Source organism: Dendropsophus ebraccatus, chromosome 1 (genome assembly GCF_027789765.1).
Source record: "Dendropsophus ebraccatus isolate aDenEbr1 chromosome 1, aDenEbr1.pat, whole genome shotgun sequence".
Taxonomy (NCBI): domain Eukaryota; kingdom Metazoa; phylum Chordata; class Amphibia; order Anura; family Hylidae; genus Dendropsophus; species Dendropsophus ebraccatus.
In genome coordinates this window covers 176078234-176212604 of record NC_091454.1, presented here as the reverse complement: position 1 = coordinate 176212604, position 134371 = coordinate 176078234, and the positions used below count along the sequence as shown (strand labels likewise).

General features: G+C 43.7%; 1 protein-coding gene, 1 long non-coding RNA gene and 1 other non-coding gene across 7 annotated transcripts; all 3 read right to left on the bottom strand.

The window, feature by feature from the left end:
- Positions 1-15466: 15466 nt before the first annotated feature.
- On the bottom strand, positions 15467-67765 carry CHD2 (chromodomain helicase DNA binding protein 2). Of its 5 annotated transcripts, XM_069984916.1 has the most exons (39): positions 67642-67765; positions 66800-66923; positions 52245-52470; positions 50843-50929; positions 48775-48833; positions 48528-48647; positions 46993-47142; positions 45413-45546; positions 44859-45084; positions 43820-43920; positions 42551-42595; positions 42221-42399; positions 41998-42122; positions 41653-41869; positions 41483-41572; positions 39836-40026; positions 39472-39660; positions 39223-39385; positions 37710-37862; positions 36045-36116; positions 35743-35892; positions 34037-34185; positions 33834-33930; positions 33205-33297; positions 31967-32140; positions 31091-31266; positions 30948-30989; positions 30699-30838; positions 30224-30362; positions 29623-29773; positions 28915-29034; positions 28694-28819; positions 25631-25753; positions 23141-23275; positions 21414-21592; positions 20463-20562; positions 18550-18751; positions 18125-18371; positions 15467-18006 (listed from the first exon to the last, which is right to left on the bottom strand). In XM_069984916.1, the coding sequence occupies exons 1-39, from the start codon at positions 67748-67750 to the stop codon at positions 17694-17696; spliced, it is 5616 nt and encodes a 1871-aa protein (XP_069841017.1). In that variant the 5' UTR covers positions 67751-67765; the 3' UTR covers positions 15467-17693. The 5 variants fall into 5 exon arrangements, with proteins under 5 accessions (XP_069841017.1, XP_069841029.1, XP_069841022.1 ...); XM_069984928.1 differs by lacking the exon at positions 28694-28819; XM_069984921.1 differs by lacking the exon at positions 50843-50929.
- On the bottom strand, positions 19897-20025 carry LOC138781845 (small Cajal body-specific RNA 14). The gene has a single exon (XR_011361563.1). It is a non-coding gene; the product is annotated as a small Cajal body-specific RNA 14 (non-coding RNA).
- Positions 67766-68806: 1041 nt separating the features above from the next.
- Positions 68807-82172, bottom strand: LOC138801810 (uncharacterized). Its single transcript, XR_011364649.1, has 5 exons — positions 81662-82172; positions 80675-80708; positions 80492-80552; positions 76940-76963; positions 68807-69096 (listed from the first exon to the last, which is right to left on the bottom strand). It is a non-coding gene; the product is annotated as an uncharacterized lncRNA (long non-coding RNA).
- Between the last annotated feature and the right edge of the window lie 52199 nt (positions 82173-134371).

The following is a 134371-nucleotide window of genomic DNA, read 5'->3' as shown; positions in this document are numbered from 1 at the left end:
TCAGAGTGGCCTGTCAGCTGACAGACCGCCTGGCCAATCAAGGCCGCGACGGTCCAAGCCTGTGATTGGCTGAGCGGCCTGTCAGCTGACAGGCCACTCTGAAGTTAGAGCGTGCGGGACCCATGGAGAAGAAGACCGCAGCAGCAGTCCTGGAACGTGGATAGGTATTGTGTATATATAGTTAAGCAAGGGCTGCAAGGACATCGGTAACGATGTCCCTGCAGCACTTGTTTAACGATTATCGGGCTGTGTAATAGGTCCAGTAAACGAGCGACGATCTAGCAGATCGCTGCCCGTTTACAGGTATTATCGGGCCCCCATTGGCCCGTGTAATATCACCCTTACATGTCCCTCTTTTTGACTTAGAAATGAGATTGACATTAATACACTTTCTATGTTGCTCTAGAAAGTGTCTGGTCTCTTCCTTTATAATAGACCCAAAGTTGTATAATATTCCATCTTGTGGGGCAAGTTGTATCCTAGTTGGCCCATTTCACACATGCAGACTTATTGATTTCTATAGCCCCATACACACAGCTGTAGGTGTTACAGATCTGTTTTGTGGACATGATCTGTGCTGCAAAAAAAAAAACCCAATTAAGCCATCGGGCATCTGTTTCACCTATATTTGTAATCCTGTCCTCAGGTCCATAATTATAGACAGGGTTACTGATGTGTGAATGGGACACATGCAGAATCCATTGCAGATTTGCAGATGTCAGTGTAACTAAATGCAGCAATCTGCAGCAGACCATGTATGTGTGAATGCATCCTTGAATTAAAATGTATAGAAATGTCTGCAAAAATTTTCTTAGACGGAACCACAAGTGTCCCTCTTTAGCTGTCCAAAAAGTTGTGGGCAGTGATCAATTGCCTGACATTACTGATAACACTGCGTTATCTGGCAGCTATTGGACATTGCATGCAGGTGTGGTTTCGCCTGTACAAAATGCCCACAACATGCTCCCACTCCCCTCTTGTCTGGGGAAGTATCAGTTAGGACTTTTCCTGCTCTCTGGATAACAAAGTTCAGGGACACAGTAGCATCTTGGAACTGTGATTTCTGTGACTGAAAAAAGTTTTATTCCTGTAAATAAATGTACCCAGTCATTTCTGAATGATCTCGTTCTCAGGCTAGTAACAAGTGCTAGGAGATACAGAACTTGAACCTCCTGGGCTCCAATACAAAAATTACACACCAACCATATCCTATTTATATGGGCATCTTCTTTTTCTCAGCCTGACCTTTTAATCCACCAAAGCTCCAAGGCTGGTGTGACTGCTACCTCTACACCCCCTATAGCAGGGGTGTCAAAGTTGAGTCCCTCCAGCTGTTGCAAAACTAAAAATCCCATCATGCCTGGACAGCCAGAGTCACAGCTTTAGCTGCTAAGGAATTATGGAAATTGTAGTTTTGCTCAAGGGTCTGACATCTGTGTCCTATACATATGCCCCTACTAGGTGACTGTTCGTAATGGCAGCCATTCTATAGCTCATAAAGGTTAACAGACAGTTATCCACACACCCTGAATGTCATTTTTTTTTAAATAAATTATCACTTTACGAATGTCACATAAATCTTCATGCTTTTCCCTGTCCTCATTCTCCATTCTGTTTCCTAGTAATTTTAATTTCCTATTTATCACCCAGGAGAAAAAAACAAACAAACAAAAAAAAAAACGCAATTTCACACAATATCCACTTTCTACTGAGAAAAGTTCTGGAATCAGAGAGTAATTACACGTAATGATTACCAGTAATGAAATATTAATATATTACTTCTGGTGAAATCCATAGGTAGATCAGCCTTTCCTTTCTTTTACTGTATTTAAGGGATTATAGATTTAAGGAAGCCTATAAAACGTAATAGAGCCTTACATGGCAGAATGTTTAGAACATGACCGAGGGGAAAAGTCTTTGAATATACAGAGCTCCACAGCTGGGAAGGTGACAGAGTAGCAGAAGTGATTTCTGGGCAGGTCTTCCAATCTTACTGATATTTACAATGTGATTTTCTTGAGTAGCTTTCCAGATTTCCCTGCATTCACTTGATGACATTGAATTATAATGCCAAGATACATAATCCTGTTCAGGAGATGGTTGATTGCAGTTGTAAAAAGTCCTGTAGTCTGTTCAGGCTTGTAACAGTGCCAAGCGGCTAATCAAGTATATAACGGACTTTCTAAGGATCGCAAAGTTGTCGTAGCACCTTTAGAGTAAAGTATAAGGGCGCGGAGGCTCTCTCTCTCTCTCTCTTTCTCTCTCTCTCTCTTTCTCTCTCTCTCTCTCTCTCTCTATATATATATATATATATATATATATATATATATAACCATTTGTCTAGTATATAAATAAGTGCTCAACTTATGCTGCCTAAAAAAATAAAAGTTTCTACATTGTAACTATTGTAATTAACTGATTGCCAACTCTCTTGTAGAGAATCAACGCCTAACAGGTCTATTCTGAGATACTGTTGGATAAAATACCTATTGTCTTCTACCCTATTCAATCTATAGATTTGAACTCCTTAAAACTATCAAAAAGACTTTGGAAGAAAAGTGGTTGATTTAAAGGTGTTTATAGGTGGCAAAGAATCCTGGATGGCAGTTTGGCACTGGCAGAAATTCAGCCAATAACTTTTTGTTCTTGTTCACATTCCAACAGACTACTGAAAGTTGCTCTTTGTGACACCCCTGGTTTTGTGGGTCCAAAGTCCATTAAAAAAAGCACACTAAAATGAGTCCCCATAATAGTCCTAGACTATTACAGGGTTCAATACAGGGTGGTTTGCATTGACATCTACATAGAATTGCTGGTGTGGGACAGTCGTTCAGCCTCATTCTGCAGTAACTGTTCCTCCATATTCAATAAATGAATAGCAGAAAAAAAATGTTAGTGCGATTGGGGAAAAAAATAATTGTCAGAAAAAACACCATTGCTTATCTATCATGTACCATAGTGCCGTGGTCAACCAGAATGGTATGTAGCCCCATTTGCAATACTGGCCTACCAACACTGGAAGCATGAGATAGAGTTGTTTCTGACTGTACTAGATACAGATTTGTTAACATTAGTTCTTCAGGGCATGGGGTGGGGAGACCAAAACTGGTGATTTGAATTATTTGATGTGAATATTATTCATTTACTATGCATAGGAGGAGGGATTGTTCTTATTTGCTTGGCTAACCCTTAAAGAGGGCAGTTGTCACAATCCTTCTAGCTTTTGATTTCTCTCTCTGCTAGACTTGGCCTCTCTATAGGCGTCAAGAAAGCCAGTCTCCCACTATCCACTGGTCTGTAGGCAGCCTGCTCTTATTTCAGGTTGATTCAGCAGACTATCACTCCATGTAATAAAGACAACAAAGATCGGCTGATCATTTCTTTTGGTCCAGCCTAAAAATCATAGGCCACCGACTGCGCATTTGCTTCGTGTAATAGCGATGTGTGGCGATGAATATGTGAAGAAAATAATAAAATTTATACATACCTGTTCATGCTCACAAGTATCTTCCTGGATTCTGCCTGCTGCCACAGCCACCACTGGGACTTCAGAGTTTGTCAACAGGGAGCATGGATAGGTATGTATTAACTTTATTATTTTACACTAAAGGCAAGGGCTGCATAAACATCGCCAACAATGTTTTGGTCAGGTCATGTAATACGGCCCTTACTGCCCTGGGCTGGTTCCTCTTGGGTGGCCCCAATTACAGTTACATTCTGGATGTTAAGCCCTTAACATATGTATAGCGTTCTGATACCAAGGTCACCTAAAAAAAATAATTATATATATATATATATTTACCAGCTTATTCTGATCAGCATTCTTAGGCATGCCTTGGGGCTGGGTTGGGGGCTGCCACAACCAATTCACCATTGTATTTTTCACTTCCCCTGCAACACTCCTAGCATAGTCCTCTGGGGTTCCCCCTGTGTCAGGCACTTTCTTTGGGGGGATAGCCAATGGTGTAAACCTGTTACATATGTGAGAGGTAATGGGAAGCAGGGCAAGTCATAGCATTGATGTAATATACAGGTGCACAGGGGCCCAGTAGGTAAAGGGGTCAACTTTCTATTGCTTATTAGCCTGAACTAGTGCATGTCATAGCTACCAATTACTGGTGGTATGAGAAACATAAGGGAATGCTCTGTGATAGGATCTCGGATAACAAGAGGCCCATATGCTGTTTCAGGGCTGTGTTCTGCCCCTGCTGAGAATGATCCATGGAGGGCAGAACGGTAAAAGCACTGAAAAGAGATCTGAAGCTGTTCTTGTCCTTACTGACATTGAGAAAATGACAGGTCGGGAAGCGATGCTTGGAGGAATAGCTGACAAATTATGTGAGTATAGGTACAGGCGGTAATTTGCTCCTTTCAGCTCAAGTAGCTGAGAACCCTCAGGCCCTGAACAGCTTATCAGCTTCTTCTGCATATTTTTTCACACTGTTGTACTCAGACCCTGATAAACAGCTCTCTATCTAACAAGAGTAGGATCTTATCTCCCCCTCTCTCCGAGCTCTCAGTGCACTCTGCACTCTGCAAGTTTATCTAGGAAGTTATGTAAGCTTTTAACAATCTCTTCGCAGGAGTAGTTAAAGGGTGCCCACCAGTCATTATTTAACTTATACAACGACTGGGCACAATGGTGATATGACTGGCCAAAATGGTGACCTGGAATGGAGGATAGAGAAATAGCTATTGGCCGAGCTATGCCAACTATAGGGCTGGGCCTTAAAGGGGTTCTCAAGGCTTAGAAAAACATGGCTGCTTTCTTCCAGAAACAGCACAACTTTTGTCCTCAGTTTGGAGGTGGGGTTTTGTAGCCATATTCTATTGAAGTGAATGGAGCTGAATTGTAATATCACACACAACCTGAGGACAGGGGTGGTGCTGTTTTTGCAAGAAAGTAGTTGTGTTTCTTCTAATCCTGGATAACCCCTTTAACTTCTGGTTTAGAATCATTTTACACAGATGGATGCAAGATATCAGGGCAGATTTATCAATTGACGCCTCTGGCAGATTTGACCCTTTTCCGATGTGTATGCCAGCCATAAGCCCTACCTGGCTGATGGACTGGCAGGCTGGCATGCGCCTCTTAGTAAATCCGCCCCGGGTAAATGGGGATGGGGATTTATTTAAGACCAGCGTATTAAATCTCCCTTATTGTACTTATCTAATGCAAGTGCATGGTAAGAGGGGGCATTTTAAGCCTCAGAGAGAATAAAGTCACTAGTCACTTTTTTTATTGCCGAAATGCGATAAGCTAGTAATAAACTGATAAACTGGACCTATAGATTACAGGGGTTATCCAGGAAGGGAACAGAGCTAATGTCTTCCAAAAATAGCGCCACACCTTCCCTTAGGTTCTGTTTGGTATTACAACTTGGTTCTATTCACTTAAATAGAACTACAATATCACACAGATCCTGAGGACAGGTGTGGTGCTGTTTTTGGAAGAAATCTGCTCTATTTTTCTAATGTTGGATAACCCCTTTAATTTATAGATCCTGCGACTTTGGTAAAGCAAAAATGAAGTGTGGAGTCTTTCAAGAAATGATTGGATCTTAAGTGTCACAGTCACAGTCACTAGAATGAGTGGGAAGAAGCTCTTAGATAAACGCTTCTTCCCCGTCTCTCTTCTGCACAAGACACTACTCTTGTCTCCAGTTTGGGTGCACGTTGTGCAACTCAGTTCCATTGAAGTGAATGGAGCCTAATTGCAAACCACACCTGAACTGTAGACAAGAGTGGTGCTGTCTCTGGAAGAAAGTGGCCATATTTTTTTAACACTGGATAATCCCTTTAAGGTCCTTTTACATGGGCCGAATATCATTAACCAGCGTTCTTACGAACATTCATTCAGGCGATAATCGCCCTGTGTCTAAGAGCCAGAGATCAGCCAATGAGCGGGCTACCTGCTACTCATTGGCTAATTTGATCTTTTGTGCGGCGGTAAAATCATTGTTATTGGCCGCACATCTCTCAGTGTATTTAATGGTTGCACAAATGACATAGCGAACATTCATACGGCCAGACCCCACATTGTGATTGTGCCCTGTATACGGCCCCATATTGGGCAATGGCCTGAACTATCCATCTCCTGCAGTAAAGAGAGAGAGACAGAATCTATGCAAGGAGAAAAGAACTCTGACTTTCCTATTCACCTCCCTTGTTTTATCTGTGAGGTGGAGATTTACTGTCTCATAATAAGATTCTCCTTGCTGCACATAGCAATCAGAGCTCAGTGTTCGTCCTAATTCCTTATCGCCCTCCATGTCACCCAGCACCGTCTCTATGTGTCCTTTATGATATGGCTAAATATGAGGGGCCAATGGGCTAAAAAGCCACATTCAATTAACCCATGAACTATCTATTGGACTGAGCCCTTTAAGATCCAGCAGTTCTCCTCAGAGAAGAGAATCCATCACAAGAAAACAATTTTTTAAAATCATGATTATAAAAGAGTTACTGCCATAATAAACTTATGTAACTCCATTTAATCAAAAGCTCCTATGGGTGGAGGGGACAATGTTTTCCCACTATACGTGCAGCTCAACTACTACTTTTATACTGACTATGGTTAAGCTGGACGTACATTTTTTTTTTTTTTTTTTTGTTCAACCAAATGTTGTGTAGACATATAAGAACTGACATGGGTTCTAAGGGATTGCCTCCATATTTGTTTTTGGGAATGCTATTCATCCTTTTGTTGTTGGATTTTAGCTATTAATTATGGCAGAAATAAGCTAAAGCTTGGAGGGATTGTTTTTCTGCCTGAGGGCTAGAAACCATGTCACATGTGTGTTGTCCCTGTCGCCTGGAACTACAATGACCAAAGCATTATTACTAGTTTCCATAATACAGCCATTGACAATAAGACTCCTGTGTCTACTCATTAACTACACAATCCACTACATGAAAGGAAACAAATAGGAGCTAGTACTGGAAAACCTATCCATGGGATAAAATGTGTGGACGAGCCACAATGAATCTGCCCGGGAATGGAGATATTACTTCACACGTCCTGAGCAAACATGGTTCTCTGTCTGGAAATATTAAATATGGCATATTCACAACATTACCGAAACGTGACATTGGCCAAGGACTGTATTTATGCCACGTTAGTTCTTTGTCAGGATCAGGACCAAGCCGAGGTCCGTTTCAGAGTTCTAAGCCAAAGCCTATATATAATAGGACCATCAAGTGCCCATAAATTAAGGTCCCCATATTCTTTACTTAAAATTCAGCCCAAATCACCAACTTCAAAGTAACTGGCCCACTATCTAAGTGTATGGCGGCCTCCTAACTCTCCCCAACAGATGATGTCACAGGAAAAGGGTTGCTTAAACTTGATTTCAACTATCCAACCCTTTTTGTTCCCTGAGACATAAGCCACTAGCAGGAGACAAAGTTTAAAATAGGAAGGGCATGGTAAGGACAAGGTGGAGATGCTGGGGGCAATGGCTCTTTTGCCCAAGCTATATTTCAGCCTTAGTTAAGATCTAAAGGCGCCCATACACATTAAAGTGGATGATTTTAACCAAAATTATAGTCCAACAAGGTGAAATTTACAAACAAAAGATTATCTTAGCCAACTAGTGACAAAGTATCATCTGTAAAAAAGCTGGCCACGTTTTTCTGACCAATAAATGAGAAAAAAAAATCATCCACAAACTTTTCAGGAGAAAATCTTTGAGATGCTTCCTAGTCAATTTTACTGTGTAGTAAATGGTCTAATACTACCTCCCCCCGTCCAAAAAAAAAATAAATAAAAAAAAAAAGTAAATAAAAAAGAGGGCTTAGAAAGAAAATGAAAGTTATGGCTCTTTCCACACAGGACGGTTACGATATCTCATAAGGGATCATTTAGTGTAAAATAAACCAATCCTTAGTGTTGTGTTAAAGGGAAACTAACAATAGGATGATTATACATTTCTTACCTTGATCCTCAGCACAGTTTTGGGGAAATTGTTGTTTATTTGATAAGTAAATGAGGCAGTTTAGTGCACTGGGGGTGCATCCTCAGTGCACCACCCATCCTAATGAATATGGGGGCAGGCACCACATTAATATTTATTTGGAAAGGGAAATTGTGAGTTTTACCTAATTAAAAAAGAAGGAAATGTCAGGTGTAAGTCGGTTAGTAGAGGGAGGAAACACAAGACGGTAAATTTTATATAATAAAGTTTTTTGAGAGCGAAGTTTCATACACTGCTCCTCATAAATCCATCCAGCAGCCTCAGAAATCTACGCCATTGATTTAAACAAAAATCTACGCCTAGGTACAGGTGTAAATGATAACAAGTTTTGCACTCCTCCTCTCACACAATGCAATACCACCTTCTTACCCATTTTGTAAGGGCAGACCTGTTGCATAATTCATGAGCAAGCCTGTTTACCTGTCAGCATTAGGCACAGACCCCCACAGGCCACGGTAATAACCCCCCCCCCCCCCTTAGTATTAAACATGGGGAGGACATAATCAATGGTGTTCTGTAGGAGGGCGGTGGTATCAGCACAGAGATAGTCACTGTTATGTGTGTATTTGTGTACAGAAGCTTGGTGACCATTTTCTAAGTGTTTTGCCATAATTTTTTCAAGGATTGTAAGTGCAAATTGTTGTATCACGGTCCGTCTACTACAGGTGCTTGTTTTTCACTAGTCTGTTAGATTTAGTAGGCTCCTTTCTACTTTTCTATCTTATGTTCTTTTAAGCTAAATGACATAAAAAAGCCACATTAGGCATTGTATAAACTATATAGTCATTACACAAGCCATCTAGCAACAAAGATGCACATTTATGGCAATAACTCTCTGTGGTTACAGTAAATTTCTTTCACTTCCCTTCTGATGTTCTATAGTTTCTCATGGGTATATGCTTCCCCCTAGTGGACAAAGTGTGACTTGCATGTATGTTACAATAATGTAGAAGAAAAAAAGTTTGTTGAAGTAAAAACAAAATGTGATCAGCAACAATCAGCTGACTAATGAGCCGATGCATGCTCCTTCTTCCTCTGATTAAACCCTTTAGGTTTCCTTCAGACAGAAATTTTGTATGGCTTTTTCTTGGCCTAAAAAAAATCAAAAACTGCATTGTCTGTCAGCTGCGTATCTCCAGTATACACAGGGGATTTGTGACCAACAATGTTGGAAAGGCCGAACAAGCAGTGTAGTGATTGTTCATATGCTTCCACCCAAATGATAACTGAGCCGTGTAGTAGCCTCCTACTTGACTGGTGTTCATGTTAGGCATAAAGCTCTGTTCACACATGGCATTTATAATAAATAATAATAATAATAATAAATAAAATAATAATGCAAAAGAAAAGCTATGTGTGATCACAGCCTAAGTCTGCCCATGTAATATTGCATCTGATGGTGTGTGTATTATTAGTGTTCTGTGACCACATGTTATCAGGGTCCTAAAGCCATCAATGTTAATGAAAATATGAGACACCTTGCTGGCCCTGGTAATAGGGGGACTTAATGCACTACTGTGGGTCACTCATATTTCACTGTTGGGGTACTCAGGTTGCATGGTCAGTTTCTTGAAAATACTTATTTGCAGTAAAACTTCAGAACCTTACATAATATAGGAGCTACAAGTCTTTATAATCAAATGTTTTCTAACAGATGCTAGGACTTCCATTAGTTTTCAAGCATGTTATTGCTTTATGCTTAATATATGCAGGATTACTATACTTTCTGGCTGAGCAGTCTCCTAGTACCAAAATTCCCATAATGCATTGCTTCCTTCAGCTCCTTATTAAAACCTACATACTCCCCTGCCAGTTCCCCATCCAGAGCTCCTACAGAACCAGGGCTTTTCAATTCCAGTCTTTATGGCCTACCCACAAGTCATGTTTTGAGGATATACAATACAAAGAACACTTGTGATAATATCTGATGCACTGATGAGTATAATTATATCACCTGTGAAATACTAAGTAAATCCTCAAAACATGACCTGTTGGTTGGCCAGGAGGGCTGATGTTAAGAAGCACTGGTCTAAACATCCAGTTAACACAGTAAGCTGCTGTATTCACTCCATCTGCTGCTCTGCCTGCAGCATTGCTTAGCACAATGCAGCATGCTGCAAACACACCTAATTCTTCCCCATATCTCCCAATTAAATGGGTTATGCGGTATTACAAAAACATAGCTTTCTTACAGAAACAGCACCCCAGTTGTCCTAAACCTATGTGTGGTATTGCAGCTGAGTTCTTTTAATGTAAATAGGGGTGAGCTGTAATACTACACACAACCCAGGGACACACCAGGACAGTTGTGGTATAGTTTTTGGAACAAATCAGCTATGTTTTCCTAATACTGGATAACCCCTTTATAATATATATGTGAATAACAGGAAGATAGTAATGTAAGTTTGTAGGGGCTGGTCAGAAGAGGTGACATCATTCAGGGGATGGGACTTGAGCTCAAGATGCAGTCAGTCAGAGGGCAGAAACTTATGTGTTATCTCGGGAGGGAGGCGCTGCTGAGACAACACAAGAGGACTACACAACTTCCTGTTAGGAGTGAATAAAGCCAGATCAGGCTGAATCCAGTACAATTTGTAACATCACTATATTAGTTATAAGTCTTGTAGTGATAGTGTTATTTAAATACAATTTTCTAATACAAGAATACCCTTTTAACAATGCTGAACTGCAAATACACAAGTCCCTGGGACAGCATCAGCTGCCACTATAATAGGTTGTCATAAATTGTCCCTAAGAAACAAGAAGAGCCCTGTTGGTACGCAGACAGGGACACAGCTCTTTTCCCTGCCTCTTGCTTGGCACCACTGTCCCCTACAACAAATGCTGAAAGGCTGGGTCATGACTTTTATCCTGTCACAAATACTAAAATAGACACAAAACAAGCAAGACACAAACGTGAAAAAACTTCAATCACATTTTAATATACAAGAATGAAAAGTACAGCAGTTTACAATGTAGGAAAATTTAATACATACTATATAAACAAACTATTTACACAGGAAACACAAAGAGAATGGCCTTTCCACAAATATAAATTATTAACAACATACCTTACTAGTCATGTCTGTAGAAAGAGGCGGGTGAATCTGCAGTCAGACAATGTCTAAACTCATAGGTTTCTGCCATTTATATAAAGAAAAAAAAAATACAGGAAGAGAATAGAGGGATGAAAAACATATTGGGTAACAGGAGATTTACTGTGACTTGTTCTTTAGGGGCCATAGTCTTACTCCTAATTGTGACAAGTTACTAGTAAAATTATCAAATCTTTCCTGGACCTTAGTGTTCTTAAGTCCTAGTTCACATGGCTGGAATATGGATTTCATTTAGTGCCTGTGTTATGGCTGCAACATGCAGACCACTTGCAGTTCATTATAAAGTTCTATAGATTATAAGATCGGTTCAGTACAACCGTGAGACACTGATTATGCAGGTTTGTTTTTCCCCAAAACTAGCACTGGATTGGGTGGGATTGTTTCTGTGGAATCCAAACTTAAAATATATATTTTTGATTTTAATAATATTTTAAACAAACAATTTTCCATTCTCCAACAATTTATTACTATTCATTTGACTACTTTCCTCAGACAGGACATTGCTTGCTGAAATGACATGGGGATCTATATTAAACATTATACTGGCTAATGCATTATGTATTATATCTGATGTCACAGATGAGTGTGGGTGTTCTTGCAGCTTCTTAACTTGTTGCTGTGCTTTCTCATAAAGAAAGATGGAGGCCCTCTAAAAAAATTTCTATAACTTCCGCTGAGTTTATAGAGAGAGGCTGTGGAACAACTTTTTGGAGATGATTTATTGCGCTGTCTTATAGTAAAATTCTCTTTGTTCCCCATAGTAACCAATCAGAGATCAGCTTACATATTGATCTGGTAAAATGTAAGCTAAGCTGTGTTTGGTTGCTATAGGATGACAGCCTGCTAGACCGCACCCCCACACTTGTCTACAGGTAAACATCACACTTTCCCATCTCATTGTCCCATAATTTTTCCTAAATCATTTTCGAATTACAAAGAAATTACAATTTTAAAGAAAAATAAATATGAACTCATACTGGGCTCTCGCCATTGGATAAAATGGGATTATTTCCTGGTAAACTGGATCAGATCTAGGCAGCTGTAAGCCTTAGGCCGCAAGCAGACGCTCTGTAAATTACAGACGCTACGGAGCGTGAAGCTGCGGGCCGGCATCGGCAACTCCAGGCGTCATGTATGATTGTGAAGGGAGCTCCAGACCTACTCAAAGCTTCTCGCTACTGCAGTGACCCAGCTGTGTGGATGTGTCTTTAGAGTAGCGGGAAGATTTGAATAGGTTTGGAGCTCCCTGCGTCATAACGATACACGACACTGGGCTTTCCTGTAGCATCTGTAATCCATGGAACGTGTGCATGTGGCCTTATATATCACAAATCAAACACGCAGTGATCAGGGGGGATATACAAAGTTTCCTCAAGATACACAACACATATTGGAATCAGAAAAAGACTCCTTATCATTATATAGGTAACTGCACAAGACTGGAACCTCTTTCCTCAGTCGTGAGAGAAAACAAGCGTTGGACATGAGAACTCCCATATAAATGGCTTCACTACTGCAGAACGTGAGGACAGACAATTACTAAGGCACTTGTATAGTTACTGTCACCATTTCTTTATCAATACCGGGCTATAGGAATAACTCATTAATACAATCGCAAATGTATCCCCACTTCCGCAGCTACAAATACTAATGGGTGAATAATAATAATAATTTATGTCTGAATTACATAGGCCTAGTAATACTAATGAATACAAGGGGGGAGATTTATGAAACATGGTGTAAAGTGAAACTGGCTCAGTTGCCCCTAGCAACCAATCAGATTCCACTTTTCATTCCTCACAGACTCTTTGGAAAAAAAAAAGGTGGAATCTGATTGGTTGCTAGGGGCAACTAAGCCAGTTTCACTTTATACCATGTTTGATAAATCTCCTCCATGGTCTTCAAGACTGACACAGTCTTATTTATAGTTATTTGATCAGGGGTTTACTATATAAGTTAATGGAAAATGCAACTTTAGAACCTACTGGCTGGCCAATATATTGTAGGCCTAAATAATGAAACCAACTCAAGGTGCAAAAGACTTTGAGGTAAAGGCCCTATTGCACAGAGTGACTATCTACCAAATCATAAAGATATCATCCCGTGTAATAGAGAAAGCAATAAGCCAACAAACAAGCAAACATTCGCTTGTCCAATAATTTCCTATCATCCTCATGTCTTTCCAAGTAATAGGAGATGTGTGGCCAACGACTGATTAAAGCAAGACAATCTAGCTATGTTTGTGCAGCCCTGGCTGCACAATCGAGCCATGTTATAGGCTCTATAAGCACAGCTCAGGCCCTGTAATACAGCCTTAGGCTGGGTTCACACTATGTATATTTGAGGCTGTATTTGGTCCTCATGTCAGGTCCTCATAGCAACCAAAACCAGGAGTGGATTAAAAACACATAAACGCTCTGTCCACACAATGTTGTAATTGAGTGGATGGCCGCCATATAACGGTAAATAACTTCCATTATTTCAATACAACAGCCGTTGTTTTAAAATAACAGCACATATTTGCCGTTAAATGACGGCCATCCACTCAATTACAACATTATGTGAACACAGCCTTTCTGTGTTTTCAATCCACTCCTTGTTTTGGTTGCTATACAGCCTCAAACATACGTATTGTGAACATACCCTTAAAGCGTAACTGTCATTTCTGGGTCATTTTTCTGAAAACATTAAATATCAACAGTTCAAGAAACTCTGTAATAGGTTTTATGTACTAAAAGAGTTTCCTTCTGGACTGAAAAAGCAATCTCCCCCCTCACATCAGAAGAAGCAGGATTTCTGTCTCCATTATGTGGCTATGGAGAGGGGAGGGGCTGTTAGGAGTGACTGAGCACGGAGGATTTCTGCAAAGCACAACACCCTGCAATCTTCTCTCAGTAAGTTCATAGATAAACACTGACCTTTCTGACACCTGAATTTAGCGTTTTAGGTGCCCAGAGAGTCTACAAACAGCTGACCTTCATGTCACCTCTTCCTGCTCCCTCATCTCCCTCAGCCCCTCCCCCCTTCATAGGCTTACAATGGAGAGAGCAGAGCCCGTCTTCACTGGTTTCTCTGTAATGAAGACGTGTTTGCCTGATAATGCACAGATAAGAAGTCAGGGGGGGAGGCTGGGAGATTGCTTCTTGAGTACAGAAGGAGGCTTTTTTGGCTGATGAAACCTATTACAGAGTTTCTTAAAATCGCTTATACTACTGATTTCTGCAATAAAAAAAAAAACTGACAGTTACGCTTTAAGTGACTCAAAAAAACACATTTGCTTTTCCTTATGCAGCAGTGCCACTTATGTACAAGTGAATGAAGGCAAGGTGCAATACCAGGTGCAGCCTATAGACAAAAGTGGTGCTGTTCCTGGAAACAAATCTAAAAGAATGCCTTTATAAAGAGGGCTAACCGTCTGGTGAGGCGTACCGTATTTTGTTTTGGCAAGGTCTATGAATTTGATCTTTGTGTGCAGATTTTATATTTGTATATATGTAATATAAATTATTTAAGGGTTGGTAGATAAGATGAAGAATACCTGCTTATGACTGTAAATGTGTGCTGTACAATCCTTTAGACAGATAACGTCAATCTGACACTGTGCTATGAGGTTCCCCCCCCATACACACACTGTAGCTCATACAGTGCAAAATCGAAGAATGGGAAACATATTTTGAATCGAATACAAATTTGCACCAGACTCCATCAGTGAATACAATTAGTGCAAAGGTGAACACAGAACAAAGAAAAGGATTATCCCAAGATAAGAGTGTACCTGTCTTCATTAAAAAAAAAAACTCCCGTACCGATTGCTAAGCACGGTCCTCTCTGAGTCGGGCACCTAATGTAAGTCTATGGAGCCTGACTCTTTTACTGAGACAGAGTTCTCACGATCAGTCCAGGTCTGAACGTTTAGACCTGCACCAACCAAATTTTTTGACATGTCTCTATAACATGTTAAAAGTTTTTATGATGACAGGTACACTTTAAAGGGGTACTCCGGGCGGGGGTTATTTTTAGGGTATGGCCGGGGAAGGGGTAAAAATAGAGGCCGCCTGTCACTTATCTCCCCAGTTTAATCGCCAGGTCCCAGATCGCGCCGCCCCGTTCTCCCATCCGACCACTGCTTCCTGGTCTGAGCTGCAGCTTGAGACGTGACGTCTCAAGGCAGCTCAGCCATTCAGCATTCGTAGCTGAGTCCCGCCTCGGCCGCTGAATAGCTGAGCTGCCTTGAGAAGTCACGTCTCAAGCTGCAGCTCAGACCAGGAAGCAGCGGCCGGACGGGAGAACGGGGCGGCGCGATCCGGGACCCAGCGCTGGAACCGGGGAGGTAAGTGACCGGCGGCCTCTATTTCCACCCCTTCCCTGGCCATACCCTAAAAATAACCCCTGCCCGGAGTACCTCTTTAAGGCTAAGTTCACACAACGTATATATTCATGTTGCAGGTTTGCAACAACAGCCGTGTCACAGAACGGCCGCTGTCTTACAAAATGTGAACGTGGCCTAAAAGTTATCACAGCTTGTCGTTATCAATCCCTTGGAGAAGAGATAACTTTAAATCTTTGGGAACTCCAAAATTTCAAGGGTTATTCCAACAGGCCTGTGGACATTATTAATATTGTAGAGCTCAGTTTCTTTTATAAAGAGCTCCAAGTCCCCTGTACAGTCATAGATAAAAAAGATAACTTGCATATTGCTATACAAGGAAGTCAATATTAACATAGTATGCAATAAGCTTCCCCTAATAGTGGATACAAGTAGACAGGCATTTATATATTAAATCCTTGTTGGGTATCTAGAGAGGAAAAAAAATATGGCCATAAAGACTCACTAGAAAAGACAAAAAAAAAAAAAAGGTGTTCAAGGGTGGACAGTCACATTAGGCCATTTTACAAAACCCTATGTTACGCTTACATGCCATATTTTTTTCTTTGTCACATAACCTTAAAGCATTTTTGTCATTTGCATTAACTTTTGACATGTTGTCCAGTCTATAGCGTCCAACTGATTGTAGTTGGGAGTGAAACACACTGCTGTGCCCTTCCCTCTGCTAAAAAAAAATCGTAGGGAGTCTTAGTCTCCAAGACGCCTGTGATCTTAACTTTTAACATCATGTTAAAAGTTAATACAAATGACGGTAACATGATTTCTACCTTCCCTTACTGCATTTGAAAAAGATATGGAAGGTAATAAGGGAAAATACACTTACCAAAAAGAACCCGCTATAGCAGAAAGGCCCTTGTCCCAGAATAAGATGTAAGAGACATTGAGAAAGCATGCATGCATTAACCCAGAATATGTCTGCTAACACCATCTTTCTAATACTGGAATCATAAGGAAAATCATTTTTACCTTTTTTTTTTTTTTTTTTTTGGCAAAAGCAACACTTTGGGAACTATAGTACATGAAATGAAAGCTTTCAATTTCCACTGAAGGTTGTATAAAAAGGTGTCAAAGCTGAACGGTTGGCCACATCTTTTTAAATTGTATTAAAACAGAGGCTGTACTGAGATACACATCAAGCTGTAACTATGCAGAAATTTCAGAAAGACTACAGCTGTGTCCTATGCACGATAACTGCACTGTTATTTCTATGTGCATTTACAGAAAGTGCACAGTGTGAATGAGTGCTACACAACGATGATTCTTGTGTATCATACAATGAAATCTACTGTGACTATAAAGAAGGATGGCAACCCTAGTATTTCAGGAAATACTGATGTGGCATGATATGTAATGTGCTCAGGAGGAGCCTCACATTGTAGAGATGATGGGACTGGCTGAATGTCTAATGTATATGGTGGCCTCCAGCCACCAGGGAAGGAGTCTGGTGACAGCTTTCTACCCCCCTCCTCATTCAGAATACATACACTTTCTGTTTGGCCAATTAAGAAAGAGACGGCTGCATGGTCAACAGCTAGCATATGTGTGTAACTAGCTTAAGGGATCGAAGCATCTTCATGTTTGCACTTTATCAATAACTGACATCTTCCGAGACATTCTATAAATCTTGGCGAAAAATGATAAGGAGTTAGCGGATTAAGGGATGTTTGCTGCCGGGTCCACAACTTGTGCCTTTCCCTTTCTGAACCAATACTAAAAAGAGTCACATTGTGTATAAACATCCACGGCCACAGTCAGGCTTTTCTTCAATGAATCTGAGTCTGTTAGAAAATACGATATGAGCACTTTGTGCACAAGTATATTCGACACATAAGTTAAACACTTATATTCATAAAATGCATCAGACTTCATTCACGGGCAAGTCGTCATGGCCCTGAACTAAGCATCAACAGCAATTACATTCTGTTGACTATGCCGCCCGTTCTTTAAGGAATAGTTAATGTTGTACGAGTCCCAAATACCACCTAAGCACTGGAAGGGAAACATTATTGAAATGATATAAAACTCATGTGAAAAAGAAATGTATCACTTCATATGCTTGGCACAGGATGAAATCTCTTGAAAAGTGAGCCATATGACTCATATAGGTATATCCAGGACTATCTCTCAAATGAGCACAGTCTATAGCAGCAAGGTCCACTTTTAGCAAGTGGGCACTGTGGGCTTTTATTAGAACTTGAAGTCAAAATGTCCCCCCTATGTTTTCCGAGAATTCCAATTGTAATCTGTATTCTTCTGTTCTAGTGATCTGTCCAATGGAGATTTTGAATCATGAGGGGATTTCTGGACTGGGGGAGAACGGGGGTCTGAAAGAGATGATGACTGCTGGGAAGAACTTTTATAATCCCCAGATTTTTCTGGATGAAATGACCGGTAGTGGTCAGAAGGTCCTTGACCATGGTATCCCATAGGTGGCCTGTGGTCTGATCCCATTCGTCTGAAGTCCTGCTGATGGTAACCCTGAGCGCGAAAGTCATCTGGTCGTCTTCGCTTATTGTCATGGTGATGTCTGCAGAAACAAAGTACCAGTTATTATAATTCTCTTATAGCTATTGTCAGCAAATGATCATTTTTATCATTACAGACTACATTTTCCAATAATGCTGTACCATGTGAACGGCCAATACCTGTCATAATATTCCCTGTGACCTCTGTGATCCCGTTCATTGTTATACTGCTCATAGGGCCTCTTACGAGATGCAGTGTTTTGCCTGTAGTTTGCAGAATTCCTCCGAGGATCCCCATGAGGACGTCTATCAGGATAGTGATGGTCTTTGTATCGGTGCTGGTCATACTGGTGATGACGGTCTCCACTCCATTGCTGGTTGTTGTTGCCTCCATAATTAAATTTCCGTTCTCTCCACTCCCCTCGATCTGAACAAAACAGATTTAGTCAAGAAGAAATAATGAACTATGTGCCCTAGAGACTCTGCATCCATTAATTAAATCCACAAGAGGCCAAAGAAGCACTGCAGTAAGCAGCCCAGAAGCACTGCAGAAAGCAGCCCATAGCCAGCATTGTGCATGCAGTTGTTCTCTAGTTAGTGCTCACCTGCATTGTTGAACGGTCTTTTGTTAGGACTGGTATAGTTCTCTCTTTGGTGTCCATGCATCTGGGGTGGTGGTGGAATACCATGAGCCTTTTGTTGCATATGGAGTGCATGTGACTGTGAGGTGACTGAATCACGACTAGACCCAGATGGCTCTGGTCGAAAAAGTTTCTTGTTTGGTGGTGCATCTTTTTTCTTCTGTTCCTAGGAAACAAGAGCATAATAAATTACATTAAGGTTCAGTCAACCGCTTTGAAGGTTTTATTCTTGTGTAAAAATTTGTATCATTTGTTGAGTGGGGAAAACAACTCTGTTTCTGTACAACAGTGCTCTTCATTGAGTAGTAGGAACTTAGCATAACAAATACATTGGATTAAGCAGAGGGTTATATAGATATTATGCCATTAAGGCTGGCCAGAAACACTTGACTTTCATCTCAGAAAAAGTCACTTGCAGAAATCTAATGTTTGTATGTGCCTATTGCACGGGGCAACTATACACCAAAGGGGCTGGTATAGCCCTGTGTATTAGACCTGTCCATCGGCAACAAACGTGCACTTGCTCATTCATTGGCTACTCACATTATTTTCCCCCAGGCTTAAATATCAGTCACCTGCATAGCTTATCATGATGACAGGATGTGTGGCCCAGAATATGGAGGGGCCAGCCTACATGCATGATCCAGCAACTATGCATATAACCCTGTTCACACCAAAATTGAGACATGTAAAGGATTCTTAAAACAACTGCTGATATACTAGATTGTCATTCATATCAGGCATGGGTCTACCAGTCTAAAAGAACTAGCTTAGAGAAAAGCTAGTTGGATGTTAGGAGTTTTTCTTAAGACGAGACTCTATTGTTTGCCATCCCCTTGATCATTGGTGCAGGATGTGACTAGCAGTTCGACAATCCCTCTTTCTTTCCTAAATATAACATGTGTCTTTGGTCATTGGTGTTCCCCACTTTGGTTAACAGTAGAGATGAGCAAATTTACAGCATAAATGAAGTGAAACGCTTTGTTAGCTCGGCAGTCAGTTTTTCAGCTGTACCGCTCTGCTATGGATGCTTGGAAAAGCTGGATACAGTCCTGGGGAACCTCCTGGACTGGATCCAGTTTTATCAGGCCCCTGGATTGGAGCGGCACAGACTTCAAAGGCAGCTGGCTGACAAGCTGACGACTGAGATAACAAAGCATTTCACTTTGTTTATGCTGTAATTCACTAATCTCCAGTTAACACCTAGCTATATACCATCTGATGTTGTAAGTACTACTCTGAATCCACTGTTACATACACCATTATTATCAGATTGAACATGAATAATATATGGAAAAATGCTAAAGTTTTTATGTATGGAACCATCGCACAGGAAGCCCCATGTCTATACAGGCCCTGTCGGCAGGAACCGCTTCATTTATGTGGCCGACTGAAGTCACATTAAACTGGTACTTAATGCAACCAAGCCAAGTCTGCCACAGAGTCCTACAAGGGGAACTGAACCTTCGACCTTGTACACTGTTTGCCAAACACTTCCCACTAAGCTACAACTGTTACTGGGACTTTACCAACAGACTGAACTAAAATGAACTGAAAAGTATTGTGCATAGTCTAAGGAGGAAACAGCCATCATATGAATAACAATAACCAGGAACAATGGCCTTGTTTACCCAAAAACGTGGACCTGCTATTTCTAATGTTAATTTTTATTTAACACAACTATTCACATCTATAAACAGACCTGTAGTTTTACTAGCTTACCAATACTTTCTCAATATCAGACACTGAACAGTGAATATCTATAATACAGCACAATCTTCCACCTGATAATGGCACAAAAAAATTCATGCCGTTGAATCAACAAGTAGATATTTTTACTAGAACATAATTTAATATATTATACTTTTATATTTTACCTCCTCTTCCTGGGACCTCTTTTTATGGGCCATCTTGTACAACTTATGCAACTTCCTGGCACCAAATTCAGTAAATTTTGAGACAAAAATCCAGAGATTCCTATAGAGAAAAATAAGAAAAAATTAATAACCGGATGCTTACTAGATTCAATAAATGTACTGGAGAAATCAACAAGGGAATTAATTTTTTTATAGTCAGGTTAACCAATACTAGTTAACTTACAAAGTTTTTTTTTTTTTTAATCTGCACATACACATTAGATAACTGATCATCTTTGGAAGGAGCAGTGAATGCAGCAGTGACAGAGCAGGATGTGGTGCCTACCAATCTGCAGGTTACCCCCTATCTTGTGGTTAGAGAATAACATCCTGAGATGCGAATACCCCGATGGGAATACCCTGTTAAAAGGACGCCGACAACTAGTCCACTTGGACTGAATTTTCAGCAATTTCCCTGACAGAACCAATTGAAAAGATAAACAATTCAGAAATACCACCTTCAGTAAGTGCCTGCATATATTATGCAATGGGTGTTAATTTAAGTCCTCCGGACACTACTGGGTTCTTCTAAGGTTGTCATTTAAAGGCGTTTTCCGGGCTAATATGATTGCTGGTCTATACTCAAGATACATCAATATATACATCAATGTTCAGACAGCTCTATACATTGTAGCCAGGTCAGGCTACTGCAGGTAAGCTCACATTTACTTGAATGGGAGCTGAGTTGCAGTAAATGGTGCCACCTTTACAGAGTTCAGTGAGCCAACTGGTTCCGGCTCCATCCATTTAGTTTGGGCACCAAACAGCTGATCAGCTAAAAATGGCCTAACATGAAGATAGACCAGCAATCATATCAGCCAAGAAGACCAATTAATGGCCGGCAGATAGATCTACAGTATAGTTGTATTATTTTCTATGGATGAAGATATGAAATCAAAAGAGGAAACTCACCTCCTCCATAGCTTAATCTGCTCCTGATCGGAGTATGATTTAAGGCACTCAGAGATGCGATCTCCAATTTTCAGTAAGCAAGTCCTTGTGTGTTCTAGCTGTTCTTGGACAGTCAGACCTTTATCAGGTTTATCCAGCTGTTTCAGAGCTTTCTTCACAGGCCGCATTCTCTCCTTGCACTGAAAATAAAGAGTAGTTTAACAGAAGAGCCTAAAGACTGAACATCTTGATTCAATATAACAAATCATGTTGCAGAATATTCTTTTACAGTTCTAAGAAAACCTCCAAGCAGACAATGCCACCTGGAAGATCACTCTAGCCCTCTATTCATATTCTATTAAAAAAGTAAAGAAACATTCACTTAGGCTGCATTCACACTGTACATTTTGCATTTGAAAGAGTTAGAGTGCCTGCAATAAAAAAAAAAAAAAAGTCATCAGCAAAAGTCGTTGATCACAGCAGGTCCCATTGATGAGAACCGCTGTGATCAGAAGAGAGCGAGTGCGTCAGCAGCACAATCAGCAGCACCCCTGACGAAGTCACGTGATGTGACGATACGCGTAGGGTTTGCAGTCCGGAGCCTTATCTCAGAGCCCTGGGTGATATATATCATTATATAGATTCCATCTCTCCTTTTTTTGCAGCTACTGGCTCTCAAATACTTCAGGGTGCAATAGCATATAGTCACTTTATGTATGCTTTCATGAATTTTTTCTATTCACTTTTTCATTGATTTATTTATAATATTTATGTGAGTATTTGCACTTTCATACAGGCTGTTATTTGGAGACACAGTATATTGGATGTAGCTAGTCATACAGGGACTGTAGTTACCATTGTGTTGGGGCTCCGGTGGGAGCGACATGTATATATTCATGCGTTTTCCATGTGATGGTTTACCCTTATGTGGTTTTTAAGTGTTTTTAAATGTGTGTCCATTTTTCCTTGTGTTTTTGATATATTTGTGACAATAAAGATGTGATTATTAATGATTAGATTTGTCATACGTTTGTGGGTGCGCCATTTTTTGTTTCCCCCCTTTTTCTTTGTGTACGTTAGCAGCACAATCAACACCCCCAAGCAGGCCACAAATTCTGACAATAGTCTCATAGACTTCTTTAGTCGGTATTGGCCGTTGCTGAGATACAGCCAGCAAACGAATGACATGTCTGCCATGCTCTCTCAGGCTATATCTCCTGATTACAGCAGGTTTCAGCAGTGAGACCAGCTGTGACATGTCAAAAGTTATTTTTGATGACAGGTACTCTTCAACATGGGAACGCCAATCCAAAATGCATGTTAAAAAGTACACATTGTGAACAGTCATACAGCAAAAATGGCAGTAAAATGAGACGGCTGTGTTGCTTTGATTTCTCAGTTGTCTGTAATGCATATGAATGTATGTAATGTCATATTAAGCTTTCAGCTTTTCCATAAAAGAAAAGCCTAGGAAAATCAATGTGTCAGATGCATTTGGTTTATTGTTGTGGCTGCTTACTACACACTGTTCCCATAAAATCATTCACAAAAAAAGCAGAAAGAGTTTGATAACTAATAACTACTATGGAAAACTACAGTTTTAAAGTAACCCTGTCATAGCATCGAGCATGACTGCCTCAATAGTCCATAACTAGCAGTAACATACAAATTACACTATTATCGAGACACACTTTATACACTTAATAATTCATACACTTTATAATTGCTTAAATAAAAATTATCCTTACAATGCTGAAGGTGTCCTGATCAAGATCATCTTCTTCCTCTTCCCCAATGGGGACAGGATCATTTCCAGCTGTAATGTGGACAGGTCCCTGGTTCTTCCGACTCCTGGCTCCAGCTTTGGTTTCACCCCGCTTCAACTTTATTGCAAAGAAATGTTGTTAATAAACAGTCACCAAAACTATGGTTAATGAGATAAAAAAATTTAACTATTAAAATACAGTACTATGTACACCCCACCAAAGTTTCCTCCCACACTACATAACATACAGATACATTAATAAGATTGTGAGCCCCAATGGGCACAGGGACCCATTTGAGTAATGACAGGCTATGTAAAGTGCTGTGGAATTAGTTGGTGCTATATAGATAAAATTATTGTTATTATTATTAGAATTATTGAAAATCTGTGTTGTTCCTCCGTTATTCTTAGTAGAAATGTATGACTAGATAGCCAACTGGGAGTTACTAATAAGGGAATTTTCCCTCCTCAGTCTGGCACGGAGAGCTCTGACTGGATAATCTGAGCTAGTGTAGGGACACGCCCCCAACTGGTCACGCCCAGATGGTTATTTAGCCATGCATTTCTAGAAGGAATAATAAAGGAACAGAAAGTATGTCCCAGAAATGTTATTTCATAAGGGATACAAGTATTTATTAGAGCAGACAGGTCAGGAAAAAAACAGGTCCTATTCAAAGGGATTTTCCAGTTTTAAGTAAATAAAGTTACCATTACATTTCAACACACTTTGGGGGGGGGGGGGGTGAATTGAACTGGTGTAAAGTAGAATTGTCTTAGTTGCCCCTAGCAACCAATCAGATTCCACCTTTCATTTTCCAAATAATCTGTGAGGAATGAAAAGTGGAATCTGATTGGTTGCTAGGGACTTTTTAAAATCTCTGCTGCTTGCCCTGCTCATTCTGTAGCTCCCATATACCTGAGGGACGGAGGGGTGGTGCAAAGTTAGGGCACAGATACTCCCATTTGGCAAGGGCTTCAAATTTTAACCCCTTAAGGTCAAAGCCAATTTTCGTTTTTGCGCTTTTGCTTTTTCCATTTTATGTTTAAAAGTCCATAGTGCTTGCATTTTTTCACCCAGAGACTTATATGAGCGCTTATTTTTTGCGAAACCAATTGTACTTTGCAATGACAGGCATTATTTTTCCATAAAATATGCTGTGAAACCGGAAAAAAATCATTTGCGCTGTCAAATTGAAAAAAAAAAACCAATTTGTTTTGATTTCGGGGAGTTTTGCATTTACGCCGTTCGCCCTATGGTAAAACTGACTTGTTATGCATGTTCCTCAAGTCGTTACGATTACGACGATATATAACATGTATAACTTTTATATTTTGTGATGGCTTTTAAAAAATTCAAACCATTGTTAACAAATATACGTTCCTGAAAATCGCTCCATTCCCATGCTTATAGCGCTTTTAACCTTTGGTCTATGGGGCTGTGTCAGGTGTCATTTTTTGCGCCATGATGTGTTCTTTCTATCGGTACCTTGATTGCGCATATACGACTTTTTGATCACTTTTTATTACATTTTTTCTGGATTTGATGCGACCAAAAATGCGCAATTTTGCACTTTGGAATTTTTTTGCGCTCACGCCGTTTACCGTGCGAGATCGGGAATGTGATAATTTAATAGTTTGGGCGATTACATGCGCGGCGATAGCAAATATGTTTATTTATTTATATTTATAAAATGGGAAAAGGGGGGTGATTTGAACTTTTATTAGGGGAGGGGATTTTTTAGTAATAAAAACACTTTTTTTTTTTTTTTTTTACATCAACTAGAAGCCCCCCTGGGGGACTTGTATATCCACAGCAATGATCTCTCATAGAGATCAATTCTGTGTATATACACAGCAAAGATCGACTACATCGGTCATAGATTGCTATGGCCTGCTGCAGGCCATAGCAATCTATTGCTGAGCCGGGATCAGCGTCATTGCCGGCCCGGCCAGAACAACGGATCGCGCGGGGGGGGGGGGGGGGGGGGGGAGATCCGTCCCACTAGACACCAGGGATGTTGTGCATGAAGCACTTCAATGCAGCTGTCAGGTTTGACAGCTGCATTGAAGTGCTTAATTAGCCGGCGCGGTAACGGGTCCCGTGCCGGCTAATTGAGGCACTGCCCGGCTGCACGTGTCAGCCGGGATCAGCGACGTTCAGAGCGGGGTCCCGGCAGGACCCCGCGCTGAACACCTCCCGCGGCACCATGACGTACCAGGTATGTCATGGATCGCTAAGGGGTTAAAGTTGTTTTTTAGGCCAATAACTGCATCACCTGCCGAACGGACCACAGGACAGATATTGGATTAAAAGCAGCTATCCTAAGGTACAAGTGGTTTGGGGGGGTCAGATTGTGGGTACAGAGTCGCTTGAATGGCGACATCTACCCTCAGTCTGGTCAATCATCAGTCACATGTCTTGTTGGTTGGAAGACAGCAATTACGTCTGCTGAATTTATCACATAATGTATACCTTTTCCTTTGGCTTCCTCTTCTCTTTGGGGCCATCTTTTTTTTGGTTCTGCTTTTCCTTGTTTTCTTTGTTGTCTTTTTTCTTTTGTTTCTTCTTGTTAGGACTCTTCAGTGAGCCATCATCCTGTAAAAATAAAGACTGCTTCATTGGTCTGATACCACTGACCACACGGTAAAAGCAGCTTTAAAAAAAGATGGCTGGACTAAGAATGAAGCACTTTGCCCCCCTCCCTTTTTATCTCAAAACCCCCTCCTTATAGTCTGTAAATTCATGCATGCGTGCAAGGTACTCGCTCCTCATGTATGGCTAATTATATGCATATCTCTGTAAAGACTGCTTTGTGTCTATGTATGTACCCCCAGAATTGTAAAGTGCTGCAGAATCTGTTGGTGCTATATAAATAAAAATTATATTATTATTATTATTATTATTATTAAAATTATTATTACATTATTGAAGCTTTCCTAATACTTTATACATTGTGTTATCCTGAAAAAGTCAACTGGGTAAACTAGCCAAAAGAAATGCAATATGGCAGATAGGGTAGCATAGAGAAGAGTGTAAGGGCAGAGTAGAAAAACAACCTGCTGTTTATACAGAGGATTTAGAGGTTGTCTGATGAACAGAGAATGTCTCATGTCTTCTGGCACTTAACTTAGCTATTCCGACATCTGAAGTATACCTTCCAAGAAGAGAGAGTAGATTTAAGTCCCAGAGCGCAGTCCAATAGCTGCAGGATGTTGCAGTATTATTATGCAGTTGTTGGACATCACATGCATCATGCATTGTTTCATCTGCACGCAATTATAGGGACTTACACCCACCCCCCATCATCTAAAAAGGTATACCTCCAAGACATAAGGAAGAGCACAAGTAAGCACCAGGGAGCAGAAGACATTTTTCCATTAGGTCTAAAGAATAAAAATTTAAAGAAATTAATATAAAATATAGAAAAGATAAAATATAAAGACAGGTTTTTAAAATTATATTTCTTTATCCTAAGGAAAAGACGACTGAGGAGTTATATGATTTTTTTTTTTTATAAAAAGATGTAAGTAAAAAACTATATCAAAAGGAAGATGCTCCTACAGGAATCGTTAATGGCTGAAAGTTAGACATCTTCTCTAAAAAACACAATATACTACTAAGTCATTTCTTTTATTATGAGCAGGAATCAGAAAGAAAATGTTACTTTATGTTGAATTTGCTTATACCACATCTGAACAATGGCTTTTACACTGCTGCAGTCAGTGATTGGCTGAGAGAGTAGTCACCCTGCCTTCAGATAAACTGATATATAGGGGCCAGTGGCCTACACTTACCAATCTGTCCAAGACAAAAAGGTGTCTGGTTTTTGTTTTTGATAGCAACCAATTAAAGCTTACTTTAGGAAATGAAAGCTGAGCTGTGATTGGTTGCTATCTGAGACAGATTAATAAATGGGTCTTTTACATTGAAGTCCCTGGCCTATAAGGCTGTAGCACATTGACAAAACCAGACCTACATGTGGTGGCCAGTGGTGATTTTACCCATCAGCATCAAGTGTCCATTGACCACTGAATGTGGATGTGGTCTCCTCCTCATGCTGCAGCCACACCGTGAGAATCCTAATACACCATACAGCCCTCATGAAAGAGCCCACTATATTCAATATTAATATGCCATTTCAGTTGCATCTAATACTTCTTAACCCTCTATTAACAACATGATTTATCTTAAAGGGGTAGTGCGGCGTTTAAAAATTATTCACTAAATAACACACATTACAAAGTTAATACAACTTTGTAATGTGTGTTATGTAAGTGAATGGCCCCCTTCCCCGTGTCCCCCCACCCTCGGAAGTGTGGTGCAGTATACTTACCAAATTACTGTCAACAGTTATGCTCAGCCAATCGCGGCTAAGCAGTCGATGGCGCGGCAGAGGGGGGCCGGCACGAGGGACGGCTGGAGCGGTCCGGCCGGCCTCCCGAAGACGACGTTGTTCGACCCAAGATGGCGGCCGGAGTCGACAGTAATCTGGTGAGTATACTGCACCACACTTCGGGGAGACGCGGGGAAGGGGGCCATTCACTTACATAATACACATTACAAACTTTGTAATGTTTGTTATTTAGTGAATAATTTTTAAACGCCGCACTACCCTTTTAAAGAATCACTGTCACTAAAAATAACTTTTGACATGTCATCAGACATCGCAAAAGTTATTGATCGCAGTGGGTCTCACTGCTCAGTTCTGCTGTGATCAGAATATATTGCTGGTGAAAGAACGCGGCAGCCATGTCATCCACTTCAATCTTCCAATAATTAAATTATGGAATTTTGCAAACTTAATAGACTTATTTTATTGTATATAACATGCAAATATAACTAATCTGTAACATACTGTATAGAAGTTTCCTGTAAGTAAAAATTTCTTGAATTGAAAAATGGTCATACTGACCACCTTATTGGTTTAACATGTCATGTCATAGCATGGCCCCTGTTCAATAATTCAGATTTACCTTTTCAACTTTAAATTCTAACAACCTAAAACCGCTTAATGCACAATTCCAGTTGTTGGAGAGGGAATAATGCTCTGGCATTGCTGTTCTTGGTTTAGACAAATCCTATTGCTACAGCATGAATGAGCTTGGGAAAGTTTATGCATAAATTTTTTTTAATGGACTATAAAACTCTTCTGGATACTTAACAGATTAACTGGAATACCATCTGAGAAACCATCACCTACCATTAGTCCCCTTGGGGCTCCGGCAAAAGTAGTTTTTTCCCGGGAATACCCCTTTAAGGCTGAATGGACACCAATCCTTGCAGCAAAGTTGAAACACCCTAATGTTTCTCCATATAAATGGCCATTGTTTAGAAATGAAGCGTTCCACAAACACATGTAATGTTTGGGTTATTCTTATATTTTGGTCATGTAGCCTTTGTGTACACAGCGTTTTTCTCAGTGAGTCTTAAGGAGTGGACAATCTGGGGGATTTATTAGCTTATGTCTGGAAAATAAAGTGTGATTGTCTTGTGTCATGCCTATATGTGTCTTTGACAGCAAATAAGCGTACACACCTTGGTTTCGGCATCTTCTGATGGGTTATCAGAAAGCCTAGGGGAGGAGATCTCATTGCCATGCTCATCCTTTACCACCTTGCCTGCACTATCTCTCTTTGCCCGTGGCCTTCTTTTCTTTTTTGCCTATAAACAGACAGATACACATGCCCACATTCTAGCAAAGAATAAAGAAATACACAGGGCATACCAAAGTAAAATTACAGCAAAAGCTCTTTTACCTCTTCTGCCGGACCACCTTCTTTTTTCTCCATTTCCTTCTTGAGGAGTTTTAGTAGATAGTCTGCTCTGGTCTGCAGGTGTTTTGCTTGAGGTTTTTTCTCTGTTTCCACAGGTAAGATCTAGACACAGAAAACTTCCCTTAATAAAAGTCTCTTTCATGGGTCAATTACATATCTTCTAGTACTAGTAATGTAATAGGGTAGATGAGTGCTGCTGCTGGCAGAGGTGCATGTGTGCGGAGGACCTCCCGTAACATAGTATAGGAGAAAGGTCTTGGCACTCACTTGTCATAGAGGGGTGAATTGCTTTATTCCATTGTGCAGTACAATATCAAGGGCACAATTTATCAGTCGCCTTCCTCAGCAAAACACAATGAAGGGAGCATTGCTGACTAAGTATGTACAGCGGTCCTTACTGACTTCTAACCCTATCATCACCATATTTGCCAGGTCCCCAAAGGTGTCTGTTTGTTCTAGATGAGCGCCCCATCTCTATAATGTCCATATACCCAATAGAGCCTCCAAAGAAATCAAAGCATATGCACAAATAGGTAGCACATCAAAGAAATTATTGTTTACTATTGATCTGTACATCTATGCAACAGCATTAATGCTAGTCACATGTGGTCATGTGTCATCTGGTTATTGGAAATATTCATAAAATAAAGAGTCACTTTGTGATAAAAATTAAAAATAATAATCTATTACCTTTTCCGACAACTTTAAGTCTGGGTCACTTTTTATGAGCTCCCAGTTTCCATAGCCATGTTCAACAATCCCCAGTAACAAATGGGAGTCGTCTTCTATGGCCCAATCCACATCGAAATGGGCGGCTTTAACCCGGCTAGCTATCTGGAACCTGAGATATAAAGGAAAGAGGGCATGTAAACAACACTAGAAATTGTGTACAGTGACATGATACTACTGCAACTCAGCTCCCATTCACTTCAGTGGAATCTGCTCTGTATTAACCCAATATGACCATTACACAGCGAATGGAGCCATCTGCTTCCAGATCCCTTCACAGTGCAAATCCAGCCGCAGCAGCTGCAACAGGGTGTGAGTTATCATCACCCTGGTGGTCAGATATTGATGGCCTATCCTGGTGATAGGCCATCAATATGTGTAATTCTAAATGTATGCTCATCTTTATTTTTCCTTTTCTACAAGCTGTCAGTGAGCATGATGTTGTTGTGTAGCACACTCTCTACTCCCCAGAAGACACACACCAGTCACACAGACTACTTTGTGTTGACTCCAGCCTGACTCAGTAACATCTACTAAAAAGCAAGTAAAAACCATTACTCACTTTTTCTTCTCTTCTGGATCTTTAGGAATGGCTTTACTGAGAATTTCAAAGTCTTCTTCGTGTTGAATAATAGCTTTTACGTTCACTTGAACACCAGAAATTTTTATAGTTGGACCCCTCCTTTTGCCAGGACCTTTACCTAGTTCATGATGCAACAAAACACAATTAGAATTTCATCTCATTTCTAATAATATATGATCAAGTTAAGTTACCAGGGGTTATTTTTATCAGTGAAATATGTGATTTGTTTGGCTGATGTGGGCAACACAGGCACCTATGCTTTATTTCTGTTTATATATGCAGGCTGATTGTACGTCCATAGTAACAAACATTTTCTCATCACCTAAGGACTGAATTACATTTCCCTGATCATTTTGTTCTCAGAGAGATAAGCCACTCACATCTCTCCATTCAAAACACATGCATGCTTAGCTAAGCTAAACATTAATGTGTGGGGGTACCTTAGGAAACCTACCATCAGTGGGATTCTCTTTCAGTTGTTCTCCGAACTCTTGCATGGCTGAGGCACAACTTGAGTGCAATAGGTCTCCCAATCTCTTGAGGTCTGCCACCGATTTCTCTACAAGTTCTGCATCACGTGCAATGCACTCAAGTCTTAAACAGGAAGGCACAAAAAAAAAAGGTAATTTTAGAGCTATGGAAAGTGATATATATATATATATATAAATTCAGAAAATGCAAGATGAATCTGTAAGCATCCTACCTTTCTAGTGGTGTTGGAAACTTTTTGTATGCCTTTATAAACCTAACCATGGGGGGAAAAAACAAACAAAAATGTAAACCAGGAAACCATATTGTCAGGTGGATTCATTAGGCATAATGAACAATGAAGGCTTTAACTATTACCTTCTAATTTCTGCATCTGTAAAACCCTCCACTGTGTCCTTTCGAACACTGCGGGGCCGTCCTCTGCGTTTGGGTTTCCTGTCATCATCTGAGTCATCAGAATCGCTCTCTGAGCCAGAGGATCGCTGAGCTCTCTGCTTGGATTCCAGATCAGACTCGCTGTCATTTGCCTGTGCCTATAAATAAGTGGAAGTCAAGTCAGCTGTGCTACCTTTTCTGGTTTAGGACATGCATGTTATTAACAAAGTATATAAACAGGTCAAAGAACATAAACTAAAAATTATAAAAGTTTTGTGTATAAAAGTGTAGATATAAATTATTACTTATGAATCTCACTGCAAATGTTAAAAAATAAAAATAAAAAAGGGTTCCCATCTAAATAACTACCTCTCTAAAAGAGGATCCCTTACAGAAGAAAAGTATTAAATATCATGCATTTAAATGAATCACTCTATATAACAGAGATACTTTAAAACGAATCCACCATCAGGTACATCGCTGCTTTTTTAAAAACCTTAATCGATCAGCACTGAGGATCCCAGTAGTGCAGTTTTTTTTTTTTTCAAGTTATCTTTACACTGGGGGCCAGCTGGCCAGCCCCCAGTGCTCCAGGATAGGACAATGCTCAGGAAAAGATTGGTGCTGAGTGCGGAGACTGAGAGGCGGTTCAAAAAAAGGACCACAACACCAGCGTCGATCGATTAAGGTAAAAGAAAATCACAGAAATTTACCTGATGGTACATTCATTTAAAGTCCCCTTGTTGGGGGTGACGTTCAATGTATGTTGCATGCACAGGGCTTCCACAGTCAAATCCTTACAATGTGGTGATACAAGTCAGTGGTGGTACTAAAAAGGTACTGTAGTCCAGGTTCTACCTTTTTGTTTAAGCTCCGAATCCTAGGAAGCATGTAGATTTCGTCTAGCTCTTTCTGCCGGGCTTCCTCTTCTACTTTCTTCCTCTGGTCCTCAGGAATGATATCATCCCAACCCCCTGGGCCGTGGTTTTCAAGAGAAGGTTCTGCTTCTTCCATAGTTGAAAAGTTAGCCACCTGAAATAGGTTGCACAATGATTTTAGTGATAAGTTAATATAACAATGGCATTCTATGGATTGGTTAAGAGAAACAAATAAAACCACCCATAATATCCTTATTTTTCTTGCCCCTGCTTTGATATAATAATTTTGGAAATAGCAGTGTATTTTTCTCTAAAGAAACAACCATGCCCCCCCCCCACTATGTTAGTGTACATAAAGAGCCTGCATGTAGGCTGCACACTTTTTAGCTACACAGAGTGCAAAGCCATTTTGTTGGTAGGAATCCCTTGGTTACCAGTAGGTTTACAAGAGGAATCCCCCAGCTCTCTACACCCCATGAAAGGAAACCTGTTTAGTTATGCTGCCGTTTTCCCTTTCCTATATCATTACATATGTAGGCAGATGTGCCTCAAGCTTTGGAAAACTGGGTTTCAACCAATGCAGTGTTTCAGAGACCAAACTAGGCATGTAGTATGCTCATGTTGTCCTGATGCTATATGTAGGTATACTGTAACTACAGAATGCATGTACCAAGTATTACCTCTATTATGTCTCTACAGTGGTTGTTCCCCAGCTCTGCAGAATTCTAAATCTGCACAGCAAAATCCTCCATATAGCTTGACTGACCTGCCAACCAACTTTCCCTGAATGGCAAAACTATGGAGCTACAATGGCGATCACAGACTATGTTGTCTTGCCACCTATATTATGATTAATTCCTGCCTTGGAGATGTACTGATTCTATGCTTTAGGTCCTTGTGCACTGCTAAGCTAATAAAATCCATTAAAGGGGTTATCCAGCGCTACAAAAACACGGTAACTTGCTTCCAGAGAGAACACGACTCTAGTCTCCAGGTCAGGTGTGGTTTGCAATTAAGCACTATTCACTTTAATGGAACTAAGTGGAAAACAGCCAAACTGGAGACAAGAGTGTCTAGAAGAAAATGGCCATGTTTTTTTTAGCGCTGAATAATCCCTTTAAGTTCAATTGAGACTAGACCCCACTGTTCCCAGGCTTCCCGTAAACGTAGGCATCATTTACATCAAATGGTACTGGCAGTATTGGAGTTGTAGCTTACCTTGAACTGAGACAGGAGCTCATCGGTGGCACTAGAGCTAGGCTCATTCTCTCTGGTCTCTGCCAGACGTAAAATTTCATCAATATCCATTTCCTATTTGTAAACAAGACAAAATAAGGGAGAACGTAGAAAGGTAGTTTAGTTGACCGAAGCAATATGCTGGAGGGCTTACAAAAGGTCATGGTATAAAACTAACAAATGTCAAAGATACTAAATCCAGTGCATGGAACACATTAACAGGTTATATGTAAGTAAAAGATAAATGTTGATTGAATGATTAATAGGACTTAGCAAGGTAAAAAATATATATATATATATATAAGATATTACTACGTTCTTCGGCCTGTATCTAACAAGGTAGCTGTTAGAACAAATGAAACATTTTTTATTTATATGAAAGTAGAACCATCATTATAAGACCCACTTCACATTAGAACTATCAAATGGAGAAACCAATATAGTATGGTACCTTTACTATCTCCTATTAGAGTCTAGAAGGCCAATACTTTCTTCCTGACGTCTGTGCACAGACTGCATTGTACCAATCACTAGTGATGGAAACGTGTTCTACATTGACTGGTCATAAAATGTGAATCCCATGTGAATCCCATTTACACTGTGATTCTAACCTGTGGTTCCGATTCCTCCCCTTCTGGTTCCTTAAATAGGTCTGCTGCTCCAAACTTAAGAATAGCAGCTAACTCCTCCTTGTTAAACGGGTTGGAGCTACAACAAAGAACCACTGTTATTGCATTGCTTAGGAGTAATACTACACACACACAAAGACAACACGGAACTATGACCAGACTTTAGAAGGTTATTGCCAACTTACTTTGAACTTCCAGAGTTATTTTCCAGCACAGTCCGACCAGTGGTATCCATACGCTGGATTACAAGGTGGTCAAGAACCATCTTTTTCTTGGCCCTTTCTATGATATCTTCTTCTACTGTTCCCTTTGTTACAAGGCGATAAATATTCACCTATATGGTAAAAAGTATCACTTGTTATTTTTCCCTCTAAATAAAGCTGAAGTGACGTTGAAATAATACTACACGAGATAAAATGCTACATCTGCAGAGCAAATGCAAAGTAAGATTTGCTAAACCTTAATTGAATGGATGGGCCATCAAATTATTTAGTTTTGAAAAAAAGTCAGTCCCCTTTTCATGCATTCCCATTCCCTGAAAAAGTCTGGAATGAGACTTTGGAAATACTTTGAAAACGCATAAAAGCTATTTGGTTCATTATGTGCATTTTTTGCTTTAAAGGACAGGTGCCATGAAAAACTTTTTCCCAGTAATTGAAGCACATTACAAAGTTATATAACTGTGTAATATGCTTCAATCACCTATCTGCCTCCCTTCCCTGTCTTTTCCCCCCTCCACCCCCCACCAGGAAGTGTCCTAACTCACACAGACCTAATTACTGTCGTCACCGTCACCAAGCTCTTCTCTCAGCTCCTTCTCCTGTTACACTAGCCTCCCCCCTCCTCTGCCCTGTCAGGTGACAGGCTTGCTCAGCTCCCATTGGCTGAACAACTGCAAGCCATCACTTGGACTGGGGAGGGGAGGCTGGTGTAACAGGACCTAGAGCAGCCCTCCTGCTGATGACTCATCCTCACAAGAAGGAGCTGCCTGGTGATGGTGATGGCAGTCATCAGGTCTGTGTGAGTTTCTTACACTTCCTGGTGGGGGGTTGAGGGGGGGAAAGACAGGGAAGGGAGGCAGATAGGTGATTGAAGCATATTACAGAGTTATATAACTTTGTAATGTGCTTCAATTACTGGGAAAAAGTTTTTCATGGCACTTGTCAGTTGACAGATAAGTTGGCTCTCAAGATCCCCACCCCTTTGTTAGGTTGTGTTCACATACAGGCCTCCATCTATAATTCCATCAGATTTTACGGGAGGAAGAGTGCAGAATGCAGAATTATAAGTCAACAGGGTCTGTCGGGCCGTGTAGGTGTATGTGATTGTCTGGCCTTGCCAAAGCGATATAAAAAAAAAAAGACAAAACTTTGTATAAGTAGGTTTAGGAACCGACACTCCAATCAATCTTAATTATAAAGTTATTTTTATTCCATTATAAAATAAAAAAATCCATTACAGCATGTGTCAAAATGCCAAATGCCAAAATGGAGCATGCTTAGGTCCATCTGAGCCTGAGCGCGCAGCATTTAATTGAAGGTGGATGAAGTTGTTGGATGCAGCCCTAAGGATGCCTGCAAAACATGGATACAGCCGTAGGCTGTATCCATGTTTTCAAGTACTTCCTAGGGTGGCATCCAATGTTCTCAGCCACTGCTAAATGCTGCTTGCTTGGATGGACCCAAACATGCTCTAGTTGTGCTCATCTCTACTCAATATTTTATTTTAAATACACCCAAAGCAATATATATATATATATATATATATATATATATATATATATATATATACATACATACATTTCTGGAATAACCTTAAGGTTACACAGACACTTTTCACTTGTGAATGAGGCCAAACACCACTGCTCGTGCAGTATCTAGTAGATTTCTACCTGTTTCTTCTGTCCAATCCTGTGAGCTCTAGCCTGGGCCTGTAAGTCATTTTGAGGATTCCAGTCCGAGTCGAAGATAACTACAGTGTCAGCAGAGGCCAAATTTATTCCAAGCCCACCGGCACGTGTAGACAGCAAAAAACAAAAATCCTAAATCAATAAGAAAGAGCATTTTTGTATTACAGGGTTTTACTCATTTTATTGCAGCAGAAGATAAAGATCCTACAAAGAGTTACATAATACAGTAATGTATCCAGCACAGTAATAAGTAATACTAGAGATAACAAAATACACTCTCTAACCTCTGAGCCCTCGGCATTAAAGTGGTCCAGTGCTTGCTTCCGAAGCTCTCCCTTTATGGATCCATCCAGTCTCTGCAAATAAACAAAAAACTAATTCAGAGGATGACGGGAGCACTGCAATACCAACACATCATGGCCTTAATACTGAAAGATTAAAAATAACCCTTGTGCTGCATGCAACTCCTCAACCCTGTGACCACAGATCGTTTTACAGGCTGTTAGGAAAGTAGCTTGTAGCTCCAGGGCTTCCCGGCTCAGCTACATTATATTTGTAGCTTAATATGTGACATTTATCCAAAACGGAGTAAGTGGTCTGTAATAATTTAACATTGTCTGCAGGCCGAACAGCTTTCATATTAGAATAGTATTAATATCTCCTTTCATGTAAGCCAAAGAGGCAGGAAAATGTGAGATTCAGACTTTTCGCACAAAAGTCTTTTTTTTTTTTTCTATTTAAAGGGGTAGTGCGGCGCTAAACTTTAATTCACAAAATAACACACATTACAAAGTTACACCATCTTGTGACAATGATGTCATCTTTGGGAGATCGGCACAACTGTGCTCAGCCAATCGTGGCTGAGCAGCTGATGACGCGGCAGAGGGGGGCCGGCATGAAGGATGGCTGGAGCGGTCGACATGAATGCGGTAAGTATAAAGCACCACACTTCCGGGTCTAGCGTGGGTGGGGGAGAACACGGGGAAGGGGGCCATTCACATACATAACACACAACTTTGTAATGTGTGTTATTTTGTGAATTAAAGTTTAGCCCTTTAAGGGGTATTTAAGTTTTAGCAAATAAAAGTCATCCTTTGTATGAGACTGTATTTACACATTTAGGTTTTTCATTGCAATTACTGAACATAACGACAGAAATACATTTAAAAAGAGAAATCTCAGTCTTTATATGCATCCTCTATTTATTGATCTGTTCATGGCTCTGTATTCTCTAATTGCTCTTAAAAGGGAAACACAGATTAGAGACTCTAACCTGCTGTTATGTTCCCATGGGGCTGGGGGGTGCTGAGAATTAAGGTTATTTTATTACATTTTGGGCCCTATTACACGGAGCAACAACTGCCTGACGGAGGCCAATAATTCTCTGTGTAATAAAGATAACAATTACCAATTGGTACTCGCTTTTCGGGAATATGGGGCCATGTAATACGGAACTTACTCTCAGAGCTATGGTCATTAAATACGGTGGTTTATTAATATGTAAATTACATGGTTTGGTGCACTGGGGGCAAGGCTACCGATCCGCTCCACCCAATCATATGAGATGGTAAAAGTCCCTGCTCCTTTATCTGATCTATAATAATAATACATAATAATAGTAAGCATGTACTATGCTTGCTGGGCATCATACGGTTGCATCTCTCAAAAATGAAAGAACAGTTTTAATAATTAAGACTTTGATGGAATAATGAGAGGGACATCATGGTTGTACCCTTACAATCTAACTCTTAGTTGGGAAAGCTGACAGTACAAACTTTTTTCGAGCGCTCCCATAACATATAAATATAAAATTTACCTACTTTTAAAGCCATCATTTCTTTAATAAAACTCCAGCATGCACATTTACATAAAAAGTAGTTACACATAATAAGACACTCTTCACAACTGTGAGGTGTTACATGAGTTATATAAAATAATTCCCATAGTACCTGGAAAGGGTAGTGTTTTATGGTGAGGTATTCAGCCAGGATATCCAACATGCGCACCATCTGAGAGAAGATCAGCACCCTGTTACCTCTTTCACGCAGCCGGGTCAGCAGTTTGTCTAAAAGGATAAGTTTTCCACTGCTCCTTATCAAGGACTGGAAGAAAAAAAAAAGTCTCATTATTGGATGATCTGATTAAAAGATTTCTAGAAAGCTATCTAAATGTAATACTGTGCTAAAGGATATCTCACTGGTGGCTGAACAAACAGCAGAAAATAAAGCCATTTACACAGGCTGATTATTACCAGGAGTGTTGCTAGAAATGCTCCTTTGGCCTACAATCGGCCCATGTAAAAGTGTCAGCGAGCAGCAGAAAAACGCCTGGTCCTCTACTGAATGTGTTGTTGTGCCATGCTAAAACATGTCGATATCGACCACATATCTCCCTAAAGGGGTTTTCGGCCAACAGCAATACATTTAAATGGCCATACGAACAATACTGCAATTAATCGTGCCTTCTGAAAGCACTGCGAACAAGCGCTGATCTCGCTTATCACCGCTCACCTGCTTTCTTGCACAACCCCATATCAGGCCATGTAAAAGGAACCTTAGTTTAGTGATAAAGTCTTACGTTTGCTTTGACAAATGATTTGGAAAATATTGTTTGGGTCCATGATCTGTGCAATTTTTTTTAGAGATTTCTTACAGACAAAATACACAATGACCTGCCTAAGGAGGACATAAAAATCCTTTATGGTGCGTTCACACCTACAGGATCTGCAGCTGATTTTCTGCAGCAGATTTCATTTAAATAACTGAACACAGCATCAAATCTGCTGCAGATCTGCTGCAGATCCTGTAGGTGTGAACGCACCCTTAATCGGCCAACAATTCCTACGGAAGAGTGATGTGGGCAAGCTCTGACACATGCAGAGGTCAATGGAGGAGGATAGTTTAGCTATGGCCACCGCCTAGTGAATTATGTACTACCTGCCCCAGTTTCATACCACTGCTGTTATATTTATACAAAATATAAAGCATTACTCCCATGCAGCCTCAGCAGCTAGCAAGACGACTGCAATAGGTCAGCAAACTTTTTTTTTTAATATAGTTGGCATGTGAAAACACGAAAAAAAAAAAATATATATTTATGCCTGACTTAAACAATATGGGGGAGATTTATCAAACAGGTGTAAAGTAAAACTGGCTCAGTTGCCCCTAGCAACCAATCAGATTCCACCTTTCTTTCCTTACAGTGTCTTTAGAAAATGAAAGGTGGAATCTGATTGGTTGCTAGGGGCAACTGAGCCAATTCTACTTTACACCAGTTTGATAAATCTCCCTATATATCTTTCTCTGATCACAGTACTTCGTGTACATTGGGAAGACATCGGACATCTCAACCAGAATCTAACAAGACTGCATCTTCTGGGCTAGGAACTGCGCCAATTTCGCTGGTGGCAAGGCATGGTGTTCTCAGGCTCTTTTGTGCTACCTAACTGCACAGTGTACTCACCTGTAGACCTTCAAGCCGGGTTTCCTTTTCTGTATCCTCTGGGGATTTGATAAGGAAGCAGTGGTTGCAGCATTTTTTTAGTTCCATGACAATGTTAAGGAAGCCAGATGTGCTACCTCTTGTTCCCTTGGACAGTGCCTTGTAATTTCTTGTTAAGATCCACCTTCATGAAAACATGGAAAGCAAGAGCTGCTGTGAGCAGGAAACAGATGGCACAATGCCATGAATGATCTGAAGTGGAAGACTCACTTGTAATACTGTTTCTGCAGAGCACACATCTCTACACGGAGGATCTGTTCTACTTTTGCAGGAAGAGACTTTTCCACATCTTTCTTAACTCTTCGCAGCAAGAATGGTTCAAGTACTTTGTGGAGACTTTGATAGCCGTTTTCTCTTCCTTTTCCGTGCTCGTCCTCAAAGTCCTCCCAGAATTCAAATCTGAAAATAAAGATGAATATTTTAGCCTATCATATTAGCACCTGCTTATTAAATGTGTAAATTAAACAGTGAAAGAATTTGAGGTCCAGTTGGTGATGTCCGCCAGTGACATTAACAAGATCAACATTGATATGGTACTGCAGGGGAGAACAAACTGACAAGGTGCGGTTCTTACTTTTCTGGCATAATAAAGTGCAGAAGTGACCAGAGTTCCTTCAGAGAATTTTGGAGTGGAGTTCCAGTAATCAGTAATCTATGGTTGGATTTGAAGTCTATCAGGGTCTTGTACAATAAGGAGTCATCATTCTTCAACCGATGTGCTTCATCAACCCCAAGAAATGCCCAATTAATACTGCTTAGAATGGCCTATAGATAGACGGAAATACTGTTATAGTACTGATAACTTCAGGCTCTGTACACACATTTAGCAGGGAAGCTATACACAGAAACACTTTAAACATGCTATGCAATACTTATTTTGTTTCTTTCATTTTATTCTGTGTGACTTTGTTAGCCATACCTAATAGCAACGTAGATCTGTACAACTAATCTACCATGTGTTAATATATTAGCCAAAAATAGCATAAATACAGGGCCACCACTATTACTATTACTGTAATACCACTAAATTGGTGTAAGTAAGTGGATAAAAGCTCGAGCCGTAATGCTACCTCAATATAGCTAAACTATACCACCAAAAAAACAAAATTAAGTTGTGTAACAAAATTAAGTTATGTAGCAATAATTTAATTTAGATAATATTAAAATACAAAAAGCAAAAAATTAATCAACACTATAAAAACATGGCGGCAATCCTGGAGAGATATCACATGTTACATAATTATGCAGCAGCAATTCATTATAAAGAACACTGGGTATAAAGTGCTTAGTGCAAAGCTATCACATGGGGAACCAACCCCTATATTTACTGTAAGGACCCTTCCCACCCCATATATGAACCGCCCATATTATGAATGAATTACAAAGTCAGCTCGCTCTCCAGAACGCCACCACCCCGACGCGCGTTTCGTCTCCTTTGTCCGTAGAACTTTATACCCGGTCCCAGTGTTCTTTACAATGAATTGCTGCTACATAATTATGTGACATGTGATATCTCTCCAGGATTGCAACCATGTTTTTATAGTGTTGATTCATTTTTTTCTCTTGCTTTTTGTATTTTAATATTATCTGAATAAAATTGTTACACAACTCAATTTAGTTTTTTTGGTGGTACATGTGTTAATATAGACTAAGGCTACATTCACACATCCGTAATCCGTAGTCGTCCGCAATTTATGGAGCACTACATTCTAGACTGTGACCTGTGCAGCAATTGCAGAGTCACACTAGAGCATGTCCTATTTTTTTTTTCAGCACGGATCACTGCCTATTCACAGATCTGCAAGAACTGCGTATGTGTGAATAGGCATATTGAAATTAATGTGTTTTAAATTTGTCTGTAATCTGGATCCGTAATTTTGCAGACGTGTGAATAAGGCCTTACAGGGAGAAAAGAAGTCTATAAAGCATATTATTATCGATAATAAAATGGACATCTGCTATGATGTTTCTTGTCTGTATATGTATTTTACCTTTACTCAAGTACGCATGTAATATAGATGTTTGTGAAGTTTATTTCTTTTACATTTCACTTTGAAACAGATGAGAAGTCAGCAGAAAGCAATTATAAAGGAATGATCAAGTGCGCCACAACAGATCTATCACAGATCCTTGGAAGTCTGAAGCCATGAGTCCCTTGTGAACGCCATGACACCAGTGTGAACACATATACTTCAGTGTAATAAATGCTTGGACCACTTACCTTATCTTTCAGTAAAATTTCATATGTTGTTAGTAGAGCATTAAACTTCATTTTCTTGCTCTGCTGGTGAACCCACTCATATTCCCTTATCTGTAAGGAGAAAAATGAAAGATCACAGACCTGCCTAGCTGCAGCATAGACATATTGGCATTGTGCAGTTCATTACTTACCGTGTTTCTACTGCCAACATCTCCTATGTAAACCACCACATTTATATCTGGAGCCCACACTTCAAATTCTCTTTGCCATGATGTTAAAGTAGATAGGGGCACCACTAAGAGAAATGGGCCATACAGCAGATGCTGGTGAAACAGGTAGGAGAGGAAGGAAATGGTCTGAATAGTTTTTCCAAGGCCCATCTCATCCGCTAGGATTACACTGTTATTCCTGTTACCACAAGAAAGAAAAACTGCCTTTACTTTCAGGTTCTGAGTAAATTAAACATATTTGAAATACAGTAAAACATTGTTATGTGTATAAAATAGAAATTTACAAAGCTGATGTCTGATACATACTTGCACCAAGAATGGGCGAGCCAGTTGAGGCCCTCAAGTTGGTAGTCACGGAGCTCAAGACCCTCAGCACCAATATAAGAAGGCTGCTTCTTTAATGTCACAAACCGGGGTCTCAGTCTCAGGACCTGTTTTCAGGGCACAGCATTGCATTATGTTATCACTCTCTAAAAGATTTCGTATTATTTGTAGTAAAAGGAAATACAATACAGAATATTCTACGCACCTTGCAGTCTTTCACAGGGGTGGTTTTTGAGTTATTCCGGCTATTAAAGCTATCAATACAATGCTGAAATTTCTTCCCTATGAGAGCTCCATCCTCCCAACTGCACTCGGCATAAGGGAGACCCATCCATTTGCACAGGTACTCTGGCTCGTTGGAGGAGGAGTTTCTCCTGCTGTGGACTGGAATGCAATTTAAGTGTTTTTAGTAACATCTAATATAAAAAAAAATATATATTGTAGAAAAGAAATAATAAAACAAGTCCCAGGTGGGTATCAGGTTTTATGTTGCTATGCAGAATGTTTTTTTTATTTAACAGATGAGCTGCATTACCTGGAAAGTCGGTGTGAACAGAAGCAGATTTACCAGTCTTCACAGCTGCAAAACAACAGAGAGCTCATTAATTTCCTATGCAAGTGTTCAGAGTCTGCAGACATGTCTACACATTACAGGACTATGCACCCAGTTGTCTTAAAATGGGTTATCCTAGCTTAAAATAATATGGCTTCTTTCTTCCAGAAACACCACCAATCTGCAGCTCAGTTTCATTAAAGTGGATTTGAATAGTAATACCACACACAACCTGGGAACAGTGTTAATGCTGTTTTAGCAAGAAAGTAGCTCACTACAGAATTATTTATCTATTAAGTGACAGCTGCAGTCCACAAGATTGCATGCAAACAATGTACTGCTGTGGACTGCAGCTGTTGCTAATGTGTTTGTTTTTGCACCTGGCAGGCTCCCTATAAGAGAAATCTTTCATGTTCACAATGCACTTAAAGGCCGTTGTTATAGAACAGAGGGCGCTGAGCAGATCTATATCAATTAAAGGGGTAGTGCGGCGCTAAGAAATTATTCACAAAATAACACACATTACAAAGTTATACAACTTTGTATTGTATGTTATGTATGTGAATGGCCGCTTTCCCCGGGTTCCCCGACCCCCGCCCGTGGACCCAGAAGTGTACTGCATTATACATACCCGATACGCGTCCACCCCCGTCCGCCGTCTTCTGACAGTGATGTAATCTTCGGGAGGCCGGCCGACCCGCTCCTGCCGTCCCTCATGCCTGCCCCCCTTTGCCGCATCATAACTGTGCTCAGCCAATCAGGGCTGAGCAGCTGATGACGTGTGCCGCGTCATCAGCTGCTCAGCTGCGATTGGCTGAGCATAACTGTGCTCAGCCAATCTCGGCTGAGCATAGTTATGATGCGGCAGAGGGAAACCGGAATGAGGGACTGCAGGAGCAGGTCGGCCGGCCTCCCGAACATTACATCATCAGAAGACGGCGGGCGGGGGTCAACGCATATCAAGTATGTATAATGCAATTGCTTGATATTTATTCATGTAGACATCGGCTTATTTTGGACAAGGTAGTCATGTGGGTGAATCTACTCAGTGACTCTTCTTAGCCCACAATAAGCAGAAGTTCATATGAATAAGATATCCTTATATATCAATGTGACATGTTCCCTTAAAGTTAGGATGGAGAAATATTAGGCTTCCCACACCCCCTCTGCTGGGTCCGATGGTGTAGTGACAACCAGATGAAATGGAGCATGTATAACCAACAAAATAGTTTTAAGTGTAAAACCACTTACCTATAACCCTCTCGACTATCTGGTACTGTTTGTTCAGTTCCAGTGCCAGTTCCTGCTGGCAATTATAATACTCAAGATCTTCAGGGGAAATTTTAGATATCCTAGAAAGATGAATACAAATATTAAAAATTAGTTGTTGCCAATTAAAGGAGTTGTCCTGGACTGACATTAAGCAGGGAAAGAATACTGCACTCAGGGCAGGACAACTACAGAGGCAGGTCTCTGGTGCCCAGACAGTGTAGTGCATGGGTTCTGCTAATTAGATGCTCAGTACAGCACGCTTGAACAATCCCCTTAAAAGGGTTATCCAGCGCTACAAAAACATGGCCACTTTCTTCCAAAGACAGCACCACTCTGGTCTCCAGTTTGGGTGGGGTTCAGTTCCTTTGAAGTGAATGGAGTAAACCACACCTGAACTGAAGAAAAGAGTGGTGTTGTCTCTGGAATCAAGTGGATATATTTTTGTAGTGCTGGATGACCCCTTTTAAAGGGGTTATCCAGCGCTACAAAAACATGGCCACTTTTCCCCCTCTCTTGTCTACAGATAGGGTTGGGTTTGGAACTCACTTCCATTGAAGTAAATGGAGCTTAATTGCAAACAACACCTAAACTGGACACAAGAGAGGAGGGAAAGTGGCCATGTTTTTGTAGCGCTGGATAACCCCTTTAAGTATAACATAGCTAGTTTTTTTGTGATATAAAGCCCATGCATAAATAGATTAAAAAAAACACTGTTTGCCACTAGAGGTAGCTTAGTATTGTACTCCATGTGTGAACATTTAACTAGTACGCAGTAATCTACTAAACCATCTATTGTTACTCACAGCCACCCGAAACATCAATTTCTAGATCTACAACTACAGAAAATTTGGACCTGAATGTCGGACAACTAGAGGCAAACAATTCAACCAAAATATTCTTTTGCAGTAACCATACAAAAAATGGTATTGTAGTTGAATTTGCAATAATTTGTCTTGCACCCTACAATATTATAGTTCAATAAGTACTGGGCATTTATAGAAGCGTAATCCTACTGTACCATTGTTTGATTTCTTCATCCTTCTTCTTAAAGTTTTCCAGCTTTTTTAAGCCTTTAACCTTTTGTTGCTGTAAGGTTTCCTCGCTCTCCCAAGTGCTGTGGATGTATGACCAGCCTTTCCATTTTATAAGATAATGTTGTTCCCCTTCATCAGCTTCAGGATTAAAGTCAGTGCAGGGGTCCCCATTGGCTTCTACAGCATACACAGTAGTAGGGGCTCCAGTAGCTGAAATTAAATGTTAAACTCACTTTACCACTCAGGAGTGACACAAGAATAGAACAAGCAGAGCTTAACTAGAAGGCAACATTACTCTTACTAGGTGCCAGGGCTGAACCTTCAATGTGCAGCCAAAGTTCAGGATGCCATGGAACTGTCCCATGCCCCTGCGAGTTCTGCGCACAAGCCCTATTCTAAAATAATAGAGCTTGTGCACAAAACTCACTTTGGTGTGGGACGTTTCCACAAAAACCTGACTTTCAGGCATTAGCATCATCTATGTGGAAGTTTAGAACTTTAGGACTGTGACATGTACATTTTAGTTTGCTAAACTTACCTCCTTTCTTCCCAGTCCTGGAGTCCAACACCTTTTCTATAATCTCATGGCTTTCTTCTTGTTCCTCTGCTTCCTCTCCTTGCATTTCGATCAGATCGTCAGAATCAGTTTCAAAGTCATCATCTTCTTTGTAGCTGCAATTTCCAAGCTATAACATTAGTAAATGAATACAAACCTTTGACCCTCTTATATAGTAGAATTACACACCATTAGTAATATCCCTCCAGGTACCACAGCATTACTCTGACTATACATATAAGGTTAATTCCAGCTTAATTTCACCCCCTGACTCTCTCCTTACAGTAGATGTTGGGAATCAGAAGGCTTAAGCATGTTGGATTTTATCTGCCTGATTCTTCTGTTCACAGAGAGGTAAACCACCAGCAGAGATGTCTGGCAGCAGCTGTTTCTCTTCTCTTTATTCAGAATACATGTACATTCAGTCGAGCTGAGTGTAGTAAGTCCTTCTTGTAGCAAACCCCAATTTATTTTGATGGTATAAACCATGGGTCTTAAACTCATGGCCCTCCAGCTGTTGCAAAACTACAATTCCCATCATGCCTGGGACAGCCAAAGCAAGCTTTGGCTGTCCCAGGCATGATGGGAATTGAAGTTTGGCAACAGCTAGAGGGCCGCGAGTTTGAGACCCCTGGTATAAACTATTAATAGAACATTTATGGAAAGGAGAGTGGTAGCCACTTATCTTCCTCCCACTACCAATAGTTGGAAGCAGTAGCTGTCAGGTAAATGACCATGGTCAACTTCAGCTATATTAGCCCTTAAAGGACAACTCCAGTGCTAAACTTTTATGTGCTAATTCAAGTACAGTACAAAGTTATACAACATTGTAGTGTGCTTCATTTATTGTTTTTCAGCCTTTCTCTTAGTTTTTAGTCCCGACCCCCCGCCCACCGAGAAATGTGCAATATACTTACATATAGCTTTACTGTCGTCCCCTATATCTTCTCAGTCAGCCATTTTGTGCAATATCATCACTGGAGATGGGCCATCCGGAAGGATGTCCGTCTTCCATGCTGTTCAGCCCACCAGTATACGTCGCCGGGTGACGTAGCATTCTCAGTCCGGATTGGCTGAGAACGCTAGAGGCCATTTGATCCCTGTCAGCCTATGAAAAGACTTCCAGTGCGCATAAGCACCAATAGTCTTTTTATTCTCATAGAAGAAAGAGGGATCTTGCTTATTGCACCTGCCTGAATCAGCTTTTAGTAGGGGCGTGCATACTAAAGTAGGGGAGTTTAGTGTGGGCGGGTAGAAGGGGAGGTATGATGAACGGAGGGGCGGCATATGTAGCTGAGGGGCGGCTCAGGAGCAAAAGGAATCATGGGAACCTGGCTGCGCACGCTACGCAGCCAAACCAGGAAGTGGGGGGGAAATGAAAAGGCGGAACGGCACGCGGCAGGGTCCCGGGATGGCGGGATTTTCAGTTGCAAACACCATCAACAGGCTCCAGAGGTATTAAATATACATTGGGGAGGTTTTGTATTTTTTTAAAGCACCGGAGTTGTCCTTTAAATCACTAAATGGGTTATAGGAAGGCAATAAAAAAAAGTCTACCTCACCTAACATTTTTTGCTGCTCTCCGTCGTGTCTGCCTCTTTGGAGCATCATCATCATCGTCGTCATCATCATCGTCATCCTCACTGGAGTCAGCCTTTCTTCTTCTTCCACGCTGTGGTTTCTTCTGTTTTCTTGACAGCGCTCTGGATGACCTAAAAAAAATTATAAAAAAAAAAAAAAACATGTCAAAAGTTTTGATCGGTCTGAGTGCGCAAAACCTGTGCCGATTGTGAGAACGAGCTGGGAGAAAACTGCTCTAAGCACAGTCCTCTCTCGGCTCTGCGTCACGTGACAAGTCGGGCTGCTAATGTAAGTCTATGAAGCCCGTTCTCACATTCGGTACTGGTCTGAACACTAAGGGGCCTATTTCATGGATCGGCTGAATCGACTGTCGTGTCACCGGCTGATCGTTTATTTAGGTTAAAACCTAAAATCATCGGGCACCCACCGCGCATTGCTGTGTGGAATAGCAGTTCGCAACGGGGGACCGACGATCTCACAAGCACCATACATTACCTACACATGTTGCAGGGCTTCTCCTGCGCTCATTCTTCCTCCCTGTACCGCGCCGGTCCTGGCCAGTGATTGGTTGAGCAGTCTGTCAGCTCAGACAGGCCGTGCCGAAGCTGCTACTGCCCGCGGGACCGGGAGGAAGAAGGAGCACAGGAGAAGCCCTGCAACATGTGTAGGTAATGTATGGTGTTTGAACAAGGGCTGCAGGGACATCGCTAACGATGTCCCTGCAGCCCTTGCTGAACAATTATCGGGCTGTGGAATAGGCCCAGTAAACGAGCGCTGATCTAGCAGATCGGCACTCATTTACATTATTGATCGGGCCCCCATCGGCCAGTGGAATAGGGCCCTAAGACTCAGACCAATCAAAACTTTTGCCATGTCTCTATGACGTGTCAGAAGTTTTTTTATGACGACAAATACACTTTAAGGGGCTGTTCATCTGTTTCACTGACTAGTATAATTTTATTAGGACATCACTGTGAGGCCCTAATGTAATTATGTCTGTCTTAGTGAAAGGCTCTCTTTAAAGGAGTACTGCAACAAAATTTTATTTCTTTCAAATCAAAAGGTGTCAGTAAGTTAGATAGCTGTGTAATTTAGTTTTAGTAAAGTCCCCAGTCTTCCAGTACTTACCAGCTGCAGGAAGTTCCTTACATCCTGCAGGAAGTTCCTTACATCCTGCAGGAAGTGGTATATTCTTTTCAGTCTGACAAAGTGTTCTCTGCTGCCACCTCTGTCCAGAGTAAAAAAGGTTTTCTATGGGGATTTGCTACTGATTTGTACAGTTCCTGTCACAGACAAAAGGTGGCAGCAGAGAGCACTGTTTCAGACTGGATAGAATGCACCACTTTCTGCATGACATACAGCAGCTGATAAGTACTGGAAGGTTGAAGAGTTTTAAATAGAACTAAATTTGAACTATATATAACTTTCTGAAACCAATTAAATTGAAAGAAATGAAATTTTGCTACAGTTACCCTTTAACTTCAACCTCAGAGATGGACTCTGTAGAAACACATACCTTTTAGATGTCATTTGTCTAGTTCTGGATCTTGGCAGTTCCATGTCACTTTCTCCACTGCTGGCATCTTCTTCATCATCATCATCTTCATCATCCTCATCTGAAACTTTTTTCATCTCTCTATGAAAATAACATAAGCGTTCACTTGGCTTTTTATACATGAGGTAAGGAAGAATGAGACAAATTCAGTGGTGCATATGTTAGGGTTGCAAAATACTGTATACTACTAGTGTCCAAAAGTACCTACTTTTTGTGTAAGTTTCTTGCACTTCTCCTCTTTGGACTCTCTCTTTCAGAATCTGTAGTCTAAGAAACAAACCAACATAAATACTCTGCATATAGGTCACCAAATCATCTATAATCAGACGCTATAAAAATATATATAAAAAGTAAGGCCAATTTTACAAGACTGCAATACGGGCTCATTTCTATATTTTGGGGCTACTAGATGCACACAAGACCTGCAGCTGTATACTGGATGCATACACATTTAATGATTGGAAGGATAGTTACTACCTGACTCTAAAGTTTCCATTGTAGGCCAACCACATCCACCATCGCCTCATTCACACTAGCATATCAGGTCAGTATTTTGCATCGGTATTATTATTCCAAAACCACAAGTGCAATATAAACAGTAGAAAATGATTTGCATGTCTGCCAGGTGTATGTCCCTGACTGTGGCTTACAACTACTGACCAAACACACGTGTGATTAAAGGAGAAGTCCGGCCAAAATTAATTTTTGATATGTTGTTACTTATGAAAAATTATACAAATTTCTAATGTACATTAATTATGGGAAATGCACATATAGAGCTATTTCCCTTAATTTAGTAGATCAGGAAGTGTTAGAAATATCTCTGAAGAAGTGACGTCACGACCCAGGGTGTAATTCCTATGGAGTGTCCAGCAGGGGGCGCTCTCTATATAGAAGTCTATGGGACTTTATTGTTTCTATGGGTTTCTATGTAATGTAATGTAATGTAGTGTACAGTGCTTTATTGAATGAATACATCTATGGAATACTTTGGGGAGCAAGTGTCCTTGCTCCCCAAAGTATTGCATAAATGTATTCATTCAATACATTCAATACACAGTAAGCCCGCCGATCCGCCGCATTTCCGCCGATCCGCCGCATTTCCGCCGCATTCCCACCGATCCGGACCATATACATTGAACTACAGCTCCCATCATCTGCTTATAGTATGAATAGGTGATGGGAGCTGTAGCTGGGTAATGGATATGACATGCCGCCGGGCGCAGGGGGGAGCCGCTCAGTACACAGGAGCGCTCCCCCCTCCTCCTCCTCCTTCCGGGATAACTTCCGCCTATACCAATGCTGACTCCCTGCCTGGCCGCCGCTCTCCGCTCACATATACCGGCTCCCGGCATCAGCGCGGACACCAGGATGCATCGGGAGCCGGTATGTATGGGGGGGAGAGCGGAGAGCGGCGGCCAGGCAGGGACTCAGCATTGGTATAGGCGGAAGTTATCCCGGAAGGAGGAGGAGGAGGGGGGAGCGCTCCTGTGTACTGAGCGGCTCCCCCCTGCGCCCGGCGGCATGTCATATCCATTACCCAACTACAGCTCCCATCACCTGTTCATACTAGAAGCAGATGATGGGAGCTGTAGTTCAATGTATATGGTCCGGATCGGTGGGAATGCGGCGGAAATGCGGCGGATCGGCGGAAATGCGGCGGATCGGCGGGCTTACTGTGTATTGAATGTATTGAATGAATACATTTATGCAATACTTTGGGGAGCAAGGACACTTGCTCCCCAAAGTATTCCATAGATGTATTCATTCAATAAAGCACTGTACACTACATTACATTACATTACATAGAAACCCATAGAAACAATAAAGTCCCATAGACTTCTATATAGAGAGCGCCCCCTGCTGGACACTCCATAGGAATTACACCCTGGGTCGTGACGTCACTTCTTCAGAGATATTTCTAACACTTCCTGATCTACTAAATTAAGGGAAATAGCTCTATATGTGCATTTCCCATAATTAATGTACATTAGAAATTTGTATAATTTTTCATAAGTAACAACATATCAAAAATTAATTTTGGCCGGACTTCTCCTTTAAGGTCCTGTAATTTTGTTTTCAGGCAAATCTATTAGTCTATGGTTAAAGAAGTTGTCCGGGGAGCTGAATACAGATGAAGCCCTCTGCTCACCAGCCATCACTTTCTGAAATCCCATGTCTCGGAGGAGAGCCATCTGAGCTGTGGGGTGTGATCATCGTGTGCGGGCGTAGTTGGCGGATAGCTGCAAGGTGTCTCCGATATTGCTGGCTCTTACCTCTGCTTTGATGTTGAATCTTGAAGGTTCTTGTCTACTTCTGTTTGACCTTCTGACACCATATACATCGGGGTATTCTTCCCACATCTAGAAAATTACAAGGAACCCTAAAGATGACCTGCTTCATACTTCATGTCTGCATACCCAATTATGAGACTCCTTGGACTGAAATACAGTGGTACATGTTGTGCGTATATTTTACCCAAGATGCGCATACTTTTAAGACAGCTTATTCTGCCCTCATCCTCACATACACATTCACACTCAGTTTGGCCTAGGTTCTGAATGGGGAAATAGCTGCGCCAAGACACCTTTGGCAGCATTTTATCTACCTGAGAACTAAAAGACTGGACATGTTGAAATCCATTGTGCCCAACCTTTCCATCTCCTGACATCTGCTATTAAGGGAGAGACTGGGAGCCCCCACACAATATAGATGGTAAACTGCATCACCCTAAAACTGGAGGCCAGCTTTAGGTCCTATTCACATGTCTGTAGTGCAGCCTGTGACCGCAGCTTAGTTCACAGCCCTGTACACACATACAGACGTGTGAACTGGGCCAATGAAATCTATTGGCCCTATGTTCTGTCTGCAGTTGAGAACCTCAGACGTGTAAAAGGGCCTTAAAGGAGAAGTCCGGAGAATTTTTTTATTAAAGTACTGTATTGTCCCCCAAAAGTTATACAAATCACCAATATACACTTATTATGGGAAATGCTTATAAAGGTTTTTTTTTCCTGCACTAACTACTGCATGAAGGCTTCACTTCCTGGATAAAATGGTGATGTCACGACCCTGGAGAGGATGATGGCAGGGAGAAACAGGGCACTGGAGGGACACTGAGCATCCCTCTGCCATCATCCTCTCCAGTAGCCACAGCCCGCACAGCTCTGGGAGACGGGTCGTGACATCACCATTTTATTCAGGAAGTGAAGCCTTGCCGCAGTAGTAAGTGCAGGGAAAAAGCACTGTATAAGCATTTCCCGTAATAAGTGTATATTGGTGATTTGTATAACTTTTTGGGGGCAATACAATACTTTAATAAAAAATTTCGCCAGACTTCTCCTTTAATCACAAGTACATTTTCTATCCTTTTTAATTATATCCATCCCATTTTATAAAACATCTGATAATCACGTCCTGATATCATCAGACTAAAAGAATCTTATTGTATATAAATGTGAAAGGCGATGTAAAGCCAATTACTGTACAGGCGACCTCAAAATGTATCTATTGAGAAAACATGAGTGGTACCATGCATTATAGCCATGTTTTTAAGATGTAATCTTTCCTGTTAGTGTCAATGGAAACACCATGACAGAAGTGTGAGGTACAGACAGCAGCAAGAATTGCCATCTTTGAACATACCAATTATCATTTCCTTGATACCCTGGGTCTTACCTTTTTCACATCAGCCAAGCGCTCTTTCTTGGGAACAGACTTCTCTTTGGCATCAGAGAGTGGCTCCTGTGTTTTGGAACCATTTGAGTCACATTCTGATTCCGATTGGCTCTCTGAAGACTCAGAGCTGCTATTGGATTCACTGGCCTGCTCGCTTGCCTGTTCACTTTCCGATTGGCTGCCTGACTCGGAGGCAGAGTGAATGGACTCTTCTGATGCTGAATGGCTAGATGAAAGAAATTAAATAGATATGTAAGACTGCATAATATACTATTCTATTAAAACATCTTTAACAAGCTCATAACAGTGAAAAAAATAATTATATATTACCAATAAATGTTCTTCCCATATACAAAGTAGCATCTAGAGTCTGAATGCTAACCAGATGGTGGCACTATATCTCAGAACTAATTATGTTCATTTTCATTATCTAGCCCAGTTCTGTGCAGCACCTTTGTTTTGATGCTGCCAGGGCTTTCTGGCAGATTTGCTAAAGACAGTGCTCGGCTATCAGCCCCTAAAAATTCTGATACTTATGGTGTAAGGTGGGCATACACCTTCAATAACTGATGGCCGAAAGATCATTCAGCTGCCAGGTATCAGTCCTGTTCTGCCGCCCATTCTCCTCCCACACAGGAACGTTTGACATGGTATATGAAAGTTAACACACAGCGAGAGAGCTCTCACTACGGATTATCTCTCCCAGACAAAAGGGGTCGGGTAGTGATTTTTCATCATGTCCGATCCCTGTCATTTGCCTGTGCCAGGAGAGCCCTATAAACCTTAGATGTATGGGGTGTATGGGGAACTTAGAACTATTAATAGAGATCCCAAATGTTCCAGGGGAAGCAAGCGCCGACCTGTCAGCTCAGTGCTTTCTTCTCCCTCCTTCCAAGCTCGCCGTCTGTGATATTACACAGCGGCAGTCTGCACAAATCTTTAAACAAGTGCTATTACACTAACCAATTATTGGCCTGAACGGCTGCCAATCAGCCAAGGCCAATATTCGTTTAGTGTACTAGGGCCTTAAGTTACAAGATGGGACCTCCATGCAGTCAGCTTTTCTTTTTTTTTAGCACTGATGCTTGAGATCTGGGGAAATCGGAGGTCAAGTCAACACTCTGAGCCCTTCATTTACCTGAGCAGCTTCTGATGTGTGTCATGGTGCATTATCCTAACCAAAGTAAACGTGAATACAATTGCCATGAAGAGGGGTGCACGGCATTGGCAACAATGTTTAGGTAGGTGGTATGTGTCAAAATAGCATCCCCATGAAAGCCAGACCCAGGGTTTCCTAGTAGAACATTGCCCTGAGTACAACACTGCCCCCATTCTGCTTTCCCTTATTCCCATAGTACATTCTGGTGCCTTCACTTTCCTAGGTAAGCAATGCACATACACCTGGCCATCTACATGATGTAAAAGAAAACACAATTCATTAGACCACACCACTTTCTTCCATGGCCTAGTTCTGATGATCACATGCCGACATGAGTCCTTTTGAGCAGTGAGTGGTTTTAATGTTATGGCTGATCTGCAAAAATCACTTGTACGCTTTTTCTTTTTTTGAGAATATGCTTTACTTAGACTATGTTCATCTTAATTTCTTTTTGTCCATTATTGGGTAACTTATAGGCACTGTGATTTATTTGCAGACAATGGATCAGTACTCCTGTACCGTGTCTAAAGCAACCGGCACCACGCTCTGTAATGATGGGGGCAAGAACCTTGACATAGCTGTCTACAGTGGGGTTCGCCTAGTAATAGATTGGCTTTCCTAAAAAAAGAATGCTATGAGCAGAGGGCAGGTCTCCTTTAATTAAAGACTCATTCCCTAAATTACAATTAATAATAAAATTAACTTATAATTGTATGTTAAAAGGATCACAGGCTTGGATGTATTTTCCAATTTCAAACAGATGCTTTAGTATAGGAAGAAAACTCTGTAAATGTAAAAGGCGGCTTTATTATTTGTACATTTACTTGTACAGCACAGCGTTGCCTCCATACAGTAAGCGTGTGAACTGTTTGGCGTCTTATTGCCAGCAGGTGGCAGCAGAAACACACTAGAGACGTGTAAGTGAAGGTTTAGAAATCTGATCCTTGCTCGCCATTTTGTAACCTAATCCACAAGCCTATTCTGTTCCAGCAGCTGCTGCACTTTCTCAAAATGGAGACTCCTAGAACAAGTGTCCGAGCACTAAATATTGAACAACTCAGCATTTTGCAAGAGGCTAATTTCACGTATAAATAACAAAAAAACAAGAAAAAATTATCTAGTCCAAACTAAATATGGCTTGCTGTTGTACTGAGTTTGGGAAATTTATATAATAAAGTATAGAAGTATTAAAACAATAAAACATAAAAAAAACATGGGTTGGATTTATTAAATCCAAAGTGCAATAAGCACAATATTTTCAGTGGCACCGGATTTCATCATTTTGCCATCTTTATGACCCTAGCTGTAAAAATGCGTCGAGAATGGTGTAACTGACGGAAAAAAGTGACTTTTATCAGCCACGAAAACAAAACAAAGTACAAGCCATACTAAATCCCTCTATGCGTTCATATTGGCCGATTCCGCCATACTGTGATAAGACTGTAACCAGTCACATGGTACAGAATTGGGCCCCATAGTCTAGATGGGTGCTGCTCCAGTCATGTATCCACTGTTGTTATTTTGGCTCCCTTGAATGGCGGTTTGTGACCTGGGCTAGCTTGAGAGGCACTTTGGTATGAATAACCTCCCCCAATCAATTTTTATTAAATTTACTGGGGGGAACACTGAACATGGCTGCTCTTAAATCATTTATCAGGCACAAAGCTTTAATATGGCTGCAAAATGTAAAAACATATTTATGGGTTTATCAAAGTAAAAAAACAGATGACAAATATACAGTCACAGTCCAATACAGGTAACACCTACAGACTATATAGCTAACCAAGAGCTGCCATTTACAATAGGGAATAAACACAGATCATCCCCCTCCTTGCACACTGACCTCTACACAGGTCACAGGGCATGCCCACAACATTCTCCCATGGATGTCATCTCTACACTACAAGTTCCTATTTTGCGAGTGGACACTGTATCTCTAAATCCTGTTATCAGGCATGATGGCTGCTCCCATAATCAGGTGCAGAAAAATACAATCGGAGAAAAAAAAACACACAGGGAGGAAATAAATCAGAATCTGTGTTTAAATACAAAAGTAATTTATTTAATAAAAGTAATAAAGGTGATAAATTCTCTTTAAGCTTCCTTCATGTACACTACCCATGTACCTCCTATCTGTCAGATCCTTCTCTCTATACAAGTCCTGTCAGGCAGTCCATCAGCAGGTTGTTACCAGTACAATCCTGACACTGATGACACCCAACTATATACACCCTCCAAGCGTCTGTCAGTTGTCTCCACCATCACGTCTCTACTATATATCAAACTTGCAAATCATTCCAAAACTGAGCCCCATCTGTTTCCCCCATCATGGTCTTCGCTTAAGCTGGATATCTCCTTTCTGTATGTAATACTACCATCCTCCTTAGACATCAGGCCCAATGTCCTGGAGTTATAGTTAGTTCAGATCTCCTCTATCTTCCTTACATTTAATCCATGGACAGATCCCTTTATGTTCTACTATAATCCCTATCCCTAATCCATCACAGCTAAACACTAAATCAGACCCTAGGCATTTCTCTCCCTGACACACCAGCTCCTTTGCCATCCATCATGAATGAAGCAGCCAGGTTGGTCTTTGCATTGTTCATTCCTCCCTCTACCTGTGTTTTGTGAGATTAGAGTATGCCCACTACTCCACAAAGCTCTCCCCAGTGCTGCACCATCATACACATCTACCAATCCACTTATGCTCCTGCCCCCGCCAATGACTTAGGACTCTTGCTCTTATACTGACAGAAAATACTGAATAGCTATGAAAAAAAAACAAACTACTTTTGCAGTGCATGAGTGTTATTTCCGCTGAGCCCGGGAAACCTGGCTATAACTAACAGTGATTCAGGCTGTGTTCAGTTCTTTTATCTGTCAGCATCCGGTCAAAAAGGGCTGCTGATGTGTTGGCAATGGATTCACAGACTTGAATGGTCCATAGGTAGTCTAACTATGTACTGTATATGTCCATGTATACATTGACCCACATCAACCAGTCACAGCTTAGGCTACATTCTATCAGAGCTTGTTAAAGGGGTTATTCAGAGCTACAAAAACATGGCCACTTTTCCCCTACTCTTGTCTCAAGTTCAGGTGCAGTTTGCAATTAAGCTCCATTTACTTCAATGGAATGGAGTTTCAAAGCCCTGACCAATCTGGAGACAAGAGTGGGGGAAAAGTGGTCATGTTTTTGTAGCGCTGGATAACCCCTTTAACATACAAAACCTGAGCTGTGATTGGTTGTGGCAGAAAAAGACAGACAATGGGGGTTTCAGGCAGCTTGAAAAACCTTGGCCACTGTGTGTGCTGGGCAATACAATGCAGATCAAACATACACCTTAGGGTGTGAGAGGGGAGGGGGTGAGACGTAGGAGAGGAAGAAGAACAGAAATTTGTATGTGTATTTTTTTTCCCACTTAATTTCCATGCTGTGTTGTATAGGTATTATTCTAGATATTTCTCCAATACTGCAGACCCACATAGTGATTTACAGTATTAGGCTATGTTCACACAACGTATATTTTCTTAAAATCATTACGAAAATATACGTTACCTCTCCGTCTATGGGATCCCGGCCAGAGCATATACACATAGTATAAGCTCTGGCTGGGATCCCTAGTGGTGCCGCAAAGAACTGACATGTCCCTGTCAGTGCACACCGGACGCTTGCTTCATAGCGTGCGGTGGAGAGTTCTGATGCAGGCGTGCACGGATGCACCCGCATCAGAACACTGCGTCCAAGCAGATCACCTTTTCAGAGACCGGCCGGGTCATGGAACGGCGGTCTCTTACGATGTGTGCACATAACCTTAGGGCAGTGATTTTCAACCTTTTTTGAGCCGCGGCACACTTTTTATACTTAAAAAATCCCGGGGGAAGGCCACCAACCAAAATGGCACAAAATGACACTAAAACAGTACATATTATACATATAGTTAATAATATAGATTCTAAATGTATTTATACTCATTGTGAAACCTGGGCCTGTTTTCTTCTTCCCCCTGTGCTTCTCTCCACCATACTTTTCCCCCCTACTTCACTCTTGTGCTTCTCTCCACCATACTTCTCCCCCCTGCTTCTCTCCACCAAACTTCTCACCCCCCTGCTTCTCTCCGCTGTTTCTCTCCCCCATCCCCAGGTTTCTCTCCCCCCTATCCCCAGGTTTCTCTCCCCCATTGTTTTCTCCTGTTTTACAGGGCCACCATAGTTTGGGGAACTTTCCCCGCGGCACACCCGACCATGTGTCACGGCACACTGGTTGAAAATCACTGCCTTAGGGTGCGTTCACATGTACAGGATCCGCAGATTTGATGGTCCAGATTTGAAGCTGCAGATCCTGTACGTGTGAAAGCACCCTTATGGTTTGCTTCTATGCTACTATACATACAGGTAGCTTAATGAGAAACTGGACACAAGTATATGTTTCTGAGACACAGAAACTGGACCGTAAGCCACATTAGGGATTATAACAATGCAAAACCAATACAAACATCAGGAAATAAAGTAGTACTAAGGCGGAGTTCACACTGCGTTCTTGCAGTCCATTCAACTGAACTGAACAAAAAAAATCCTTAAAAAAACGGGGGGGGGGATGTGTCCGTTCTGATCCTTTTTTTTTTCTGAAAGTCAATGGAAAAACAAATCTAAAGGTATTGCACACAATTGCATTCTTTATTTCATCAATGTTTTTTCTTCATAAAATGTATATGTTAAATAGACTTGCAAAATAGACTTGATATATAAATAAGACCATATAATTCCGGGTGTGTAAATTAACACTTAGTTCGTATTTAGTGTATTCCTTTATTCCATAAAACATCAGAACCCCCCCCCCCCACAAAATAAATAAATAAATAAATAAATAAAGTCTGGTAGGGCAAGTACACAAGTAGAGGCTGCATCGTGATGGGTCTCCAAATGGACAGTGCATGGCAGCACAATTTTGCCGGTAACTGGCTGTACAACCACACAGCAATTATTATTAACCCAAAAAAATTAATGCAAGTATTTGGGTTGCAAAAATCAATTTAGGCAAAATCACAGCAAAAACACATAAAAAATAAAGTGGTCCAGATTTATTAATCCGTCACGTATGTTAAGGCACAGTTGCTGAGCAAAATATAACATAGGGACACATGCCGTTTTCAATGGTCTGTGCCTCACTCCAGAAAGAACAGATTGCTGAAAACAGTGTCTGTAACTAGGTTATGTAAAACCAGTTATGTGTAACCTACAGGACAGGTTCCACTACAACTCCTGACTTCTCTAATTGTACAGTAAAGGGGATTGGAGGGGGCAGGGACTGTTTTAGTGTTCGGTGGCAGTCCTGGCAGAGGGACTTCTAGCAGTCTTACATTTATCACCTATAATGTAACAAGCACTAAGGGTATGTTCACACTGAGTAAAATCGGCGGAATTCTGCCTATTTTACTGAACATACCCCAAAGGGAGAGATTTATTAAAGGGTGTAAAATATAGACTGGTGTAATCTGCCCACAGCAACCAATCACAGCTCTGCTTTCATTTTACCAGAGCTGGAAGCTGAGCTGTGATTGGTTAAAGGGGTTACCCAGCACTACAAAAACATGGCCACTTTCTTCCAGAGACAGCCCACTCTTGTCTCCAGCTAAGGCAGGGTTTTGCTGCTCAGTTCCATTGAAGTGAATGGAGATTAATTGCAAACCGCACTTGAGCTGGAGTCTAGTCTCTGAAAAAAAGTGGCCACGTTTTTGTAGCACTGGATAACCCCTTTAATGTGAGCAGTTTACAGCTGTGTAAATTTTACACCCTTTGGTTAATCTGGGCCTAAATGTTATTCCTGGGATAACCCCTTGAACTATTCTGGAGTAAGTTGACAACTGGGTCTTACTATTCAGCTTGTCAAAGAGGTGTGTCACTACACAGGCACTGTCATCACTGCTTGGACAGTGCTAAGGCCGCATTACGAAGCGAGTGCCGAGCAGTCGGGTCAGCGCTCGCTTCCCCCTTGTCTCCTGCTCACTGCCTGTGCTATTACACACACAGACAGCGAGTGAGGAGCAGCGCGGCTTAGATCCTTTTGGGCTGCAATCAGCCAACATTGTGCCAAGTAAGGTAGATTTCATGTAATAAGGCCTATAGAGTAAGGAGGGACACAGCCCCGGGTGGTAAAGAGGAAGGACACTGTGTGAGGTTAGAAGAAAGGATGCTCCAAAACAAGACTACACCTAGGCAGTTATATGTCAGAGCCTTACCATACATGTTTTATTAAAATCCAGACAATAGTAGCCGTGTCAGCTTTTTATTAGGCTCAATGATCAGGCCAAAAAATTTAAGATTTAAGGATTTTGTTTAACTCAATTATGTAAAAAGTAATGTACCTTAATTGCACATTAGATACCTGTAGCAGAATGAGGGTACGTTCCCACTAGGAAATATGCGGCAGACTCCACTAGAAATTCCAACTGTCCCATAGACTCAATGACATTATAAAACAAACATCCGCCCAAAGAATTGACACGTCAATTGATTGGGAAGAAGGTGGATTTCGCTTGAGAATATCATTGGTTCTACGAAACAGGCGGAATTTCTAGTGGAGTCCGCCACATGTTCCACAGTGGGAACGTACTCTCAAGTTGAAGTATAATGTCAGTGGCCCTGCATCTTTCATAGGAAACAAGATCTAGAACACCAGAGCACCCTGGCAGGATTCATCTACACTCTCTGTAGTCATTACCATGAGGGCTCCACCAAGCTGAATTTACATGCAGTATTTTGCATCAGCATTTGTAAGCCAAAACCAGCAACAAAAAAGATCAGATAAAAAGCATAATGGAAATATTTGCACAGAGATGCAAAGTACTGTCCAAGATACTGACATGTGGAAGTGGCCTGAAGTACATGAGTCATTTAAAGAAACACTAAACCAAAAAAAAGAGGGAAAAAAATGAAGATGTATCCTAGATCTTCCTTTACTTCTTTCCTTTGATCGTAATTAAACCTGAAAACTAAATAAAGATTTCTTCTCTATACATCCCAGGAGCTCAGTTGTATCATGTCCTCCTCCTCCCAGTCTGGCTGTAAGATGAATGGCTGCAGCAGGAGCCTCCCTCTTCTGCCCTGTCTGCACTAGGACAAAAAGGTCATTTCCCCTCTGGCTAAGCCCCCACACCCTCAGTCAGCCACCAGCTAAAGATGCAGCAGATCAAAGGAACCCAGACATGTGATGGTTTTAGGCATACTGCTAATATTCAGCCGAAAGCTAACTCTCCCAATTCCCCCATAAACCTGAGTGCTTAGCCAAGCGTTCCCGAGTTCTGAATATAGAGAGGAGGGGGTAACTGTTGCCAAACACCACTGGTTGTGGCTTATCTCTCCGAGAGCAAAGGCTCAGGCAGCTGAAATCCAACATGTCCGGATCCTTCTCTCCCCCAAATTAATGTGATGAGGCAGGAGAGTCAGGAGGCCCCCAGAGACATTAGTCAGTCCGCTGCTCAACACGTATGGGAGCCTTGAGAGTCTTTTCTATAGGACCATACTGATAATACTGTAAAATGGCACAATGTATGGACAACAATGTTATTTGTTTAATTGCATCACTGATTTCTGTTAGTAGTCTATGCGGCTGGGTCCACTCTGGGCTAGTCCATATAAAAGTATTCTTTATATTTTTCTCAGTTTTGCAACATAAAGTAAGGATGAAAACGGGGGCAGAGATCCATGCTGTCTATGCCAGATGGTCACTTCCTATCTGCACCGCATGTCAGTGGAAGTTTTGAAGAAGAGGATGGTGGCAGACACTGGGCGGCATGGAGATTGGCAGCAGCGGTGCGGAACAGCTACATTTTCAGGTCTGTAATATTCCTTGCGGTCTCGGAAGCATCTTTAAGTTTCAGTAAGGACTGGACAACCCCTTTTAACGCCTAGTTCAGAAAAGTGCATTTCTGGCACCTGCATTATGGCCTCAAGTTGCGGCCAACAGATCGCATCAGCAGAAGTGACAGCATCCATTATACTGCCAGTTTTGATGAGCTAATATACATGAGCAGGCAGAAACACTCACTACTGACAATCAGCTTGTGTTCACACATAGCTTTTTTTTTTTTTTTTTTTTGCTGGCAAAATAAGAGTAAAAACTGTGAAAAAAAAAAAAAAGCCCCATGTGAACACAGCCTGTAAGGGCAAGGAATCTGAAGATATACTAAGTGGGCATTTACATTATAACTATGAAGTTAATAGGCCACACTACTGGCTGGATTGTGTACAAGTCCTCTGAATACCTGATCCTATAGCTATTGAATGTGTGTGACCACCTTAGGCCGCTTTCTCATGGCAGAATTCTGGTCAGCACTGGGAAGGAAAAGACAGGCGTTGAACCTGCATGCAGAAAAACTATAATAAAAAGATATGCCCCTCCGAGGAGAAATCCTGCCCTGCAGTGTTGGCATTAGGCTGTATTAGCTTTGTTTTAAGTTTACCAGTTCTCCAGAAAGCTCTTGTATTGTGTAATAATGTGATTAGCAGAGTAACATTGTATAAAGAGCTGCCCTCCTAGTAATAATAGTGGCTCCACAATGTCAGTATGTAACAGGATGAAGGCAGTAGCAGATGACTGTCTTACCCAGAAACACAGCAGGCTGGGCTGGGGGAGGGGAGCGTCTAGAGCCCAGGAGGGGGGAGAAACTTTGCTGCATTTAGGAGCTACAAAAAGGAACAGGCCCTGAAGATTGCTGACATAAGCAAACAATGGGGCAAACTCTACTGAAGGTTTATAGATAGGCAGAGGTAAACATAGGTATATGTTTAGGAGTTGTATCTCTCACATTCCACAATATATTCCAGTATAAGGCCTCTGTCAGATGTTGTCTGTGATACAAAGCTAATGTAAATCTATGAAGCCACTTACACGGCTGTATAAAGTACACAGCTTTTAGAGCACATGGCATGTGCTAGATATTAGCGGATGGAAGTAACCCAATGAAGTTTATAGAGATTAGAATACACATGGATCCATACTCCATTAGTAGTTTGTTTTTTTTTAATTTTATCCTGCTTTTTTCAATATCCTATCTAGAGGCAGCCCCCCGTCAGTATTACATCTGTGTTCTGTACAGTAAGCACTGACAGTCTTTCCGTTGAAATATTCCTGTATGTACAACCCTCACATGAACCACATGGTTTTTGGGAATATATCGGGCAGAGGCATCAGTCTCATTATGTAGACAAACGCAAATAAAGATCATCATAATTATCACTTTTTTGTGCTGTTTTTATGTGGTTTGTGTCCTGTTTTCAAAATATGTTTGTTTGTTTTTGCATGTAGTGTGTTTCCCAATACATGTAATTCAATGATTCCCCTTAACAGGATTCTAAAAAAATGGGGAAAAATAAAAAAAAGACAAAAAATGCAACACATTTAGGGTATATTCACACGGGCGGGCTCGCAGCGAGATTCTCGCTGCGAGCCCGGCAGGTCCTGGCAGTTCCCATACACTACATACTTGCTGCGGTCTAAACGACCGCAGCGAGTATGTAATTATACCGCCCTTAACCCCTTCTGCTCCCGCCCGGCTCCCCCGCTGTAAGCATACATTAACTGTCCTTGCTGCACGGGTACGGCGTCCTGCTCTCCTGTCCGGCCAATTAGTGTGTTGCCCAGCCGCAGCCACTGATTGGCCGGACAGGAGAGCAGCAAGGACAGGTAAAGTATGCTTACAGCGGGGGAGCCGGGCTGGAGCAGAAGGGGTTAAGGGCGGTATAATTACATACTCGCTGTGGTCGTTTAGACCGCAGCAAGTATGTAGTGTATGGGAACTGCCAGGACCTGCCGGGCTCGCAGCGAGAATCTCGCTGCGAGCCCGCCCGTGTGAATATACCCTGAAACGTGTTTCTTAATCAGGAAAAATTCTCAGAGAGCATATTCCGTTTAGAGTTAAAAATGGCACATACAAAACATTGTAGTGCATTGTAAATGTGTTGTTTCTTTTAAATTGTTGAAGGAAAAAAACCTCACTGGATGGATTCACAACCTGGACCTGAAAACAGAACAAACGTGGACTACTGGAGTAGTGGGAGATTCATGGTGCGTTTACACAGAGATTTATCTGACAGATTGGATTTGAAAAGATTGGATTTGAAAAGAGGAGAAATCTCAGTCTTTCCGTTATGACCTGTTCTCTGCTTATAGTCTGTTCCTGGCTTTGGCTTCAATAATCTGTCAGATAAATCTGTCTGTATATGGCAAGTATGTCTGTCCTATGCTATATGCACAAACATAAGCCTAAGGGTCCTTTAACACTCACAGATTTCTGACAGATTTTTTTAGAACACTATATAACCATTGTAATATTTTTTTCCTATTCAATTTGTATCCTTTTGACCTTAATGACTGCAGATAATAGCACTTTTAGTAAATTCTAGAATTTTTAGGGGGATCAGCTAAGATGTTTGTAAACAAAATATAAGATGCAAAAAAAAAAAAAAAAAAAAAAGCTTCTCGTGTGAAGGTGTCTCACACAGTTGCCTACAGTTATAAAGGGAAATCTAGGAAATCCACACAAAACAAAATTAAGAGAATGCTAAATTGAGTCAATGGGAAAAGGTCACTGGGCTAATTTCATACTAAACCTTATTCTGATGTGGAACGTGGGAAGTCGTATGACAAGGCTTTCATTGCCACAGATAAAGCGGTGGATTGCAGCCAATAAATTAGCAAGGTTGACAGTGATTAGAAGCCTGTGGCAAGGGTTAACAAAGGCCAGATGTGTCTGAGAAAACCTCTAAGGTGGAGTTCCTCAACCTGTTGCTTCGCAGCTGTGGCAAAACTAGAGCCTGCAGCTGCTGGGGAATTCTGGGAGTTGTAGTTTACAGAGACATAGGTTAGAGAACATCGGCCTGGGCATATAGGGAGTTGTAGATTTGCAGTAGCTGTAAAAATTGCTCCAAGGAGGGAAATTGCTCTAAAAATGACATAAATTGTAAACACATGAAAAAAAAAAAAACTAAGAGTTCCTATGTGGCGATAGCCATGTATTTCCAGCTAGCACTGAAGACTCTGCTCTTTCCCTTTCATGTACACAGCCCCAGCCTGAGCACACAGTCTGCTTCCAGCTGGCTGACTAGGCGGAGGATTTCATGCCAAAAAGGGAGTGATATGCACAGCTGACATCACACAGGAGGCAGGCCCGCCCGACACAGCTGACGCCCCAGTTACCAGGAGGCTCTCCAACCAATCAGATCAGCTGCAGACACAAGATGGCCTTTGAACTCCTAGAAAGCAACTTCCTCCTCCTGCTTGTGGAGAGCACACAGTGCATCACAGTGTCAGCCCAGCGCTGCTGCAGCAGCACAAAGGAAAAGCCATTTTGTGACTGAAATAGAAAGCCATAAAACGCTGAATATACTCGCTTCTCCTGCCCAAATCTTTATGCCACCCTCATGTACGTCCCTGGTAATAATACACCTTTACAATCATCCATTTCCAGCCTCACACATGGCAGGAAACACCCAGGTCTTCTACAAAACCAGCTGCAGCTTTATCTCAGGCATTTCTCTAAAATGGCTGCCAGTCACAAAATGTACTCCAAGGACAGGAGACAAGCCGACCATTTCACGTCTACGCTGTGTAACACGGCAGCCTGCATCCTCTACCCATCTAGATTAACACTTCTGATGCTGCCCATGCTGATAATATATATGTATATGTAATACTGTGTATATATGGCTATGAAATGTGCAACATAATAGCAAGTGTTACTATAAAACCTATGAAATAGCTGTATGCTATAAGTGCATATAACAGGGGCTATACAGCCGTACCAATGAGTGTATGTCTGACATCTGTATGTGTGTCACTTCAGCTTCACAGGAAATACTTTATATTCACTATGTGATTCTTTCAAAGAAAAAAAGCACATTGGAGTAAATACAAATGCACCACAAGAACCACACAGCCCCAGGAAGCCATGACACCAATAAACAAGAAAGAGTTAATGGCAATGGTAGATTAACCCCCTCAGGCCCAGTGCTAAAAGCCTGGATCAGTATAAAGGGTGCTGTAGAATGTAATAGATTATAATATATATATATATATATATAGATAGATATAATTTTTTGGGGTGTGCAGACTAAAACACCAATACAAAAAACTACATTTACTAAAAGAAAAAAAATACAGAAAAATAAGTAAATATAAAAAAAAAAAAAAAAAAAAAAGAATATATGGAAGTTGTTCATAAAGATAAAAGGAAAATTTAGAAAGCTTTATTCTAAAGATGAATGGATACAACCCATCACAGCCATGGCAAATCCATATATATATATATATATATATATATATATATATATATATATATATCATGATTTATCTTAGTGATCACCTATCAGTGTATATACCATTTATTTTACATCAAATTTAAGTCACAATCTATGTCACACAACACAATACATGCTTCCAAAATACATATATCTCCCACATCACAATAATATTGCTATGTTGATATATCACACTACATATATCACTATGTACATCACTCATCACAACATGCATATATCACACATTATATAAATCACTTGTCACAATCTCTTTCTATATATCACACACATTATATACACCACAGTATGTCACTCTTCATAATATACATATTACACCAATAAATACTCTGTGAATGTTACTTCAAGTAGTAATCCCAAATGTAAAGCATGGTAACCAGAGGACACATATATATGAGTGTTATGGTAACATAGGCAACAAAGTAATAGAAAATAAACACTACTATAAAATAAAGTGTCCACATGTGTATATAAATATGGGCCCATATGCAGTAATAGGAGGCAGCCCCCAGTAAGCTGTGACAGGGACAGAATGTAGACAGGACCCTCCCCAGAGACATTACAGGGGCTGGATGTGGATCTACTTTACTCCCAGGCTGTAGTTTGGGCCTGGTGTGAAATAACATGTAGGAAATAGTCTTCCCAAGAAGAAGTGGTGCAATGCAGCAGCCACTACAAGTAGCACAAGGTCATGTAAACAGCAGCAGCAGGAAGCCCCCCAGAAGCTGCATGTGTGGGGGAAGCCCCTGCAGGTATGAGGGGGCCATAGGCTGCTGGAGTCACTGGGCCTCCTAGAAGTTTCTGAAAACCCCGGGAATATTAGGGTGTGGCAATGAGAGTCAAGGTCAGAGGCACAAAATAACATAGGGGGTCTGCAACTTGTGGGTATAAGACTACAACTCCCAGCATGTCTTGGCAGCCAGTATATGTTGGGGGTTGTAGTCTCACAGCAGCAGGGGAGGGGGGGGCTTCTCTGGGTGGGGGGCTAGTGATGGCGGCAGAGGGGGTGGGCAGGTGTGCAGGGCAGGTGAGCAGGTGATGTGTGATGCCAGGAGAGTTACTACCCCCATCCTCCTACCTGGATGCATTGCTGTGGGCCGAGCCGTCCTCCTCCTCCTCCGTGCCCTTCTCCTTACTCCTCATCATCGTGTGGCCGGGGCAGGCTTGCTGGTCTTTGTGGTACGAGGATGCCCAGGGATTTGCTGTCAAAAGTTGAGAGAGAGGTGAGGTCCCCGGAGCTGGGTGTCTGGCAGCGGCGCCGGTATCCCGCGGGCAGGTGAGCGGCGCTGGCAGCCCGAGCACACATAGATGTAGCACATATATATCTCCTATATCCAGCCGCTATCTGTATACAGTGTATATACTAGCCCCCCGGCCATCCGGCACCGTGTGCGGCCGACCAGTCAGCCCCGCTCGCCTCGCCCGAGGACGGCACGATTTACGATTACGTCATCAGACACAAAAGTCACCAAAAAGAAAGAAAATCGCCCAAATAGCGCGGAAAATGCCCGATCCCTGTCGGTAATGGTGACCGGCCGCTCACCTGTCTATTCCAGGGAGCGATCGGAGCACGGGGACGGCGGATCCGGAGATCGGCAAAACGCACCAAAAAGAGGAAAAATCCCAAATACAGGCGAAAAAAGGAGCAAAAAGCGTGTAAAATGCGATATCGGGGGGTGGGGGTCCGCGGGAGAGAGGGCCCGGGGCTCGGCAGGAAGACGCGGCTGCTAGCAGAGCGCACCAATATGGACGTGCGCCATGAGCTGGGAAAACAACGAGCACTCCTCGGCTCCGCCGCCGCGCCGACGAAAAAGCGCACAAAAGCCGCCGAATCCCGGGCTTACAGGTTCGGGCTGGGGTCCCCGGAGGAGCAGGGGGGGACGGGGTCCCGGGAGGCCCAAACAAGTTCCACAAAGTTACCCTGAAGTGAAAGGGAAAGCGCTGCGCGGAGGGCGCTCTCTAAGGCACAGCCGCCATCTGTAGCTCCTTCCCAGCTCTGAGCTCTGTCTGTGATTGACACACTGTACATTTACCCCAGAACTCAGGTGATGTACTAAGGACCCACCCCCTTCATCTCCACCATCACCACCACACAGGGCAGAGGGACAGGGGGCACCCCAGGAGCACCCTAACAGCCCACTCAGGGGGGCACTGCTCTCTGCCAGGGGGGCTGCACCCTTTACTGGCCAGACACTGCACACAAGTCTCCTTTGTCTCCATTGCCTCAGTCCTTGGGATAAATCACTTCCTCTCTGGACAGGAAGTAAGCCATTTTGTGAGGAAAGGCTGCTAAAATGTCTCCTTGAAGGGCATGATGGAGTCATGCATGGCATGTGTGGGCATGGGGGGCAGGTGGGAGGAGCCAGGACCAACCACAGACTCCTGATACCAGGGGGGTACAGGGGGAAAGCCATCATAGCTTGTAGGTGTTACTCCTCAACACCAGAAAACCAATACTCTACAGAGTCACCCTTACTCAACAGCGCCGACCTAGTGGTAGAACACCAAGTAAAAATAATCTGTGTACTGAAATTAACCAACCCAGTCTTTCCAGTCTGTCTGAAAGGACATTTGAGAACCTTTGATGGTGTCCATCTCATGAAGACCAAATAACTGGAGCTTCCATTTCTAAGATGGCGACTGCTTTCACAGAACGTGTACACACTACCAACCCAACTGTGGGTATCATAGGTTTATTTATTTATTACCAATACCATGGCAATCCCAAGCCTTAACAACACACATGGCGGAAGGTCTATATTGGTCCACCATGACATTTGGACATCTGGAGAGGGTGTATATAGACTGCTACTAAATTCATGGTCAGAACATTGTTTTTTGGGAGGGGTGTCCAGACATGGGTGTCCAGACAATGTAAAGCAATGACACCATACATAAGTTTGCTTGTCCATTGGTAACCTCATTGGATAGTGTGTTGCCCATCTCTTACCAATAATGTCTACAGTGAAAATTTATTTATTTGAGACGGACACACCAGGTAGCAAACCACCACCACACTAGGGCAGCGATTGTTCCCATCTGCCAATAACACAACCGTTCCTTTACCAAGAATGAGACACACTAATATGGTGAAATAAGTTTCTCTTTATTGAAAGCAGGCTTGTCAGTCAGCATCAAGAATGGAAGCATTTGTAATCAAATTGAGATGCAAGTAAATATTAAGATACAAGGACAGGACAATGCAGTATGGTAGCAAATCTTGTAGTTGTTGGTGCTTGAGATGCAGTGAGGTTCTGTTCTTGACTAGGATAGAGCGAGCCAGAGACTAGTGGCATCCATTAACCTCCATACAGTTGGCATTAGCCGGCCCATTCTTGACTCAGATTCCACTTCAACTGCACAGGGTCCGGAGGTCTTTGAAAAATCAAAAAGAGAAAGGCCATTGGAATGTGGACAAGTCAGTCACTTACCATCACAGTTTTACATATTAGGGTCTAATGAATGATGTCACATTCCCATTAAAAAGGAAATCCAGAGGTGGTCTGCCCTATTGACTAATATGGGGAGTTCTTTAAGAATCAATAGCTCTGAGCTTCAAGGCTGTTCAGTTTGCTATAGACTTGTCAATCATATTCTCTTCAAATTTACAAAGATCACTTTGGTCTGGACATCCCCTTAAAGAGTACCATGGCTTTTTGGGGGCATCCACAGGATGCAGGCACCAGTCACAACTAGTCCCTAATGCCTTAAGGTCCTCTGCCACAAAGCACTACTCCATTATCATAAAATACAATGTTACAAATTTAGCAATAAGGAATTCGTTACTTCAAGCTAAAATTCTGGTCCTCCGGATATCTGACAATTCCCAGAAGTATGACAACAGGAAGATGATTTAGGACCTGCAGGTAGCAACAGAGGTCTTGTGGTCTACACCTACTGGTTTCTAATATTTCCCTTATAAATGAAGCTCCTAGGGCAGAAGGATAAGGACTCCAGTAATAGTAAATGATGGCACCAGAGATGCTACCTACTGTTTCCTAGATGAATTAGTCTGAATTACCTTCTTAAGCATCCTTCACTTTTACATCTTATGCTGACATACAATAGCTACAGAAAACCAGCCCTACATTCATTCACAAATTATTAACAGTGGAATATTCATGTTTGATACAACCTATATAGCAGGTGGCCAGGATGGCAATAAATGACAGTCCTAAAACAAGTCAAGTGAGCAGTAGTCAGGTCTAGGACCAACTTGTAGCAATCATTCATTAGTTACAAGCCGCCTGTTCAGCCACCAAGATGTGTACATAAAGTAGAGGGATCTCTAGTAGTGCACACTATTTTTTAGCCTATCCACAGCCAATAAGGGAAATCATGTAATAAAGCTTCATATTATAGTTGTTACACTTATATAACGTTGCCTGCAACAGTGACAGGTTCCTTTTCAAGGGGAAATAATCCACATAAGCAGCCAGCCACGAGAGTGCACACAACCACTGAGGGATGTTACAGTGTGCATTGTGGTTCTCCCAAATGTAATCAGTGTTCTTTAGTCCAAATGGCACCCCATGAATAGTCAGTGTCAGTCCCTTAAGAATACATAATTTATCAGACATTTCTATCTTAGAGCAGATGGTCCTGTTCTCAGAATCTTTATAGAATGGATTCACAGGTCATAGGTTTATGCCATAAGCACCACATCTCACATTCATATTATGTGGATCCGCAGTGAACATCATTTCTTACTGTTATGCCCTGTGCAGCACTAACAGGAGCCACATTTGTCAACGCACCTACTAGGGCTCGACTTCTATATTGTATTTATGCATTGTATTTATTACTGTCTTCAAAGCGTTTAGTAACGCCATAAAAAGATGCCAAGTGGGTTAGAGGTTTGCCACATTTGACCAAAATGGCAGACAAATATACTGGTGGATAAGGCTTCATCTCCACCAGATCTCATGAGTCAGTATAATGAAGGGGGGGGGGATTTATTAAGGGTTTCCACATATGCGTTCTTACTGCAGGGGAGCCCCATTCCTCCCCAATACTGCACAGCTATTGGGAATGGGGGGCTTAGACTTTGTATGGAACACATATATGGAATCCCAGCCTAATAGTAAGAATGTCCCTTGTTGCCTATAGCAACCAATCACCGCGCCACTTTCAAATATTAATGGGCTCTGGTAAAATAAATGTGGAGCTCTGGTTGCTATGAGCAACAAAGGACATTCTTACTGTAAGACTGCTAAATAAGGGCCCATTTACACAGAAAGATTATCTGCTAAAGATTTGAAGCCAAAGCCAGGAATGGATTTGAAAAGGGTAAAAATCTCAGGCTTTCCTTTATGACCTGATCTGTTTATAGTCTGTTTCTGGCTTTGGCTTCAAATCTTTGGCAGATAATCTGTCAGATAATCTTTCTGTGTAACTGTCCCCCTATTACCTTCAGAAGTTAGAAATACACAAATGTCATTTACAAAGCCAATGCATAAAGCTAATGATGAATGGTTTATTACTGCAATACCAGCCCATAAACAAGAGGGAGAGGAAGGGAAAAAACCCATATACAAAAACACATTCAAGTACATAAAAAGGTGGTTCAGGATTAGAACCACATGGCTGCTTTCTTCCAAAAACTAGCTGCCCAGTGTGTGATATAGTAGTTCTTTTGGTCTGCAATACCAGAAACAACCCATGGACACGTGGTGCTGTTTATAGGATAAAGCAGGCATGTTTCTCTACCTTTATAAACGCACCTATTGTGACCACAAGCATGGCATCTATGGGAGGAGGTTAGCAAAGAGACCAGCAATCATCATGTAACAACTATTACCCATATCAGACCAGTCCACATACTGACTAGTGTAGTCAAGAAAAGTCACGCTGAATAGGTTACCATGGGCTTAAAGACCATCTTGCAATTTACACATGCATACAGGAATATTTAATTGAACAAAAAGGAATTATATTGTTAAAGCAGGAGAAGAGTAAAAAAAAAAAAACAATGTATATGAGTATCTCCTTGCACAATGACTGGCATGGTGGCCACAGCTTATATGCACACACTTCCTGTAATGTCACCACCACTTGTATGTATATCCAATGCAGTAGTGGATATGGCAAAAGATCACATGATCGGAGTACACAGAAGAGTATAGGACGTGTTTACACAAGCATTAGTGAAGCACCATGGAGCCCACAGAATATTAGGGGTTATTGTGCTAAAAAGCACAGAACTGGAAATTCCAGCGTGCGGCCTCCACACCATGTGTACTGGTATGTTATGTATAAGGGACTATAGCCCATACCTAATCTTGAGATGCCGTGCACCATAATATACTGTAGTCTGCTCAAAGAACTCTATGGAACAGTGACCTCCTCTGGCACCAGTCAAAGCAAAGTCATTTTGCGTGGTGAAGCCATTTAACAAACACCACAGGACTAACTTCACTAAATGTAGCACATGGGGTTAGCTCCACAAAATCTCTACTATAAACTAAATCTAGAAAGTTTATCACTGGCTAAAAAGGAGTTGTCCAGTTTCAAAAACACATTTATATACACCATAGGAGGATACACTGCCAAACAACAGAATTGCCTCCATCTCTAGACCAGCGATAGATCTGTTACTAAGTGCATCTGTCACTCTGGAGGACCCGTCCTGTCCAATGCTGTTTACACAGACATCTGACAGATTATTGAAACCAAAGCCAGGAATGGATTTGAAAAGGAGAAATCTCAGTCTTTCCTTTATGACCTGTTCCCTCTTTATAGTCTGTTCCTGTCTTTTGCTTCAATAATCTGTCATAAATCTCAGTGCAAATGCACACTTAAGTAGGCAATAGGTACTACTATCTATTCATTGTGGTGGCGGTGATACAGGGAAACATAACAGAACCCAGCAGTGTACACTGTAATCAATCTAGGAACTCCTCTAATAAGGAACTCAGTCTGTAGTGGAGAACGCTTTAACAGAATTTATTAGAAGTTTAATGGAAGTCATCTTGTCTCAAAACATCTTGGATCATCAACCAGTACCCCCACAAGCTCCATTTTATCCTCTGTTCTGTTTCTCCCAGCTTCCTGTGTTATCACAACCCAGCAGGAAGTAGCCGCTCAGCCAGTCACTGAGCAGGCATCTGAGGCAGATTGCGACGTCATAGGAGCTTCAGAAGCCCTGCAGGGGTCTGTAAACAGTGACACAGTGGGGGCACTGGGGGGGGGGGGGGGGGGGGGGGGGGGTTGTAAGTATAGCCAATTTTGATGCCTCCACTCTGCATGAGTTTTTAGATTATGCCCGGAGCTGTCCTTTAATTACCAGTCATGTAAAATGCAACATTCAGCAATATTCACCAAAAGAAAGGTAAAGGGAATGTCTAGATCTCTATGTAATGACAAAGTTATTTGAGTTATTTGTTCTATTTAGTAAAGACTTTGAGATACCTACATATACAGTAGCTAAGTCACCTATTCCTTTTCTTACTTCATAACAAATGCTTTGACAAGCTTACCATAGCTATACAATAGGCCCCTGTGCTGAGAGCACCTCCCCCCCCCCCCCCATCTTAAAATGCATACTAAGGGTTAAACCTGCCAAATAGGTGCCACTACACTGTAGACAAGAACACAGTTTAGGATCCTGCACATGGCACCAGGCACCCATGTGAATAAGACATTTTGGGAAGAGTACTGTGAAGAAAATTGTTCAACCACGTAGCACAGCAGAGAGGCCTCCTGGTAGTGCCTGCTCTCAGCCTCTCTGACACTAACCATACTCCTACACTATCCAACTCACAGCAGCTTTTCCTACTTCACCATAAGAGCAGGACTGACCTTTATATATTAGTATGACCCATATCCAAATACAGAGCAAAACAAACCTAGATCTTTTGTCAGAAGTTGAAAAATGTATATTTAAATCTCTGTACAAGGTTTGCAAATACTTTCCACCCCCCCCCCAAAAAAAAAAATATAAAATAATGGAAATCTAGTGGATATATTTTAGTTCCTCTAGCTGTGCCCTGTAGTACCTGTCTGAAAGCTACTGACAATATACATGTATACACAAAGGACATAACATTTTGTTTAGTCTGAATTTCTGACTAGCAGAGGGCCAAGGTGTGCAGCGTACTGTCTGGTCTGCTATGGCAGACAAAACCACGGAGGTGCTACTTTTGTTCCTAGGTCTTTTTTAAAGGGGTGCTCCAGTGTGGGGGCACCGGGGAGGTGGTGGCTGAAATAAAAGACGTCCACTTACCTCCTCGGTTCCAGCGGCGGGTCCCGCACCACGGCGCTCTGGTTCCCGGCCGCTTCCGGGTGTCTGACGCCGCCCGAGACGCTACGTCTCAGGGCTGCTCAACCACTCCCTAGAAGGAGGCGGGATCCGAGCGGACTTCAAACGGATCCCGCCTCCTTCACTAAGTGGCTGAGCGGCCCTGAGACGTAGCGTCTCGGGCGCAGTCAGACACCCGGAAGCGGCCGGGATCCGGAGCGCCGTGATGCGGGACCCGCCGCTGGAACCGGGGAGGTAAGTGGACGTCTTTTATTTCAGCCACCTCCTCCCCGGTCCCCCCAAAAAAGTGCCCCCACACTGGAGCATCCCTTTAAGATTTGTGAAAAATCGAGAAGTGCTATCCTCTTGGGACAAATTCAGTGAAGTTGTTTGTACCATTCTCATTTTTGACTGCAATATGAAACTGAATGTGACCAAAGGAGTAAATTTTGCAGAGATTGACTCCACTTCGGGTTCCTCAAGATTTTTAAAGGGTTTACTAAAATAGCACATACAGTCCATAAAGAGTGGCAAGAATTCTGTGAGGAAAAATAAAACTAGTTTCTGACAGCCCCTTTAAAATGTCCAAGTCACTTTTAAAAAGTTTCGATGTGTCATTGGAGTAGTGAGAACCACACAGCCGAGTGCTTCACTCCTTGGCATTTTAGGCAGGAGATAGGCTCCACAGACTTGGTCTCTTGACCTCTCCCCCCAAACAGGCTCCACAGACTTGGTCTCTTGACCTCTCCCCCCAAACAAGTTGACAGAAACTGTGTCCTCCTAGTGACGGCTCAAAAATGTATGTGTCACAGGCTCCTTGAGGCTATTTTTCCCCCTCTTAAAACAATGGACACCTTTAGTGGAACAAGTCAATTAGGTCCTTTAGCTTATAGATCTGTCAGAGTTATCATTTACATTACAAACAGAAGCCACAATTCAATTGTCACATCCGTAACTACACACTTTAGATTTAGGTCCCTTTTACACAGTATAGTCAACACAGTATAGTCAACAAGTGTTGCTAGAAACACTCAATCGGGCAATGGAGCAACCCTATAAATTATCTACTAGCCACACATCTGAGTAAACAAGAGGATGTGCAGCCAATAATTTATTTAAATGGGCACACAAATGATACAGGGATCGTTCGTGCAGCCCAGCGACTCAACTGTACTGCTCAAAGGGAGCGCCAATTGCCACAGATGGCCGAAGTTTGTTTAATGCAAAAATATTTCACATATTTGTTTCACATATACTGTTGATTTACATTTTGAAAGTTATAAACAGTGATACTTTAAAAGTGAAGAGGGGGACTGCATGGATGACAAGATCACAAATATTTGAGCAACCCAGAGACACAAAACTATGCAACATATTTACGCCTGGCCTTCATCGTACAGCTGTGATACACTCTCCTTTAGTGTACTTCATTTGTCGTAGCAAGATCACTTTTAAAAAGGTTATTAAAATGAATTCTTCAGGTAAAATGGTTTATGCAGTTGTAAACAATCCCAGACTACTCACATCTGACAGGCTGCATCTGTCATGTACCTAGAAAACTTGGGGAGCTTTATCAAGCACTGAGTGGAAAAAAAAAATACTATTGTAAAAGCAACCAATCACAACTCAGCTTTCATTTACCAGAGCTCATTAATTTTTGAAAGAAGAGCTCTGATTGGTTGCTAGGGGTTAAGACTGCTTGGTAAACGTGGGCCTCTGTTCCTGAGCTTTAGGCATAAAGTAGGTGGGTTTCAGTAATTCCTAACCCTCCTCTTCACAGCCTAAACCCCTCCTTCTCCTCATCTGTCCAAACACAAGGAGTGGGTGTGCATTCTTGGCACACACTGCTGCATCATAACCACTGAGGGCATGGGGACAAGTAGTCAATACCAGAAACAGTAGGTCCTAACTTGGTCACATGGCAGAAAAAAAAAAAAAGTCTTGACCATCTCTACAAGCAAAGAGTGCAGATGTATATAAAAAAAAAAAATAAAAAATATATATATATAATAAAAAAAAAAAAAAAAAAAAAGCTACTTCTATAATGCATTTGACTTTAGCCTACCGCTACAATGAAATAGGCAGCTCTTAAAAAGAACCTGAACCTCACAGGCAATGATATATAAGTGCAATGTAAACTAGTCTCTCTCAAACAAACACACACCATTTGATGTACTATGGACCTGGTCTAGTTGACAAGCCCCATCACAAGAGTGAAGTAAAACATAAGGTGGCATGGACTTTACTGGCATCTATCTACACAGTGCAATCTCATGATGTGTGTGTGTAGTAACATGAATGAAGAAAACCATTCCCATTATCCCAGGCTGGACACCCAATGGCTCCTCTGCCCAAGAAGTTTTATAACAAAATGGCCTTTAGCTGCAATGAGCCCAGATCACCTCTGAAGGGACAGGCAACAATCACATCTCTATAAATAACCCTAATAAAACAAGGCTTACTTCAGCTAAACTATGGAAGTTTAAACCATTTCTTTAATTACAATATAACACACTAATAGAAAACACAGATTGGCAAGTGTTCCAAAGAAAAAACTCCAGTCATAACATTGCATAGATGACACCCATACACCTTTATTTTTCTAATGTAAGGGCTGGACGCATCATGTGGCCTAAAAATAGGAACAAATTATATAATTGTTATGAGTCTCTCCCATTCTGGCCAGAGACTTGAAGTTACTACAGCAAACTTCATAACATCCATTCTGGCAGAGGCACAAAATATAGTTAAATATGACAACTGCCAAAATATAGAAGGCTAGGGGAGTAACATGAGGCTAAAGCCACTAGCAAGTCAAACAAGTCTGTGTAGGAGGCACAGAGTCTTAGCAATGTGCAGCAAGGACAATCTGTGACAGACTGACAACTGGAGTTATTCTTTACACCGACCCCAATGTTAATGATAGAACATCTCAGATTATACACTGAAGCTTTAGACAAATAAGGAAACCAAACTTACCGAGATGTATGCATCCATGTATGCCTGAGGGGAAAACACACAGATACAGTTAGGAAGCTGAAGTTTCAGTACACAGCTCATGAAAATATTACATATGGCTAAGAAAAAGCAAACAGTGTATACTGCAAATTGTTAGATCTCCCCTTCTCTCCATTCACAAGCCCAATTTGGAGGTGTCAGATGAGCAGCATTGAGAGCATTTGTTCAGAACAAGGTGAACATGTGATCATTCTGTGTGGCATGCTGCAGAACACTGGCTACTCCTATACTGCAATCATCCATCTGTAAACATGAATTGCAACCAATGTGCAGCAAACCATATCTGTGAAAGCAAGCCCTATACATACACTGTGTCCTGACAGCATTAGAACCAACAAAAGGGTCACCTGCATTTATCATAAATCAAGCTACGTTTGTGAGTCACTGGCTGATAACACTGAAGCTGGTCTATGATCACAGATACAAGGGATTTCATTTTTTCCCCCTCTTCCAGAAATTTTACCAACCAATAACATTTAATTTCCACCTCTGCTACCTGTTTACAGGGGTGCCATCTCTTCCACAGCCCTGGACACTGAAAGGCAGCAATGAGTGTACTGTTCTATAAGTGACACAGGACATGACACTGGAAGTGGGCTTACAGTGGTATCAGGTTTTTCAGTTGAGTATGGCGCACTGTCCATAGCAATGCTGACATTACAACTCATCTAGGCACAATACAAAGCTTGCAGCTACAGATTTCATTCAAGTGCCTGCCATAGACATGAGATATCTGCAGGTCCAGCTAAGTCTTATAGCTTTTGAATAACCTGCATAGAATTTTTGACTACATTTTGACTGTTTCTTTACAATGGGAAGACACCAGCAGAAGTGACAGATTTATTCAGTATCTGGAACCCACTTGAAAATAAAATGGCACTATCATATTAGGACTAATGCATAAATGTGGTCGTGAAGGGAATGTGTCACATATATTTTACAGATTAGAGCCAGGCACTGAAACGTATTCTTTTCTTATCCACTTCTATTACTGAATATTTTCATGCTTTGTACATAATAGTCCAGCCATACTGCTTGAGCTTTGAGACACTTTACAGCACCTACATGCATCATGGAAAACAGATACAGACTCAGTTTTCTAGACATGCTGTGACCTATGCAGAGGTGTAAAGAGCTGTAAACATCATATTGTGAATGGCTTTATCCTATCCTATAGGCTGTCACTTTTCACTGTAATCCTACATGCGAAGATGAGGTGGCAAAAATTTTCTCTCTACAGAAAAGGAAGTGAGATTACTGGCCAGGGTAGAAACCTGCAACATTTCAATACTATTATAAATGGAAAATTGGGGGAAAATGTTTATTATAAAATAGGTTTCATTTCTGATGGTCTTAGCAACCAGATTGTCACTTTCATCTTACCTAACATTTGGGATATGATTGTTGCTCACAGCAACTAATTTCTTAGGCCTTTTATTTCATGTGGTCCAGTGCACTTCCTTAACTGCTGATGCTAATAGTGCGTTTACACAGAGATTTGTCTGACATATCTTTGAAGCCAAAGCCAGGAACAGGTCATAAAAGGAAAGACAGATCTATCCTCTTTTCAAATCCATTCCTGGCTTTGGCTTAAAAAAAAAAAAAAAAAAAAAAAAGCTCAGATAAATCTCTGTGTAAACGCACCATTAGTAACCAGCCACACAGAGGCTAAATGGCCAAGGGCTTATATTTATTCAAATTTACATCCATTTCTTTTACAGTAGTTCTTATGTGTTGTAAATGGTTGGCATGGAGTCTCCACTTTCCTCTTGTGACTTGACAATCCACATTTCCATTGGGAGTACATGACAAACCCAAAGTAAAGAGAACTCCATGATTAATAGCATGTGGGACTAGAAACACAGGCTTTCCAATGGAAAGTACTGCCATCTAGTGGCCTTATGACAGGGGCAATAGGGGACTGTGGGAGGAGCCTGATTTACACAGATAAGTAGGCATTTGTTTGCTACTTTGGTAAGCTTTTTCCTTTCCGAAACTACGAATTTGATTAAAAAAAAAAAAAAAAAAAAAAAGCAGCACTATACAGGTTTCTTTGTGGGTGCCATCACTGTCATATAATAGCATTTAGTTATGAATGTATTATAGTCACAAAATATACCTATAAATAAGAATTTTTAAAAAGTCAGTGCGAGGCATTTACATGCATAGAATATTAATACGTTTGCAAATATCTGAAATGTAGAGAAAATTAAGTTTTAAGATCTTCAAAACATTTGTGTACGGTTAGATACACTAAGAAAACTGACAAACTACTGAATTTCAATTTATCCAGTGATGGCTATTGTAGAGAAGTCATTAGCTGGAAAAGTGTAAAATTTATATAATATTTATATATATATATATATATATATATATATATATATATATATATATATATATATATATATATATATATATATATATATATATATATATATATATATACATACATACGTGTGGTTATATAACTTCAGGTTTGCCCTGGGATTGCTGATGGATGTAAATTATAAAGCTTTTTGACCAGAAATGTTCATACCCATAAATGTCTATTCTTTAAAACTGGTTAAATTTAAACATATATTGGGTGTCATGACACAAATCATCATTATCATACAGTGTGTGCATACAAAGAGTGAAAAAAACAAAACAACTAACATTATCCCCATATTACATTGCATAGGTATCTGTTAACTATGTAAAGTGTTGAAAGTTACACATCCTATATATTTATATATAATTTTTTTATAGTGTGTGTAAAATCAAAAGTGAAAGCCTGTAAAAGGTTGCATGTACATTAATAGTTATTTGTGTACATATAAACCGATAAAAAGCTTGTTTCACATTTCATTTGGTAGATAACGGTCCACTTTTGATCATTTTGTAACCATGTTTATTTCTGAAAAATGATTAGTGCTAAACAAAATATTTCTAATATATAGATGTATGCATGTGTAAAAATTATATATATGTATGTACAGTGTGTAAACTACTGAAAAAAACTTTCTAATTAAAGAAAATCTAAATTTTCTATGAAATCTGTGAAGTTAAAAGTTTATCTAATATATCACCTTATCATTGTTTATGTTATATTACAAACATGAAGTAAGGATCTATTCCTCCAACAGAATATGCAGGTGACTTATCAATGATAAGAAACGTGAAAATCTCTCATTACATAAAAGATTTGAGCCTCCCTACATTTAAGTTAAGGGTAGAATTGTAGTATTCATCACAGAATCAGTAATGTTCCCAGCAAGAGAACAATGACCGGTATATTAGACAGCTGACACATTCTAACAACCAAAAGCGTATTTATTATTATTTTTTTTTATATAAAAATGTTTACTTAAAAAAAAAAAAAAAAATCACTGTAAGATGACAAGATTGTATCAAGCAATTTGTTGTGATTAAATAATTCACACTATAAAAAAAAAAAATAAATAGATTACACGTGTGTAAACATGTATGTAATCCAGCAGATAAATCTGTCTTTTCTCTAAAGACGACACACACCTGGTAATAGGCATCAGCCGTCTTCTATCAGAAATTACGTAACAGTTCTTTCCCAATTTACCTGTGAATAAAGAAGCAATTGTCAATATAAATCTGTAAACATTTTCCAGTTTAAAAAAAATAAAAATTTCCAGTATAGAAAAAACAAAGATTCAAAAAGTTATAATAAAGAAGCATACTTACATAAAAAATATCAATTGTGAAAACATGGGATCACCTGAAAGCAAAGAGAGATCTGAATTAAATATCTATCATCATTGTCCTAAGAAATAAGCCATCAAATATGACAATGATCATTGGGTGTATATATTCTATAGCATCCAGCCTTCTCTATTGTCCATCCCATCATCATACATGACAAATGTCACATCGCCATGACAATTCTACTATATATCTCCTCCTGGATAAAGCAAAGTGTCACACTGTATACCACCCATATGTTACATATAATACTAGACATCACACTAATAAAAGAGTAATCAATATCACAATAGGAGCCATAACTATTTTCTATAATAAAATCTAGAGGTGTCCCCGCCATAGACAGAGGGAAAATGGTAGAATGGCGGAAGCTATCCTTATATATAGTGGAGGATACAATGCAGGATATAGTGCCTGGGCTCCATGCTGCTCTATGGGGTAAGGACATAAAGCTGGGGGGCACTCACCCCCTTGGATCACTGATCTATATAGAGGAGGAATCAGAGGCTATATAATATAAGGGTTAATAGCCAGCCCCTCAGATCCAGGGAGCCGCCATACACAACGTGTATACAGAAGGAGGCAGGGCACCAGCTATATATAAAGTATATAGAACATAAGGGCTCTCTTATAAAGTCACATAAAGGCATAGAAGCTGGTAGACCTGGGCAGAGCGGTGGGCACGGAGCAGCAGGCAGGACATGGGGGGGGGGGACGGCGGCCAGCACTCCGCACCCCGGCAGCCATGGAGCCGCAACCTGCGCAAAAATGGAGAAAATTACTAAAAATGTCTCCATAAAGCGGCCGGTGTGCGAGTGCTGGAGCCCGGGGAGCAGCCGGGAGAGCCGGGCACCGGGGGCAGCCTCCCCGCCACACACAGCCCCGGGCCGCCCGCCTCAAGGACATCGCTTATTTTTCTCTTCCACACCCAAGGACAAAGGGGGAAGAAGAAGCCGCCGCCATACTCACCCTCAGCCGCCATTACAGGGAGGATCTGTCAGCCGCTTCTCAGGGCCACACAGGAGCCGGGGGCCCCAGACACCTCAGCCCGCATGTGGGGAGCGTCTCCCGTCACCCCGGTACACAGGAGCCCCCCGTGTTATCCATGGCGGGAGCGGGGCTGCGAACAAAGGCAGCTGCCTTCCCTCTCCCACCGCCATTTTGTGCTGCCTTCCTCTCGTCCTCTCTCTCTACCTCACAGACAGGCGGTGAGCCCCGTCACTCTGTGGCGTACACTACCGGAGTCCTCTTCAGCCCGGACACCGAGGACCCCGCCGTGGCGCCGAGAAGCCGGGGCTCCCCGCCTGCTTACTGCCTGTCTCGCCGCCCGCCATCTTGCTGCAACCGCCGCTCTCCTCTCAGCACTTCTGCTCTGCCCGAACCGCGCTGCCTCCTTATCAACGTAGAGCGGCAACATGCTAGTCACTGTGCACCTCCCTGACGTCACCGCCACGTGACAGCCAGGGGGCGGGCCTGGCCGCGTAGCTGCGTATTACCTACTGAGCTGTGAGCGGGCAGTGTGTGTGTGCGTGTGTGTGTGTGAACAGTGCCCTGTGCTCGTGTACAGGCGGCCGCAGCATGACACACATGGCAGGGAAACCTCTCTGTCCACAGGCTGACTCACACCAAGGGCATTACTGGGAGCTAAACATAGAAGGACACCAACCCAAAGGCATAAGCCACATGTACACTACTGCCTGCAAATGTCTCATAGTGACCCCACTCAGTAGTAATGCCCCCAGTGACCCCTCTCAGTAACAATGCCCCCAGTGACCCCTCTCAGTAGTAATGCCCCCAGTGACCCCTCTCAGTAACAATGCCACCAGTGACCCCACTCAGTAGTAATGCCCCCAGTGACCCCACTCAGTAACAATGCCCCCAGTGACCCCACTCAGTGACAATGCCCCTAGTGACCCCACTCAGTAACAAGCCACCAGTGACCCCACTCAGTAACAAGCCACCAGTGACCCCACTCAGTAGTAATGCCCCCAGTGACCCCACTCAGTAGCAATGCCCCCAGTGACCCCACTCAGTAACAATGCCACCAGTAACCCCACTCAGTAACAATGCCCCCAGTGACCCCACTCAGTGACAATGCCCCTAGTGACCCCACTCAGTAACAAGCCACCAGTGACCCCACTCAGTAGTAATGCCCCCAGTGACCCCACTCAGTAACAATGCCCCCAGTGACCCCACTCAGTAACAATGTCCCCAGTGACCCCACTCAGTGACAATGCCCCCAGTGACCCCACTCAGTAGTAATGCCCCCAGTGACCCCACTCAGTGACAATGCCCCCAGTGACCCCACTCAGTGACAATGCCCCCAGTGACCCCACTCAGTACTGGTTACCCTTACTACCCTTGCATTGAGTAACAATGTCCCCTTTAGTGTCCCTCACACACTTACTATTGATGTTCAACATGGTAATGGTTCAGTGCTTTGTAACCCCAACCCAGTATTGATGCCAATAGATTGCCCCCACTCAATACTGGTGCCCCCTTAGTAATGGTAAATTCTTTATTGCCCCCCTTGGTAATATCATTGGCCTGCACAGGGATCCCATTCCTCAAGGTTTATGAGGCGCAAGCCTGAAATGGCTACTAAAAATATGGCAACTAATGGTCATGGGATCATCATAGAGTGCTAGTGCCTGGGCCACTGTTTAGTCACACAGACTGTATGCTCTCCATAGGCCAGAGGAATAGCTTGAAGCCGGTGGGCACCAGTGCAAAATGGCCCCTCAACTATAAGGCTTCATTTACAGTACTGACCTTTCTATATGGGGACCGCTCAGGCTCCTGGGCCCGGCTGCACCCGTTGCACCCTTATAGCTGCTATATGCATAAAAGCAACTCTGTACCCACAATCTGAACCCCCCAAACCACTTGTACCTTCGGATAGCTGCTTTTAATCCAAGATCTGTCCTGCGGTCCTTTCGGCAGGTGATGCAGTTATTATCCTAAAAAAATACTTTTAAACTTGAAGCCCCATGCCAAACGGGAGTATCTGTGCCCTAACTTTGCACCACCCCTCCGTCCCTCCTCCCCACCCTCTTCATCATTAGGAATGCCACTGAAACATTTTCTCCATGCTGAACATTGCACAGGTCCTTAACGATCCAGCCCATGTGCCGGGCTGCCACAGGTGGGGAATAGGAGGCAATCTGCCTGGAGCATTCCTAATGATGAAGAGGGTGGGGAGGAGGGACGGAGGGGTGGTGCAAAGTTAGGGCACAGATACTCCCGTTTTAAACTTGAAGCCCATGCCAAAGTATTTTTTTAGGACAATAACTGCATCACCTGCCAAACAGAACCCAGGACAGATCTTGGATTAAAAGCAGCTATCCAAAGGTACAAGTGGTTTTGGGGGGTCAGATTGTGGGTACATATTATAATAATACCCCCTGCTGTCGCTTCCATATAGTAATTGCCCCCAGCTGTGCCCTATATAGTAGTAAAGCCCCTGTTGTGACCCCCCCATAATAATAAACCCCCCTGTTTTGACCCCCCCCATAGTAATGATGCCTCCTGTTGTAACCCCCCCATAGTAGTGATGCCCCCTGTTGTGACCCCCCCATAGTAATAAAGCCCCTTGTGACCTCCTCTATAGTAATAAAGCCCCCTGTTGTGACCGCCCCATAGTAGTGATACCCCCTGTTGTGACCCCCCCATAGTAATAAAGCTCCCTGTTGTGACCCCCCCATAGTAACAATACCTCCTGTTGTGACCCCCATAGTAACAATGCCCCCTGTTGTGACCCTCCATAGTAACAATGCCTCCTGTTGTGACCCCCTATAGCAGGGGTCCACAACTGGCGGACCGCGGTCCGAACCTGGACCGCGGAGGCCAGCTGTCCGGACCCCTGGTCTGACTTCCGAACCGCCCCGGATCCGGCGGGACATTACTGTCCCGGGACGGCCCCCATGTATCCCTCTCCCTACCGCAATGCCTCCTGCCCCATAGGCGTACTGTCCCTAGATTTCAGTACACCTGTGGGGCTGGGCGCAGTGTCAGCCTGGTCCCCGGCTGATACACGCTCTCTAGGGATGTTCCGGGGATTCCCCAGCAGAGCGCGTACCAGTGACCTCAGTGTACGCCGCCGTCCTGTACTTCCGGTAGAGCAGGCCAGCAGTGTACACTGAGGTCACTGGTGCTCGCTCTGCTGGGGAATCCCCGGGACATCCCTAGAAAGCGCGCATCAGCCGGGGCCGGGCTGACAGGAGAAGAGAAGAAGACAGGCGCGATGGGGAGCGAGGTCCTAGGTGAGTTGTGTTTTTTTTTGTCTGGTGGCCATCTATAAGGGGAGAGCACACAGGGGGGGCTATATGGGAGGGGAAGATCGCACAGGGGGGCTATATGGGAGGGGGAGATCGCACAGGGGGGGCTATATGGGAGGGGGAGAGCGCACAGGTCGGCTATATACTACTGGGGGAGCGCACAGGGGGGCTATATACTACTGGGGGAGCGCACAGGTCGGCTATATACTACTGGGGGGAGCGCACAGGGGGGCTATATACTACTGGGGGGGCGCACAGGTCGGCTATATACTACTGGGGAGAGCGCACAGGGGCTATATACTACTGGGGGAGTGCACAGGTTGGCTATATACTACAGGGGAGAGTTCACAGGGGGGCTATATACTACTAGGGGGAGCTCACAGGGGGCTATATACTACAGGGGGAGAGCGCACAGGGGGCTATATACTACAGGGGGAGAGCACACAGGGGGGCTATATACTACTGGGGGGAGCGCACAGGGGGGCTATATACTACAGGGGGAGCTCACAGGGGGGCTATATACTACTGGGGGGAGCGCACAGGGGGGCTATATACTACTGGGGGGAGTGCACAGGGGGCTATATACTACAGGGGGAGAGCACAGGTGGGCTATATACTACTGGGGGGAGCTCACAAGGGGCTATATTCTACAGGGGGAGAGCACAGGGGGGCTATATACTACAGGGGAGAGCTCACAGGGGGCTATATATTACTGGGGGGAGCTCACAGGGGGCTATATATTACTGGGGGGAGCTCACAGGGGGCTATATACTACAGGGGTAGAGCACAGGGGGGCTATATTCTACAGGGGGAGGGCACAGGGGGCTATATACTACTGGGGGGAGCTCACAGGGGGCTATATACTACTGGGGGGAGCTCACAGGGGGCTATACACTACAGGGGGAGAGCGCACAGAGGGGGCTATATACTACTGGGGGGAGCTTACAGGGGGCTATATACTACAGGGGGAGAGCACACGGGGGGCTATGTACTACAGGAGGGATATATACTACTGCAGGCTATATACTACTGGGGGGAGCTCACAGGGGGCTATATACTACAAGGGGAGAGTGCACAGGGGGTTATATACTACAGGGGAGAGGGCACAGGGGGGCTATATACTATTGGGGGAGAGCACATGGGGGCTATATACTACAGGGGGAGAGGGCACAGGGGGGCTATATACTACTGGGGGAAAGCACAGGGGGGCTATATACTACAGGGGGAGAGAGCACAGGGGGGCTATATACTACAGGGGGAGAGGGCACAGGGGGGCTATATACTACAGGGGGAGAGGGCACGGGGGGTTTATAACACAGGGGGACTATATACTACAGGGGGAGCAACAGGGGGGCTATATACTACTGGGGAGAGAGCGCACAGGGGGGCTATATACTATTGGGGAAGCAACAGGGGGGCTATATAGTACTAGGGCAGTCATCCCCTTTGTACCTAATATCAAAGGGCTGGTGAGGCTGAAAAAATGCCTGTTTTCCTGCTAATAAGCAGCAATTCTGTATGTAAATAGTTGAACGTTTGTGAAAAGTAACAAAACACGTTTCCTACCGGTGTTCAGCTCGGACCTTCACCTGACAATAGACCCCGGTAAGTGGACCTACACTAAAAGCTGTTGAGTACTCCTGCCCTATAGCTGTTGAGTACTCCTGCCCCCTGCTGTATACAGCCCCTATGGTGAAAGGAGGAGAAAGCATCCCTCCGGCGGCACTCCAATTCACTGTCCTGACTGTCCCAGGCCCTCATGTTACTAAGGGCCCCCACCCGCTCCCCTCCTCACCATCCGGACCATGTCTGTTGTACGGCATTGTGACCTGGCCTGGGGAGGGGCCTGTCAACCCCCTGGATGTCATACAGTACAGGGGAGAGCAACAGTCCATTACAACGTTGCATTACAGTGTGAGCGGGGGCGTTTTCTCCTGTCACCGAGGAAAACAAGGGAAACAGGTGGGGGCCCTCAGTAACACCAGTGGTGGCACACACACTGATTGTAACTTGTTACCAGGGCCTGGGACAATCAGGGCCCCGACCCAGTCTGACACGGATTATAGCTTCTAGGGATGCTGAAAGGGGGACAACTAAGTGGGTGGCAGGCCCCACCCCCCTCTGGGCCCCTGTGCAGCCGAACCGGCTGCACAAGCGGTAGGTCCACCAGTGCCACACAAAGGATAGGGTCCAGAGATGTTCATTGTGTCTACGTCCATGAACTATGCCTGGGCCATTGCATAGTAATAACAATTCACACTAGCTTTGGGAAACAACTATAAATGTCTTTCAGCCTGTGTGATCTGATGCCACTGAAGGTGGCCATAAAAATGAGATAACTGGCGGCGGGTCAAGAAGAAGGGAGTAAGCCACCATCAATCATCTCTAGCAGCAGCACATCTCTTGAAATCCAACATGCCCAAAGCTCTGCCCATCATGTTACCCCCCCCCCCCCCCCCATACATGTTACATCATTGAAATCAGCAGGTTCAGTTGACATTTTCCTAATGTATATATGTGTACTTATCCATGATAGAAAACATCTGACTGGTCACAATGACAATGAGAAGTTTTGATCTGTGCATGTGCAGAGACCTCCATCCACTGCAAAAGCTAAGATGCTAAGTTGAGCCCCTGCCGCTGTAATCAGCTTTCTTCTGAGAAGTAAGCTAGCGTTACAGACTTTCTATGAGTCCGTACAGCACTGCGTAGCTGGGGAGCAAAGACAATTACAGCCAAAGGGGCACATTGCCCACACCGGGCACGTTCCCTGGTCACACTGGCGCATATCTATCCTTGTGTTTGAAGTTGCTCTGAATCACAAAATGTCAGACTCAGTGCACTCCTGTGGATAAAAGTTTGGAGTGACTTTGGAACATGTAGACTATTATAAAGTATGTCGCTATAGATGCATGTGCAGTTATAAAACAAGAGATACGGACACAGATCTGAACCTGTTGGCAAGCTTTAGTAATATTACACCATGAGTAGCATGGTTGGCACTATTGTCTGTATGTTCTCCCTGTGTTTGTGTAGGTTTTCTCCGGAGACTCCAGTTTCCTCTTTCATTGCAAAAGCATACTAATTAGATTGTTTGGAAATTACATTGTGATTCCCGATGGGAAAAGGGGGAGATGTGAGGCATGTAGAACATGTTGCCACAATAAATAAGTACAAATCTCTACCATAAATGCGGATGCACATCTGGAAGTATTAATAGCTAGATAGCCAAATTCAATAAAATGTCAATTCACACTTATGGTCCTTTTACATGGACCGATAATTCGCTCAATCGAACGATTAACGATTTCGAAGTAACGATGTGTTTTTTATAACGATCAGCATTTAGACGGAACGATATATCGTTATTGCGATTGTTTTAAGATAGCTTAAGCCTATCTCACACATATGGTGCGTTTACACGGAACGAATATCGTTCGAACTTTCGAAATAACGACCGCATTTGAGCGATAATCGGCCCGTGTAAACACAGCGAACGATCAAGCGACGAGTGAAAAATCGTCGTTGGTTGTTCGCTAAACATTTGCAGATCACTTAATGTAAACAGTCTTTTACAGATTCACCCTATATGTGAGATGGGCTTAAGCGTTCTTCAAAATGATTGCAATAACGATTTTTCAAATGAATTTTCTAACGATTTATTCGTCTAAATGCTGATAGTTATAAAAACCAAATCTTTGCTTCAAAATCATTAAACGATCGATCGGGCGAATTATCGCTTCGTGTAAACGCAGAATTAGGGTGAATTGTTGAAAGACTGTTTACACAAAGTGTTCTGTGAATTTTCAGTAAACGACGTTTTGAGAAGGATTATCGCTCAAATGCGATCGCGAAAATTTAAACGATAATCGTTCGAACTGAAAGGACAATTAGGGTCCTAGTAGACAAAGTTAGGGTCCATTAACACAGAAAGATTATCTGACAGATTATCTGCCAAAAATTTGAAGCCAAAGCCAGAAACGGACTATAAACAGAGATCAGGTCATACAGGAAAGCCTGAGATTTCTCCTCTTTCCAAATCCATTCCTGGCTTTGGCTTCAAATCTTTGACAGATAATCTGTCATATAATCTTTCTGTGTAAATGGACCCTTATTTTTAACAATAAATGATCACAAACGAGATCATTTATTGTTAACCTGAAATCATTAACCATATTACATAGAACAATTGTTACAACAATCGTTACTAAGATTGTTTACCTCATGTGATCCCATTTGAAAAAATTGTTCTTTCGATCGTTTTAAGATCACTTAAGCCCATCTCACACATTAGGATGACTCTTTGGATGAATGACAATTTGAGAACATGTTGAAAGGTCACAATGAACAATTTCTTGCTCGTCGCTTGATCGTTCGCTGTGTTAACACGAGCCGATTATCGCTCAAATGCGACCGTTATCTCGAAAATTCAAACTATAATCGCTCCGCGTAAACTGACCATTAGTCTGAACGATTAGCAAACAATTAACAATGATTTTAGGGTCAGATCTAAATCAATCATCAACCACACAAAAGATTTTTCGATCATTGCCTGCATTCACACGGAACAATTATCTTGGAATGATATAATGATCTTCCGCACAACAATTGTCCCATGTAGTAGGGCCCTTGGGCTGGCTTCACACTGACTTAGAATCTTTTTTTTTTTTTTTTTTCTGCAAAAACGCCAGCGGCCAAATGTTAGCTGGAGGTCAGTGAAAGTTTGTGATCTGCCTTACACATATGGGGGGAGATTTATCAAACATGGTGTAAAGTGAAACTGGCTCAGTTGCCCCTAGCAACCAATCAGATTCCACCTTTTATTTTCTAAAGAGTCTGTGAGGTATGAAAGGTGGAATCTGATTGGTTGTTAGGGGCAACTGAGCCAGTTTCACTTTACACCATGTTTGATAAATCTCCCCCATGGTGTTTTTTTGGGGGGGCTGATGGTTTTCTCTCCTCTCCTCAAATGCAGCATGCTGAGGGTGTGGCTTTTTTTTTTTTTTTTGCAAATAGTGTTTTTTCTACCATAGACTTCAATGGGATTGTTCTGGTTATCTCAAAAATGCCATTGCTGTATGAATGGTGTTTTTTTTTTGTTTTTTTTTCTTTTTGTCACCTTTTGTGGTTCAGCAGCTAGGTCATGTGATGGCAGAGGGGAAAAAACACCTAAACCAGAAAAAAGATCATTTACACATAAAGTCAATCACGCCAGAAAAAAATGCAAAAGAACACTGCAGAGACACCATCACATGTCTCGACGTCAGTGAACTAGCCAGACCTTCCCTCCGGGAAGGAACAACCAAGCCAAGGGCATTCTCCAGTCAAGGAAACCACCTCAGCAAGGTATCCATCCACAGACAGCTGTTTCGGGGCTTTTGCCCCTCATCAGTGTGGAGTAGGTTTCTGGCTAGTGGGAGCAATGACTAGTATGTGCATGCAAAAGGACGCTGGTTGACCTCAGGGAGATCAACCAAAACACCGCAGAGACACCATCACGTGTCTCAACGTCAGTGTATTCTAGAACATTTCCCCCTGGGAAATCAAATATGCAAAAGAACACTGCAGAGACACCATCACATGTCTCGACGTCAGTGAACTAGCCAGACCTTCCCTCCGGGAAGGAACAACCAAGACAAAGGCGTTCTCCAGTAAAGGAAACCACCTCAGCAAGGTATCCATCCACAGACAGCTGTTTCAGGGTTTTTGCCCCTTATCAGTGTGGAGTAGGTTTCTGGCTAGTGGGAGCAATGACTAGTAAGTGCTTGCAAAAGGATCCTGGTTGACCTCAGGGAGATCAACCAAAACACCGCAGAGACACCATCACGTGTCTCAACGTCAGTGTATTCTAGAACATTGGCCCCTGGGAAATCAAATATGCAAAAGAACACTGCAGAGACACCATCACATGTCTCAACGTCAGTGAACTAGCCAGACCTTCCCTCCGGGAAGGAACAACCAAGCCAAAGGTGTTCTCCAGTAAAGGAAACCACCTCATAGTAACATAGTAACATAGTAAATAAGGTTGAAATAAGACAAGAGTCCATCAGGTTCAACCCAGGGAAATCCTACTGTGTTGATCCAGGGAAGGCAAAAACCCCTATGAGGCAGACGACAATCACCCCACCACAGGGAGGATATTTGGCAACCCAAACAATCCCTGGATCAACGTATCCCTCAGCAAGGTATCCATCCACAGACAGCTGTTTCGGGGTTTTTGCCCCTCATCAGTGTGGAGTAGGTTTCTGGCTAGTGGGAGCGATGACTAGTAAGTGCATGCAAAAGGATGCTGGTTGACCTCAGGGAGATCAACCAAAACACCGCAGAGACACCATCACGTGTCTCAACATCAGTGTATTCTAGAACATTGCCCCCTGGGAAATCAAATATGCAAAAGAACACTGCAGAGACACCAACACATGTCTCGACGTCAGTGAACTAGCCAGACCTTCCCTCCGGGAAGGAACAACCAAGCCAAAGGCGTTCTCCAGTCAAGGAAACCACCTCAGCAAGGTATCCATCCACAGACAGCTGTTTCGGGGTTTTTGCCCCTCATCAGTGTGGGGTAGGTTTCTGGCTAGTGGGAGCAATGACTAGTAAGTGCATGCAAAAGGACGCTGGTTGACCTCAGGGAGATCAACCAAAACACCGCAGAGACACCATCACGTGTCTCAACGTCAGTGTATTCTAGAACAAAAATGGTAATGCATAAAAAAAAAGGAATTGGCAGTTTTTCTAGCTTTTTATTTGGAGGCCTGAAAATAAACACAAAATAAACCCTTAAGCACAAAAACGGCGGAATTCCACGGCGGACCTCTCCACTGCAGAATCCCACCGTGCCTACAGTGAGTGAATGAGAGGGCGCGCACATGTTCGCTCCCGCCACTCTCCGCTCAAAGAAATGACATGACAAGCGTGCCCTCCCATTCAGTCACTACAGGACACTGAGCACGGAATTCTGCCATTTTTGCTCAGTGTGAATGGGGCCTAACTCAGCTACTTTATCATCTCCTATTCATTCTAGTGAAGGATGACCTCTCTGCTGCAAATGGAACCCCCCTGTTCTTGATATTGATTGTAGGACTCCCAACAAATAAACACTTTTTATTTATTAAGTCCAGCACGAAAAGTGTGCCCATTTTGCTGCTGTTTTGCTGATTTATGTAGAGGCGCACTGCCTCTACATAAATCCTGTGCGCACCAGTGTACACAAGGAATGAAACCTACGCCAGCTCAGACCTGGCCGGAAGAAAAATGATAAATTCAGAGGACCCAGAGTCCACGCCCCCCGTTCTGCCCCATCCCCACTTCCGCAAAATATTTTTTTCAAAACAGGTGTTTGCAAATTAATTTATTCGCATCTGCCCATTTTACGCCAAAAATATAACTTTTTAGGTTGATAAATCCCCCCTTATAGCATATATAATTGATAGTCAGTGCTTGATCCTTAAAGAGAACCTATGACCAATTATACACCTTCACTATTATGTCACTATATGTGTCCCTAAATCTAATTATAAAGATACAGACTGTCTTTATAATTAGATTTAATAGGGACCCAGTAATACACAACAATCTCGCACTGGATAGAGCTGGATTGGCGGAGCATTTGGGCAAAGTTTGTTTTATTGCTATTATAAAAATCCCATATAAATACATGAAAACATTTTTACAACATAAAATGAGGGACAGATAATGGCAGGCGTTGGTAGTCAAACATCAATATTAGATACTACATGGCTAAATGTAATCAATGCGTTCAATGGCACCCTAAAAAAAGTATACCCTGTATATATCTATATTTATTTTATTGAATAGATGTCTTGTTGCCCACAATGCACGTTTCACATTAGCTTGTTCACAGGGAACGCAGATATCAGTCTCTCTGCTTCTATTTATATGAGGTTGCTAATCTACAACGGCCAATCTCAGAGTCTAGACACCTTGCCAAGCCTCACTAGGCCAACTCAGCCATCACATCACCACTCAGCATAGGCTATACCACTGGGTGTCCTCACGGGAGAAGTGGAACACACAATGTCATAGAGATGACATGAGAATGAAATATGCAGCCAGGATCAAGTTCAGTGTCTGCCAAAAGATGTATTGACATGTTAGGGATGCTGGTGGCAGTTTCTAAAGGTATATACAAAAAAGAGTGGATAGATAGAGACGGTATAATACTGTGTCAAACCAAATAACAGATAAAAATGCTTTTTGATCTGCCATAGCAGTGTTGTGAAATTGCCCTAGGCCTGCTATGCATCTCTTTGCCTTACTCCCGACCCTTTGCATTCTCGATAATGCAAAACCTTGCACTGATGCCATATTGCATGCAGTATCAGTGCAGGAACGTGAATCAGAAACCTTTGTCCATGCAAGCCTTCAGTGCGCCTTCACTGATACTGTGTGACACAGCACCTTTATGAGATTTTTAAAGGGCTTGGTAATGTCAGCCAAGCCATTAGCATTTCTGCCAATGCAAAGGGGTGGAAGTAAGGCAAAAGGATGCATATAACCTTATGACATTATAAGGTCTTAAGGTGCCTATACATCTTTTAGTGTCGTCAACTCTATCCTCGGCTCGCAGCGTGTTTGGCCACAGGTATAAGGTGTGAAGGGCTCTCCAGAATGACCACCGACATGATATTGGTGGTGATAGGGGTCGGGCGTGATGGAAATAGGGGGGTGGACGGCTTTTTCCAGGCAGTCATCAAGCTTCCTCTACTTCCTGTTAAAAGATGAGTGTTAAAATGATTAGTCTTAAGATGAGCGTTTAAATGATGAGTAAAAGATGAGCGTTCCGAGTGGAGCTTACGCAGCAGACTCTGCTCAGAATCCCGTCTGCCTCACTATCTCAATGTGATGTCTCACGCACCTCCGCTCTCCGCTATAAGAATTGACATTTAAATTCTATGAGCGGAGAGAGGAGGCGTGCAGGAGATCACATTGAGACAGTGAGGCAGGCGGGATTCTGAGAAGAGTCTGATGCGCAAGTTCCGCTCGGAATTTCCATCTGTGTGAATAGGCCCTTATACAGAAAATAATTTGCATGATAGACTTTGATTTTACCATACATTATGCATAATAGCCCTTTTCTTGGAGAAGATGACCCCAGTAGAAGACCACTTTTTAATGCAATTTGGGTACTCTTTACAAAGAGGTTTTATTGTATTGTTAAGTCTGCATTTAGGCATAATTAGTAAATGATAAGTATTAAATATAAAATTGATTATCTCTGATCATTTTATTGCCATAGTTATAAAACATAATGTTAAAAGGGTTTCCTCAAGATGTCATTGTGAGGAAAGCTGCATAAGATTACATGGTGATCTTTCTATCGTGATTGGCTGTAATGCATGGACAGAAAAGGTCTGTCAGAACGGCATCAGACCTTACATAGTCACTCTCTATTCTTGCTCACAGAAGGGAGTCCTGACCAGGAGATCCCACTTTGTGAAGTCTATATGTCGTATGGGTGTATGGAAAGGACCTATCATTGTGTAATTATCATTTATCACATCATAGCTGCAGATTTAGAACTCAGATTAAGAAGATGTCTGTGCATCTGTTCAATAATAATTAAAGACAGGCATCTCTGCTGTATTGCTGCAATTCCATCCTGGCTGAACGGTCTATATGCTAGTCATCCATACCCTATTAGAAGCCTATCCCCAATGAGAAGCCTCTGCTGCTTATCTATACCTCCCAACGTTTTGGACGGCCAAAGGGGGACACTTGTGATTTATGTTAGAAAAATTTTACAGACATTTCTATCTAATTCAAGGATGCAGTCACACATACAGGATCTGATGCATTTAGTTACATTAATATTTGCAAATCTGCAGCAGATCCTGTATGTGTGTATGTAATTACGGACCCCCAACTGCGGACAGGATTACTAAGTGTTTCAGTTACCATCTGCATTTGCAGGGACCCACTCTCATGTAGGTGACACGGATGCACATTGGCCTTATTGGTTTTTTTTCGGTATGGATCATGTCCCCAAAAGGGATCCGTAACACCTACAGATGTGTGTATGGGGCCATAGAAATCAATGAGTTTGCATGTGTGACACAATGTGTGACAGGGGCCATCAGTCACATGACTCATATGAATATAACAATTTTTAGGATCCAAATTGCACCACAGGATGGAATAATCTGCAAGTTTGGGTCTATTGTACAGCAAGAAACCAGACACTTTCTAGAGCAACATAAAAAGTTTATTAATGCAAATCTAATGTAAGGGGCAAATAGAGACAGAGGAAGGTGGGTCAAAAGTAGGGACTGTCCCTCCAAAAGAGGGACACTTGGGAGGTATGCTTATCTCCGAGAATAAAGTGAGGCCTCCAGTGGGCATGGAAATCTAGGTGATGGAGAGGATGTCCTACAAGTGAGAAGCTGTGCAGCAAGGTGTCTCCCATAAATGATTATTGCTGAACACCTCCATAGACCTCTTATTGTGTATATTACAGATAGGATTCTCTTACTAAAGGCCACAAGAAAGACTATTTACCAACTTGTTTCACTTGTTACTTTAGATGCTAAGAAGCTGTGAAAATTGGCCTTAAAGGGGTAGTGCGGCGGTAAAGAATTATTGACAGAATAACACACATTACAAAGTTATACAACTTTGTAATGTATGTTATGTCTGTGAATGGCCCCCTTCCCCGTGTCCCACCAGCCCCACCCGTGTACCCGGAAGTGTGGTGCGCTATACATACCGTCACGTGCCGACTCGTCTCCGATCTTCAGTCTGCGATGTCGTCTTCGGACGGCCGGGCCAAATCCCTCCGAGCGTCCTGAGTGCCGGCCACCCTCTTCAGCGTCATCGGCTGCTCAGCCGCGATTGGCTAAGGGATTTGGCCCGGCCATCCGAAGACGACATCGCAGACTGAAGATCGGAGACGAGTCGGCACGTGACAGGTATGTATAGCGCACCACACTTCCGGGTACACGGGTGGGGGTGGTGGGACACGGGGAAGGGGGCCATTCACAGACATAACATACATTACAAAGTTGTATAACTTTGTAATGTGTGTTATTCTGTCAATAATTCTTTACTGCCGCACTACCCCTTTAAAGGGCATGTATAACCTAGATTTATTTTCTTATATATTTTTTTACATTATTATGGGGGCAGCAATCTTGTCGTTTAGTAATATGCTTTACACCGAGCCCCATAGACATAAACATTTCCCATTGACATGAACGGGAAACATTACTTAACATATTATGTGACCTGTAAAGAGATTATTCCAAAGGAAGAGGGAGGCTGAGCTGTGATATTCAGAATATTGGGGTGGCTCTCTGCAGTGATGTCACCCCTGCCCTCATTACTGCAGAGAACCTGATGATAATTTACTAGGAGGGAAGGCCGGCCATGGAGGATCGGTGCAGTAGTCCCGTTGGTGGTAGTCCCGTCCCCAGTGCACCACACTGCCTCATTTGTATATGTAATAAACTACAAAATTCCTTAAGGGTATATTCACACGAACGGGCTCGCAGTGAGATTCTCGCTGCGAGCCCGGCAGGTCCTGGCAGTTCCCATACACTACATACTTGCTGCGGTCTAAACGACCGCAGCGAGTATGTAAATCTGCCGCCCTTAACCCCTTCTGCTCCCGGCCGGCTCCCCCGCTGTAAGCATACTTTACCTGTCCTTGCTGCACGGGTCCGGCGTCCTGCTCTCCCGTCCGGCCAATCAGTGGCTGCAGCTGGGCAACACACTGATTGGCAGGAGAGCAGGACGCCGGACCCGTGCAGCAAGGACAGGTAAAGTATGCTTACAGCGGGGGAGCCGGGAGGGAGCAGAAGGGGTTAAGGGCGGCAGAATTACATACTCGCTGCGGTCGTTTAGACCGCAGCAAGTATGTAGTGTATGGGAACTGCCAGGACCTGCCGGGCTCGCAGCGAGAATCTCGCTGCGAGCCCGTTCGTGTGAATATACCCTAAAACTGTGTCAAATTTAAACATTAATTGTTCTGTGTAATTGCAGCCAACGATCGAAAAATCTTTGTATGCCATTGATCGTTGATTTAGATCTGAACCTAAAATTATTGTTAATTGTTCGCTAATCGTTCGCTGTAATTCCATATTTGTTCGCTCAAGTTCCGCATTTTTTCACTAATCGTTCAGTGTAATTGTACATTCTTCATTGTTTTGCTGGGATCAGAAGGAATAAACGATCATAGTAATGATCGCAATAACAATTGTAGTAACGTTCGTAACTAACGACTATCGTTCTGTGTAATGTGGTGAACCATTTCAGGTTAACGGTAAACAATCTCGTTTGTGATCGTTTATCGTTAGTTGTTAATCGTTAAAAATCGCTCCGTGTAATAGGACCCTTAGGGCCCTATTCCACCGGACCATTATCGTTCGCATAATCGTTAACGATTAACGATCTCAAACGACCGCTATTGCGAAAGACCTGAAAACGTTCACTCATTTCCATGGAACGATAATCGTTACTTATGATCGTATTTGCCATCATTTTTTCTTCGCTATTTTTTCGCTATTGCGTCCGTATCTACTGCGAACGACCAAACAACGTATTATTCAATGCGAACGATTTGCGAACGTTTTGCAAACGAGCAGCGATAAAAATAGGTCCAGGTCTTATAAAGCGATCAACAATTTTTCGTTCGGTCGTTAATTGTTAACTGCATTTCAACCGAACGATTATCGTTTAGATTCCAACGAATTAACGATAATCTGAACGATAATCGTCCGGTGGAATAGGGCCCTTACTGTACCCTCAGTGGTGATATTGTGGTCTCTCGTTTATATTACCAGTATGTTGATGTATTATACATGGACATGTGGCCATTGAAGCTTATTGCTGGAGACATGGATGACATGGACACATGGACAACCTGTCACTGTTGTGCCCATTTTAAACAAAATACAACTACACACCACAGTACTTATATCTCAGCAAGGATATGGAGTTTAGGCCGGGTTGATACATTGTAGTTAGTCAGTATTTGATTAGTATCTTTAACCAAGACCGTTAGTGGAACCTACATAGAAAAAGGTGCAAATATTGTCATTATAGTTTTTCTTTGTTCTGGTTTCACTCCTGAGGGTGGGTTTACACTACGGAATTCTCGTGGATGATATCCGCGGAATTCCGTCGGCTGTCCGCGCACACGGCCGTGCGCCTTTCAGTCGGCTCCATAGACACCATTCTATGGGCCGGCGTATTCCGCTATCCGCCGAAAGAAGTGACATGTCACTTCTTTCGGCGGATAGCGGAATACGACGGCCCATAGAATGGTGTCTATGGAGCCGGCAGAAAGGAGCGCGGCCACGTGAGCGGACCGCCTATGGAATTCCGCGGATATTATCCGCGAGAATTCCGTAGTGTGAACCCACCCTGATTCTGGAAAATAAAAAACTGATTAAAATGCAGACTAAAATGCTATGTGTGAACTGAGCCTTTAACAACAAATATATTACATCTGCAGTTGCTATAGCAATTTGGAGCCTGCTAGAGATTATTTAAAGTTCCTGACTGAGCTCTTGGCGCACAATCTTAATCAGTAGTCACAAGTAATGACGTCATACATCATACAGTGAGGGGGCATTCACACACCCGCAAAATACTGTCGTGCACGGGCAATAGTCTGGTTTTCTGCGGGGCGGATCCCTGAGCTAACAGCATCAGCATTTATTATGATGCCTGGAGCTCCACAGCTGTTTAAGGCTATGTTCCCACTTTGTAATAATATCAGTGGAAGGCGGCCGCCTCGTAACATAGATGGCTGCTAATGATGATGATCATTTAACAAGACGGCCGCCCTCCACTAACCTTATTATGAAGTGGAAACATAGCCTAAATCTTTGCACTACTGTGTAATCGGACCAAGCAATGTTACATCCAGTTTATTGTTATCAGCAGGATTCAGACAACTGTTCTGGTTCACAACTGGTCCAATAGTTATGGGTAGCATAGCAATAATGTCATTTCCCTCATCTCCTTTACAATATACCACCCATAGACCAAGGCTAATCTAAGGCAGTTTTCTCACCACATTTGGCATCTATAGGAAAATGACCCGACGCATAGAACAAAAGTATCCATAGACCCTCATTACCCTATGACAGCCAAAAGTGTCATTTTTGCCCCCAAGCGTTTTCTATCAGAGCTACTGTTTTATTGCTGGATGAAATAACAAAGACCTGTCATAACATTTCAAGTTGTATCCATTATTATCTTGTTTGCATGTATGAGATTACATGCAAACAATGTCCTAGAGGGCTAAAACAAGGCCCTACAAATGGATATGGTAGTCACAAAAAATGACAAAAACAATACTGTCCTTGTACTCTGGAATGTACTCTTTATTATATGAGGAGTGCCTAGTTCTTGCTCACCCCTACCACACTCCAGATCCCTGTAGACAAGTGCAGCAACGTCCTCGGGTCAAGCAACCTTTATTTTAAAGTGTGAATTTATAGCAAATTCATGGGTTAAAAGGCAAAATGAAGCTACATAGTAATCTGCTACTTTTTTGCCATAGTTTTATAAACTCCCATTCACTTGCACTGTATTGTAAATTTGTGGTGGGTTTTTATTGCAGAATACTCAACCACCCGGCATCTGAACATACCCTTACAGATTAGTAACAGTGATGCAATGCTGATAACATAATGATGCAATATAGTCTCTGTAATACTGTTTTGTGTATTTTTTTAGTACAGTGTGAAACTGGTTGATTTTGGATCACTATATTGCAGTGCTTCTTAATTCTAGTCCTCAGGCCTCACCAACAGGTCATGTTTTGAGGATTTCCCATACAAAGAACAGCTGTGATACTACCTGATGAGTATAATTATATCACCTGTGAAATACTGAGAAAATCCTCAAAACATGACCTGTTGGTGAGGCCTGAGGACTGGAATTGAGAAGCACTGCTATAGGGTATTTAACCGCTTAAGGTCAAAGCCAATTTTCGTTTTTGCGCTTTTGCTTATTCCATTTTAAGTTTAAAAGTCAACAGCGCTTGCATTTTTTCACCTAGAGACGTATATGAGCGCTTATTTTTTGCGAAACCAACTGTACTTTGTAATGACAGGCATTATTTTTCCATAACATATGCTGCGAAACCGGAAAGAAATCATTTGCGCTGTCAAATTGAAAAAAAAAACTAATTTGTTTTGATTTCGGGGAGTTTTGCATTTACGCCGTTCGTCCCATGGTAAAACTGACTTGTTATGCATGTTCCTCAAGTCGTTACGATTACTATGATATATAACATGTATAACTTATATTGTATCGGATGGCCTGTAAAAAATTCAAACCGTTGTTAACAAATATACGTTCCTTAAAATCGCTCCATTCCCAGGCTTATAGCGCTTTTATCCTTTGGTCTATGGGGCTGTGTGAGGTGTTATTTTTTGCGCCATGATGTGTTCTTTCTATCGGTACCTTGATTGCGCATATACGACTTTTTGATCACTTTTTATTACATTTTTTCTGGATTTGATGCGACCAAAAATGCGCAATTTTGCACTTAGAATTTTTTGGCGCTGACGCCGTTTACCGTGCAAGATCAGGAATGTGATTAATTAATAGTTCGGGCGATTACGTGTGCGGCGATACTAAATATGTTTATTTATTTGTTTATTTATTAATTTATATTTATAAAATGGGAAAAGGGGGGTGATTTGGACTTTTATTAGGGGAGGGGATTTTTTATTAATAAAAACACTTTTTTACTTTTTTTTTTACATGGACTAGAAGCCCCCCTGGGGGGCTTGTATATAGACAGCACTGATCTCTCATAGAGATCAATGCTGTGTATATACACAGCAAAGATCCATTAGATCGGTCATAGATTACTATGGCCTGCTGCAGGCCATAGCAATCTATTGCCGAGCCGGGATCAGCGTCATTCCGACGCTGAGGCCCGGCACGGCCAGAAGAACGGATCTCCCCCCCGCGATCGCATCGCGGGGGGGAGATCCGACCCACTAGACACCAGGGATAGTGTGCATAAAGCACTTCAATGCAGCTGTCAGGTTTGACAGCTGCATTGAAGGGCTTAATTAGCCGGTGCGGCAACGGGACCCGCGCCGGCTAACAGAGGCACTGCCCGGCTGCACGTGTCAGCCGGGATCAGTGCCGTTCAGAGTGGGGTCCCGGCGGGACCCCGCTCTGAACACCCCCCGCGGCACCATGACGTATCAGATACGTCATGGGTCGCAAAGGGGTTAATCACCTACCTACCAGCAAGAATTCTGTCTCTCACCTATTCTCCTCCTTCTCTGCACTCATTATCATTACCTGTATTAATTGCACCTGACCACACACTCAGTCAATCACACTCCAACATTTCCACCATGACCAAGAACAAAGAACTGTCTAAGGACACATGGGACAAAATTGTAAACCTGCACAAGTCTGGGATGGGCTACAGAACAATAGGCACACAGCTTGGTGAGTAGGCAACAACTGTTGGCACAATTATTAGAAAATAAATGAAAAACAAGATGGCTCCAGGGCTCCATGCAATATCTCGCCTCATGTAGTAAGGATGATTCAGAAAAAGGTCAGAAATCAGCCCAGAACTATACAGGAGGACCTGGTCAATGACGTGAAGAGAGCTTAGACCACAGCCTCAAACATTATTGTTAGTAGTAACACACTACGCCATCATGGACTAAAATCCTGCAGGGCAGGCAAGGTCCCCCTGCTCATGCCCAGATCATGATCCAGAGGAGGCCTGGGAGAAGGTCAAAATAGAACTTTTTGGTATTGACTCCACTCGCTGTGTTTAGAGGAAGAAGAAGGATGAGTACAACCCCAAGAAAACTTCTGTGAAGCATAGGGGTGAAAACATCATTCTTTGTGGGTGCTTTTCTGCAAAGAGGACAGAATGACTGAACCGTATTGAAGGGAGGGTGGATGGGGCCATGTTTATGGTGAGATTTTGCCCAACAATCTCCTTCTCTCAGTAAGAGCCTTTCTCTCCATGCCTTGTAGGTTGGAAAACTTGCTAAATCAGCAGTGTATCAAATATTATTATTATTATTTATTTATAGAGCGCACTTAATTCCAGATATGTTATGTCCCCCACTGTGTGTGTCTCTGTCTTTGTAAGAAATTATATTTCCAAATTTTATAAAATGTAGAAGAATTGCCTCTACAAAAAGCTATTTTGTGGCTGTTTTATGGCATTGCGCAGTACTACAGTACGGCATTGTTGCTAGCCATATAGGCAGCTAAAGAGTTAATTTCTAAAGCAGAAGTTACAGTGTATTCAGAAGACTAGAGCCTCCACAGTCTGCATACCAACAGCGGTTACCTAGCAACCACAAGTCCTAGCACAGGCCGAGCCCATCTCCCATGATACACCAGTAACACAATACTAATTCCTGCCACGTTGCCTCGGCAGCTGATTGGCTGAAATTTACTGCAGGGCGTCTCCTATAAGGGGGGTGTATGAGCCCTCTGTGTACGTGCAGTGTCAGACGTAACCCTTGCAGTGCCAGAAAATACTTCTCTACACTTTAAATACCTGTAAAAACTGGATTTACTCATTACGCAATGTCACCTCCATTACCAAAATAACCATCAGGGCACTAAAATAGTAACCACCCATAATGGACTCGAAGTCACCATGTACACATTGAGGTCATGGGAAAAATGACGAAGAAACATTGTAAAGTGGATCTCCTCGTAACAGAAACAAGTGTTGTATCTGTGTTCACACATTCACATAGCTACATAAAAATATTTTTAGATGGATTCTAGAAAAATTTTGCAGACGTCCATTCATTGCTGTCATACCGGCTGAGCTGATCCACTTAGCTGACATATAGGGGGTGGGGGGAGGGGGGGATGAAATCCAGCCATCTTCCTGATTGACAACAGGGCTTGTTGTAATAAGAATTAAGAATAAAAGATGTTTGTATACAATTTTATATGTACATAAATCCTTGTTAGAGACCACTATGTATTACTATGTATTATCATTGCTATAAATGCCATTTCTAAGGGCCCTATTACATGGCCTGCTGCACTCTCTAAATGGCGCTGATATCATAAATCGGCACTCCTTTAGTGAGTGTTTTACAAGGTGCACCTATTGTGGTGACACACAATGCATTGCTGGATCTTTTCTGCTATCATTTATCAGCCTCACAACCCCTTTTTACATGGGTATAAATGATACAGTCAGCTAATAAACAAGCAAGGTGATAATAGCCTGTTTGACTAATAATCGTTCTGTGTAATAGGCATCTTACACTGTTAACATGTCTTACAAAAAAAAAAGTTACCTAAGGTTTGGTTTGCATGTTGCAGCCACAGTGAGGTAGTGTGCCATGTGGCCAGTAACCATGAAGTATGTGATTCAATACTGGTTGCCATGAAAATAAAAACCATGGGGGGATTCCCACTGTGGGGCAGATTTATCAAAGAAGCCCGGCAAAATCTAAAACTACAGTACAGGCAGGGGAGTTTGGAAATAAAGAATATATACTTACCCATCCCCATGCCCCGGCAGTATCGCTCCTGGACCCCACTGGCCTCCTCAAGCTCTCCCTTCTGCAACATCACCACTCGGCTAATGGAGTGCCCACTCAGCCAGTCAGTGACCAGGGTCGCACACCACTGAGTCAGGTACTTTCCCCGAATTCATAAGGTAGCAGGAAGCCGGGAAAAATAATTTTCCAGCGGTGGTTAGAAGCTGGTAATGAGGTGCTGGGGGGGGGGGGGGGGGCGTCACGGGGATAGGTTAGTATACTTTCTTTATTATGTTCCAACCACTATCTGCCTGCACTGTGTTTTTTTCATTTCACCAGACCTCTCCTTTAAGGAGCACCGTCCATGCACTACACAGTAAAATCTCTGCCAGATTTGCCCTGAATTCCCTCTTATTAGCGCCAACTGTATTTGCCCGTAAAATTGTGTGGTTCTCGTCCATGCAACGTACCCCACCCCATGACTGCAGTGTGGGGACCAAGCAGTTATAAAACAGTCACAAACCCTGACCTGCCATACATGTATGCAGGGTCGTATTTACCACTAGGCACCCGTGGTCCGGTGCCTAGGGCAGCACCTTGCAGGGGGGCAGCACCAGGGAGCAGGGGGACAGAAAAAACAATTTTTTTTGTTTTTATTTTTTTAGTTTCCCTCCTCCTGTTCAGACTTGCCAGTAAATCTGGTGTCTTTTCCAGGGGGGTGGGGGTATGGTGGTATTGGTCAGGTCTGGTATTGCCAATAGGTGCGTGAAGATGGGGCGTCTTCAGGTTTAGTGCCTAGGGCAGCAGCAGCTGTTATTACAGTCCTGCATGTATGTGCTCCATGTTTGGAAGGCTAGGTCCATACTATGTTTGGTTACCACATTTGATGTATATGTTGGTAAATGCCCCTGACATAAATGTCTTATGTGCTCATAGACTTCTATTAGCCTTACATGTGCTGTAAACCTTAGGCTATAACTATGGGCCTGTTTGGCCTGAAACACGTAGATGACAGCTATCCTGTGTAATCATTTTCATGGGAAACTGAATAAAGACAGGATTTTATATATGTTGATGCTGGAGTGCTCTCTACTATATGGCATAAAGCTGTATTCACACATAGATTGTAACCCCTGCAGACAGGGTCCTCTCTCCCTATGTGACAGTCTTTCATTTATTTTATTCATACTGGGGGAGATTTATCAAACATGGTGTAAAGTGAAACTGGCTCAGTTGCCCCTAGCAACCAATCAAATTCCACCTTTCATTCCACCCAGACTCTTTGGAAAATGAAAGGTGTAATTTGATAGGTTGCTAGGGGCAACTGAGCCAGTTTCACGCCATGTTTGATAAATTTCCCTCTTAAAGTTACATGCTGTGGACATACATTCCTTATGCTACCCCCCCCCCATCATATGGATATGGACAGCGCTTTGGAATCAGGGGTGCTTTAAAAATAACTAAAAATAATAATAATGATAATGGCAGATTGGTTGCCAAATTTTTTATACTGTTTCTGAATTGGACAGAAACCTGTTGATTATCTTCAGAAACTGCCTCAATTAGATAGATGGAACATCCTGTCTTTTCTTTTTTGGCATACATTTGGTACCCTATTTGTGACTGGTGTCTGAGAAAATAAAGTGACAGGCTCCCGACCCCCTGTTAGATCCCCCTATACTTACCTCATCGCGCCGGGTCCCGCTTCCCGAGCCAGTCGGGTGACTGAGATTTCAGCACCCGAAGCCCGGTGCACGCGCTCACAGGAGAGTCTGATGCCCATAGAGAATGACGGAGCATCGGACTCCCCATGCATTCTCTATGAGCATCTGACTCTCCTGTAAGTGCGTGCACCGGGCTTCGGGCGCTGAAATCTCAGTCACCTGACCGGCTCAGGAAGCGGGACCAGGCGTGATGAGGTAAGTATAGGGGGATTTAACGGGGGGTCGGGAGCCTGTCACCCCAGCACGGGGGTGACAGGTGCTCTTTAAAATAAAACTTAAAAGGATTTTCTAATGACAATTTTAGATGGCATATCAAATACATACAGGAGGTTCAACTGTTTTAAAGAACCACCCTTGTTTTTTAGCACTTTGGCCCAGATTTATCAAAGGGTGTAAAATATAGACTGGTGCAAACTGCCCCCAGCAACCAATCACAGCTCAGCTTCCAGCTCTGGCCAAATGAAAGCTGAGCTGTGATTGGTTGCTATGGGCAGTTTACACCAGTCTATATTTTACACCCTTTGATAAATCATCCCCTTTGTTTTTCTTTATAATGGTAGTATTTTAATTTGGCATGATATGTGCTGTTTATATTTTCTGTACCTAATTTTTATGGATGTTTAAGATTTTCTGTAAATTTAATGCATGACTGACACAATGTGCAATGGTTGTAAAGACATAAGCGTGTCAGAACAATTTTTTTTTCTTTCGAAATGTGCCCTGTATAAAAGTGATGTATTATGTGATTGTAATAGACACAACATTCTCTAAAATGGCCTGAGAGTTGACACTCAGTATGCATAGAGATGAAGGCCTCTGTTAGAACTGCTGTTCCCCCTGCTGTACGCTGTAGTGATTTACACCATAGAGTTGCTTATTCGTGAGATGTGTGAGAATATCTGAAGTAAAATGTCTTTCAATGGACTTTATAGCCAGGAGTATTGATTTACTCATTGTCACTACCTATATGGCTGTTTTTCAGTGTCAGTTATTTACTGAATGCAGCTGTGCCTAGGGAACACCAATGTGTCACGATACAGATCCAGGGCTGATCATACATAAAGTGAATAAAATAGCAGGGTCGTGCACACATGGTTCAGGGCTGATGATTACCAAGGTACTCATGTGCCCCAGGAGTTGTGGCCCTGGGGTTCCTGAACTCAATAGAGGTATCAGTCTGAGTGACAGCACATTGCAGACACTTCTTTTTTCCATTTTGAGCGTGCTGCCTTCTATTTGGGGATCACTGTAGCCATAGCAGCTTCTTCAGGGCCCAGAGACTGAGGGGACCGCTCCAGTGCAAGAACATTGTGAACATTTCTGCTATCAAGCACTTTCATATGTGTTCTCTCTATCTAGTACCATAATGTACACCTAAAAATTCTAGTTATACCCCTGCACCTTTATTTGTGCAGGTTTTCATAACACATCATTACTCATTTAATTGTTTTATTTCCATGCTTTCACTGTCCGTGTTCGAGAGTGAGGTCCATTATGGGAAGTCCCACCTGGAGGTCTGTATAGCCAGGAGGTTCCTCACCTTTCTACAGCCCTAGCTCACATCTGAATGCAGCAGAAAGTCCACAGCAACAAGAAAAGGATTTATATATGCTTCATCATAAAATCCATTAAGTACACATAGGGAGAGATTTATCAATTTAGACTGGTGCAAACTGGCCACAGCAACCTATCACAGCCCCTCTTTCCTTTCACAGCTGAGCTGTGATTGGTTGCTGTGGACAGTTTGCACCAGTCTAAATTTTACACCCTTTTATAAATCTCCCCCATAGGGTTGTTCAGGGCCAGCTTTAGTTTTATGTGGAGCCTTGGTGAAATTATGAAAAACAATTGTTGGATAATAACTTGGTGTCTTGTGTTTGGCCAGCTAAAACTGATCAAACAGAACAGTGCGGAATACTAACCTGTCCAGCTCCACTTAAGCTTCCTGGCTGCTGGTCCCCACTGTCCTCAGCTCTCCGCCTGTGTCATCTTTGTTGACAACTTCCATTGGCGTGTCAATTCTACAGGAAGTGGCCGCTCAGCCTAGACGGCACTACACTATTTATTCTGAATGACCATTTCCTGTGGGAATGGCCCGGGAAATTGCAGCTGCTGCGTGGCGGGGCAGGTAAGTATAACACACTGTTCTGACCCCCACAGCCCTGGCAGCACTATAGATGTGTAGTTTAGGCTGGATAACCTCTTTGATCCTTAGCATCATACAGTTGTCTACATGGTTATACAATGTAGAAGACAATTGTTGCTCATAACAGGCAATTGTTATCAGTTGGCTGCTGCAGCCGCAGAGGTTGATCAAGCCCAAGACATCTGTGTGCGACAAAAGCGTCACACACACTGGCCTACAACCTGACTTTTGGCCAGGCCAGGTGCATATGGACAGGCTGCACTGCTGAATTCTGATTCCTAATGCATGGGACATCATTACTCAGTGTGGGGGCACTAGGGTCACCAGTACTGAGTGTGGTACTAATAATGCACGGCCAGCGACTCACTACTGTCAGATGTGCTAAATGATTGTTGTCCTAATTAAAAAGAAAGACATCAAGTGAAAGAAATTCATAATAAAACGCAAATCTCACCGTCTAATTACCTGTGAAAGATAGTTAATATTGTTTAAAAAATTACACAACATAGAAACTATAAGGGAACAGTCCAGTATAATGTATGATCCTTTTCTCACTGTAAGTAATCCAGTGACATGTTTTATAGAAAATAAAACCTGCTGCTCGCATTCTGTATATAAGAATCAGAAGAATTCCACAGAAACAAGAAATGAGTGTTCAGTACAGGCAGACAGAACTATGGTAAATAAAACAGGGGCGCCCTCTATTGATTTTTTTTCTGTACTATCACACACTATTCACTAGCAGAATCTACTCTATGGGGTAGACTTCTCTGATGAAGACACCATGAATTATTAATGGACAAAAAGAATAATGTCTATTGCCAATTATACCTATATTAGGAAATTTTAGTTTAAACTGAGTTTTGCTTTTTTCAAACAGTTTTTATAGATTTTTTCATTTATAATAAAGCAAATGTTAAAAGCAGGACACTTAGACAGTTCATGTCCTTAAAGGAAAAACATTCAGGAAGACATATAGACAATGTAAACGACAAAAATGTAAGGCAATATACTTCAGATATGTAAACAGTCTTCCTGTAAAACATCCCAACTAGGGATGGTCCGAACCTGGTCCGGACGGGGTTCGTACGAACCCGAACCCTCCGCAATGATTCCCGCTGTCTGTCCGCTCCGTGCAGCGGGCGGATCCAGCGGGAGGAACGCTTGGAAAACTGGGATACAGCCATAGCCATAGGCTGTATCCCAGTTTTCCAGGCGGTCCTCCTGCTGTATCCGCCCGCTGCACGGAGAGGGCAGACAGCAGGAATCCGATGCCGAGCGTTCGGGTTCGGCCGAACCCGAACCTCGGCGGGTTCGGACCATCCTTAATCCTAACCCAATCCTCACCCTTAACACCCCCCCCTTCTCAGATGCAGAGAGCCTTAAACAAAAGAAAAAGAACGAAGAGAGCTATTATATTGCTTTTTAAAGCGACTCTGTACCCACAATCTGACCCCCCCCCCTTCAAACCACTTGTACCTTCCGATAGCTGCTTTTAATCCAAGATCTGTCCTGGGGTACGTTCGGCAGATGAGGCAGTTATTGTCCTAAATAACAACTTTTAAACTTGCAGCCTGTGCCAAACGGGAGTATCTGTGGCCTAACCACCCCTCCGTCCCTCCTCCCCACCCTCTTCATCATTAGGAATGCCACTGGAACATTTTCTCCATGCTGAACATTGCACAGGTCCTTAACGATTCAGCCCATGTGCCGGGCTGAAACAGGTGGAGAATAGAAGGCAATCTGCCTGGAGCATTTCTAATGATGAGGAGGGTGGGGAGGAGGTACAGAGGGGTGGTGCAAAGTTAGGGCACAGATACTCCCATTTGGCACAAGCTGCAAGTTTAAAAGTTGTTTTTTAGGACAATAACTGCATCACCTGCCAAACGGACCCCAGGACAGATCTTGGATTAAAAGCAGCTATTGGAAGGTACAAGTAGTTTGGAGGGGTCAGATTGTGGGTACAGAGTCACTTTAAGTGCCCGGAACTTTTAGGCGACCTAACGTCCAAGCTATGTGGAGTTTTGCTTTTAAAGCGTAACTGTCATTTCAGGGCCATTTTTCTGAAAACATTAAATATCAACAGTACAAGCGATTTTAAGAAACTCTGTAATAGGTTTTATGTACTAAAATAGTTTCCTTCTGTACTGAAAAAGCAATCTCCCAGCCTCCCCCCTCACATCAAATGAAGCAGGATTTCTGTCTCCATTATGTGGCTATGGAGAGGGGAGGGGCTGTTAGGAGTGACTGAGCACGGAGCAGTCCTGCACAGCACAACACCCTGCAATCTTCTCTCAGTAAGTTCATAGATAAGCACTGACCTTTCTGACACCTGAATTTAGCGGTTTAGGTGCCCAGAGAGTCTACAAACAGCTGACCTTCATGTCACCTCTTCCTGCTCCCTCATCTCCCTCAGCCCCTCCCCCCTTCATAGGCTTACAATGGAGAGAGCAGAGCCCGTCTTCACTGGCTTCTCTGTAATGAAGACGTGTTTGCCTGATACGTCTGATGCCTTTTTGGCTGATGAAACCTATTACAGAGTTTCTTAAAATCGCTTATACTACTGATTTCTGCAATATAAAAAAAACATGACAGTTATGCTTTAAAGCAAATTTCCATCTAAAGTTTACACTGAAGCCTTCCCGCACACATTAAAACCCCATCCCACAAGGAACATTTATAAAATGTTGCAAATGCACGGGGCATTGGTAGTTGGAACTTTTATATACGTATTGCTATGAAGGGGTTACTAGTTGCACCTCCAAAATTATATAGTCTCTATAATCTATGTAGAATAAAAACTGACCAAAGAGGAATGAATAATAAATACACATGATCCTAAAAGAACTAGGGTACAACTTTGTGAAAACAAGGGAATAGAGGAGGGGTCAAAAGAGGCAATTGGTAGAGCTATTATGCTGGATAAGAATAACATGGCTGCTCAGTGTCCCTAGAAGGGCCTTTATTATTCTTCTTATTATTTATTTATAGAGCGCCTTTAATTCCAGAGAGCTACAGTATACAAGCGATAGGGGTAACGAACAGGAACCATACAAGATCAAAACACATTACATGAAGGCAAATGGCAGACTGGTACATGGGGGAAGAGGACCCTGCCTGCGAGGGCTTACAATCTATAAGGTAAGGGGAGAGAGACAGGAGGTAAAGTGCAGCCAGTCAAGTGTGATGCAGAATTATTATAGGTTGTAGCCTAGTTTGAAGAGATGGGTTTTCAGGTTACTTTTGAAGGACTTGTTGGTGGATGAGAGCCGGATGTGTCGGGGTAGATAGTTCCAGAGTATGGGGGAGGTTCGGGCAATGTCTTGGAGGCGGTTATGTGAGGTACGAACATGGGGGGAGCACAAAAGGAGGTCACTGGAGGATCGAAGGTTGCGTGAGGGACGGTAGCGGGATAATAGGTCACAGATGTACGGAGGGGACAGGTTGTGGATGGCCTTGAACATCATGTCAACTATTTAAAGTGAATCCATTGGGCAATGGGGAGCCAGTGGAGGGATTGGCAGAGGGGAGAGGCAGAGGCGAAGCGAGGAGAAAGGTGGATTAGTTGGGCCGCAGAGTTAAGGATAGACTGGAGGGGAGCAAGGTAGTTAGATGGAAGGCCAGAGAGGAGAATGTTCCAGTAGTCCAAGCGGGAAATAATGAGAGCATGTACTAGCAGTTTTGTGGAGTCAGGGGAGAGAAAAGAGAGGATTCTGAAAATGTTTTTGAGGTAAAGGTGGCAGGCAGTGGCGTAACTATAGGGGTTGCAGCGGTCGCCATGGAGACCGGGCCCCTACGCTAGGGGGGGCCTGCATCACAGATCACTTTGATGTTCCGCCTGCACAGTGAGTGGGTGGAACTTTAAAGCGAGCAGAATGCAGGAGCAGGACCTGTCAGTGTCCTGGTCCTGCATTCCCTCCCATAGGCTGCCGGCACTTCATACCAGCAGCCTATGGGACGCCGGGACGTGACCTCTCCGGCAGACGTGATGATGTGACGTCATCACGCCTGCCGGAGGTCCCGTCCCTGCGGCTCGCAAGATGGAGCCATAAGAGGAGGAGAGCTGCTGCCTGGAGCCACACAGCGCGGATTAGGTGAGTAGGATGTTTGTTTTTTTAGGGGCACCTCTGCGGGCATTATTAGTTCATGGGGGCACCTCTGGGGGCATTATTAGTTCGGGGGGGGGGGCACCTCCTGGGGCATTATTACTTCATGGGGGCAACTCTGGGAGCATAATTTGTTCATGGGGGCACCTCTGGGGGCATTATTAGTTCATGGGGGCACCTCTGGGGGCATTATTCGTTCGGGGGGGGGGGCACCTCCTGGGGCATTATTAGTTCATGGGGGCAACTCTGGGAGCATAATTAGTTCATGGGGGCACCTCTGGGGCCATTATGAGTTCATGGGGGCCACCTCTGGGGGCATTATGAGTTCATGGGGGCACCTCTGGGGGCATTATTAGCTCATTGGGGCACCCCTGGGGGAATTATTAGTTCATGAGGGTGCCTCTGGGGGCATTATTAGTTCATGGGGACACCTCTGGGGGCAATATTAGCTCATGGGGGCACCTCTGGGGGCATTATTAGCTTATGGGGACACCTCTGGGGGCATTATTAGTTCATGGGGCACCTCTGGGGGCATTATTAGTTCATGGGGGCACCTCTGGGGGCATTATTAGCTCATGGGGGCACAGCAGGGGATCCTACATACAGGGGGCATCCCAAATTCCTACTCGCTTTACTACACATAACACCAAACAACACAGTTACTTTGGGAGCCGACAGGAGGGAGAAAGGAAAGGAAGTTGCTAGAAATGTGCGGAGCCTAAATTGTTTGTCTCGCAAGTTCTGAAAAGATGAAACGTATCTGGAAGAAATCATCATGGAGGTCTGGGCCGGATGGAGAGGAAAAGGGAAAGTGATGCCTCAGATCAAAGAAGACGTCACCTGTGAGTCACTGTATGACAGTTTTCTTATTTTGCAGAACATTATTTTGGTAGAGGTGCCCCGAGCTAATTTTCCAAGGGGTGCCCCGAGGTGGAAAAGGTTGGGAAGCACTGCACTAATCTGTCCCGCTGCGCCCGCTGGCACATGCTGTCATCTGATTGGGCCTCTTACCTAATCAGATGACAGCAAGTACCATCGCCCCCTCCTCCAGACATCTGCGTTGGCGGCCCAAGCTGTGTCCTATGGCCGTACCTTTACCGCGTTGAGCTTCAGCTTGTGCTGCAATCCACCTCTCCTCAGTGTTGAGGCCCCTCCCCCAGGTCAGATGACATCACTGTACAGCCGGCAAGTAACATCAGAGAGTACAGCAATGTTGTGATCCGGTGGGGGAGGAGCCTCAACCCTGCGGGAGCCGTTTACACCACTGAGGAGAGGAGAAGTGGACTGCAGGTCACATCTACATTATCTGTACTCAGAGATACCACTGTGTTATCTGGGCTGTTACATAGGACTGCAGGTGACATCAGGTGACTTATCCAGGTTGCAGAAGTTCAAATTTCATCGTGCCCTGCTGACAGTTTATTATGGGTGTTGGAGTTTTTCAGCTAAAGAGTCAAAGATTGGAATACAATGATTAGACAATGACAAAGTACAGTCCATTAATTATAGGGGGCAGTAGTGCAGTACATGAGGTGGAGGCAGTGACAGTGCATTAGAACATTGTGGCACATTAGAGTAATTGGATATAACGTTAGATATGACTTTGCCTGATCGGGTGAGATGGGGGGGCCCCAAGCTAAAATTTAGCACCAGAGCCCATCAGCCTTTAGCTACTCCCCTGGCAGGAGGTGGTCAGGGCCTAAATATTTGGCTTAAAAGACAGGGCAGAGTCAAAGGTGACCCCAAGGCAGCAGACTTGGGGGACAGGGGACAGAGTGCAGCCATTGATAGTGATTTACAGGTTAGATGGCAGGGTGGAGCGAGATGGGGGAAAAATAATTAAGTCTGTTTTGTACATGTTGAGCTTTAGAAAGCGGGAAGAGAAGAAGGAACATATGGCTGATAGACACTCTGGAATCCTGGATAGCAAAGAGGTGACATCTGGACCAGAAAGGTAGATCTGGGTGTCATCGGCGTAGAGGTGGTACATGAAGCCGTGGTACTCTATGATATTTCACAAGCCAGGGGTATAGATGAAGAAGAGAAGAGGCCCGAGTACAGAGCCTTGGGGAACGCCAACAGTGAGGGGACGAGGAGAGGAGGTGGTGTGGGAGTCGGAGACACTAAAAGTGGGTTGGAGAGGTAAGAGGAGATCCAGGAGACAGCTAAGCTAGTGATGCCAAGTGATAAAAGAATTTGTAAGAGAGGAGAATGGTCAACTGTGTTGAAGGTAGAAGATAGGTCAAGGAGAAGAAGCACAGAGTATTGGCGTGAGGTTTTGGCAGTTAGCAGATCATTGGCCACTTTGGTGAGGGCAGTTTCTGTGAAGTGGTGGGAGCGGAAGCCAGATTGCAGGGAGTCAAAAAGCGAGTTGGATGAAAAGTGGGAGGATAGTTCATGGTAGACATGTTGTTCCAGGAGTTTTGAGGCAAAGGGGAGAAGAGAGATGGGGTGGTAGCTGGATAAGGAGGTAGGGTCAAGGGATGGCTTTTTAAGGATGGGTGTGATGGTTGCATGTTTGTATGGAGATTGGAAGATGCCAGAAGTTAGTGATAGATTGAAGAGATGGGTAAGTGCTGGGATAAGTGCTGAGGAGAGGTTGGGGATAAGGTGGGATGGGATTGGGACAAGGGCGCAGGTGCTGTGGTGTGATATGAAAAGTAGTTTAAAGAGATGTTCTTCAGTGATGGGGGAGAGGTGTGTTATTGGGGAAGAGCATTGGACAGGCATGGGGGGGGGGGCTGAGGGGACTGTAAGGGTGGTAATACACAGAATGATTATCATTAAAAAAAATTGTTAAATCGTTCGGATTTGAACGATAATCGCTTGTGTAATAGCAGACAGCGATTAAAAGAACAACGAGAAATCGTTGGGCGTTTAATAGAATTTGGACCTATTTTTATCGTTGATCGTTTGCATGTAATAAGACGTCATTCACAGTAGCCATGACAGGACGAACGCAATAATGATCATAAGTAACGATCATCGTTCCGTGCAATTGGGTGAACAATTTCAGGTCTTTTGCCATATCGGTCGTTTGTTTATCGTTAATCGTTGATCGTCAAAAAATTGCTTCGTGTAATATGTACTTGATTTTCTGTTTGAAGAATGTGGTGAGGGGTGGCAGTGGGGGGCGGAGAAGGGAGTTGAAGGTGTTATACAGTTGCCTAGGGTTGTGAGATAAGGAAGATATGAGGGAGGTAAAGTAGTTCTGTTTAGCAGAGGTGAGGGCAGATTTGAAGTCAAGGAGTGCCCACCTTGAGGGACATATGAAAACTGAGTGCTGTGTTCCAGGTCCCTATAGTGAAAAATATGGCACATTTAAACTAACATGGCCGCTGCAGTATAGTAAAGAATAGGGCAACTTTATACTGAAACCAGAAGTCTGTTGTCAGGGATTCATAATGGCAAGCAATACAGGCTTGTCGTACTAATGGCCACAGCTGCAACCTTGACACATAAACTATTGACAGGACTTGCAAAAGGCGCCGAGGGACCCATATAGAAGTATTGTAAGTAGAATACATAATATCAGTGTCAGTGAGGATTCTATAAATGACTGATTAGATGACATGTCAGAATAAGTGGAAGATATTTGACGAGATCTCATATAATGTTGCTTTGAGAAATATTATCCCCAAGGTTGTTCTAAAGGGGATGCCGACTGCCATTTATTGAAAGGTCTATTCTCTTGTCAAAAACCTAGACAGTCTCTCCCTATAATGAATTACAGGAATACAGGTTTCTATAAAGATCAACAATTGCTTGCCATGATCTTCTGACATGACATTACTATAGATCACCTAGGTTTTTTTTTTATTTCACCACTTGACCAGTCTGTCAGCAATAAAATCTGTACAGTCGTTCCAGGACAGGGGTGTCAAAATGTGTGGTCAAATAAGTTAAAACAGTAGCAGGGAAACTTGACAGAAATCACAAAGTAAATATACGTTATTATTTATTTTTGTTTATTGTTTGTTTGGTTTTTAGTTTGCCTGTATTACTATGAGACTTTTTATTTAAAGAGACTCAGTCAGCAGGTTTATGATGTCCTATCTCAGGGTAGCATAAACCTATGACAGAGAAGCTGAACAGAATGATATATCACTTGCATTGTTCTGTGCAACTGATTCAGAGAGATCCCCCCTAAATAACATTGACAGGCAGTGGCGTAGCTATAGGGGTCGCACCGGTCGCCATAGCGACCCGGCCCGTATGCTAGGGGGGGGGGCACTTTTTCTCATGGGCCTCCAGCCCTGCACCTCCCAGCACTGTCCTGGGCCCCCTGGGCCACTGACATGATGGAAGGCACATGCTGTCATCTGACTGGACCTCTTACCTAGTCAGATGACAGGAAGTACCAGCGCCCCCTCCTCCATGCTGCGTCCTATCGCCATACCTGTACGGCGTCTAGCTGTAGGATCGTGACCCTGCATTCCTCCTCTCCTCAGAAGTAATCTGGCACCGGCATGGCTGAGGCCCCTCCCCCAGACAGGATCTCACTGTGTACTGTACAGCGTTGTGATTTGGCCTGGGGCAGGGGCCTCAGCCATGTCGATGCCAGCTTACTTCTGAGGAGAGGAGGAATACAGCGTCAGGATGGTGAGTGGGGGAGCTGCATTCTCCCTGATCCTTTCTTCTCTCTTTCTCTCCCTCTGACTCCTGTCACTGCTAAGAGTGACAAAAGATGCTGCTGAAGTGGACTGCTATAGCTGGGTAAGTATGTGTTTCTTTGTTTTTTTAATTATAAAGGTAAGATTGGGTTAACAAGGGGATAATACCTGTTGCAATGGCTATATATTGGGGTGGGGGAGGAGCAGCATGGGATTACCTACTGGGGCATATCTACTAAATAGGGGATTAGATTAAGAGGATGCCAGCTACTTGGGGGATACTACCTATTGGGGGGCTAGCAGGGGAATTACCTACAGGCCTGCTACATGGGGGATACTACTTATTGGAACTACCAGAAAGAATTACATGGGGATGTCTGGGGGGGGGGGGGGAGGTTTCAGAGATGCATAATTACTATATGGATGCACAGAAGCACCTGATTATCACAGAGGGGCCTGACTACTATATAGATACACAGAGGGGTGCCCAACTACTATATGGATGCTCAAAAAGGCACCTAACTACTATTTGGATGCACAACGGGGCACGCACTGAGAGGCACCTATACTGTATGAGTGAGGAGCCTATAATGTTTGTCTGGTAGATTCTGCGGGGTCAATTTTAGTCCAGGTAAAGTCTTCATGGGCCAGATGGAGAAAAAATGGCTGCAATCAGAGAAGATGTCACCTGGGAGTCACTAGATGTAACTGCAGTGTGTGCAGAACCTGTGTACAGCTGGTATCTACCTCTAAATGGGTCAGTGTATACGGATGATACTGGTATTTGTACTCTGGATGTTCTGAGTAATGGTATGGGGATGGTAATGTTGGTGGTGAAGTTGTTGTGACATTTGTTTCTTATTTACTGGTTTTATTGGTCGTGGTTTAGTGATAATATGGTAACACATATATATTTGTTGTATCCCCTATTAGTGATGTTCTGGGGTCACTCCCACACACTGAGACCCCACATTACTATGTGTTCAGATCTCCCACTAAGCATCCAGTGTACAGTACACCTAGAATCCTTCAACAGCGGCGGGGGGCCCAAGCTAAAATTTTGCACTAGGGCCCGTCAGCCTTTAGCTACGCCCCTGTTGACAGTAAGTAGTCCTCTCCATTATGTGCATGAACCCAGTAGTCCTGAATATTCATGAGAACCAGAAAACCCCACCCACCAGCTGCTGATTGGCAGTTATCTATCCATGCTGTGTATAGGCTGTCAATTGTCAATCAGCAGCTGAAGGGTGGGGGGAGAGTGTGGCAAGAATCCTATTCTCCTGCATATTTGGAGAATAGCTGAACAAAATGATGTAAGTAATACACTGATCTGTTCAGCATTTCTGTCAATAGTTTATGCTGTCCTCATTTAAGGCAGCATAAACCTAGTCACAGATTCCCTTTGTTACTGTGAAAAATACATAGCAATTATTATAATCTATCCTCCATCTTTCATCCTGGTAGAAAGACCCAGTGGTGTTTGGCCAAGTGTCTCCAGAGGCACCATCTGTGATACCATCACACAGAGATTACTTTCCCATCATGTGCTCGGGCAGGTAAGTTACAGGTAGGTTGTGCTGGTAGAAGACACCACTACTCGCTGGCACCTCACTGTGAGGATAATGAGCAAGCAGACGGCTATAAGGCTGATGTGATGAGTCCTACACTTGGCATCTAGGAGCTCTTCCTTGTCCATGTATCCTTTGAATTTCAGACCAAGATACAATGTGTCCGATATTCCACTGCTATGTGTACAGTCGTCGTCGACTTTGGAAGGCTCATGTGTAGCTGTACAATCTACAAGATCTACAATGAATCATATCAGACCTCTCAAACTACTGGTCAATTCTATAGAGTAAATGTGTAGATGTTATTCTAACTAGATATCTTCATATTAACCAATCTGTTTATACTGTATGTATGTTACATATTACAGAAGCCTGGGCTGTAATATACATGCTGCAGGAACTTTGGCAAACTCTTCCTATCGGAGGTGCAGCGTGACATCTCCAGTGCAAGGTGACGATTTATCTGAAGTACAGATCTGAGTTTAGTTTTAATAAATGAGACTTTAGACTCAAGGGGGGGGGGGGGGGGATTTATTAAACTGGTGTAAAGTAGAATTGTCTTAGTTTCCCCTAGCAACCAATTAGATTCCACCTTTCATTTTTCAAAGAATCTGTGAGGATTGAAAAGTAGAATCTGATTGGTTGTTTAGGGCAACTAAAACAATTCTACTTTACACCAGTTTGATAAATCTCCCCCAAGATATCACACTAATTTTTGTTGTTGTTATTCCAGATTCAATGCTCATGCGTGGTATTCAAATTGTCCACTGGAAGGGAATCATCCACAGACACCTCAAGCCTGAGAGCGTCCTGTGGCTATAACTGATGCCCCCCCCCCCCCCCAGGAGGAATAGCGCATGTCACTTGCCCACTGTTAATCATCTCCTCTAGAGGCCCCATAGACTTATAATGTAGCTGCCTGGATGGAGAATACTGCCATAAAGTGTCACTGTCGTGATTTTTTTTTTTTTTTGCAGAAATCAATAGTCCAGGCGATTTTAAGAAACGTTGTAATTGGGTTTATTAGCCGAAAAATGCTTTTTTATCATGAAAAAGCAGTTTGAAGCTCTCCCCCCTGTCTTCATTGTTCTTCTATGGAGAAAGCTAAATAAAAGACCGAAACAGGACAACAAAGAGTTAATCTACAAATACATCACCCTCTATCTCCTCTGACAGTCACCACTGACCTCTCTGAGCTCTGATTACAGCTGTCACCCAGCTCTGTGCCTGTAATCCCTTTGTTCTCAGCTTTCTGCTGTTGGCTAACTCCCTCCTTCCTCCTCCCCCCTCCCCTCTCCCTAGAACAGACTGGGTATGTCTGATGCAACAAGTCACAATTTCCAGATTTTTTGCAGTGGATGTAAAAGAGGAGGGGGGGGGGGGCTGGGAAAAGGCTTTTTAAATGCAGATAATGGCATATTTGGCTAATAAACCCAATTACAAAGTTTCTTAAAATCGCCTGGACTATTGATTTAAAAAAAATAAATAAATACGACAGTGACTCTTTAAGATTCTCTTGACTTATTCTACTGATTAGTGGGGGTCTCAGTAACGGGACTCCTAGTGATCAAAACTTTTGATATGTCCCTTTTGATATGGTCTATATGCAATCCAATGCACTGAAGGACCTAGAAGGATTTTTTTTTTAATTAGAGTAGTAGGTTTATGTTTAGATTGCCATCCCATTGTATTACATTATTATATGAAATATAAGAAGGAGTGACAAAACACATACACAGAACATATATAACTTTATTTAGCTGGTCATTATATAGTAAATACAAGGTCGCCGCTCTCTGTCTCATTGCAGGAGTCGGGTTAAATAGTAGGTTAAATAGTAGCCCTATTAACAAGATGGGTGGCATACCGAACAGTGGAGTAAAGCTTAGCCACACGCATCTCCTACCTACTGTAAGTCTATGGGGATCTGAAAACCCAGACGCTGACTTATTCAACTATGTGATATATCAAAAGATGTCAAAGTGACAGTAATGCTTTAACCATATTATACTATATAGGACAGGGGTGCAGTAACTGCTGCCTTCCATCTGTTTCTACAACTACAGTTTCCATTGTGCCAGAACTATTTAGGCATGATGGGAAACAAAACAGCTGGAGGGCTGCAGGTTGTGCACCTCTGTAATAGGACATAGTGATCAGCTTATTATTCTTCTCTACCTTTACCTTATAGTCTTCCTTATATAAAAATTTTTATTAAAGTATTGTATTGCCCCCCAAAAGTTACATAAATTACCCATATACATTTATTATGGGAAATTCTTATGAAGTGCTTTTTTCCCTGCACTTACTACTGCATCAAGGCTTCATTTCCTGGATAACATGGTGATGTCACGACCCGACTCACAGAGCTGTGCAGGCTGTGGCTGCTGGAGAGGATGATGGTAGGGGGACACTGAGGGACGCAGGGCACTGGAGGGACACTGAGCATCCCTCTGCCATCATCCTCTTAAAGGACAACTCCTGCGCTAAGGAAAAAAAAACAAAAAACAATCAGAAACATAGCTTTTATACTTATCATCCCTCCTGAGCTGTCACTGTTTGAATTTCCCACCGTCTGCATACAGCCTGAGCCAGGGGCTGGCTGGCACATTTTAGCCTGGGGGGCAGGTACACAGCAGTGGCCCATGAGTAGCCGGCTAGCGGCCCATCCTTCAAGGACCACTCTGGTCCTTACCTTTTATTACGCTCCCCACATCGGTGCGAGGAAGGTAGATGCCACCCACTCCAATACTTCCTCCAGCGGCAATGTTCTCACAGTTCGGATAACACATTGAGCCCTTCCAGTCATTTGTAAACAAGGAATTCCTACTGTTCCCTGTGAAGGGGTCGGAAGACACTTTCCTGTATAAGTCCATGGGACGGCTCAGCGCTGACACGGATCATAGTCCCATAGACTTACATTGACAAAGAGACTTCTGGCCCTTTCACACAGAGCAGTGGGAATTCCCTGGTCACAAATGTCCAGAAGGGCTGGAGACATTATCCAAACTGTGCTGCTGGCAGAAGTACAGGTCCGGGTTATCATCCACCATCCCTGCACTGATGTTGGGAGGGTAATATTTGGTAAGAGCACAATTGTGCTGATATGGTTTTCAGCTGCACAGTATAGATTTACTGTGCATCTCCCCGAGGCTACCAACCACTGGGTATAAGATGCTGGGAAAGCTGGGTGACCTCCATTACACTGAGTACAATACAAGATGCTGGGAAACTGGGGTTTCTGTATTTTCACCATAGTCACTTTTCCCTTCACATGATCACTTTTGCTGTCGAAATTCCCCCCGCCCCCCTCATGTGCGCACCCCCTATTAGTAAAAATAATAATAAACATGGGATGCTGTGTGTGTGTGGAGGGGGGGGGGGGGGGCTGCAGGGGATGCTGTGTGTGTGGGAATGGGGGGCTGCGGGGGATGCTGGGAGGGTAGGATGGGGGTCTGCAGGAGATGCTATGTTCGGGTATAGGGGGGTCTGCAGGGGATGCTGTGTTTGGAGATGGGGGGTCTGCAGGGGATGCTGTGTGTGTTTGGGGATGGGGGGGGGGCTGCAGGGGATGCTGTGTGTGTTTGGGGATGGGGGGGGCTGCAGGGGATGCTGTGTGGGGGGGATGGAGGGGGCTACAGGGGATGCTGTGTGTGTGGAGGGGGGCTGCAGGAGATGCTGTGTGTAAGGATGGGGGGGTGCAGGGGATGCTGTGTGTGTGGGGATGGGGGGTCTGCAGGGGATGCTGTGTTTGGGGATAGGGGGCTGCAGGAAATGCTGTGTGGGGGGGATGGAGGGGGCTGCAGGGGATGCTGTGTGTGGGGATAGGGGGCTGAAGAGGATGCTGTGTGGGGGGGATGGAGGGGGCTGCAGGGGATGCTGTGTGTGTGTGGGGATAGGGGGGACTGCAGGGGATGCTGTGTGGGGGGGATGGAGGGGGCTGCAGGGGATGCTGTGTGTGTGTGGGGATAGGGGGGCTGCAGGGGATGCTGTGTGTGTGTGGGGATAGGGGGGGCTGCAGGGGATGCTGTATGGGGGGGATGGAGGGGGCTGCAGGGGATGCTGTGTGTGTGTGGGGATGGGGGGGCTGCAGGGGATGCTGTGTGTGTGGGGATAGGGGGGGCTGCAGGGGATGCTGTGTGGGGGGGGATGGAGGGGCTGCAGGCGATGCGGTGTGTGTGTAGGGATGGGGGGGCTGCAGGGGATGCTGTGTGTGTGGGGATGGGGGTCTGCAGGGGATGCTGTGTTTGGGGATAGGGGGGTCTGCAGGGGATGCTGTGTTTGGGGATGGGGGGCTGCGGGGGATGCTGGGGGGGGGGGGTAGGATGGGGGGCTGCAGGGGATGCTGTGTGTGTGTTGGGATGGGGGTAGGGCTGGGCGATATGGCCAAAAAATAAAATCTCGATTTTTAAAAAATTTTGGACGATTCTCGATTTAAATCTCGATTTTTTTGTTTTTGCTAAATAAATAGGACATTTTTCTCCCTGCAGCATCAGATACGATTTTATTGACGTTTGAGACAACTATATTGTTTCCCAGTGTAACAGTGCTCCTCCTGTGCCCCCATGTAGTAGACAAACACATTGTGTGCCCCATATAAGTAGTTTTCCCAAATATGTGCCCTATGTACTCTGTGCCCCCATATAGTATAGGCGATCTTCTTTGTGCCTTCATCTAGGTAGGGATTAGTAGTGAGGGTATAGTGGATAAGGGGTGTAATAGTACAGGTAAAGATGAGGAGTGTGGTAGTAGTACAGGTATAGATGATGGGTGTAGTAGTACTACTGAGGGGGTATGGGGTGGACTGGGGGTCACTGAGTGGGTATGGGGCAGGCTGGGGGTCACTGAGGGGTATGAGGCAGGCTGGGGGTCACTGAGGGGTATGAGGCAGGCTGGGGGTCACTGAGGGGTATGGGGCAGGCTGGGGGTCACTGAGGGGTATTGGGCAGGCTAAGGGTCACTGAGGGGTATGGGGCAGGCTGGGGGTCACTGAGGGGTATGAGGCAGGCTGGGGGTCACTGAGGGGTATGGGGCAGGCTGGGGGTCACTGAGGGGTATGGGGCAGCTGAGGGGACACTGAGGGGTATGGGGCAGGCTGGGGGTCACTGAGGGGTATGAGGCAGGCTGGGGGTCACTGAGGGGTATGGGGCAGGCTGGGGGTCACTGAGGGGTATGGGGCAGGCTGGGGGTCACTGAGGGATATGAAGCCGGCTGGGGGTCACTCAGGGGTATGGGGCAGCTGAGGGGACACTGAGGGGGTATGGGGCAGCTGAGGGGGTATGGGGCAGCTGAGGGGACACTGAGGGGGTATGGGGCAGCTGAGGGGACACTGAGGGGGTATGGGGCAGCTGAGGGGACACTGAGGGGGTATGGGGCAGCTGAGGGGACACTGAGGGGGTATGGGGCAGCTGAGGGGGACTAGGCAGGCGTGGTAAAGTGTCAGGACTGCGCGGTGAGGTGCAGGGCCGGCAGTCAGGAGAGATGTGGTACCGGCGGCTCCAGCCTCTTCACAGAGCCGCGGCTGACCTCTCCCGCCCCTTACACGTTAGTGCCGCGCTGAGCTGCGTCCCGCTCTCTTACTGTCACACGTGCAGGTCCCGTTCTGTGGAGGAGGCGGCAGGGATCGCAGCAGAAGGAGAGAACGTCGCTGCGGGTCCTGGAGCCGTACAGCGGGCAGCGACGTTCTCTCCTTCTGCTGCGATCCCTGCCGCCTCCTCCACAGAACAGGACCTGCACGTGTGACAGGAAGAGAGCGGGACGCAGCTCAGCGCGGCACTAACGTGTAAGGGGCGGGAGAGGTCAGCTGCGGCTCTGTGAAGAGGCTGGAGCCGCCGATACCACATCTCTCCTGACCGCCGGCCCTGCACCTCACCGCGCCGTCCTGCAACTCTCTCCGGACCCGACACTTTACCGCGCCGCCCGCAATGATTTTTTGTGAAAATCGAATTTACGATTTTCACAAAAAATCAAATCGATTCTAACTGTCTGGGCGATTAATCGAATTAATTCGATTAATCGCCCAGCCCTAGATGGGGGTCTGCAGGAGATGCTATGTTCGGGTATAGGGGGTCTGCAGGGGATGCTGTGTTTGGAGATGGGGGGTCTGCAGGGGATGCTGTGTTTAGAGATAGGGGGGGCTGCAGGGGATGCTGTGTGTGTTTGGGGATAGGGGGGGGGGCTGCAGGGGATGCTGTGTGGGGGGGATGGAGGGGGCTGCAGGGGATGCTGTGTGTGTGGAGGGGGGCTGCAGGAGATGCTGTGTGTAAGGATGGGGGGGTCCAGGGGATGCTGTGTGTGTGGGGATGGGGGGTCTGCAGGGGATGCTGTGTTTGGGGATAGGGGGCTGCAGGAAATGCTGTGTGGGGGGGATGGAGGGGGCTGCAGGGGATGCTGTGTGTGTGGGGATAGGGGGGCTGCAGGGGATGCTGTGTGGGGGGGATGGAGGGGGCTGCAGGGGATGCTGTGTGTGGGGGGGGATGGGGGGCTGCAGGGGATGCTGTGTGTGTGTGGGGATAGGGGGGGCTGCAGGGGATGCTGTGTGGGGGGGATGGAGGGGCTGCAGGCGATGCTGTGTGTGTGTAGGGATGGGGGGGCTGCAGGGGATGCTGTGTGTGTGGGGATGGGGGTCTGCAGGGGATGCTGTGTTTGGGGATAGGGGGGGTCTGCAGGGGATGCTATGTTTGGGGATAGGGGGGTCTGCAGGGGATGCTGTGTTTGGGGATGGGGGGGGTCTGCAGGGGATGCTGTGTTTGGGGATAGGGGGGCTGCAGGGGATGCTGTGTGTGTGGGAGGATGGGGGTCTGCAGGGGATGCTGTGTGTGTAGGGATGGGGGTCTGCAGGGGATGCTGTGTGTGTAGGGATGGGGGTCTGCAGGGGATGCTGTGTGTGGGGATAGGGGGGGCTGCAGGGGATGCTGTGTGTGTGGGGATGATGGTCTGCAGGGGATGCTGTGTGTAAGGATGGGGGGGTGCAGGGGATGCTGTGTGTGGGGGGATGGGGGGGCTACAGGGGATGCTGTGTGGGGGGGGGATGGGGGGCTGCAGGGGATGCTGTGTTTGGGGATAGGGGGCTGCAGGGGATGCTGTGTGTGTGGGGAAGGGGGGGCTGCAGGGGATGCTGTGTTTGGAGATAGGGGGGTCTGCAGGGGATGCTGTGTTTGGAGATAGGGGGGGCTGCTGGGGATGCTGTGTGGGGGGATGAAGGGGGCTGCAGGGGATGCTGTGTGTGTGGGGAAGGGGGGCTGCAGGGGATGCTGTGTGTGGGGATAGGGGGGCTGCAGGGGATGCTGTGTTTGGGGACAGGAGGGGGGGCTGCAGGGGATGCTGTGATTGGGGATAGGGGGGCTGCAGGGGATGCTGTGTGTGTGGGAGGATGGGGGTCTGCAGGAATGCTGTGTGTGTAGGGATGGGGGTCTGCAGGGGATGCTGTGTGTGTAGGGATGGGGGTCTACAGGGGATGCTGTGTGTGGGGATAGGGGGGGCTGCAGGGGATGCTGTGTGTGTGGGGAAGGGGGGCTGCAGGGGATGCTGTGTGTGGGGATAGGGGGGCTGCAGGGGATGCTGTGTTTGGGGACAGGGGGGGGCTGCAGGGGATGCTGTGATTGGGGATAGGGGGGCTGCAGGGGATGCTGTGTGTGTGGGAGGATGGGGGTCTGCAGGGGATGCTGTGTGTGTAGGGATGGGGGTCTGCAGGGGATGCTGTGTGTGTAGGGATGGGGGTCTACAGGGGATGCTGTGTGTGGGGATAGGGGGGGCTGCAGGGGATGCTGTGTGTGTGGGGATGATGGTCTGCAGGGGATGCTGTGTGTAAGGATGGGGGGGTGCAGGGGATGCTGTGTGTGGGGGGATGGGGGGGCTACAGGGGATGCTGTGTGGGGGGGGATGGGGGTCTGCAGGGGATGCTGTGTGTGTAGGGATGGGGGTCTGCAGGGGATGCTGTGTGTGTAGGGATGGGGGTCTACAGGGGATGCTGTGTGTGGGGATAGGGGGGGCTGCAGGGGATGCTGTGTGTGTGGGGATGATGGTCTGCAGGGGATGCTGTGTGTAAGGATGGGGGGGTGCAGGGGATGCTGTGTGTGTGGGGAAGGGGGGGCTGCAGGGGATGCTGTGTTTGGAGATAGGGGGGTCTGCAGGGGATGCTGTGTGTGTGGGGAAGGGGGGCTGCAGGGGATGCTGTGTGTGGGGATATAGGGGGGCTGCAGGGGATGCTGTGTTTGGAGATAGGGCGGTCTGCAGGGGATGCTGTGTGGGGGGATGGAGGGGGCTGCTGTGTGTGTAGGGATAGGGGTCTGCAGGGGATGCTGTGTGTGGGGATAGGGGGGCTGCAGGGGATGCTGTGTTTGGAGATAGGGGGGTCTGCAGGGGATGCTGTGTGTGTGGGGATAGGGGGGCTGCAGGGGATGCTGTGTTTGGAGATAGGGGGGTCTGCAGGGGATGCTGTGTTTGGGGATAGGGGGGGCTGCAGGGGATGCTGTGTGTGTGTGGGAGGATGGGGGGCTGCAGGGGATGCTGTGTGTGGGGAGGGATAGGGGGGCTGCAGGGGATGCTGTGTTTGGAGATAGGGCGGTCTGCCGGGGATGCTGTGTTTGGGGATAGGGGGGGGCTGCAGGGGATGCTGTGTTTGGAGATAGGGGGGTCTGCAGGGGATGCTGTGTTTGGGGATAGGGGGGGCTGCAGGGGATGCTGTGTGTGTGTGGGAGGATGGGGGGCTGCAGGGGATGCTGTGTGTGGGGAGGGATAGGGGGGCTGCAGGGGATGCTGTGTTTGGAGATAGGGCGGTCTGCCGGGGATGCTGTGTTTGGGGATAGGGGGGGGGCTGCAGGGGATGCTGTGTGTGTGGGAGGATGGGGGGCTGCAGGGGATGCTGTGTTTGGGGATAGGGGGGGCTGCAGGGGATGCTATGTGTGTGGGAGGATGGGGGGCTGCAGGGGATGCTGTGTGGGGATGGGGGGCTGCAGGGGATGCTGTGTGGGGATGGGGGGCTGCAGGGATGCTGTGTGTGTGGGGATGGGGGGCTGCAGGGGATGCTGTGTGTGGGGAGGGATAGAGTGGCTGCAGGGATTGCTCTGTAGGCCTCCCCTGTACAGTAATTACCTGGCTCCCTGCAGACCACCATCTTCTCAATTTTCCGGCTCCTCTATCCAGGCTGTATTAGTGGCAGCTGGGGGGAGAGAGCAGCCCCTAGTGGCCGGAGGGAGAAGGTGCAGCAGTTTACTTTTAACTATAAGCCTCATAGGCTTTAGTTAAAAGTATAGGGGTCTGCTAAGGGGGCGGGGCTTGACGGCGTGGAGGGGGCGGAGCTTCAGCGGTGGCCCGCAATACAGCCTGGCCTCTCAGCGCTCTTAGGTGACAGAGAAAAGAGCGCTGGGGAGGCAAGAAGCTGCAGGGCGGCCCTGACACCTTCAACCAGCTGTCAGTGAGTGACAGCTGTGCGGCCCTTCAATGAAGTGGGGAAGAACGGCCCGGGGGGCAGATGCCACCCTGCCCCCCGGCCCAGCCCGCCCCTGGCCTGAGCTTCATTCTCAGTCTTCATTTCTCCCTTGCTTCCTGGTTTCAGCTTCCCATGATGCACTTTGGCTGCTGTGACAAGCCAGCCCCCTGCTGTGACACTGCAAGTGCCTGCCCCTCCATTCACTACAACTCCCATCATACACTACACATGACCCCCTCTCTGGCTCTCTTCAGTCAGGCTGCTATATACACACACTGAAGCTGCACACACATACTTTCACCTCACTGTAGTGTACATTCTGCAGGATGGCCGTCCCTAATTAGGTCAGGGCAGCAGGGGAGAGATAAGACGGGGTCTGTGTAGCTGACATGCCGGGAGTGAGGAGAAAGATAAGCAAGTGACATGACTCACTCACTCACTGAGTCCACTCGGCAGCAGGAGGGAGTATGGGGGAGGGGGTCCTGTAGCTGGTTATGTGCCGGGAGTCAGTTCATTTTGGATGTATTTTTGCATTACCCATTACTAGAGATGAGCGCATACGATTCGATCGAGATGGTATTCGATCGAATATTGCGGTATTTGAAAGATTCAAATTCAATCGAGTAGTGTGACAAATACGCGGGAAACATTCGAAATCCCTACCTTCGCACTTGGCACTTTTTTTAATCCAATCACCATGCAGGGAGGCCGTGAGGGACCCAGGGAGTACGCATGCAGCGCGAAAACAGCGTCTACCCTCATTGGATGGCTGAACCACATGACCTCGAATATTTAAAAATTGACTTCCGCCTCTCGACCGCAGATGCACTTCCAACCTAGCCAGGGAGAGATCTTCGACCAGGGAGAGATAGGTTATAGTAGCGTTTTGGTTAGGAAGGATTACTGCTGAACCCAAAAGTCCTTTTCAGGGCTAAGATCCAACGAAAAAGGTCATCTTTGAATCCAAAGCACTTCTCAGTGCTAAGACATAGATGATATAACAGCAGCATCAGCTGTATTCATTCCAGTACCCTGTGTGTACAAGTGACTTATAGTGTCCCTGGTTCAGCCCACTAAGGGCACGTAAATGTTATTCATATTGTGCCAGTTGCCCAGTAAAAGGCACGTGATACCTTATTGTGCCAGTTACCCAGTAAAAGGCAATTGATACCTATTGTGCCAGTTGCCCAGTAAAATGCAAGTGATAACTGTTTTGCCAGTTGCCCAGTCAAAGGCACGTGATACCTTATTGTGCCAGTTACCCAGTAAAAGGCAAGTGATTCCTATTGTGCCAGTCACTCAGTAAAAGGCAAGTGATACCTATTGTGCCAGTTGCCCAGTAAAAGGCACGTGATACCTATAGTGCAAGTTGCCTAATCTCTGCTCTGCTGCAGCCTAGCGTTCGTACAGCGTAATGCGTGGTACACGCGAATAACGTGACGCTCTACGGACGCACATTGGAATCATGTATGTAACGCTGCGCACGAAATACGATGGAAATGTGTGAACATTGCCGTAAACATTCGCAAAGCGTTCACAAATATTTTTCCTTCGCAACTGCGGAGAGTGGCATTATACTGCGATTTTGGAGTGTTGGGTGCACCAAGGCATGCTTCCCCTGATGTCACAGTGTCATTCCGGAGGTGTTGGCATTGTTTAGGGAGGTTTCATGGAGGACTTGGTGACCTCCAAGTGGTCGAATTTGGATTTCCAAGTGCCTCAAATTTTTTCCCCATAGACTATAATGGGATTGAATATTCGTTCGAATAATCGAATATCGGTGCCTATTCGATTCGAATTCTCGAAAGTATTCTGTATAGATATTTGTTGCAAGTACATTTGTACATTCTGAGTCATTGGTATACCATTGGTACACTTTATTATAGGTATTTTGATTGCAATATATTTATTTGGCTCTTTGCATGTTATATATATATATATATATATATATATATATATATATATATATATATTAGTGTTTGTTTTTTCTTTCTTTTTCTCAAACAAATTTTTATTATGGAAAGAATAATGTATGAATATCATCACATAGTTAACATGAAGTATGAACAAGGACACGCAGGTCCCGATAAATTACAATAAAGTAAAGATATTCTTGCAATGTTCTGTGCAATGTGATTTCCATATTTTACCATTTTATGCAGATAGTTTAAATGTTTGTATTTCTATGGTTGTGCTTTAATAAAATTTGATTGATTTTAGTAGTTATTTTTGAGGTGCAGCCATTCATTTGTAGGTTCTCGTTCTGGTTTTTGTTCTACTGGCTGGCACTGGATGCGTTTTCATGTCTAGCCAGGATCTGACAGGCAGGATATGAGGCAGAGCACATTGCACAGGGTTGTTGATGGGCTATATTGGAGAGCAGAATCAGCATGTATAAATATTAATGGAAGTAGAAGACATAATTGGTGTATGACAACTTAAAGTGTACCTGTCGCTATAACGTTATAGGTTTGCAATATATGTTTATTATTTATGTTTTTTTGTTATTATCATGCTGTAAAACAAAGCTATACTTACCAAAAATCCAGGTTTGGTCTCCTGAAAGTAGATTTTTAGACTTGTATTCATTGTAAAAAACAGACTAAACACATGAAGTCCCGGCCAGTTGTCACATCCGCGGCCGCGGCACATACCTCTCGCCGCGCCGTTGCTGCCCCATCTCCTGCTCTGTGCCGGGGCTCCTCCTTCAGCTCCCTGTCAGCTCGAAGGGCGCGTCCCTGTCTCCTAGGGAGCGCGCGCGCCGGCTCTGCTATAACTTAAAGGGTCACTGAGCCTTTAATTGACTGCTGCTCTGCTCTGAGATTCTCCTATAAATTGCAGCCCTGCCCCACCACAGGTGTTGGAGCCTCTGCATGCTTCCTAGTGTGTTCAGTCCCAGCCACCTGTTTGTGCCTATCCTGTGTTCCTGCACATTGTTTCTGCTACCTGCGGTTCCCTGTATCCAGCTGCCTACCTGCCTGTCTGCCTGCTTGCCTACTGTTCCAGCTACACCTCGTCCGCCGTCACTAGCAAGCCAAGCCAGGGGTAGCGACCTGGGGGTCGCCTGCCGCAGCAAGTCCATCCCACCTTGCGGCGGGCTCTGGTGAAAACCAGCGGCCCCTTAGACTCCGCTCCCTGGTGCGGCTTACGCCATCGCTAGTGACGGTCCAGTGGATCCACGACTCCAGTCGTTACACCAGTACAGAGAGTCACGGCTCAATGTGCCCATCAATCACATGACTGCCTTCTCTCTGTGAGTGCTCAGATGACCTGGGATACACAGGACTTCCTGTTTTCTGACTCTTTGAGGAAAAACTTGCCTTTAGGGATGGTCCGAACCTGCCGAGATTCGGGTTCGTATGAACCCGAACGCTCGGCAGCAGATTCCTGCTGTCTGCCCGCTCCGTGGAGCGGGCGGATACAGTGGGAGGAATGCCTGGAAAACTGGGATACAGCCTATGGCTATGGCTGTATCCCAGTTTTCCAGGCGGTCCTCCCGCTGGATCCGTCCGCTCCACGGAGCGGACAGACAGCGGGGATCATTACCGAGGGTTCGGGTCCGTACAAACCCTAACCGAACTCGGTTCGGACCATCCCTACTTGCTTTATATCACATCTACTGTTGATTTATATTTTGAAAGTTATAACAACAGCTACACTTTAATAATAAAATGGCAGCCTTTCTATCACTTTTGTGCCCCAGTTCACCATGTGTCTTACTGTCCCTTCTCCCCGCTGAGTTTCCCATTAAATAGCATTTATGTGCCAGTACTTTATCATTGCTAAAAATAATATTATAAAATGAAAGGAGAATCCTCTGTATTAGTCTTTCATATCTTTTGGGAACAATAACATCAAACTTCTTCTGATATATAATATAAAATATTGAAATCAATTCAATGTATTTAAATGAGCTTATTTGAACTTGTCATTGAATTTGGCAAAAACAATAGCATTTCATTATGCCAGCTTGCTTATTCTGTAATGGAAATCACATCATTTTAGGAGACTCTAATATCCTAGGGTTGATGCTTATTTGGCTTTCATTTATTTGGGCATATTGACCTTGCACTGCACTGGCCTCATGACTTGAGCACTTGACAGAGTGTGAGGCTTCGGTAAGCTTGTAGTACAGACGACCTTCAAAGTCCCATTGCTATTTTCAGATCTTTTCCTCTGGGGGCTGTGGATTGCTAGTTTAAAATCTTTCAAAGTTTATACAAGCACCGACTTCTAGCACATACTCCTGTGAAGAAGTCTTCTGAAGCTCAGGCAGTCCACACTATACCGCCATGCAGTGATTAACAGACCCACGCCAAGGTTTACTATCCAGCAAGAATAGAGTTTGACAGAACAAAGAGAAGAAGCAGCTATTCAGTGAGCATAATACTAAGCCTATCAAACCTGAATTATATCCCTAGTGCTTAGTGGCTCTTGGCTTTTGGGAGCAAAGAACTCAACAAGCACATGATAAGTTGAACTTGTGATAGTGACTGACCAGGGAATCATGTGCCTTTCAAGGATTTGTATGATGGAAATCACAACAAGGACTTTTTAATCTAACGTATCTTGTGAAGGATTTTTTTTACTTACAATTATGTAAACGTAGGCTAGAATTACACGTGCACTTCTGTTTTGGGAAAGACTGACAGGTTTCCTCTCTTCTGTATGCAAGCCTGTGTTTGGTTCAAAAGACTGCATCGAAAACTGCAGTTTTTGAGTGAAAACCAAGAGTGGATTCAAAAGGAATGGAAGGTCTAAATGGGGAATATAAAGGAAGGATTTATACTTCTGCTTCCTGCTGGATCCACTTCTGGCTTTGGCTCAAAAACTGTAGCGGCAGCTGCGTGTCACACGAGCCTAAGGCCTCTGTCAGACACAAGTTTTGTATGTTTTTTTCTGATAATTTTACATGCCAACATGTATACAGACATGACTTTTTTTTTTCTTTTCGAAATTTTGCGGTCCGTGTTCTTGCAATCTGGAAGGCCCAGCAATTCTTTAGTTATGCTTTATCCTCAGCATACTGTGCATAGGACATAACTACCCCAGATAGGAATAACCATTTAATAGACTCCTGTATAAGTCAGTGGAGTGTCTGTTGGGAACTGTTGGCAAAATATCCAGCAGTCCATAATTTATATTTTTCTGTTTCTAAGACTGACAGGAAAATTGAATTGATGACAGGGTTGTATAAAGCCTTAAGGTCCTTTTAGACCTACAGAAATCTTGGCTGCAGGGGCCACAAACAAGCGCTGATCAGCAAGATTTGCTGCATAGACATGAGCCTTATAATTTTTAGGCTATGTTCACACTGCGTATGATTCCGTCCGTAGATCGTATGCCGCCGTACATGTGCGGCTTAAACTACGGGCGTGGGAAAAATAGACATGCGGCCGGATGCGTACGAACCGCGAACATACGCCCGTAGTACAGTTATGCTTCCCTAGCTTGTTTCGAAGCGATCTGAGGCAGGTCATTTACTTGGAAATATTCGCCCAGCGCCGTAAACCACACAGAACCTTTTGGATCGAAAAATCAAGTTCAATTTGGCTGAATAAGTACTCCGTACGGGACCGCATGGAAATCCACGGCCGTGAGTTTCAACATTTCCGTCCTCAAACAATCATCGTGTTCATTTTTCACGGCGCCGTATACGATCCGCCCGTAAGCTCATGCGTAGTGTGCACTGTGCGGGCGTATATCTTATACTTTCAAGCGAACGCATCAACCTCAAAACTACGTGCGTATATTCGCGGTTCGCACTACGGACGGAATCATACGCAGTGTGAACATAGCCTAAAGCATCATGGGTGTGCCGTAGCTCAGACCCCACACTTATTATATTGTGATGGCATACCCTAGTTATGCCACAATATTCTTAAATGCAATACCCAGGCTGAGCCACTTTGACAAGTTTGTCCAAGTTTGTACTGCCTAAGAATTAGATGGTTTAAAGGGGTTAGCAGCATTGCGGGCAGTAGTCAATAGCTGCTTGTTGTTACGGCAAAACTGGGCAGCAATTGTACACTGGGTGTGGGATTGGTTTTGCACACATGCAACACTCGCAATATACTCCCCCCCCCTCAGAAGTTCTATCCAGAGACGGTCAGAGGGAGGGAGGGAGGATGTGCAGCACTGGAGAGCAGAAGAGATAGGACCTTTTCTTCTCAGATGTGCCCATCAGCTGATATGTAATTCCAGATGCCAGTCCATGACCATAGTTTTCCCCTTTTCCCCACTGGCACTGCAGGAAAGCGGCAGTCTAAAAAAGTGATAGCAGGATTAGTTGATGTAAATGCAATCATGTTCCAATTGAAGAAAGGATGTCAAGACTGAATCTAACTATTCAGCTGTGATATCATGTAACGTGATTGAGTCCTGAAAATATGGACACTAAATATGCTGACTAGTAACTATCAGTTGTAAAATGTAATGAAATGTCTATAATTTTCTTGTGCTATCTTATGTGAAAACAGAGTTATTAATATAATGTACATAGGAGAATTTTACTACTAGGGTTCCTTGGTTTAGTTCCTTAGGATTTTTGAGTCATCTTTTCGACGCCATTGGACAAAAAGCTTTTCAATAGCATCTCATTTGATGACATTCAGCTATCATTACAGTCTGTTTGCTTCGTCTAACATCATGTCCTCTCTATATCTAAAACGGAATATTTCTAAGGCTATCTTCACACAACGGAAGTTCCGCTGTAATTGCGGCTGTTGTTGCAACGGCAGTGATTTCTGTGGTACTTACGTTGTGCTGCAGGCTGGGGGAATCCTGGACGGAGTGTATACACAGGGTATACACTCTGTCCGGGATCCCTAGCGGTGCTGCGAGAAACTGACATGTCAGTTTTCTGGGGCCGCTATTCAATGAATAGCGCCCGCTGAAAACCCTGTCAGTGCACACTATGCACACATTGTGTACAGTGGGGAGTTCTGATGCGGGGGCGCACAGATCTTTTCTGAGACCGGGTTCACGGAACGGCTGGTCTCATACAGTGTCTGAACATAGCCTAAAACTGAATCATTTGCATTTCCTCGATGTACCAACCTACTTCCATCTCTGTGTGTGGCACTACCATAACTCCTTGGCAGTACTGTATGTTCTTCATCAAAGAGAAGGAATGGCAGCGGCACTCACCAAGGCTTAATTCAACCACAGATGCTTTATTCCAGAGCTTAAGACATACAGCATAGTAGGTGCATTCCACAAGTTTGAGCGATGAACTGCATTAAATAAATACATTCATGTCATTTTTGTCGTTTAACAGGAAAAAAAAGGACAAATTTGGTCAGCTCTCCTAGAACACCATTAACACTAGGCTGAA

Excerpts from the sequence above, each read along its gene's own strand:
- CHD2 (XM_069984916.1), bottom strand. The coding sequence starts at position 67,750 with ATGTACAGTGTGTCAATCACAGACAGAGCTCAGAGCTGGGAAGGAGCT. Across the intron at positions 41,870-41,997 it reads CTCGCCCATTCTTGGTGCAA|GAATAACAGTGTAATCCTAG; the intron begins GTATGTATCAGA and ends TTGTGGTAACAG. Across the intron at positions 18,007-18,124 it reads CACAGGGAATATTATGACAG|ACATCACCATGACAATAAGC; the intron begins GTATTGGCCGTT and ends TTGTTTCTGCAG.